The sequence below is a fragment of the Dendropsophus ebraccatus genome, chromosome 5, assembly GCF_027789765.1.
Source record: "Dendropsophus ebraccatus isolate aDenEbr1 chromosome 5, aDenEbr1.pat, whole genome shotgun sequence".
Classification (NCBI taxonomy): Eukaryota; Metazoa; Chordata; class Amphibia; order Anura; family Hylidae; genus Dendropsophus; species Dendropsophus ebraccatus.
Window position 1 is genome coordinate 161,715,939 of NC_091458.1, and position 144,179 is coordinate 161,860,117.

The 144,179-nt window shown below is 47.1% G+C and overlaps 3 protein-coding genes across 10 annotated transcripts in view; 1 reads left to right on the forward strand and 2 right to left on the reverse strand.

Moving 5' to 3' along the window:
• Positions 1-1,049: 1,049 nt before the first annotated feature.
• RPS6KB1 (ribosomal protein S6 kinase B1) lies at positions 1,050-61,005 on the reverse strand. Of its 8 annotated transcripts, XM_069971791.1 has the most exons (21): positions 60,795-61,005; positions 48,754-48,800; positions 47,097-47,217; positions 46,269-46,337; positions 45,216-45,363; positions 44,641-44,698; positions 44,092-44,192; positions 43,562-43,652; positions 41,394-41,484; positions 40,450-40,557; positions 40,149-40,211; positions 39,854-39,931; positions 39,559-39,666; positions 36,366-36,478; positions 15,452-15,562; positions 8,855-9,228; positions 7,794-7,973; positions 6,974-7,152; positions 4,977-5,124; positions 2,916-2,965; positions 1,050-1,956 (listed from the first exon to the last, which is right to left on the reverse strand). In XM_069971791.1, the coding sequence occupies exons 1-21, from the start codon at positions 60,924-60,926 to the stop codon at positions 1,879-1,881; spliced, it is 2,448 nt and encodes an 815-aa protein (XP_069827892.1). In that variant the 5' UTR covers positions 60,927-61,005; the 3' UTR covers positions 1,050-1,878. The 8 variants fall into 8 exon arrangements, with proteins under 8 accessions (XP_069827892.1, XP_069827894.1, XP_069827897.1 ...); XM_069971790.1 differs by lacking the exons at positions 1,050-1,956; positions 2,916-2,965; positions 4,977-5,124 and having other exon boundaries at positions 7,104-7,152; positions 7,790-7,973; positions 60,795-61,001; XM_069971793.1 differs by lacking the exons at positions 4,977-5,124; positions 6,974-7,152; positions 7,794-7,973; positions 8,855-9,228 and having other exon boundaries at positions 60,795-61,001.
• Positions 61,006-61,141: 136 nt separating this feature from the next.
• Positions 61,142-78,617, forward strand: TUBD1 (tubulin delta 1). The gene is made up of 9 exons (XM_069971799.1): positions 61,142-61,306; positions 63,659-63,849; positions 63,929-64,076; positions 64,182-64,398; positions 69,042-69,273; positions 70,402-70,566; positions 72,728-72,862; positions 75,298-75,481; positions 78,411-78,617. Exons 2-9 carry the CDS (start codon positions 63,681-63,683, stop codon positions 78,511-78,513), a joined length of 1,353 nt encoding a protein of 450 aa, XP_069827900.1. The 5' UTR covers positions 61,142-61,306; positions 63,659-63,680; the 3' UTR covers positions 78,514-78,617.
• A 35,099-nt stretch (positions 78,618-113,716) lies between these two features.
• Positions 113,717-144,179, reverse strand: part of VMP1 (vacuole membrane protein 1) — a 106,090-nt gene continuing 75,627 nt past the window's right edge. Inside the window, exons 10-13 of the mRNA XM_069971800.1 lie at positions 143,581-143,697; positions 142,387-142,448; positions 119,067-119,169; positions 113,717-114,017 (exon numbers count right to left, since the gene is read on the reverse strand). Coding sequence (XP_069827901.1) covers positions 113,874-114,017; positions 119,067-119,169; positions 142,387-142,448; positions 143,581-143,697 — 426 coding nt within the window. The 3' untranslated portion in view covers positions 113,717-113,873. The remainder of the gene's footprint in view (positions 114,018-119,066; positions 119,170-142,386; positions 142,449-143,580; positions 143,698-144,179) is intronic.

A 144,179-nucleotide genomic window follows, 5' to 3' on the forward strand; every position in this document is an offset into this window, starting at 1 on the left:
TCACTCTCTGACTTTTATTTGTACTCTCTGGCCATCTTACATATTGAGGGTTTGGGTGAAGGTGGGTGTACTACCTAACAGGGAATGTCACCTGGCGCATTATCTGGGACACCTCTGGCCAGTGTTAGAAGGTAAACCTACCAGAAATTGGCTACCTCTACATTGTTTGGCTTCACAGGCGTGGTCTTCTGTAAAGCTAATCCTCCAGGATACTGCCATTATTTTAGATATGCCCCTATGGTTTGACCCTTTTATGGTCCACCTTGGCCCTACTCTAGATCCAAGCGTTTGGATAGACCATGGAGTTAGTTTTATCAGTGATGTCTATGAGGATGGAGGGTTTAGAACATTTCAACAACTGCAGGAGAAGCATGAGCTCCCTGGACATTGCTTCTATAAGTATTTACAGTTCAGACTTGCAGTCACCTGTCTGGGGCCGTTCCGCATCGGCAGCCTTTTCGCTCTTGTTCATGCCAGGGGAACCCGGAACTAAAGAAGATCTGAAGACGCAGACTGGGATTTTCAAATGGCAAACGACTCAGGAGGGATGGTGAGTATAGGGTCTGTGTCTGTTTTTTTTTTTCCCCTGATGCTGGAGTTGTCCTTTTATTATTCAAAAATACAAAGGGGCGCTTTCTAGTGCAATAAATTCAGTACAAAGCCAGGGGTGAAAGGTTAGGATGGGAACCACTCACCTATTAGAGTTGTGCTAAATGGACCTGATTAATCCTGAAAAGCTTGCTGTTGCCCAGATATTATATATGGCTACAACACTAATAGCACAATCCTGGCTTGACCAGGACCCCCGACGATCTCTGTTCTGATCACTAAACTTAATTGGCTTATAGCTAATGGAAAATATGCCGGGAGGCAATGAAAAAGTTTGGTCTCGTTGGTTGGATACTCCAGGCCTGGCAGCATGGTCACTGACAAGGGGCAGGGCCGCTCCCTATGTGAAGGATAATAAAATCAGGGACCTTTTTATGCTGATCATATTCCCATGTTTTAACAGAAGACACAAAGACTCTTCGTGATAACAGATTTATCGGACATTGCCAATACAGTTTTTGTATTGTTTGTTTTCTTTTACAGGGATTGGACCTGTGTGTTTTGTCCTTCTCTGTTGTTGTACTTATATATTTTTCATAAAAAATCTTAAAAAAATTACTTTGATTAAAAAAAGTTGTGCTAAATGACAGGCACAACTCTATTGCGGGCTTCAAGCCAAGTGCCCCACAGCCAGGTCGGGGACACCAGGAGATAGGTGTGTACAAGTGCGGTAGTAGCGATCCAAACGTGGGACCAAGAATTCCCTCTTACAGACCACGCAGGGGTAGATGTCAAGGGGGGTGCGGCATGCATATCTCTTGTATATCAGATGGCACGCTACAAGTGTCTTCCCTCGCTAATGAGTTTATTAGCAACTGGAAATCCAGAGCTGTAAGTGAAGTTTCCAGCTGGCTGTGTACCCGGCCTTTCCTAACAAAGGAAATAACCCATAATAAGAGGCTAATAGAGATGAGCACAACTCCAGCATCTGAATACCTGTGGCTGTACAAGTTGGATGCAGCCCTAGGGAGTCCACAAAAACATGGCCTATGGCTACAGCCTATTCTAATGCTGAAAGACTGAACTGGAGCACACATGTTCGCTCATCTCTAGTGGAGTAGGCAGCTGGTGCTGTGGATTCCTATGGCTATAACAATGGCTGCAGCTGTGATATTCCCTTATTTTATTACATTTGAGCCTCCAATTTATTATTGTTTTTCTGGATGGGCCGCCATCACACACAGGGAAAACTGACCGGGATTAGACGACATTCATTATTCCTGGGTACAAAATAAGTAGAATTGTTCTGTAAAAAAACTGTATTGACTTTTAGCTTTTTAGCTTCTTTTTTGCCTTTGGCCGATCTTCTGCATGTTGGAATTTCTTAAGATCTGAACAAAATAAGACCTGAAAAAAAGCGATTAATAATTGTGACGCAAGTTCTATTTCTTCTTTCTAAGCAGCTCTAGAACCACATTTAGTGTCACAATAATTGGCTTAAACTTCACATAAATCAATAGTACAGACGAATACAAGAAACTTTAAGAAAGCGTATGCAAAGCAGCTCATATATATATTATATATATATATACATACATATACACACATATATATTAACACACACACACAGAGTGCCCCACTCCAACTAGGGCTCCTCATCAGTACACAGGGTGCAGGCTGGCTGGTCAGATCCCAATAGTTCTGGGATCAAAGTGGTTACGTTTCCACTTGAGAAGAGCACTGACTTAAAATTAAATACAAGTCTATGGGGGGGGGGGGGGGGGCAGGGGAGAGCACTCACCGCAGCATCTATAGGGTTAAGTGCCAGGATCCAAGCGTTACTGCAGGTGCCCGGCTATCACTGATAGGACCTAGCTACCACGGATGGTACGGCCACCGCTCTGGTGCCTGTTTGATCCATGGATGCAGCTGTATGTCCATGAGCGGAAACACACAAGAATAAATGTACAGCTGCCTCCACTATCCTGAATGGGTTAATAACACTCGGTCAGTGTGCTTGTTTGTTGCTCCTGGGCAGCTTGGTTATTCCATACAGATTTGGACTCAGGAACACAGCTTGGGCCAATTTCACCCACATAGCTATTCTGAAGAAGGTTGGAACTTTAGGCAACTGCAAACTTTTTACTTTAAAAAGAATCGGTTTAATGGATCTACCAAAAGAAAACGTGTCATACCTCCACCCCCCACATCTGGGAGAAAAATATCACAAAACATGAAGGACTATAAAAAGGGACAGCAAAGCACAGCCCCACCGAGTCACCGACTTCCCGTCCCACCGAATTATTAACGGCTTCAAATGTTTATAGGAATTTATTTCCCCTGGTCGACTAGAGACATAGACTTACCCCTTGGGCCCATCCAGCGTAAGGACCCCATAGGCTGCGGAAAAATTCTCCTATAAGACGAGAGGGGAGAAGACTATTAGTTACAGGATTTGGGTTAAAAAAGAAAGATATATGTGCCCTCCTCTCTCGGCTCAATTTTTCATCAATCTTATATTGTTTATAATTTTTAAGATCATTAAAGGGATTATCCAGTGCTACTTTTCCCCTCTAGTCTCCAGTTCAGATGCGGTTTGCAATTAATGCCCCTATTTCACGGGTCGTCTAGAGGAGCAAACGAGCGCTCTCAGCGCTCGTTTGCTCCTTGTTTCCGAGCTTGTTTCCCCGCAGCTCCTTGTTTCCGAGCCACTAATCCACGCGGCGGCAACGAGCGGGTGAGTGCGGGAGGGGCAGCGGGGAGCTGCGGGGGGGGCTGCCCGGGTGATCGCTGATCGTCCGGGCAGCCCATAGGATACAGCAGCGTCTGCTGCCGATGCTCCTATTCAACAGAGTGACGGCAGATTGTTGCTGTATCAGTCGCTTGTTTTTCAACATGTTGAAAAACAAGCGACTGCAACGATCAGCCGACATGAATGATTTCAGCTGATCGTTGCACTCTATTCCACTGGACGATTATCGTCCGTAGCGGCTGATATCGGCCGAATACAGACGATAATCGTTCCGTAAAATAGGGTCTTAAGCCCAATTTACTTCAATGGAACAGAGTTTGAAACCCCACCCAATCTGGAGACAAGAGAGGGGGAAAAGTGACCATGTTTTGGTAGCGCTGGATAACCCCTTTAATTCAAGCGTCACTGTCATCGGGAAAAACGATTAATATGTCAGAGAGACGCGTCAAAGTGTTAATCAGTCCAGGCCTGAGTATTCTGACCCATATCGATCAATAGGCGGAACAGAGAGGCGGGAGAGTACTGTGCTGAGCACAGTCACAGTCTCCCGGCTCGTTCTCAAGACCAGTACAGGTGTGAACACTCAGACCCAGACTGATCAAAAACTTTGATGGATCCAGCTAAATGTAGAACAGAGAAGAGCACAGCTGGAACATGCTTGAGTATGATCGTGCCGCACTTGAATACCTAAAGAAATTGGATGCAGCCCTAGGGAGTCTGGGAAAACATGGATACAGTCTATGTCCTATGGCGATATCCATGTTTTCCCGAACTCCCTAGGGTTGCATTTAACTACTTCACCCATTGGGATTGAAACGTCGCACGATCAGACTCCAGCATGCTCCAGCTGCGCTCGTCTCTAAAGTAGAATATTATTTATCGTCAGTAAAGCCCGGGCCTTAAACAACTCAGGACATCTCAAAACTCCAAGCAGCAAAGTACTCATTCAGATGTTTTTTTCTTAAAGAAAAAAAATATATATTTTTCAATCTCTACACTGATTAATTCATCATTTTCCCTCTACAAAAATGTGCACAAGTGTATAACAAAGCAATGAAATAGAACTAGAATTTTCTGCCATCATAATAAACCTTTAATGTCAAATAGAAAAAACATTTTGTAAAATACAATAATCTGCTTGCGGAGATCGGCCTACCAAACTACTACCCTCATGGTGCCTGACCATATACACTGCACATAAAGCCATCACTAAGTATTAGAAACTTCAGTCATCATATAATTGTACAATCTGGTTACAGCCAAAAAAAATACAAAATACATCTTAAAGTGACCCTGCCCCCCCTTTGTGCATTCTGACATCTCTACACAGGTGTAAAGGGTAAATTTAGCAGTTTTCCAACGTTGCCCCTGCCCCCTTGGCGGCCATTGGTGGGCCGACCTAGAGGGGGTGGGGCCTAGACCTTTAGGCCAGCCTGTTCCAATGACTGGAGAGGGGGTGGGGCCGATGGTGGCATTGTGGGCGAGGCTAAGTGGCCCTAATGCCACATCCACTTAACATAATCTGCAGTTGATAAAAGATGACTTTTTACTTGAACAAGCACCATGACGTATCATATAAAATAAGGTATGAAAACCGCTTAATTTACCCTTTACACCTGTGTAGAGATGTCAGAATGCACAAAGGGGGGGACAGGGTCACTTTAAATGTTCGTACCAATCTCCCGGTACAGCCGCTCTGTGAGAGTCTTGTTACCCTGACCCAGCTGGGGTAAATAGTCTCTCTTTGCAATCTGCCAGACGTGAGTGTCCACGGGAACAGCCTCGGGTTTATCTAGAGCCATCAAACACACGCAATCTGCCACCTAGAAGAAAATATCAATAGAAGATTAGTGCGGCTGGTTATACATGTACTCACCTTATAGCCTAATACACCGCAGCTTATTACTATTACATGGTTGTCCTACAAAGTTCTGTCTCAATCTGCTCAGCGCCTCCTGCTCTATAACATCACGCTGACAGGTTCCCATTAAGCATGCTGCGGGGCTGCTGGGAAGATAACAGACATGTATACTTACCTGCCTCACTGCTGGCTTCCTCTATGCTGAGTGGGCATTTCCTGTGGATCCAGAAGGAAGCAGAAGTATAAGCCCTTCCCTTATAGTTACTATTCCTGGACAGCAGCCTAAAGGGGTCCGGGAAAACATGGATTGGAAGGTTTTCCTGGCAGCCCAAGAGCGGCATCCAACTTCTCCAGACGCCGGGAGTCAAATGCTGAGAGTTTGGGTTCAGACCAACGTTGCTAAACCCGACTTTCGGAAAGTTTGCTCGACACTAACCGGCACCCAAGTTGTAACTTCCTGGCTGAGGTCTTGAGATGTTATTTCAGTATCTCTGGATAATTCTCCTTCCTCATAATGTGACTGTAAAATACACCTGTCCTTCCTGCCACAGGATGCTGTCATGGTGGAGACGGGCTTCTGTGGCTTGCATGCCTTCTCTTTTTTTACCTCCATGCAACATGGACCTGGCCTGTCAGGTCGTATCATATCAATATAGGACACGTTCTACTGTGCATGGAGATGTCCATGTCAGGAACTGTCCAGAGCAGGAGAGGTTTTCTATGGGGATTTGCTGCTGCTCTGGACAGAGGGGGCAGCAGAGAGCACTGTCAGACTGGGGATAATACACCACTTCCTGCAGGACATACAGCAGCTGATAAGTACTAGAAGACTCGAGATTTTTTAAAAGTAGTAAATTACAAATCTTTACAACTTTCTGACACCAGTTGATTAAAAAACATATCTTTTCCCCTTTAATGGCTTCAAGTCTATGGAAACTGTAGACATGTCACTGGAAAAGTGTTCGAGGGGATGTACATCTCACCTAGGTTACTGCATAGTGTGAGATGATGAGTGCAGGAGAGATCTGTCACTCAGTAGTGTTATGCTGCTGAGTTGTTGTTCTTTTTTCCGGGCCTGGACTTACTGGAATGGCAGGTAGGTTGGTAGTGGGACTTGCCATTCCCTCCCCCCGATCCAGTTCGGGTGTTGCCATCAGGTGAGCAGTCAGCCTGAGAAGGTAAAAGGTTGCACAGAGTGCAGGGAATTGCTCTCAGCCAGGAGTGATCAGCCTGGGTGTCTGTTTGGGAGCAACCTGGGAATAAAGCCTCTGCTGGAGCTTATACACACCCTGCGGTATCCAGGTGAAAGACGCACTGTGATAGGTGAGCCAACCTGTGAGTAAGCGCCCAGACGGGCAAGACCTTTTTGTTTGTTTTATTCTTAAAATACGGTGTTGCTATATGTCTGTTGTGGTGGACGCTTTATGCTACAAATAAACACCAAGCTGTTTTTAGAAGTCCAAGTTTGCTGTTTGAACTGTGTCCAAACACACCCTCCCCCGGGAAGATCCCTACAAAACATATACCTTTCCTGCTGTGTGTTCTGGGGCTACTTGTTCTATCATTTGTACCTATAAGAAATGCTGGAATCCGCTATGACAGTTCTGATCCTGGTCAATAAGTAGGTTGCACCAACCCCAGCTGTTACCCCTCTCCAATAGGTAACACATCCACCAGCACAGCCCTCCCTGACAGTCCCCATTGCACGGGTGGGAATACAGGAACACAAGGGTTAAGGAAGTAATACAATGATAATTCTTATGACTTGTGCTGAATGGGGATCGGTCCCAGAGTGAACCCGTCATACTCACCTTTGCTCCCACTCCCGGCAGGGCACACAGAGCAGACTTTGCTTCCTCATAGGGAACCAGGCGAAGGGCGTCCAACCAATCAGGACTTTGCTTCTGTAAAATGGCTCGAGCGCTTTCATTAACAAACTTTGCTCTGTAACCAAAACCCAAATCTCGCAACTTTGCTTCAGTGTCATCAGCTGCAGAGAAAAGATAGGTGGAAATCATACGTCTGCCATTTGGCTCAACAGCTTACCTATGGCCAGTGCAGAATTTAAGGGGGTACTCTATCCGGAGCCCCTTTTTTTCCAATGCCCGGGGAGTGGGCGGGTGGAAACAATAACATGCACTTACCTCCAGGGCTCCAGCACTGCCGCCTGCATTGTGCTGCTCTGGTCCTCTGTGTCTGGCAGGTCATTCAGCGGCAGAGGCGGGTCACCACTACATCTGCTGAATGGCTGAGCGGGCCTGCCATGTCACATCTCAGACCAGGAGGCGGTCGGACACCGGGGACCAGAGCAGCACAATGCAGGCGGCAGTGCTGGAGCCAGGGAGGTAAGTGCATGTTATTGTTTTCACCCATCTCCTACCCGGGCATTGGAGAAGAAGGGGCTCTGGATGGAGTACCCCTTAAAGCCTCTCTTGGATGTCTTTCATACACACATAACCTAGTTTTCTGCTAATAACATCTCTGCACTCTGAGGAAAAACTATGAGCCTGAGGCTGTATCCCAAACCCTCAATCACGCTGTGGACTGAGCATCTTCCCTCTGGCTCCCCCCAGTAGATACATGTCCATAACTTCCTATAACCAGTCAGGAGAAGACTGGTGAGTTACCTGCCTGCCAAGGTGTGCAGGGTGGGGAATGAATAGTACTCCACCGAGTCAAGCTGGCATAGTCTTTTCCCCAGAGCTTTGCATAGCCGATCAATCATTCCAGTGATGCGGGAGATGTGGTTGTTGGAGGTACAGATGAAAGAAAAGAGGCACTCTACAGGATCCTGCCTCAGAACCCGGATTCCTGAAAGGCAAAAAATGCATCAAGGAGAGATGGCGGCTACAGCCTGGCCTGCACAATCGGTGAGATCACTGCACTGACGACTGGAGGAGACGACTGATTCTGTGGGACCACCAGACCAGAGGCATGATTGACATGTCCATTCTTCAGGTGGACGGCTGAATCTGCCCGACCATAGAATGGAGCCTATGGCACGGGCAGAGATGCGAGTGACGGCAGGTTATCTGCCCAGATTCCTTAGCGTGAACCCACCCTTATATTAGGAAATCTAATTAGTAGTATTCTGTGAATGGGAAACCAGAAGCGTGGATTACTTACAACGGCCAGGCACTAATACTCCATTTTATTAAGGCACTGGTGACGGAACTAGCTTAGGGCTAGAAAAAATGCTTATGGTGCGTTCACACCTACAGGATCTGCAGCTGATTTTCTGCAGCAGATTTCATTTAAATAACTGAACACAGCATCAAATCTGCTGCAGATCCTGTAGGTGTGAACACACTCTTAGGGTACAAACCCTTAAAGGGAATCTGTCAGCTGCAAGTCACATCCCAACACAAAGCTGTCAGTTCAAGGAGACACCTGGCATCTTCATATATCCGTCTGTGCTTTCATAATTCTTTGGTGCCAGGTGATTCCCCTAAAGTGCTGAGGAAAGGCCCCTCCTTGCCCCCTACCATCCCTGCCCCCGCTTGCCTCAGCTTTCTCTCCAGCAGTGATGGGAGGGTGAGGCGGGTGGCGAGGGGACGCCTCTATGATATGGAAGCACAGCTGGATATATGACGGGTACCAGGTGTCTCCTTGCCCTTACAGCACCTAACAGGGTCCGCAGTTTGGGACATGAATTCCAGCTGACGGTTTCACTGTAATATTCTGCATCTTACCTGGAAAATCTTTGGCTACTTTCAGAAACTTTTTGTCAGCCTCCCCCCAGTGATTGTAGAGTTCACGGAGGCCGACACGCAGCTGGAAGTAATCCTGTAGGATCTCGCTGTCCTTCTTACACTCGGTGCCATCGTCTCCAGCTGCCTCCTCCTCTTTCTCCTGCTTTATGGGGTCGTTTTCCCGCTTTACTGGTTGATGAACAGGAGGGGGGCGCTTTCGTTTCCCAGCAGCCATTGTCTCGGCTCTCACCTCCCGCTCTGCTGTCTTCTGGTTGGGGTACACTGTGTACCACAGGTGGCCGTCGTTCTGAGTCAGTGTCCATACCCGGCCGTGTAAAACCCCAGTCCAGTACCCAGGACTGCTCTCTCTCCACCTAAACAGAAGAAATATCATCCAGAACATTGTCCTCCATTAGGCAGACGGTAGACTTCTATATGGAATCTGGACCATACAGAACTGCATGCGGACACTAAGCCCACTGCTCCGCAGATTCTCTTATTAGGGACAGATTTTACTTTAATTTGGTAGTAAATTTTTTTCTGTAAAAAATATATTTTGTATTTATGAAAAGTGAAGGGGTCAAAGTTTACTGAAATGAAACTGAAATGATGCTCTGCTGCATCATACACACACTGCTCTGCTGCATCATACACACACTGCTCTGCTGCATCATACACACACTGCTCTGCTGCATCATACACACACTGCTCTGCTGCATCATACACACACTGCTCTGCAGCATTATACACACACTGCTCTGCTGCATCATACACACACTGCTCTGCTGCATCATACACACCCAGCTCTGCTGCATCATACACACACTGCTCTGCTGCATCATACACACCCTGCTCTGCTGCATCATACACACACTGCTCTGCTGCATCATACACACCCTGCTCTGCTGCATCATACACACCCTGCTCTGCTGCATCATACACACACTGCTCTGCTGCATCATACACACCCAGCTCTGCTGCATCATACACACCCAGCTCTGCTGCATCATACACACACTGCTCTGCTGCATCATACACACCCTGCTCTGCTGCATCATACACACACTGCTCTGCTGCATTATACACACACTGCTCTGCTGCATCATACACACACTGCTCTGCAGCATCATACACACACTGCTCTGCTGCATCATACACACACTGCTCTGCTGCATCATACACACCCTGCTCTGCTGCATCATACACACCCTGCTCTGCTGCATCATACACACACTGCTCTGCAGCATTATACACACACTGCTCTGCTGCATCATACACACACTGCTCTGCAGCATCATACACACACTGCTCTGCTGCATCATACACACCCTGCTCTGCTGCATCATACACACACTGCTCTGCTGCATCATACACACCCAGCTCTGCTGCATCATACACACCCTGCTCTGCTGCATCATACACACACTGCTCTGCTGCATCATACACACACTGCTCTGCTGCATCATACACACACTGCTCTGCAGCATTATACACACACTGCTCTGCTGCATCATACACACACTGCTCTGCAGCATTATACACACACTGCTCTGCTGCATCATACACACACTGCTCTGCAGCATCATACACACACTGCTCTGCTGCATCATACACACCCTGCTCTGCTGCATCATACACACCCTGCTCTGCTGCATCATACACACCCAGCTCTGCTGCATCATACACACACTGCTCTGCTGCATCATACACACACTGCTCTGCTGCATCATACACACCCTGCTCTGCTGCATCATACACACCCAGCTCTGCTGCATCATACACACCCTGCTCTGCTGCATCATACACACCCTGCTCTGCTGCATCATACACACCCAGCTCTGCTGCATCATACACACACTGCTCTGCAGCATTATACACACACTGCTCTGCTGCATCATACACACACTGCTCTGCTGCATCATACACACCCAGCTCTGCTGCATCATACACACCCTGCTCTGCTGCATCATACACACACTGCTCTGCTGCATTATACACACACTGCTCTGCTGCATCATACACACACTGCTCTGCAGCATTATACACACTGCTCTGCTGCATCATACACACACTGCTCTGCTGCATCATACACACACTGCTCTGCTGCATCATACACACCCTGCTCTGCAGCATTATACACATTATACATACACACACACACTGCTCTGCAGCATTATACACACACTGCTCTGCTGCATCATACACACACTGCTCTGCAGCATTATACACATTATACATACACACACACACTGCTCTGCTGCATCATACATACACACACACACACACACACACTGCTCTGCTGCATCATACACACACACTGCTCTGCAGCATTATACACACACACACACACTGCTCTACTGCATCATACACTGCTCTGCGGCATTATACACACAAACACACACACACTGCTCTGCTGCATCATACACACAAACACACACACTGCTCTGCTGCATCATACATACACTGCTCTGCAGCATTATACACACACACACTGCTGCATCATACACACACACTGCTCTGCTGCATCATACACTGCTCTGTGGCATAATACACACACACACACACACACACTGCTGCATCATACACTGCTCTGCGGCATTATACACACACACACACTGCTCTGCTGCATCATACATACACTGCTCTGCAGCATTATACACACACACACACTGCTGCATCATACACACACACACTGCTCTGCTGCATCATACATACACTGCTCTGCAGCATTATACACACACACACACTGCTGCATCATACACACACACACACTGCTCTGCTGCATCATATACACACACACACACACACACACTGCTCTGCTGCATCATACACTGCTCTGCGGCATTATACACACACACACTGCTCTGCTGCATCATACACACTGCTCTGCTGCATCATACACACACACACACACACTGCTCTGCTGCATCATACACACACACACTGCTCTGCTGCATCATACATACACTCACACACACACACTGCTGCATCATACACACACACACACTGCTCTGCTGCATCATACACACACACACACACTGCTCTGCTACATCATACACTGCTCTGTGGCATTATACACACACACACACACACACACTGCTGCATCATACACTGCTCTGTGGCATTATACACACACACACACACACTGCTGCATCATACACTGCTCTGTGGCATTATACACACACACACACTGCTCTGCTGCATCATACACTGCTCTGCGGCATTATACACACACACACACACACACACTGCTCTGCTGCATCATACACACACTGCTCTGCTGCATTATACACACACACTGCTCTGCAGCATTATACACACACACTGCTCTGCAGCATTTTACACACACACACACACACACACACTGCTCTGCTGCATCATACACACACTGCTCTGCTGCATCATACATACACACACACTGCTCTGCTGCATCATACGCTGCTCTGCAGCATTATACACACACACACACAGCTCTGCTGCATTATACACACACACTGCTCTGCAGCATTATACACACACACACACACACACACACACACTGCTCTGCTGCATCATACACCCAGCTCTGCTGCATCATACACACACTGCTCTGCTGCATCATACATACACACACACTGCTCTGCTGCATCATACGCTGCTCTGCGGCATTATACACACACTGCTCTGCTGCATCATACACACACACTGCTCTGCTGCAACATACATACATACATACATACACACACACACACACACACACAGCTCTGCTGCATTATACACTGCTCTGCAGCATTAGACACACACTGCTCTGCTGCATCATACACACACCCAGCTCTGCAGCAGCATCATACACACACACTGCTCTGCAACTTCATACACACACACACTGCTCTGCTGCATCATACACACACTGCTCTGCTACATCATACACACACACTGCTCTGCTGCATTATACACACACACTGCTCTGCTGCATCATACACACACGCTGCTCTGCTGCATCATACACACACGCTGCTCTGCTGCATCATACACACACACAGCTCTGCTGCATCATATATATACACACACACACAGCTCTGCTGCACCATACACACACACTGCTCTGCTGCACCATACATACATACACACACACACACAGCTCTGCTGCATCCCACCACACATGGCTCTGCTGCATCATACACACCCAGCTCTGCTGCATCATACCCACACAGCTCTGCTACATCATACCCACACAGCTCTGCTGCATCATACCCACACACACACACTGCTCTGCTGCATCATTCATACACACACACACACACACTGCTCTGCTGCATTATACACACCCAGCTCTGCTACAGCATACACACACACACTGCTCTACTACATTATAAGCACCCACTGCTCTGTTACACCATGCACACCCAGCCCTGCTGCATCATACACACACCACGCTGCTCTGCTACATCATACACACACACACACACACACTGCTCAGCTAAATAAACATACCCACAGACATACACAGTGCCATAATGTTGACATATACACTACAGTGGTAGGGATCAGCGGATCATATTTACATCTGTTTATACTGCAAGCTGAACAGAAGGCTTTTTGTTTTTTTTCTTAAATGCAATTTATCCATTATTGCCCCAAAAGGGTTAATCAATAAGTTACATGAATCCCAAGATGGCGCATATAAAAAGTACAAAAGTTCCATAAAAACAGCCCGGCGACCTACACGGAGCCTCCCTCCTAGTCATGTGACTAATCAGATCTCCCATTCTGGGCAGGTTCTTCAAAGCTCTGCTGGGTCATGTGACCTCTGATCAGCCGCCATCTTGACTTTCAGATTGCAAACTGTATCCTCTCCCTTTCATATCTGATCTCAATCCCATGATGCATCAGCACAGCATTACAGGGGCAGCGGGAGCCAGTACCCTCTCTGCCTGCGGGGAGGACAGTGTATACACGTCCTCCTCTCTAGAAGTATACAGTATACAGCCAGGGAGGCAAAACTGTCCATTCCTAACAGGCTTCTTCCTTTCAAAGAACTTATTGCGCCAAATCAGAGTTGTACTAGTTACCCGGTGAATCACATCGCAGGAAAGGGCGATGGCTGCACACTGGAGAGGAGCGAGCAGGAAGGGGGGGGATGGCTGCACACTGGAGAGGAGCGAGCAGGAAGGGGCGATGGCTGCACACTGGAGAGGAGCGAGCAGGAAGGAGTGATGGCTGCACACTAGAGAGGAGCGAGCAGGAAGGAGTGATGGCTGCACACTAGAGAGGAGCGAGCAGGAAGGGGGGGGATGGCTGCACACTGGAGAGGAGCGAGCAGGAAGGGGGGGGGATGGCTGCACACTGGAGAGGAGCGAGCAGGAAGGGGGGGGGATGGCTGCACACTGGAGAGGAGCGAGCAGGAAGGAGTGATGGCTGCACACTAGAGAGAAGCGAGCAGGAAGGAGTGATGGCTGCACACTAGAGAGGGGCGAGCAGGAAGGGGGGGGGATGGCTGCACACTGGAGAGGAGCGAGCAGGAAGGGGCGATGGCTGCACACTGGAGAGGAGCGAGCAGGAAGGAGTGATGGCTGCACACTAGAGAGGGGCGAGCAGGAAGGGGGAATGGCTGCACACTGGAGAGGAGCGAGCAGGAAGGGGCGATGGCAGCACACTAGAGAGGAGTGAGCAGGAAGGAGTGATGGCTGCACGCTCGAGAGAAGCGAGCAGGAAGGAGTGATGGCTGCACGCTAGACAGGAGCAAGCAAGAAGTAGTGATGGCTGCACACTGGAGAGGAGAGAGCAGGAAAATACTCCAAGGCTCGACAATTTGATTGAATATCGAATCCTACTGAAGTCAATGGGAGATGCACGCTCGTTTCTTGGAAACCTAAATTGAACCACCAAGTCCTCTGCCAAGATGCTGCATACTGTAAGGAGCAGAACACCTGTCACAATGATGGGTCTTCTGCTCCGCTTTTTTTTTTTTTTTTTTTTTTTTTAAGATTTCGGTACCCGGAGGATTGCGTCGGATTCGGTGGACTACGTCGATGACCAGTGGTTTTTTTTTTAATAAAATGGTCAATGAGCAGAGTGGGCGTGTTTTTAATGGAATAAAAAAAAAATGTCACTTCTGTCTTATCTTTATTTCTTTACTTTACAGTGTAAGACGTCTGATAGACGGAATCCATTACTAGGCCGGGGCCTAAAATTAGCCGGGATATAAAATGGCTAAAGCTAACCCCCCTAAGCCTGTAAAGTAAAGAAATAAAGACAAGAAATACGTAAAAAAAATAATTTATTCAAATAAAAATCCCACCAAAAAATGCTGGTCATCAACATAGTCCACCGAATCGGACATAACCCTTCGGGTACAGATATCTGAAAAACAAAAAGGGAGAAACACAAAAAAAGACTGGAGCAGAAGACCCATCATTGTGACAGGTGTTCTGCTCCTCAGAGTCTGTAGCATCTTTACAGATAGCTGCCTACAGTTTGGCACCTAAGGGGTTAAGTGAGGATGCATGGCTAACACACTTAACTCCTTGGGGGTCAGACTGATTTCACACTGCACCCACACCAGCACACCCATCCTATTATACCTAGAAACAAAAACAGAGAAAAGCTACAACCTACCGAAAAGACTGGCCGCCCGGCAAAACGAAATCCAGGCGAAGTTCAGAGAGATGACACGGTATAGAGCGCCAGAGATGAGGACAGAGCGAGAGAGACGTGAGGTGCTTCATCCTGCAAGAATCATAATCATGATCTGTAGGGGAGACGATGAACACGCTTAAAGTGACTGTACCACCAGGCCCAGGCTGAAGCACTGGAGGCGGCCGACCCACCCCCAGTAGGAGGAAACTCCAGCCCCTCCATGATGTGAGTCCATTATAATCAATGGAACCCCATCTGGGGGTGGGTCGGCAGCCTCCAGTGCTACAGCCTGGGCCTGGTGGTACTGTCACTTTAAGTAGAAAAATGAAAATCTGCTCAATCACTAAAGGATGTGGAAATAGGATCCATTTCCTCTGATAAAAAACATCACTGTTACTTCCTGTGTGGACGATAATAGAGTCTGTTAGAACGGCCAAAACTCTTCGGGTCCCCACACAATTATCCTTTTTACACTGGTCAGTGTCCGTCCCATTCTACATCCGTCTCTCTTGCTGTGAGGTGGAGCTCTAGTTGTGTCTTATGGTGCAGTTACCTATCACATCATTGGGTGGAGAGAAGCTGGAGAGGCAGGGAGGCTGGGGAGAGGCAGAAGAGGCGGGGAAGGCAGAAGAGAGGCGGGGAGGCTGGAGAGAGGCAGAGGAGAGGATAAGCGAGGGGAGGATAGGGGAGGATAGGCGAGGATAAGCGAGGGGAGGCTGGAGAGAGGCAGAGGGGAGGATAAGCGAGGGGAGGCTGGAGAGAGGCAGAGGAGAGGATAAGCGAGGGGAGGCTGGGGAGAGGCAGAGGAGAGGATAGGCGAGGGGAGGCTGGGGAGAGGCAGAGGGGAGGCTGGGGGGAGGCTGGGGAGAGGCAGAGGGGAGGCTGGGGAGAGGCAGAGGGGAGGCTGGGGAGAGGCAGAGGGGAGGCTGGGGAGAGGCAGAGGGGAGGCAGGGGAGGATAGGCAGAGGGGAGGCTGGGGAGAGGCAGAGGGGAGGCTGGGGAGAGGCAGAGGGGAGGCTGGGGAGAGGCAGAGGGGAGGATAGGCGAGGGGAGGCTGGAGAGAGGCAGAGGGGAGGATAGAGAGAGGCAGAGGAGAGGATAAGCGAGGGGAGGATAGAGAGAGGCAGAGGAGAGGATAAGCGAGGGGAGGCTGGGGAGAGGCAGAGGAGAGGATAGGCGAGGGGAGGCTGGGGAGAGGCAGAGGAGAGGATAGGCGAGGGGAGGCTGGGGAGAGGCAGAGGAGAGGATAAGCGAGGGGAGGCTGGAGAGAGGCAGAGGAGAGGATAAGCGAGGGGAGGCTGGGGAGAGGATAGGTGGGGAGAGGCAGAGGAGAGGCAGAGGGGAGGCGGGGGAGAGGCAGAGGGGAGGCGGGGGAGGCTGGGGAGAGGCAGAGGGGAGGCAGGGGAGGATAGGCGAGGGGAGGCTGGGGAGAGGCAGAGGGGAGGATAGGCGAGGGGAGGCTGGAGAGAGGCAGAGGGGAGGATAGAGAGAGGCAGAGGAGAGGATAAGCGAGGGGAGGCTGGGGAGAGGATAGGCGAGGGGAGGCTGGGGAGAGGATAGGCGAGGGGAGGCTGGGGAGAGGCAGAGGAGAGGATAAGCGAGGGGAGGCTGGAGAGAGGCAGAGGAGAGGATAAGCGAGGGGAGGCTGGGGAGAGGCAGAGGAGAGGATAGGCGAGGGGAGGCTGGGGAGAGGCAGAGGAGAGGATAAGCGAGGGGAGGCTGGGGAGAGGCAGAGGAGAGGATAAGCGAGGGGAGGCTGGAGAGAGGCAGAGGAGAGGATAAGCGAGGGGAGGCTGGGGAGAGGCAGAGGAGAGGATAGGCGAGGGGAGGCTGGGGAGAGGCAGAGGGGAGGCTGAGGAGAGGCAGAGGGGAGGCGGGGGAGAGGCAGAGGGGAGGCGGGGGAGGCTGGATAGAGGCGGGAGAAGGCTGAAGAGGGATACTAGAGAGGCTATGGCCGCACTCAGTGAGCAGCCGTGTGGATAAGAGGCGGCTGCACTCCAGCCTCCCATCAGTCCCTGCGGCATATAAATGGCGGCTCCGCTTGATTCCTATATAACAATCCTGTCTCCTTCTAATGTGTGAGAGGTATGAGGGGAGAGAGCGCTGTATGAGGGGAGAGCGCTGTATGAGGGGAGAGAGCGCTGTATGAGGGGATGTATGAGGGGAGAGAGCGCTGTATGAGAGGATGTATGAGGGGAGAGAGCGCTGTATGAGGGGATGCATGATGTATGAGGGGAGAGCGCTGTATGAGGGGAGAGAGCGCTGTATGAGGGGATGTATGAGGAGAGAGCGCTGTATGAGGGGATGTATGAGGGGAGAGAGCGCTGTATGAGGGGATGTATGAGGGGAGAGAGCGCTGTATGAGAGGATGTATGAGGGGAGAAAGCGCTGTATGAGGGGATGTATGAGGGGAGAGAGCGCTGTATGAGAGGATGTATGAGGGGAGAGAGCGCTGTATGAGGGGATGCATGATGTATGAGGGGAGAGCGCTGTATGAGGGGATGTATGAGGAGAGAGCGCTGTATGAGGGGAGAGAGCGCTGTATGAGGGGATGTATGAGGGGAGAGAGCGCTGTATGAGAGGATGTATGAGGGGAGAGAGCGCTGTATGAGGGGATGCATGATGTATGAGGGGATGCATGATGTATGAGGGGAGAGCGCTGTATGAGGGGAGAGAGCGCTGTATGAGGGGATGTATGAGGAGAGAGCGCTGTATGAGGGGATGTATGAGGGGAGAGAGCGCTGTATGAGGGGATGCATGATGTATGAGGGGATGCATGATGTATGAGGGGAGAGCGCTGTATGAGGGGAGAGAGCGCTGTATGAGGGGATGTATGAGGAGAGAGCGCTGTATGAGGGGATGTATGAGGGGAGAGAGCGCTGTATGAGGGGATGCATGATGTATGAGGGGAGAGCGCTGTATGAGGGGAGAGAGCGCTGTATGAGGAGAGAGCGCTGTATGAGGGGATGCATGATGTATGAGGGGAGAGCGCTGTATGAGGGGAGAGAGCGCTGTATGAGGGGATGTATGAGGAGAGAGCGCTGTATGAGGGGATGTATGAGGGGAGAGAGCGCTGTATGAGGGGAGAGAGCGCTGTATGAGGGGAGAGAGCGCTGTATGAGGGGAGAGAGCGCTGTATGAGGGGATGCATGATGTATGATGGGAGAGCGCTGTATGAGGAGAGAGAGCGCTGTATGAGGAGAGAGCGCTGTATGAGGGGATGCATGATGTATGAGGGGAGAGAGCGCTGTATGAGGGGATGTATGAGGGGATGCATGATGTATGAGGGGAGAGAGCGCTGTATGAGGGGATGCATGATGTATGAGGGGAGAGAGCGCTGTATGAGGGGAGAGAGCGCTGCCCACCTTCCGTACCGGTTACTTTCACTTTGATACAAGGACCTCCTTACCTCATCACATCACGTGACCAACCACCTGGTTTCATAAGTGACGTCGCGCGACTCTTGCAGGAGCTCCGCTGTGTTATGGGAATCACGTGGTACGGCGGTGATTACGTCGGTCACGTGGTGCAGCGATGAGCGGGCGGTTTGGAGCAGATACCACGGGCAGGGGGCGGATATGTCACGTACAGGGCAGCTGGGGCCGCATCCCGCCCTGTGCTCATTATAATAATGGGCGGGAAATAACCAGCAGCAGTGACTCTCACCTCACAGAGCTGCCTCTCCGACTTTTTCTCTCTTGATTTTCCCATAAATCTTGCGGCAGACCTGCTCTCTCTTTGTGTGGTAGAATGCTCTCTATATTGTGGCAGACCTGTTCTCTCTCCATGTGGTAGAATGCTCTCTATATTGTGGCAGAATGTTCTCCATATTGCGGCAGACCTGCTCTTCCTCCGTGTGGTAGAATGTTCTCTATATTGCGGCAGACCTGCTCTTCCTCCGTGTGGTAGAATGTTCTCTATATTGCGGCAGACCTGCTCTTCCTCCGTGTGGTAGAATGTTCTCTATATTGCGGCAGACCTGCTCTTCCTCCGTGTGGTAGAATGCTCTCTATATTGCGGCAGACCTGCTCTTCCTCCGTGTGGTAGAATATTCTCTATATTGCGGCAGACCTGCTCTTCCTCCGTGTGGTAGAATGTTCTCTATATTGCGGCAGACCTGCTCTTCCTCCGTGTGGTAGAATGTTCTCTATATTGCGGCAGACCTGCTCTCTCCATGTGGTAGAATGTTCTCTATATTGCGGCAGACCTGCTCTTCCTCCGTGTGGTAGAATGTTCTCTATATTGCGGCAGACCTGCTCTCTCCGTGTGGTAGAATGTTCTCTATATTGTGGCAGACCTGCTCTCTCTTCATGTGGTAGAATGTTCTCTATATTGCGGCAGACCTGCTCTCTCCGTGTGGTAGAATGTTCTCTATATTGCGGCAGACCTGCTCTTCTTCCTCCGTGTGGTAGAATGTTCTCTATATTGCGGCAGACCTGCTCTTCCTCCGTGTGGTAGAATGCTCTCTATATTGCGGCAGACCTGCTCTTCTTCCTCCGTGTGGTAGAATGTTCTCTATATTGCGGCAGACCTGCTCTCTCTCCGTGTGGTAGAATGCTCTCTATATTGCGGCAGACCTGCTCTTCCTCCTCCGTGTGGTAGAATGTTCTCTATATTGCGGCAGACCTGCTCTCTCCATGTGGTAGTATGTTCTCTATATTGCGGCAGACCTGCTCTCTCCATGTGGTAGAATGTTCTCTATATTGCGGCAGACCTACTCTTCCTCCGTGTGGTAGAATGCTCTCTATATTGCGGCAGACATGCTCTTCCTCCTCCGTGTGGTAGAATGCTCTCTATATTGTGGCAGACCTACTCTCTCCGTGTGGTAGAATGTTCTCTATATTGCGGCAGACCTGCTCTTCCTCCTCCGTGTGGTAGAATGTTCTCTATATTGCGGCAGACCTGCTCTTCCTCCTCCGTGTGGTAGAATGTTCTCTATATTGCGGCAGACCTGCTCTTCTTCCTCCGTGTGGTAGAATGCTCTCTATATTGTGGCAGACCTGCTCTCTCCGTGTGGTAGAATGTTCTCTATATTGTGGCAGACCTGCTCTCTCCGTGTGGTAGAATGTTCTCTATATTATGGCAGACCTGCTCTCTCCGTGTGGTAGAATGTTCTCTATATTGCGGCAGACCTGTTCTCTCTCCATGTGGTAGAATGCTCTCTATACTGCGGCAGACCTCCTCTTCTTCCTACATGTGGTTGAATGTTCTCTATATTGCATCAGACCTCCTCTTCTTCCTCCGTGAGGTAGAATGTTCTCTATATTGCGGCAGACCTGCTCTCTCTCCGTGTGGTAGAATGTTCTCTATATTGCGGCAGACCTGCTCTTCCTCCGTGTGGTAGAATGTTCTCCATATTGCGTCTTTGAGGCGACATTTCAGCCATTCTGCAGGTAACTGGACCGATGTGGCGGCTTTATTATTATACAGGGAAAGAAGATTTGGGGATGGATTTATTTTATTTATTGAGAATTTTTTTTTCAACATTTAAAGGAAACTAATGAGCCCTGCAGCACTGTATAGAGCTCCTGGGGGACTTGCAGCATGTATTGGCTGCGGCTGCAGCTTTATACCTGAGAAAATGAAGTTGACTTCCTTCCGCGTGCAGGAGGATTAAAGGGGCGCTGAGAAAAAAAACAATCAAACATAGTTTTTACATTTACCACCCATCCGGAGTCTGTCTCCATTTGAATTTGCTGTTTGCAGGTCTCTGAGCCTCCAGTTGGTGTCTTCGTTCATTTCTTTACTTCCTGGTTTGGACTTTCCCATGATGCACTTTGTCTCCTGTGATGTCTAACTGACTCTGTAAAACTGTTAGATGGCTTACATCTTATTCAGCCAATCAGAACTGAGCGACCTGTGTCATCTGACAAAGGGAGGCTGGCCTAACATGGCTTAAACCCGCCCTCCCTCTTGATGATGTCAATGTCACAAAATGGCTGCCACAGAAAAGCCTGGGGTCACTAGTCATTAGGTACGTATGAGTTTACTTCACTTCCTGGTGGGGGGTTCAGGAGGAAAAAGATAGGGAAGGGGGGCAGATAGGTGATTGAAGTATGTTACAGTTATATAACTTTGTGTTTCAATTACTGGAAAAAAGCTTTTCACTGGAGTACCCCTTTTAATCTGGGCGTCTTTCCACCCGTGTCTGGTTACGACTCTCTGCCTGTCAGCGTGCAGGGCGGGGATGAGTGACAGACAGGGAACTGCCCAAATGACTACCTGCCGCATGCAGGGGGATTAAAGTTCATTTTCTCAGGTATAAAGCTGCAGCCGGTACATGCTGCAAGCTGCACAGGAGCTGTATACAGTGCTGCAGGGAACCAAATCAGCCCAGTTGAGCTGATTGGTTCCCTTTAACCCTTAGACGACCCAGGGCGTATAGTTACGCCATGGAAGTCTGTCCCCAGACGACCTAGGGCGTAACTGTACGCCCTGGGTGTTTCTCCCGCTATGAAGCGTGCTCCGGAGCGCGCTTCATAGCAGGTGGGGGCCGGCTGCAATCAGCAGCCGGGACCTCACCGGCAATGACACGCTGCAGCGATCGCGCTGCCGCGTGTCATTAACTCCTTAAACGCTGCGACCGCGGCGTTTAAGTGTAAGTGACAGGGGGAGTCCCCTGTCACTTACCGATCTGGAACCCCGCAGTGTGACTGCGGGGATCCCGATCGGTAAAACGAGCCGCCGGAGGTCTCTCACCTGCCTCCGTGCGGTCCGATCGGCGCTCTGGTCACTGAGCCTGCACAGGCAGGCTCAATGAGCAGATCGCCGATAACACTGATCAATGCTATGCCTATGGCATAGCATTCATCAGTGTAGAAATCAAACTAATCTATGTAAAAGTCCCCCAAAGGGACTTCAAATGTGTAAAAAAAAAAAAAGTTAAAAACACTAACACACTACCCCAAAACCCCTCCCCCAATAAAAGGTGAAATCACCCCCCTTTCCCATTATATAAATAAAACATATAAAAATAAATAAACAAATAAACATATAATATACCGTAGCGTGCGTAATTGTCCGATCTATGAAAATATAACAAGCGTCATTGCGAACGGTAAACGGCGTAGACGAAAAGAGTGAAAAAAGTGCGCAGATTACCGATTTTATGTTACATTATATATAAAAAAATTAATAAAAAGTGATCAAAACGTCCGATCTTCAGAAATATGGTATTAATAAAAACTAGAGATCATGGCGGAAAAAATGACACCCCATACAGCCCCATAGGTGAAAAAATAAAACCGTTATAAGCGTCACAATAGTCCCATTTTATTTATAATTAATTGCCAAAAAAAGGATTTCATTTAAAAAAAATATATAACATTAGAGAATCTGTGTAACCTGCATGTGGTTGTGTTCGGACTGACCTATAGAATAATAGTATCATGTCGCTGTTACCATATAGTGCATTACGTAGACACAGGAACCCCCCAAACGTTACCATATTGCATTCTTTTTTGCGATTTCACCAATTTATATCTTCATAAATAATATATTTGGAATTCCATCATACATGTTATGGTAAAATGAATGACGCCATTACACAGTACAACTATACCTGTAACAAATAAGCCCTTACATGGCTTGTAGGTAGAAAACTGAGAGTGCTAGAGCTCTTAGAAGGGGAGGAGGGAAAAACGGAAACACTAAGATCAAAATTTGCGCGGTCCACTGGGTCATTTTGGGCCTGGTCCTCAAAGGGTTAAAGGGGAACTCCAGGTAGAGGTAAAAAAATTAACCTGCTGCATATAGCATTACTTACCTGTCTTTCCCAGTTTTGAAACTACCAAAAATCCATTTGTTTTGGGGTTCTTTGTTCTGTATTTTGTGGCTGTACTTCCTGGCCGTTTGGCATCATTTAATTGTGTTAGTGCATAATTTTTGTGAAGACGCTGTTGTACTGCAATGACACTCCAAAATATGTAAATATAGCCCTAATTTCAGAGCATACTTTTGCTTAATCAGTGAAGTTGCAGCAGCTGCTTCTGGCTGGTCGGAGATGGTGAATCACTTGGGATTGGGGGAATCTAGCCCCACCTCCTGTGACATCACGCCCTGCCCCCTGTCTGCATCATCAGCCTGTGCTAAGCAAACATACACAATGTGAGACAGAGGCATGGCATATTTGTCTCCTAAGGTGGGAGCAGGAGACAATGTGAATTGGCACAGAGGACCGTTTTCTTCACCTTCTGGATTTCTATCCGCTACCAGTGTGGCAGAACCGTACAGATATGGTAATACATTATATAGACACATCTATATCACTTTTAATGTACTTTTAATAGAAAACAAGGTTTTCCTTATATGGAGTTCCCCTTTAAGTCAGGCTTGGGGAACCTTTGGCCCTCCAGCTGTTGCAAAACTGCACCAGCTGAAGGGTGGCAGGTTCCCAATCCCTGCCATACGTGGTTGCCCCAGGAGTCAGTCTATAGGTATACACTGCATAGATGCTTCAGGCTGCTGCAGTCAGTCCTGGGACTGTACGGACAACCTGATTGGGAGCATTGAACCACCAATGCGGTATACAAAGGCCATTTGAATGTAGCAGTCACTTGTGACAATCGCATCTAAATGGTATTGCAGTTCAGTTCCATTGAAGTGAATGGATCGAAGCTTCGTATCTCACACGCCCTGAGGACAGCTGTTTTACTGTTTTTGTAAGCCTGGATAACCCCTTAAGGCTATGTTCACACATTATTTCTGTCAGTTTTTTTCTTAACCAAAAGGTGGGCATTACCATTTTCCTTGCAATTAGTAACATGTCTTCACCCACTTAAAGGGATATTTTCAGGTTAAAAAATAAAGTTCTGATACTACCAAAAATCCATTAGATTTGGGGGTCTTTGTTCTGTATTTCATGATTTTACTTGGTTGGTTGAGCAGCTGCTGAGGACTACAAGTCCTAGAATTAATTGCTTTCACTCAGCTGTTCATCACAGTCCTCGCACCTTGCCTACTCCCCACCAATTCCTCACCCAAAGCTGTTGCAGAGCATCTCACTACACTCAATACGATATACTACTGTAGTAAAGTTGCAGCACCTGTTGCATCATCCAGCACAAGGCAGCATGTTGTAATCACACCTTATGCTCCCTAAAACCCCCGATAAAAGAATGGTGTGTATATGATAGAGAGATGGTGACGTATGCTGGAGGGGCTGGACAGAGATGGTGACATCACTTGGGGGGAGAAGCTAGAGACAAGATCCAGCAAAGCCTCCTGTGACATGATGATGCATTGTCTGTAAAGAGAGGGACACGCCAGGAGATATAGACAATACACAGGCCCTAGTTCTTCTATTACCTGTTAGGAGTGAGTTATGTGAAGCCCCCCCCCCCCCCATTAGTGTAATACAGAGTTATGCCTTGGGATAATGGTTGTATTTAAATTGTCACTGTCATCATATAAAAACTTTGGACATGTTAAAAGTTTTGACCGGTCCGGGTCTGAGTGTTCACACCTGTACCGATTGGGAGAATGAGTCGGGAGAAGATGCGCCAAGGTGTTGTGCTCATTGTGTAGGTGTATAGAGCCTGACTTTTTTTCTTGTGGGGAGCGGACGCCCAGGAGCCCAGTCCTCTCCCGCTTGGTACCTGGACCCATCAAAACTTGACATGTCTCTTAAGATGTCTGTATGACATGTCAGTTTTTTTTTTTAAACAACAGTGACACTTTAAATGTTTGCGCTTCTGTACATATATAACAGCACGGCTGTAACAGTACAGGAGCAAGAATATTTAAACAGGCTTCAGAGCTCCCGGCATCATAATGATGGTTAGAGTTTAAAAATTCTGGTCCGTAGCACATCTTTGTACATGGACGGTGTGAATGCCCCCTTGCTATGTAGAACAGGCTGCTAAATCATCTATTCTGACAATTTATTGGCCCAGCCCCTCTGGTAATGGATATCTTCAGTGTATCACCTGTCAGACATCACCTGGTAGATTCTCTTGCTATGGGCAGAGCATCATTCACACAGACGGCAGATGCCTAAGGGAGCTGTTACACAGAGAGATTTATCTGACAGATTATTGAAGCCAAAGCCAGGGAAGGATTGGAGAAGAGGAGAAATTTGTCTTTCCTTTATGGCATGTTCCCTGTTTATAGTCTGTTCCTGGCTTTGGCTTCAAGATTCTGTCAGATAAATCTGTATAAAGGCTACAATGTATAGTTACCAATACAGATTAGTTAGTGCGGTGTATTCACAATCAAATTAAAAAAAAAGCCCTGGCGGGCAGGCTCCTCTCTCCCTATGTAATACCTGGCGGGAAGGCTCCTCTCTCCCTATGTAATACCTGGCAGGGCAGGCTCCTCTCTCCCTATGTAATACCTGGCGGGCAGGCTCCTCTCTCCCTATGTAATACCTGGCGGGCAGGCTCCTTTCTCCCTATGTATCAGTCGGCGATCTACCTTCATGTAATATGTTTTGATCTTGTAATGTTCTCGTTTGTTACCCCCTATCTCTTGTATAGCGCTCTGGAACTAAGGGCGATTTATAAATAAATAATAATAATAAAATAGATCTCATGCTAATAATAATATATATACACTCACCGGCCACTTTATTAGGTACACCTGTCCAACTGCACGTTACCACTTAATTTCTAATCAGCCAATCACATGGCGGCAACATGGCGTGCATTTAGGCATGTAGACATGGTCAAGACAATCTCCTGCAGTTCAAACCGAGCATCAGTATGGCAAAGAAAGGTGATTTGAGGGCCTTTGAACGTGGCATGGATGTTGGTGCCAGAAGGGCTGGTCTGAGTATTTCAGAAACTGCTGATCTACTGGGATTTTCACGCACAACCATCTCTAGGGTTTACAGAGAATGGTCCGAAAAAGAAAAACCATCCAGTGAGCGACAGTTCTGTGGGCGGAAATGCCTTGTTGATGCCAGAGGTCAGAGGAGAATGGGCAGACTGGTTCGAGCTGATAGAAAGGCAACAGTGACTCAAATAGCCAACAGTGACTCAAATAGCCAACCGTTACAACCAAGGTAGGCAGAAGAGCATCTCTGAACGCACAGTACGGCCAACTCTGAGCAGATGGGCTACAGCAGCAGAAGACCACACCGGGTGCCACTCCGCTCAGCTAAGAACAGGAAACTGAGGCTACAATTTGCACAAGCTCATCGAAATTGGACAGTAGAAGATTGGAAAAAACGTTGCCTGGTCTGATGAGTCTCGATTTCTGCTGCGACATTCGGATGGTAGGGTCAGAATTTGGCGTCAACAACATGAAAGCATGGATCCATCCTGCCTTGTATCAACGGTTCAGGCTGGTGGTGGTGGTGTCATGGTGTGGGGAATATTTTCTTGGCACTCTTTGGGCCCCTTGGTACCAATTGAGCATCTTTGAAACGCCACAGCCTACCTGAGTATTGTTGCTGACCATGTCCATCCCTTTATGACCACAATGTACCCAACATCTGATGGCGACTTTCAGCAGGATAATGCACCATGTCATAAAGCTAGAATCATCTCAGACTGGTTTCTTGAACATGACAATGAGGTCACTGTACTCCAATGGCCTCCACAGTCACCAGATCTCAATCCAATAGAGCATCTTTGGGATGTGGTGGAACGGGAGATTGGCATCATGGATGTGCAGCCGACAAATCTGCGGCAACTGTGTGATGCCATCATGTCAATATGGACCAAAATCTCTGAGGAAGCTTCCAGCACCTTGTTGTATCTATGCCACCAAGAATTGGGGCAGTTCTGAAGGCAAAAGGGGGTCCAACCCGTTACTAGCATGGTGTACCTAATAAAGTGGCCGCTGAGTGTAGATTTCACCAGCATCCTGTTGGCATTACAATAGATGGGATGTCTCTGCACCTGAGACCCGCAGGACGATAGGAAATTTTAAAACTCCACCTCCTTCTAGGTTGTAAGAAAGCCCCCTGCCCCCATACCTTCAGTTCTTTTTTCATCCTTGTAGGACCGCAGATGAGAGGGCCAGGTTGTTGTTTTTTTTTTTACTTTTCTTGTGCTAGATGAGCTGTGGGGATGTTTTCTGTTTTTTTTTGGTGGCGCCGAGAAGGTTTCCTGTTGTGTCTGGAGCCGGTGTCCATGCCTGCGGCTTACTTCTGGTGCGGGACACGCAACTTCCAGTCTCTAGCGTGGGTGCCGCCATCTTGGTGTAGCCAGCGTCCACAGTATTGCGGACTACTGGATGGTGGTTTTTTTCAGACTGGGGCGTGTGTTTTCTATCTCACTTGTTTAGTTGCTCTCTTTTGTGTTGCGAGGCGGTGCAAGGGGCAGAGGCCTATTTTTGGCACGTGAAGCGATTTAAGCCTGTCTGTCCCAGTGCTTTGGCTTCCTCTATGAGCAGAGGTGCAGTGTCTGTGTTAGGTGTGCTGTGCTGCTTTTTGGATAACTTTTCTGGTATGTGTGTATGGGGTTCCACTTTGCTGTACTTTATTTTATTTATCGGTATTGAAATTTTTTATATGTATACTAGATGTCCTCTAGGGAAGGGTCAGGAGGTGCCAGGCCTCAAGATAACTTACAAGAAAAAATAACTTACCTGCATGCAGTGTGGTGAGTCCACCACCTCCCTTTGCGATTTTAGACCTATGGGTTATTTTCTGTTTATGGTTTCAGAGAACCCTTCGGCAGATGGATGGGATTATCGTAAATGTCAGTTGTGTTGTTCGCAGTCTGTCAACAGCAGGACACTTCTTGCTCGGCGGAGAAATCTCAAGGATGAAAAGGTGCTAGGAGAAGCAAAATGGGTTTTTCTTACCACAGATGCTTTGGAGACCGGCCGGGGAGCACATCTGGAAAATCTTCAGGTCTCAGGCACATGGACATTGACTTTCCTCCAATATGGGGAAACAGAGCTATAGGACATACGCTGTCATTTTGCTCCTTCTCTAGAAGGCAATACGAGTCCTCTTGGACAATACAGCGCGTGTTTGGTATATTAACAAACAAGGAGGCACCAGATCCCAGTCTCTTCTGAGTAGGGAAGATCTGCAACTGGAGAGAGGGGAAAATAACCAGGTTATCCACAACCCACATCAAGGGAGACTTGAATATCCTAGCCGATGGTCTCAATTGATGACTGATTGTTCCAGGAGAGTGGTGTCTGAACTCTACCCTCTTCCGAATGCTGGTACAGAGATGGGGCCTTACCCAGATAGATTTAACAGCGACCCGGTCCAACGCCACACTCAGCAGATTCTGCTCCCCGTACACTTCAGACAGCCCGGTTGTAATAGACATCATGACAATTCCATGGACGTTAGAACTGGCATACATTTTTCCGCTTGTATCCCTGATAGAGTATTAATGATGATCATGCAGGCGTCGGTCATAGCCATGATTCTCTCCTGGCCGAAGAGAGCTTGGTTTCCAGTACTCATGACACTGAGCCAGGAAAACTATTGGAGACTACCACTGTGGACGAATCAGGTGACTCAGAGATCACATTGTTGTCAGAACCTGAAAGTGTTAAATCTGACAGCTTAGGGTCTAACAGATCTCTATTGAGAATCTCTCTGAGAATCTCACAGAGGGTATTCCAGACTTTATCCCACTCAGGAAGTCAGACGATTAAGGGCTCTATTCCACGGAGCGATTATCGTTCAGATTATCGTTAAATCATTCGCATCTAAACGATAATCGTTCAGTTAAATAGCAGTTAACGACCGAACAAGAAATCGTTAATCGTTTAATAAGACCTGGACCTATTTTTATCATTGCTCGTTTGCATTGAATAAGACATCGTTCGGTCGTTTGCTGTAGTGAAGAAGGCAATAGCGACTACAAGACGACTGCAAGAATGATCATAAGTAACGATTAGGTTTCCATGTAAATGGGTGAACGATTTCAGATCTTTCGCAATAGCGGTCAGTTGGATCATTTATCGTTAACGATTATGCGAATGATAATCGCCCCGTGGAAAAGGGCCCTAAGGGTACTATTACACCAAGCAATTTTCTGACGACTAACGATCTAAATGACCGCTAAGGCAAACGACCCGAAATCGTTCACCCAAGTACACGAAACGAGGATCGGTATTTATGATCGTTCTTGCGGTCATTTAGTCGTCGCTATTACATACGTTTCAGCTGTGAATTCTTATTCCACCGAACGATCAAACGATAAAAAAAGGTCCGGATCCTATTAAACGATCAACGATTTCTCGTTAATCGTTTAATCGTTGCCTGCTATTACATGAAATGATTATCGTTCAAATCCGAACGATTTTTCGAACGATAATCGTTCCGTGTAATATCACCCTTAGTCTTATGCAAAAATTCAAAAAGTATTCCAGAAACATTGATTCAGTATCTCAGTACCTAACAGATTTTGTACTTTCTACAACAGCTTTGGCTGTGCAGGCATGATGGGAATTGTAGTTTTAAAACAGCTGGAGGGCCTGAGTTTGACATGTCTGTTCTACAAGGTGGTTTTGACAAGGGGTTGAGACCTTTTTTCAGATTTTTTATTTTTTTTAAGAAAAAATTACTCCAGGCAATAAAGGATTTTTCCAGGGCCATTGACAGACTAAGACCACCCTTATTAAGACCTACCTCTCCTTGGGATTCAGCATTGGTCCTTAAGCATTTGTGTGTTCAACTCAGCTTCCTCAAGGGATGAAGTTCTTGTCCTTCAAGGTCACTTTTCTTCTTGAAAAATTGGCAGATCTTCAGATTCTGAAATTCCTGGGTGCCCTCTCCATAAGAGCTGTGTCAACAACCTGGGAAGAAAGATGTGCTGCTCCTATTGAGGACATCTGCTTATCGGCTACATGGACTACGACATTAACCTTCGTAAAGCATTATCTCTTACACTCCCTTCTATGTGACAGGATGGCTTTTGCCATTTCAGTCCTTAAAGGAATTATCCAGTGCTACAAAAACATAGCCACTTTCGCTTGTCTTTAGGTTAGATGCGGTTAAGCTTCACTTACTTCAATGGAACATAGTTTCAAACCCCACCCAGTTTGGAGACAAGAGCGGGGCAAAACTGGTTATCTTATGTAGCATTGGATAACCCCTTTAATGCTGTAGTGTCTGAGGACCCTCCTGATGGGGGTGGTGCCTACTAATTCCCCATCTATTATGAAGCCAACAGGACACTAGAAATTAACATTTAGAATGTTAATGTGTTTTCCCCAAGTCCTGTTGGACATCACAAGTATACCCCCCTGTGTTTATTAAGATTCATGCTATGGAACTGATGGTTTGGAGGCGGGGACCTCTCATAGCCTAGGAGGGGGTGGAGCTTTAAAATTAGTAAAATTTCCTTTCATCCTACGGGTCTCTCAGGGGTGGAAACATCCCATCTATTGTGATGCCGATATATATGTATACCGACCAGTGCTGGAGGAAAAGGCTCCATTTTCGAGTCATCAGAGTGCGAGCAAAGAACACGTGTTCACTCACCTGGTTATTTTGTAGCATTCATATGTAATTTATTAGGGAAAATAGATAAAACAAAGGATCTGCTTACAGTTTGTAGAATGAGAAGTCATAAGATTATAAAAGCCAAATTTATAAAAATTATAAATAAAAATCAGTTAAGGAACTAAATACTGTCGATGCTTATGTGTAATCTAGGCGTCACCTCTGGGAGAACAGGATGGCGGCTCAACAAATTCAAATCAACAGTAAACCGGTGAATATATGTAATGAATGGAAAACTCGGCACAGGGTGTAAGGTATCTGCTTTATACCAACATCGTATCTGCCAACCTTCCAACACAGTGAAATCGGCTATTTATATACTACAAGGCCAATTTACATTGAGCTCAATGATCTTTCAGTCATTCGTTTCTAAGAAATCGTAACATTAGTCTAAAAGCATAAAACTATCTAAAGAACAGTGGTATGTGCTGATCCTCCAATATGTATGCCACTATGATCATCAGCCAGCCAACATTTACAATGTATATGCCACAAACATCAGCACTCAAAAAAAATCAGTTTCAGAAAGTTGTGTAGATCTGTAATTTAATTCTATGTAAAAATCTCCAGTACTTATCAGCTGCTGTATATCCTGCATAAAGTGGTGTATTCTCTCCAGTCTGACACAGTGCTCTCTGCTGCCACCTCTGTCCATGTCAGGAACTGTCCAGAGCAAGAGAGGTTTTCTATGGGGATTTGCTTCTGCTCTGGACAGTTCCTGACATGGACAGAGGTGGCAGCAGAGAACACTGTGTCAGACTGGAGAGACTACACCACTTTCTGCAGAACATACAGCAACTGATGAGGAGTATTGGAAAACTGAAGAATTTAAAATAGAAGTAGTTTACTAATGTGTATAACTCTGACACCAGTTAATTTTTTTGCCAAAGTAAGACTTTGTTCACACAGGTTAGATTTGACCTAGATTTCAGCCAGGAATATGCAACGAACACGTCTCCAATGCATGTAAGCAGGGTTTCTGCAACCCCATTCACATGCATTAAAAGTCTGGGAGGAAATAAATGACACGATGACCATAGGGCTGATCCTGGTGCCCGGCTGCAGCAGTGAGGTCAGCATCAATCTCACACAGTATTATTATTATTACAGAATTATAACAAGTCATTAGGAGCTTCTTTCAGCCACCACATGGATGGGGCCGTCAGTGGATCCAACAGTTCACGATCGACCGTCCATAAAGATAATTGGTAACAATTTTCCAAATCATAATAGAAAAAAAGTATAAAACGGGCCTTAGGATCTTACAAGTAACTCCAGCTCACACGGTGGAGCTAAAGCTCTTTAAAGTTTGGCATAAAAGCTTGTCAATCACTATCAAATATAAGGCGCATACCTACGGTTTCTGTATAATACAGCAATATAGGAATCAAGATGTAAATCACAACCCACGCTTAAAACTCAGCAGTCAGACAATGTCTCCTGATTCCAGATCACACTGACCGCTACGAATGAGGCCAAATAAAAGCTCAAATACAAACTAAGCCATTAGTGCTCAGGTGCAGCCGTATACCGCAAAGCAGCTCTCTACACGTCTGTCCATTTCTCTGGGAGCGGCCAGGGCTCCCTCGTGTGCTGGCAGGCTGGTAGGGGTACACGTACAAGTTACATACCACTCAATAAGCTTCTGGGCATGGAAAATACTGGAAGAGGAGGCTACTGTGGTACAGGGCCAGTTATAGTGGTGGTAGATTGGGCACCTTACCTGGAACACAGCGATAGCTACAATGCCAACAGCACCAAATAAACGCTTTCCTTTATTCAGACTGATCAGTACAAACATTTGTATGGCTTGTTTCCTAGGCTCAGCTATAGGAGAAAGGTGTGTGTGGCTGGGTCAGGTAAGGCTACTATACTCCAGTCTACATGTACATCATTCGTGTAATGTACAAGGTGACCAACAAAGACAATAACATGATGCTGCCGAATGTACAAGACAAACACGGTCACCATTTATCCACCTTCAAGAGATCTTCACGAAATTGCTTTGTTAAGGCAGGTAAGGTAAAGTTACCTTTATTTCTTTGTACCTAGAAGCCAAAGCATTCATACAAAATCCAAGCCCAGCATTGTGATAACATTCCCTAGGTCCAGGGACTGGATCCCCCTCTGTGGAAGACATGAGTAGAAAGGCCATAATACTTTTACAATCGGAAAGTCCCAGCATTTAAAGTTCTTCTAAAAGCAGAGAAAGCGCTTAATATAAAGAGGAACAGAAGGAAACAAAAGATGAAAAAAGCAAAAAGGAATACATTACTAGTAGCATGTAACACTCCAGTGTCAGGGTTCACGTCTGCCTTGGATTCAATTGAAGCCTTCAATACTCAATTCCCTATTATGCTGAACAGCAAGAATGGAAGTCATCACACTCCGAAGCCACCTCATCGCACATATCGCCCAAAACACAATGGAAGACTGCCAATGGTTTCTGGGGAACACTAGCCCTCTAGCACGGCATTAAGGAAGTTCATTATTATGCAGGTCAATCCTTAGATAACATTTTCAATCATTGTGTGCAAACTCTTTTTTCAGCTATGAAGACGTTACTTGAGACAACTAATTGTCCTTTCCGGATCCCGTCTTCCATCCACTGAGCTTTTTGTGGGGATATTATAAAAAAAAAAAAAAAAAAGTAAAATGTAAACGTGTAGAGTAAGATGAAATCCTTGAGCAAATCTGTATTTCGGCTATGGCATTGACTCTATGCTTGGAGTTTAATAATACATTGCCTCCATCTCTGATCACAGTTTCTTAATCTGCTTTTTTGCACCACTGATTGAAATATATATATATTTGAGCATATATATATATAAATTACATCTTAAAAAAACTTAAATGTTCGCGCATTAGTCTTGCCAAACTGATCTGTGCAGCAACCAAGACTACATTTCACTTTCCCATCATAGGGATGTGAGAAAGAACCCAAAACTTATATTTTTGCTTTGTTTTTTTTTTTTTCCAGTTGGGTTCCATCTTTCTTGGTTTCACCACCTGTATGAGTCAAAGTTTCAGAAAACACTACATGGTCATAGATTCATGCGTAGATGTTCCGGTCGCTTGGGGATCAATGGATAGGCTTGCTTCTTGTATGGCCCAGCATTGGATTGTCTGATTGGTAGTGGAGCTGAGGCTTCTCCGCTTACTGTCACATCCATTTGTTCCACACCACTTGTCTCCATTCGGAAGTCAGAAGGTGCCTGCGTATTGGTGGCTCCAGCGGCTGCTCCTCGTCCCCAGAAATCTCCAGGGGAAAACTTAACAGGGCTTTAAAAAAAAAAAAAAAAAAAAAAAAAAAAAAAAAAAAAAAAAGGAATGAAAAGTGAGATTTTACACCATTTTTTATATTTTTCCTTATACACAAAAAAAAAAAAATGCAAAGTGGCCGTTCACTTGAATCACTATGAAACAACGTCTATAATATAAAAAGCTGCGACCATCAACCTTGAAAAATATTAAGTAGTTCTGTTTCAGGAACAGCATGAAAAACTGCCAGCAAATGGTCAATGGTCACGTCAAATGGTAATCACGTGACTTGCACTGCAAAAAATATGCAAAAAGGATAAAATGCCTGATAACAAAAACCTATAGTAATTTACACTACAATCAGAAAACTTGGAGAACTTGCTATCAGCTTTTGTGGGCTTTATTGTGGCTTTCAGCTGTGCAAAAGCCTTAAAGGACAACTCCGGCGGGACCCCCCCCCCCCCCCAAAAAAAAAAAAAAAAACACAGACACACACAGACACCATACTCACCATCCCTCCGGTGACGATCGCCACTCCATTCGCCCGCAGTCCGCCTCACCGTCACCTGCGTCCGCTGTCCAGCGATGTCTCCTGCTTCCGGGTCCATGAGAGAAAAGGCTGCCAGCGCGCTTGCGCACCGGCAGCCTTTTCATTGGCTGGAGCGCATCACATGGCTTCCAGCAAGCTCAGCCAATCAGGGCTGAGCAAGCTGGAAGCCATGTGATGCGCTCCAGCCAATGAAAAGGCTGCTGGTGCGCATGTGCACCAGCAGCCTTTTCTCTCTCATTCACTCTCAATGAAGACCCGGACCGCCCCCCAGCTCTGACGTCACTCGACACCAGAGAAGAGGACCGTGACGACCGTAATAGGTAATGTATATATTCTTTAACTTCCGGGGTGGAAGGTCGGAAAGTGGGGGAAGGGGGCCAGACCGGGTATTTAACCGCATTACAAAGTTATATAACTTTGTAATGTGTGTTAAATAAGCCAAAATTTTTTTTCGCCGGAGTTGTCCTTTAAACTGCTGACTCCAGCTGTGTCCTAGCTTCCATGCTGCTGCTTTATAGGCCGCATACAAAGACATAAACGTACAGGGAATCCTCCTCTGCAGACACCGCAGACACTAAAGCTCTTGGAGAACTGAGAATTACAGATTCACCCAGTCCACCAGTGGTCTATATATCCTGTCACGTATGCTGACATCTACCGCTGGGTACTTAGTGTGAAGAGATTGTACACAGTCAATCAGTAACCAGACCGGGGATAGGGAACCTTTGGTCCTTCAGCTGTGGCACAATTTGTATCATATACAGCTATACAGACATTATCAGAATACTACTCAGCAACAACTGAAGGGCCAAAGGTTGTCCATCTGTGGCTTGGATTCAAAAGTGTAAGAAAAGTCTGTGTTTTAAATTAAAAAAAGTATTAAAGGGTGATTATCAGCAGTTTAAATGAACCTAACCTGCTGATATATGTCCCTATTGAGGAGGAGACGTGGAGGAGGATGGTATGCCTCTTACCTTCATCCTCAGCACCATTCCCATGCTGTTGTGAAATCCTTTGCCAGGTAAGGCTGTTAGGAGCACTGGGGGTGGGGCTACCAGATGGCCTACCAGTAGGGGCAGGATCTGCACACAGCTGTAGCCCCGCCCCCAGTGCTCCTAACGACTTACCAGGCAAAGGATTTCACGCAGAACAGGAATGGCACCGAGGATTAAGGTATGAGACATACTTTCATCCTCAGCACCCTGTGCGCACTAGGGAGCTATCAGCAGGTTAGATCCTGGGGCATTCTCAAGATTTTTTTTTTTCTTTTTAAGAATTCTGCTAAGGCAGAAAAAAAGAAAACCACACAATTTCCTGCCTCCTCTGCTGCTGTAGAGTGCTTCTGGGACTGGCATCCTTGAATGCCTCCTCCGCCAATCAGTGAGCACAGCAGTATGCCACCACTGACATTTTCCCTGTCACCCAAAGAAACCCCCTAAAAAAGGTGAACGAAGGGTTCAGTGAAATGATTTTACACTGTCCGTACGCGTGGCCCAGATGGCACAAACAGCAGAAAGCTGATATCAGCCGCTATGAGCAGGTTACACCCACTTCAGTTCTACTGAGTTTGAGAATTCTGGGTAATCGCTTTTAGATTTAAATTAAAGCACAAACAAATTGTAAAACAGGAATGGTGTGAAAACAATAACCTGAATTACCTGACAGGTGTTCGAGGACTTCCAATGAATCGGCGAGGAGACCGAATTTTTGGTTCAAAAGAAAACTTCTCTTTTACACTTTCAAGTACAGAAGGAGCCACGTAGGTAAAACCCTAGAAATAATATACAAAGAGTTATCAAACGGAAACAGGAATATTTTCAAAAATTGTTCAACTACCATTACAGGAGACATCACTGGTCCAGTAACTGCAGGCCAGTTTGTCTGACATTTGTAGTAGTAAAAATGATGGATCACTTAACCTCTTAAGGACATAGGACGTATGCGTACGTCATATGTCCTCACTTGCACTTCAAAGCGGGGCACTTGCACTTCAAAGCGTTGACAGCTGCCTCCGATTACCGGAGGCAACGTTTCCCTGGGGTCTAGTGGGGGAGATCGCTCCTCCGGGACCTTGTCCCGGAGGAGCGATCTCCGTTACTGATGCCGGCCGGGGACGCGTCCAAGATGGCGCCGTCCTCGGCTCGGCACTCGTTCGTTTTCGGCTGCAGCAGCCGAAAGCAAACGAGTGCCGATCTCATGGATCTCTGCAGCATATCTATGCTGCAGAGATCTCAATGAGAGATCCAAGTGTATATACTAGAAGTCCCCCAGGGGGAATAACCCTAACCCCAGGGGGGAATAACCCTAACCCCAGGGGGGAAATAACCCTAACCCCAGGATAATAACCCTAACCCCAGGGGGGAATAACCCTAACCCCAGGGGGGAATAACCCTAACCCCAGGGGGGCTTCTAGTATATGTGTAAAAAAAAAAAAAAAAAAAAAAAAAGTGTTGTTAATAGTAAAAAGCCCCCTCCCCTAATAAAAGTCTGAATCACCCCCTTTTCCCAGGTTTTAAATAAAAGTAAACAAATAAATAAATAAACATGTTTGGTATCGCCGCGAGCGTAATCGCCCGAACTATTAATTAATCACATTCCTGATCTCGTACGGTAAACGGCGTCAGCGCAAAAAAATCCCAAAGTGCAAAATTGCGCATTTTTGGTCGCATCAAATCCAGAAAAAATGTAATATAAAGCGATCAAAAAGTCGTATATGCGCAATCAAGGTACCGATAGAAAGATCACATCATGGCGCAAAAAATGACACCTCGCACAGCCCCATAGATCAAAGGATAAAAGCGTTATAAGCCTGGGAATGGAGCGATTTTAAGGAACGTATATTGGTTAACAACGGTTTGAATTTTTTACAGGCCATCAGATACAATATAAGTTATACATGTTATATATCGTTTTAATCGTAACGACTTGAGGAACATATATAACAAGTCAGTTTTACCACAGGGCGAATGGCGTAAAAACACATACCCCCCAAATAAAAGAAATGCGTTTTTTTTTTTTCAATTTCACCACACATTGAATTTTTTTCTGGTTTCGCAGTGTACTTTATGCAAAAATTCAGCCTGTAATTGCAAAGTACAATTAGTGACACAAAAAATAAGGGCTCATGTGGGTTTCTAGGTGGAAAAATGCAAGTGCTATGACCTTTTAAACACAAGGAGGAAAAACCGAAAACGTAAAAACGAAAATGGGCCATGTCCTTAAAGGGTTAAAGAGTCACTGTCGTATTTTTTTTTTGCAGAAATCAATAGTCCAGGCGATTTTAAGAAACTTTGTAATTGGGTTTATTAGCCAAATCTGCCATTATCTGCATGTAAAAAGCCTTTTCCCAGGTCCCCCCCTCCTTCCTCTTTTTCATCCACTCCAAAAAATCTGAAAATTGTGACTTGTTGCAGGAGACGTCCCCTGTCTGCTCTATGGAGAGGGGAGGGGGGAGGAGGAAGGAGGGAGCTAGCCCGCAGCAGAAAGCAGATAACAGAGGATTACAGGCGGAGCTGGGTGACAGCTGTAATCCGAGCTCAGACAGGTCACTGGTGACTGTCACAGGACATATCCCGTGAGGGATTTGTAGATTAACTCTTTGTTGTCCTGTTTTGGTCTTTCCTTTAGCTCTCTCCATAGGAGAACAATTAAGACAGGGGGGAGAGCTTCAAACTGCTTTTTCATGATAAAAATGCATTTTTCGGATAATAAACCCAATTACAAAGTTTCCTAAAATCGCCTGGACTATTGATTTCTGCAAAAAAAAAAAAATTCACGACAGTGATACTAAGAAACAACAACTTGATGGATCCAAAACCAGCATGGCTTTACTGTAGGCAGATCATGGCAGACTAATCTTATTGATTTTATAATGCCACAAAAGTGCTGGATGAAGGTGACTAGAGATATCGCCTATCTGGACTTCAGGAAAGCCCTTGAGACAGTGCCACATAAAGAGATGATAGAGAAGTTCTTAAGAATTGGACTTGGAAGGTTGGATGAAGGATGGATATCAGAAGGGTGTTGTTAATGGAGTGTATTCTGGATCCAGTTCTTTTTATTTTAGGTTTGTGACATAGAAGGTTTAGTAGGAAAGGATAGTGATATACAAGAATGGTTGGTAGGTAAGGATAGTGACATAGGAGAAGGGTTGGTAGGTAAGGATAGTGACATAGGAGAAGGGTTGGTGGGTAAGGATAGTGAAATAGGAGAAGGGTTGGTAGGTAAGGATAGTGACATAGGAGAAGGGTTGGTAGGTAAGGATAGTGACATAGGAGAAGGGTTGGTAGGTAAGGATAGTGACATAGGAGAAGGGTTGGTAGGTAAGGATAGTGACATAGGAGAAGGGTTGGTAGGTAAGGATAGTGACATAGGTGAATGGTTGGTGGGTAAGGATAGTGAGATAGGAGAAGGGTTGGTGGGTAAGGATAGTGACATAGGAGAAGGGTTGGTGGGTAAGGATAGTGACATAGGAGAAGGGTTGGTAGGTAAGGATAGTGATATAGGAGAAGGGTTAGTGATATAATAGAAGGGTTGGTAGGTTTGTCTGTTTCTGTTGACTTTCTTTACCAGATAAGTGGTAAAAACAATGGAAGCTGCAGTTCAGTTGTGGAAAAGATCAGAATATGAGAAAACAGAAGCTTGGAACAACCTTCCAGCAGATGTGGTTGGTAAATCTACAGTAAGTGAATGTAACCTGCCTGGTATATACATATATCTTATCTGCCTGGTATATACGTATATCTATCCTAAGATGATGAGGAAGGAAATACTATGAAGGGTGGACTACATGGACCAGGGGGCTTTTTCTGCTGCCAATTTTCTAGGTTTCATTCACGGCAGGTAACTTACCAAAAACACTTGATTGGCACTTTCACTGAGGGTGGCATCATCTGGACTGTCCACTGGGGTCTGCCGTGTAAACTTGGAATCAAACTGGCTCACGTCCTCCTCAGATTGCTTTAAGGAGAGAGGGAAGCAAGTTTACATTATAAAAACCTACTAATGCAATCTTCTCCATAAGAGTCACATGTTCTGACTGCGTAAAACAAAGGTCAATTACTTTATAAAGTGAAAAAAAAAACACGAGACACAAAGTCAGGTCCTACTTGATGTTCTTTCTTGATATATATAACCAAAAACCTACCAAGAGCGGCTTGAAGGGAGGTTCCACTTTCCGAGCTAAGAGATCTTCCCAATTAATGTGTCTGAAGAATGGATGAGCCTAAGACAGAAACCAATAATCAATAACTCTCCTGCAGCCTCTGAGCATCCACTAGGTGGGGTAACTGCTGCAGTCCGCAGGGTCACAGACTAGAGAGGAACCCATGAAGTGATGGAGAATAAAGGACGCCTCACCGCACCCAAACACCTTACAAAGTAGAAGGGAAGGAAGCACGAGTGTCAGTAAGAGCAGCGGTCAGAAAAGCATGGACACTCACCTGAACGTCCCCGGCATCACCGAAACCAGCGCCGAGTCGTGAGGCAGCATTTCTCTTTAGCAGCTTCCAATGAAAGAAGGGAAAAAACAACACTACATGAATATTTTCTTCCACCTCCTTAACCTCTGCTGACTGGTGCACCTGTACACCCATTATTAAGGTACAGAGACGCTCGATTTCAAGAATGTGGACCCTGAAACTCCCCAGTGTTGGGATCCCCACCACCTCTTCATTATGCACAGTGAATAGATGGAAGACCCCTTCAAGGTAAAGAGTCGGGGAGATGTGTACCGGTACGCACCTTTTTAAGTAAATCCCTGGCTTCTTGGGTGAGGTAGGGGGGCAAGTTAAGTTTACACTTGAGAATTTTGTCAATGGTCTTCTTACGGTTTTCACCAGTAAATGGCGGCTAAGGAAAAAATACATAAATCTTGTTATAGAAGTAGACCCGGATTGCTTGCAGTGTACGGTCAGTATCCTACACACAATTTTACAATCATAGTGTACAATCGCAAAAAAATTTGTGTTCTTAGATTTATAGAGGTTGCCTGAGAAAATCAACCGCTCCCTACTTGCTGTGATTGCTGTGTTTTGCTGATCTCCCTGAGCTCAGTGATTGCTGTGTTTTGCTGATCTCCCTGAGCTCAGTGATTGCTGTGTTTTGCTGATCTCCCTGAGCTCAGTGATTGCTGTGTTTTGCTGATCTCCCTGAGCTCAGTGATTGCTGTGTTTTGCTGATCTCCCTGAGCTCAGTGATTGCTGTGTTTTGCTGATCTCCCTGAGCTGGGTGATTGCTGTGTTTTGCTGATCTCCCTGAGCTGGGTGATTGCTGTGTTTTGCTGATCTCCCTGAGCTCAGTGACTGCTGTGTTTTGCTGATCTCCCTGAGCTGGGTGATTGCTGTGTTTTGCTGATCTCCCTGAGCTCAGTGACTGCTGTGTTTTGCTGATCTCCCTGAGCTCAGTGATTGCTGTGTTTTGCCGATCTCAGTGATTGCTGTGTTTTGCTGATCTCCCTGAGCTGGGTGATTGCTGTGCTTTGCTGATCTCCCTGATCTGGGTGATTGCTGTGTTTTGCTGATCTCCCTGAGCTCAGTGATTGCTGTGTTTTGCTGATCTCCCTGATCTCAGTGATTGCTGTGTTTTGCTGATCTCCCTGATCTCAGTGATTGCTGTGTTTTGCTGATCTCCCTGATCTCAGTGATTGCTGTGTTTTGTTAATCGTTTACCCCTCATCAGGAACTTACAGCCCCGGTTAGCATGTCATACATCAAGGCTCCCAAACTCCACCAATCCACCGCACGATTGTGGCCGCTTCTCATTAGAATCTCAGGAGCCCTGCAAAATAAGAGAAGCCCATTATACCTGGGTGCTGACACTGTGCAGCCTCACACAGACACGCTTATAATACCAAGTAGGTGTGAGAAGCAGGATAACATCCAACAGATACTTTATATAAAAAACCCTGGATGCTTTTACTACTTCTGCAAATGCACAATTCTCTACTATAATAAGCTACAATACACATTTCACAGCCAACAACTTCATTCTTCCTTCAGACCTCCCCATGTAACCCTCTGATTGCCAGGATGTATGTTATGTTTTATAAGGAACATAAGATTTTACAGTCCGGGGGGGGGGGGGGGGGGGGGGGGTTTGTTCTCTGTATTATTAGGTCTACAGTGTGGCTGCAGGGGATCAGAGGGGAGTAACTCTCTAGAGAGCGCCTTTAACTGAAACGTTGGAGGACTTTAGTGGAGCAGCCCCGGGAGCCGGCCGTCACGTCGCTGGAGCAGCCCCGGGAGCCGGCCGTCACGTCGCTGGAGCAGCCCCGGGAGCCGGCCGTCACGTCGCTGGAGCAGCCCTGGGAGCCGGCCGTCACGTCGCTGGAGCAGCCCCTGGAGCCGGCCGTCACGTCGCTGGAGCAGCCCCTGGAGCAGGCCGTCACGTCCCTGGAGCAGCCCCGGGAGCCGGCCGTCACGTCCCTGGAGCAGCCCCGGGAGCCGGCCGTCACGTCGCTGGAGCAGCCCCGGGAGCCGGCCGTCACGTCGCTGGAGCAGCCCCTGGAGCAGGCCATCATGTCGCTGGAGCAGCCCCTGGTGTTCCACTCCCACTTAGTTTCACTAAAAGGGATGAAGCATCTAACCTGCAGATTAGGGATGGTCCGAAACTGCCGGCCGTCACGTCGCTGGAGCAGCCCTGGGAGCCGGCCGTCACGTCGCTGGAGCAGCCCCTGGAGCCGGCCGTCACGTCCCTGGAGCAGCCCCGGGAGCCGGCCGTCACGTCGCTGGAGCAGCCCCGGGAGCCGGCCGTCACGTCGCTGGAGCAGCCCCGGGAGCCGGCCGTCACGTCGCTGGAGCAGCCCCTGGAGCCGGCCGTCACGTCGCTGGAGCAGCCCCTGGAGCAGGCCGTCACGTCCCTGGAGCAGCCCCGGGAGCCGGCCGTCACGTCGCTGGAGCAGCCCCGGGAGCCGGCCGTCACGTCCCTGGAGCAGCCCCGGGAGCCGGCCGTCACGTCGCTGGAGCAGCCCCGGGAGCCGGCCGTCACGTCGCTGGAGCAGCCCCGGGAGCCGGCAGTCACGTCGCTGGAGCAGCCCCTGGAGCAGGCCATCATGTCGCTGGAGCAGCCCCTGGAGCAGGCCGTCATGTCGCTGGAGCAGCCCCTGGTGTTCCACTCCCACTTAGTTTCACTAAAAGGGATGAAGCATCTAACCTGCAGATTAGGGATGGTCTGAAACTGCCGAGGTTCGGGTTTGTATGAATCCAAACGCTCGGCATCAGATTCCTGCTATCTGCACGCTCCGTGGAGCGGGCGGATCCAGCGGGAGTAACGCCCTGAAAACTTGGATACAGCCTATGGCTATGGCTGTATCCCAGTTTTCCAGGCGGTCCTCCCGCTGTATCCACCCTCTCCACGGAGCGTGCAGACAGCGGGAATCATTACCGAGAGTTCGGGTTCGTACGAACCCGAACCGAACTCTGTTCAAACGATCCCTCCTGCAGATGTGTCCCTATAGTGCACAGAGTGCTGAGGGTGAGGGTTTCTTACCTTCATCCGCTGTGCCATTTTAATAGTAATAGCAGCTTATTTTTCTCCCCATTTACGTATAGGGATAGACCTGCTGATGTGTCCCTATAGGGCGCGGGGCACTAAGGCAATTTTTTTAGCTTTATCCTGGGCAGGGTTCTCGGGATATTAGCAGGGTACCATGCCATAAACCTGCCAATAAACTCCCTTTAAAACAATGATTTCTCGTTGATTTCAACCTCAAATTGTTTCTTTGTGATTAATACCAGATCTTGGTTCGGGCAGAATGCGGCTCCAGTATGGCTCCCAGTAATATCCCCGTTCACCATCGCTCCTTTATGTTTCTGCTAAAATGGTAACTAAAATATTGAATTTAAAAAAGACTTACATGTATTCTATGGTTCCACAAAACGTGTGCGTTACTGTGCCGTCATGAATGGATTCCTTACAAAGTCCAAAATCTGTGAGTTTAACATGTCCTAGAAAGAGAGGAAACAAAACGCATGTAAAATTGTTTCCTGAGATCGTAAAAAAAAAAAACTGCCCTAAGGCAGGAAAGGCTGCTCCTCCCAGAGGCTGTCCCGTCTACCAGGGTGCCGCTGCAGCTCAACACTGGCTTTACCAATGAAGGGCGCAAGACCAACCAATGGGGTAAACTATTGTCTGCAAGGAATCACATGGTAACATTATATGCCTGCAGCAACTAAACCAAAGACGATAGGGATCACCAGAACGGACGGTGGATTCAGCTGGTGAGTAAAGCCACAAAGCCATTATCAGCCTTTCTTGTTCATTTATTACATCACAAACCTCCCTTAGGTTTTTTTTTTTTTTTAAACAAACATTGAAGCATAAAAGCAGCAGATTTCCCCTAAATCCAGCCTGTAGAGACTGTACTACAAGTTACTGTGTTCCCACCTTGATGGTTGAGCATGATGTTCTCCGGTTTCAGATCACGATAAATGATTCCTTTCTGATGCAAATGTCCCAGAGCCATCGAGATCTCAGCCAAGTAAAAGCTAAAAACAAACAAGGATTATTCATATAAAACCTAGAGAGAGTGCGCATAGACATGGAATCCTCCAATCTCACATTCTCCCACTGACCAATGTATACATCCTACACACTTTATTAATACACAGCAAATACAGAAAATTTATATAGAAATCTTCAGCAAATTTTCACTGACCAATGTAGCATGACGCCATGAGGAGTTTAAGGGCTTTTCCCAGCTATGTCCTATCCGCAGGACTCCGGGAACCCAAAATCCTGGCTCAGTGGAGCTGCAGCTCCGACACAGCAGATCAGTACAGCAGCAGGACTATATAAACTGGTTATGATGCCGGGAGCTCTGAATCCATCATGTCAGGAGCTGCGAGGTCTGCTCCACGGTATACAGTCCGGGCTCCATATATTGGGGATGTGTGAATGGCCCCTAACAGCAACAATGTCATTCATTTTACTCACCAGGCAGTATCTTCCATGAATATCCCCTCACGCTCCAACTGCATGAAGAGTTCTCCACCTAAATACAAAGAGAAATAATTTACTATCGCAAAATTAAAAAGAACACACAAGAAACACATCAATGGGAAGATTAAAGGGTCGTTTTAAAAAACTTTTGACATTTCAGAGACATCATAGAGACATGTCACAGCCTTAGCGTTCACACCCTTACTGATCAGTAGAGCCAGGAGAGAAGAAGACCACGCTGCAGCGCTTCCTCCTCCTTCCTATCTCCCGATCGGTACAGGTGGGAACACTCAGCCTCAGATTGATAAAAACTTGACATGTCTGACATAAACGGAGAGTTGAGCAGCATCCACAGGAGTTCCAACCTTCAAGGCTTTATTCCATGTCCGAACGTTTCCCAGTTCTGCTCTCTGTCTGTCAGTAACAAGCAGGGACTGGCCGAGTAACTAAAGTGACCACGTCCACAAACCCCTACAGAAGTGATTGGCCGACACTGAACTACAGTGAGAAGTCCTCTAACCCGCCATAAAGGAAGAGGCGTCAGGTGAGAGTGAACGGGGGCGACTGACCGCTAAGATACTCCAGGATGAGGTAGAGCTTCCCACCGGTCTGAAAGGCGTAAATTAAGTCCACAATAAAAGGATGCTTGACTTCTTCCAGAATATTCCGCTCTGCTTTTGTGTGTGCCGTGTCTTTAGCATTCCGCACAATCATGGCCTAGGAGCAGAAGAAAAAGGAACCATATTTACTAGGTTTCAATGCTAGAAAGGGTTAGTACAAGCTCCGTAGTCATGAAAAGCAACTCCTTTAGGGTACGTTCACACTAACCGGATCCGCAGCCGATTTCATTTAACTGAACACAGCATCAAATCTGCTGCGGATCCTGTAGGTGTGAACGCACCCTTATACAGACAGTTCGGTCGCAGACCTGATTTTCACCATCACTGATCAGCTGACTGAGGGGCACATGGCTCTTGCTGCGGCACAGCGGCTCTTTCATTGTTTACCAGACACAGCGCCACACATCATGCGGTGGACGTGCCCGGCATTGCAGCAGAACTGCATTCAGGCAACACTGAGGGCTCCTTCAGGTTCGTTCATGTCAGTTCTCACTTCTGCTTAAAGGAGAACTCCGGCCAAAATCTATTTTTTTATGTTATTACATAAGCAAAAGGTAGACAAATTCCTACTATACACTAATTATGGAAATGCACATATAATGCTGTATATAAACATATAGGGGAGATTTATCAAACTGGTGTAAAGTGAGACCCAATCAGATTCCACCTTTTATTCCTCACAGACTCATAGAAAATGAAAGGTGGAATCTGATTGGTTGCCGGGGGCAACAGAGCCAGTCTAACGTTACACCAGTTTGATAAATCTCCCCCATGGTGCTATTTCCTGCTGTTTAGTAGATCAGGGGGCGCAGTATATGTAGAAATTACATGTAAGAAGCGATACCAGGGCCCTTCCTGCTGCACGGCCGCTCTATGACACCTTCACCTGCCTGATCGCACCTGAACCCCCAGCCCCGTTCTGTGCAGCGGGGTGACCGCCCCTTAGCTGCCATCCTCTATCGCAGTACCTGCCGCTGCAGTCATTGACTTACATGAACTTACCTTTTTAAGTACTTTCATGGCAAATATCTTCCCGGTATGCGCTCCTATTACTTTGCGGACCTGAAATACCTGCACAAGAAACAAACATTATCACATCCCTGCTCAGGGACAATGGAGAGAAAGGGATAAATCCTGTCTTATAATGAGAAAGGCTCCCCCCCCCCCAACCCAGCTGTCATACAAGGCTCTGTTCACATGAGCACTATCAGCATTTTTGACAGGAAGAATAAGATCACACATGATATTTTTGCTGTCAAAGCGATGAAACCCCGATAGAAAACCGTTAAATCCCACGGACAACTTCATAGGGCCAGCATTGTGTGCGCTCAGTAATCCTCATACACAGCGTCCCTCTGCCCAGCAGCCGCCGATTAGTAGCCGTCTATCTACACTGTGTATATATACTGTGTATAGGCAGGCAGCTGTCAGTGGGCGGGGGAGAGGTGCGGGACACAATACACCACTTCTTGCAGGACATACAGCAGCTGATAAGTCCTGCAAGACTGGGCATTTTTAAACCGGAGTAAATTTTAGATATGTACACCTTTCTGACACCAGTTGGATTGAAAAAAAATTAAAAAATTGTCTGGAAAATGTAACTGGACAATACAGAGATAAGCCGGGTCTAATGGCAGTAGCCGAGGTCTGGATCAATGCAACAGACTGGAGTGTAAAGAGGAGTTATAAGACAGCAAGAACGCAGGACTCTGTAACAATGCTGCAGTGGGGGAGGGGGTCCAGCACCAGGCAGCACCCCATCCTCCTCCAATAGTAATCATATAAAGGGATACAGCAGAACAACAAGGCAGAACAGGCTGCGGCTCTTACCTTCCCATAACCGCCTTTCCCAAGAACACGAAGCAGCTCAAAGCACTCGGGACGGATCTTCTCTGGGCCCTTATTCACACTCGTCTCAGAGATCTCAAACTTCTCACAATGCTCCATGCCGCTAAAGAGAGAACGTGCACAGAATGAGCGAGAACAATGAGAAACAATAGAGAACATACCCGGAATAAGCGAAGTGAGAACAATGAGAAACAATAGAGAATGTGCCTGGAATGAGCGAGAACAATGAGAAACAATAGAGAACATACCCGGAATAAGCGAAGTGAGAACAATGAGAAACAATAGAGAACATACCCGGAATAAGCGAAGTGAGAACAATGAGAAACAATAGAGAACATACCCGGAATAAGCGAAGTGAGAACAATGAGAAACAATAGAGAACATACCCGGAATAAGCGAAGTGAGAACAATGAGAAACAATAGAGAATGTGCCCGGAATAAGCGAAGTGAGAACAATGAGAAACAATAGAGAACATACCCGGAATAAGCGAAGTGAGAACAATGAGAAACAATAGAGAACATACCCGGAATAAGCGAAGTGAGAACAATGAGAAACAATAGAGAACATACCCGGAATAAGCAAAGTAGAGAACAATGAGAAACAATAGAGAACATACCCGGAATAAGCGAAGTGAGAACAATTAAAAGTAACAATAGAGAACATACCCGGAATAAGCGAAGTGAGAACAATTAAAAGTAACAATAGAGAACATACCCGGAATAAGCGAAGTGAGAACAATTAAAAGTAACAATAGAGAATCGGCTGAATGGATACAGAGATTACATGTGAAGGAGAGACTTTTTTGGTCACATTTTATTCCATTCTATCTGCAATGTGAGGATATTATAATAACACTGATTGCCTATACTGATCAATGCTGAAGGACCCCACCTCCCTGTACCATTTGTATCCCCCATGGATTTATTCACTGCAACAGGGCAGACACTTTCCCACAATGCCCCTTGCTGCCTGCGAAGTGACAACCAAATGTCAGTACTAACGGGACAGGTCATGTGACTGATAGAACTGAGCATGAGTGACCCAAGATGGTGTATTCCCTCCAGGCCGCAACCAAGTGCGACCGCTCATCAAACACTGACGCACATGGAGGACCCGATTTTCTTTGTGACGCTGCCCCTTTAAGTGCTGCAGGAACATAAAGAAGAGGGGAAAACCCAACTGCAGAGGAAGATGGAAATCTGGAAGCAACTGCACCGGGAAAACTAGAGGCAGTAACAATCCCCCGGCCCCAAACCCCAGAGGGCCCCATGGCCCCGGCCCCAAACCCCAGAGGGCCCCATGGCCCCGGCCCCAAACCCCAGAGGGCCCCATGCCCCCGGCCCCAAACCCCAGAGGGCCCCATGCCCCAAACCCCAGAGGGCCCCATGCCCCAAACCCCAGAGGGCCCCATGCCCCAAACCCCAGAGGGCCCCATGCCCCAAACCCCAGAGGGCCCCATGCCCCAAACCCCAGAGGGCCCCATGCCCCCGGCCCCAAACCCCAGAGGGCCCCATGCCCCCGGCCCCAAACCTGAGAGGGACCCACCACCTCTTGCACAAACATTTCTCACATACCAGATGAAGAAACTAGCAGGACCTGCTCACACTTATTCAGTAATCAACCAAAGCCACGACTTACAGTTCATACGACATGCCGCCATGGTCCATGAAGTCATTCACAGCGCTCTGTAAGAGAGAAACACAATTATTCATTCAGGAACAAACATGACTAGAAGCTACAGCGACACAACCGAGCGTCTGCAGTATAACTATATGGAGGGAAGGATAGAGAAGTGCGGCCAGTCACACCGCGATTGGCTGAGCACAAGCTGATGACGCTGCAGAGGGGGGCCGGCATGCGGGACGGCTGCAGCGAGTCGGCCGGCCTCCCAAAGATCGACAGAAGACGGGGATCGACACGCGTCAGCTATGTACAGCGCACCACACTTCCGGGTACACAGGTGGGGGGACACGGGGAAGGGGGCGATTCAGACATAACATACATTACAAAGTTGTATAACTTTGCAATGTGTGTTATTCTGTGAATTGCTGAGCGCCGTACTACCCCTTTAAGTTTATATCCTGTTCAGCTGTTCTCCTGATGTGCAGGAGAATGGCTAAGGGATGGCTAACCTTGACACTCCAGCTGTTGCAAAAATACAATTCCCATCATACCTTGGCAGCCAAAGCCATATCTTTGGTTGTTCAGGAGTGATGGGAAATGTAGTTTTGCAACAGCTGGAGTGGTTAGCCGTCACTGGCCTATGTGCTGCCCTACACCCGCCCCCCTGCTGCTGATTGACAGCTGTCTGCCTATGAACTGTACACATGGACAACTGCCAATCAGCATCCAGAGGGAGCTGGTTCTCATTAATATAGAGGACTACTGAGCACAAGCACATAATGGAGAGGACTACATACTGTCCATGTTATACAGGAGGAGATCTCTGGATCAGCAGCACAGGACAATGTAAGGGATCCATCATCCTGCTCAGCTTCTCTGTCACTAGTATATGTGACCCTGAGATAGGACGGCATACACCTGCTGACCCTGAGATAGGACCCCATACACCTGCTGACCCTGAGATAGGACGCCATACACCTGCTGACCCTGAGATAGGACGCCATAACCTGCTGACCCTGAGATAGGACGCCATACACCTGCTGACCCTGAGATAGGACGCCATAACCCTGCTGACCCTGAGATAGGACGCCATACACCTGCTGACCCTGAGATAGGACGCCATAACCTACTGACCCTGAGATAGGACGCCATACACCTGCTGACCCTGAGATAGGACGCCATAACCTGCTGACCCTGAGATAGGACGCCATAACCTGCTGACCCTGAGATAGGACGCCATAACCCTGCTGACCCTGAGATAGGACGCCATAACCCTGCTGACCCTGAGATAGGACGCCATACACCTGCTGACCCTGAGATAGGACGCCATAATCCTACTGACCCTGAGATAGGACGCCATAACCTACTGACCCTGAGATAGGAGGCCATACACCTGCTGACCCTGAGATAGGACGCCATAACCCTGCTGACCCTGAGATAGGACGCCATACACCTGTTGACCCTGAGATAGGACGCTATACACCTGCTGACCCTGAGATAGGACGCCATACACCTGCTGACCCTGAGATAGGACGCCATAACCTGCTGACCCTGAGATAGGACGCCATAACCTGCTGACCCCGAGATAGGACCCCCCCATACACCTGCTGACCCTGAGATAGGAGGCCATACACCTGCTGACCCTGAGATAGGAGGCCATACACCTGCTGACCCTGAGATAGGACCCCCCCATACACCTGCTGACCCTGAGATAGGAGGCCATACACCTGCTGACCCTGAGATAGGAGGCCATACACCTGCTGACCCTGAGATAGGAGGCCATACCCCTGCTGACCCTGAGATAGGACGCCATACACCTGCTGACCCTGAGATAGGACGCCATACACCTGCTGACCCTGAGATAGGACGCCATACACCTGCTGACCCTGAGATAGGACGCCATACACCTGCTGACCCTGAGATAGGACGCCATAACCTGCTGACCCTGAGATAGGACGCCATAACCTGCTGACCCTGAGATAGGACCCCATACACCTGCTGACCCTGAGATAGGACCCCATACACCTGCTGACCCTGAGATAGGAGGCCATACACCTGCTGACCCTGAGATAGGAGGCCATACACCTGCTGACCCTGAGATAGGAGGCCATACACCTGCTGACCCTGAGATAGGACCCCCCCATACACCTGCTGACCCTGAGATAGGAGGCCATACACCTGCTGACCCTGAGATAGGAGGCCATACACCTGCTGACCCTGAGATAGGAGGCCATAAACCTGCTGACCCTGAGATATGACCCCCCCATACACCTGCTGACCCTGAGATAGGAGGCCATACACCTGCTGACCCTGAGATAGGAGGCCATAACCCTGCTGACCCTGAGATAGGACGCCATACACCTGCTGACCCTGAGATAGGAGGCCATACACCTGCTGACCCTGAGATAGGACGCCATACACCTGCTGACCCTGAGATAGGACGCCATACACCTGCTGACCCTGAGATAGGACGCCATAACCCTGCTGACCCTGAGATAGGACGCCATACACCTGCTGACCCTGAGATAGGAGGCCATACACCTGCTGACCCTGAGATAGGAGGCCATACACCTGCTGACCCTGAGATAGGACCCCCCCATACACCTGCTGACCCTGAGATAGGAGGCCATACACCTGCTGACCCTGAGATAGGAGGCCATACACCTGCTGACCCTGAGATAGGAGGCCATACACCTGCTGACCCTGAGATAGGACCCCCCCATACACCTGCTGACCCTGAGATAGGAGGCCATACACCTGCTGACCCTGAGATAGGAGGCCATAACCCTGCTGACCCTGAGATAGGACGCCATACACCTGCTGACCCTGAGATAGGAGGCCATACACCTGCTGACCCTGAGATAGGACGCCATACACCTGCTGACCCTGAGATAGGACGCCATACACCTGCTGACCCTGAGATAGGACGCCATAACCCTGCTGACCCTGAGATAGGAGGCCATACACCTGCTGACCCTGAGATAGGACGCCATACACCTGCTGACCCTGAGATAGGACCCCCCCATACACCTGCTGACCCTGAGATAGGAGGCCATACACCTGCTGACCCTGAGATAGGACGCCATACACCTGCTGACCCTGAGATAGGACCCCCCCATACACCTGCTGACCCTGAGATAGGAGGCCATACACCTGCTGACCCTGAGATAGGACACCATACACCTGCTGACCCTGAGATAGGACGCCATACACCTGCTGACCCTGAGATAGGACCCCATACACCTGCTGACCCTGAGATAGGACCCCATACACCTGCTGACCCTGAGATAGGAGGCCATACACCTGCTGACCCTGAGATAGGACCCCATAACCTGCTGACCCTGAGATAGGACGCCATACACCTGCTGACCCTGAGATAGGAGGCCATACACCTGCTGACCCTGAGATAGGACCCCATAACCTGCTGACCCTGAGATAGGACCCCCCCATACACCTGCTGACCCTGAGATAGGACCCCCCCATACACCTGCTGACCCTGAGATAGGACCCCCCCATACACCTGCTGACCCTGAGATAGGACCCCCCCATACACCTGCTGACCCTGAGATAGGACGCCATACACCTGCTGACCCTGAGATAGGACCCCCCCATACACCTGCTGACAGTCTCAGGTACTCCCATTTCATAGTCCCTGTTCCTGCTCATGCACGGACCTCCTGGCTATACAGGGAGCTGCAGCTCTCCCCAGTGTATATAGCAGCGCCATATTGCCAGAGATGGCCGAGCGACCCACATCCCCGTATTCTCCCGATACAAAGACCCCCACCAATCATACGGTGAGAACGGGTCACATGTCTGTAAGAACGTTATATATGACAGGACCAGTATAGACCGAACAGTATCAGGGAGTACACACAGCAGGGGCCCCAGGCGCTCACACCACACCGGGATCAAGTACTGCCTAATACCAGGTATACAGCACAGGGATACAGCACTAGTCCTGCCTAATACCAGGTATACAGGGATACAGCACTAGTCCTGCCTAATACCAGGTATACAGCACAGGGATACAGCACTAGTCCTGCCTAATACCAGGTATACAGCACAGGGATACAGCACTAGTCCTGCCTAATACCAGGTATACAGCACAGGGATACAGCACTAGTCCTGCCTAATACCAGGTATACAGCACAGGGATACAGCACTAGTCCTGCCTAATACCAGGTATACAGCACAGGGATACAGCACTAGTCCTGCCTAATACCAGGTATAGAGGGATACAGCACTAGTACTGCCTAATACCAGGTATACAGGGATACAGCACTAGTACTGCCTAATACCAGGTATAGAGTAAAAATCACAGTATATAAAGTAGTAGCTGGGCAGCATACAGTATATACAGGAGTGGGTTAGCAGCATACAGTATACACCGTAGTAGGTGCATATCAGTATATACACTAGTAGCTCCGCAGTATACACACTAGTAGCTCCGCAGTATACAGTATACACACTAGTAGCTCCGCAGCATACAGTATATACAATAGTAGCTCCGCAGCATACGGTATATACACTAGTAGCTCCGCAGCATAAGGTATATACACTATTAGCTCCGCAGCATACAGTATACAAAGTAGTAGGTGCATATCAGTATATACACCAGTAGCTCCGCAGTTTACACACTAGTAGCTCCGCAGTTTACACACTAGTAGCTCCGCAGCATACACAATAGTAGCTCCGCAGCATACGGTATATACACTAGTAGCTCCGCAGAATAAGGTATATACACTAGTAGCTCCGCAGCATAAGGTATATACACTAGTAGCTCCGCAGCATACGGTATATACACTAGTAGCTCCGCAGCATACGGTATATACACTAGTAGCTCCGCAGCATACGGTATATACACTAGTAGCTCCGCAGCATACGGTATATACACTAGTAGCTCCGCAGCATAAGGTATATACACTAGTAGCTCCGCAGCATACGGTATATACACTAGTAGCTCCGCAGCATACGGTATATACACTAGTAGCTCCGCAGCATACAGTATATACACTAGTAGCTCCGCAGCATACAGTATATACACTAGTAGCTCCGCAGCATACAGTATATACACTAGTAGCTCCGCAGCATACAGTATATACACTAGTAGCTCCGCAGCATACAGTATATACACTAGTAGCTCCGCAGCATACAGTATATACACTAGTAGCTCCGCAGCATACGGTATATACACTAGTAGCTCCGCAGCATACGGTATATACACTAGTAGCTCCGCAGCATACAGTATATACACTAGTAGCTCCGCAGCATACAGTATATACACTAGTAGCTCCGCAGCATACAGTATATACACACTAGTAGCTCCGCAGTATACAGTATATACACTAGTAGCTCCGCAGCATACAGTATATACACTAGGAGCTCTACAGTATATACTCTAGTAGCACCGCAGCATACAGTATATACACTAGTAGCTCCGCAGTATACAGTATATACACTAGTAGCTCCGCAATATACGGTATACACACTAGTAGCTCCGCAATATACAGTATACGCACTAGTAGCTCCGCAGCATACGGTATATACACTAGTAGCTCCGCAGCATACGGTATATACACTAGTAGCTCCGCAGCATACGGTATATACACTAGTAGCTCCGCAGCATACGGTATATACACTAGTAGCTCCGCAGCATACGGTATATACACTAGTAGCTCCGCAGTATATACACTAGTAGCTCCTCAGCATACGGTATATACACTAGTAGCTCCGCAGTATACGGTATATACACCAGTACCTCCGCAGTATATACACTAGTAGCTCCGCAGCATACAGTATATACACTAGTAGCTCCACAGCATACAGTATATACTCTAGTAGCTCCGCAGTATACGGTATATACAAAAGTAGCTCCGCAGTATATACACTAGTAGCTCCACAGCATACAGTATATACACTAGTAGCTCCGCAGCATACAGTATATACACTAGTAGCTCCTCAGCATGCAGTATACAGTATATACACTAGTAGCTCCGCAGTATAAGGTATATACACTAGTAGCTCCGCAGTATAAGGTATATACACCAGTAGCTCCGCAGTATATACACTAGTAGCTCCGCAGCATACGGTATATACACTAGTAGCTCCGCAGCATACGGTATATACACTAGTAGCTCCGCAGCATACGGTATATACACTAGTAGCTCCGCAGCATACGGTATATACACTAGTAGCTCCGCAGCATACGGTATATACACTAGTAGCTCCGCAGTATATACACTAGTAGGTGCGCAGCATACAGTATATACACTAGTAGGTGCGCAGCATACAGTATATACACTAGTAGGTGCGCAGCATACAGTATATACACTAGTAGGTGCGCAGCATACAGTATATACACTAGTAGGTGCGCAGCATACAGTATATACACTAGTAGGTGCGCAGCATACAGTATATACACTAGTAGGTGCGCAGCATACAGTATATACACCAGTAGCTCCGCAGCATACAGTATATACACCAGTAGCTCCGCAGTATAAGGTATATACACCAGTAGCTCTGCAGCATACGGTATATACACTAGTAGGTGCGCAGCATACGGTATATACACTAGTAGCTCCGCAGCATACGGTATATACACTAGTAGCTCCGCAGCATACAGTATATACACTAGTAGGTGCGCAGCATACGGTATATACACTAGTAGGTGCGCAGCATACGGTATATACACTAGTAGGTGCGCAGCATACGGTATATACACTAGTAGGTGCGCAGCATACGGTATATACACTAGTAGGTGCGCAGCATACGGTATATACACTAGTAGCTTCGCAGCATACGGTATATACACTAGTAGCTCCGCAGCATACGGTATATACACTAGTAGCTCCGCAGCATACAGTATATACACTAGTAGCTCCGCAGCATACAGTATATACACTAGTAGCTCCGCAGCATACAGTATATACACACTAGTAGCTCCGCAGTATACAGTATATACACTAGTAGCTCCGCAGCATACAGTATATACACTAGGAGCTCTACAGTATATACTCTAGTAGCACCGCAGCATACAGTATATACACTAGTAGCTCCGCAGTATACAGTATATACACTAGTAGCTCCGCAATATACGGTATACACACTAGTAGCTCCGCAATATACAGTATACGCACTAGTAGCTCCGCAGCATACGGTATATACACTAGTAGCTCCGCAGCATACGGTATATACACTAGTAGCTCCGCAGCATACGGTATATACACTAGTAGCTCCGCAGCATACGGTATATACACTAGTAGCTCCGCAGCATACGGTATATACACTAGTAGCTCCGCAGTATATACACTAGTAGCTCCTCAGCATACGGTATATACACTAGTAGCTCCGCAGTATACGGTATATACACGAGTAGCTCCGCAGTATATACACTAGTAGCTCCGCAGCATACAGTATATACACTAGTAGCTCCACAGCATACAGTATATACTCTAGTAGCTCCGCAGTATACGGTATATACAAAAGTAGCTCCGCAGTATATACACTAGTAGCTCCACAGCATACAGTATATACACTAGTAGCTCCGCAGCATACAGTATATACACTAGTAGCTCCTCAGCATGCAGTATACAGTATATACACTAGTAGCTCCGCAGTATAAGGTATATACACTAGTAGCTCCGCAGTATAAGGTATATACACCAGTAGCTCCGCAGTATATACACTAGTAGCTCCGCAGCATACGGTATATACACTAGTAGCTCCGCAGCATACGGTATATACACTAGTAGCTCCGCAGCATACGGTATATACACTAGTAGCTCCGCAGCATACGGTATATACACTAGTAGCTCCGCAGCATACGGTATATACACTAGTAGCTCCGCAGTATATACACTAGTAGGTGCGCAGCATACAGTATATACACTAGTAGGTGCGCAGCATACGGTATATACACTAGTAGGTGCGCAGCATACGGTATATACACTAGTAGGTGCGCAGCATACGGTATATACACTAGTAGGTGCGCAGCATACGGTATATACACTAGTAGGTGCGCAGCATACGGTATATACACTAGTAGCTTCGCAGCATACGGTATATACACTAGTAGCTCCGCAGCATACGGTATATACACTAGTAGCTCCGCAGCATACGGTATATACACTAGTAGCTCCGCAGCATACGGTATATACACTAGTAGCTCCGCAGTATATACACTAGTAGCTCCGCAGTATATACACTAGTAGGTGCGCAGCATACAGTATATACACTAGTAGGTGCGCAGCATACAGTATATACACTAGTAGGTGCGCAGCATACAGTATATACACTAGGTGCGCAGCATACAGTATATACACTAGTAGGTGCGCAGCATACAGTATATACACTAGTAGGTGCGCAGCATACAGTATATACACTAGTAGGTGCGCAGCATACAGTATATACACTAGTAGGTGCGCAGCATACAGTATATACACTAGTAGGTGCGCAGCATACAGTATATACACTAGTAGGTGCGCAGCATACAGTATATACACTAGTAGGTGCGCAGTATACAGTATATACACCAGTAGCTCCGCAGCATACAGTATATACACCAGTAGCTCCGCAGCATACAGTATATACACCAGTAGCTCCGCAGCATACAGTATATACACCAGTAGCTCCGCAGTATAAGGTATATACACTAGTAGCTCTGCAGCATACAGTATATACACTAGTAGCTCCGCAGTATATACACTAGTAGCTCCGCAGCATACAGTATATACACTAGTAGCTCCGCAGCATACAGTATATACACTAGTAGCTCCGCAGCATACAGTATATACACTAGTAGCTCCGCAGCATACAGTATATACACTAGTAGCTCCGCAGCATACAGTATATACACTAGTAGCTCCGCAGCATACGGTATATACACTAGTAGCTCCGCAGCATACGGTATATACACTAGTAGCTCCGCAGCATACGGTATATACACTAGTAGCTCCGCAGCATACGGTATATACACTAGTAGCTCCGCAGCATACGGTATATACACTAGTAGCTCCGCAGCATACGGTATATACACTAGTAGCTCCGTAGCATACAGTATATACACTAGTAGGTGCGCAGCATACAGTATATACACTAGTAGCTCCGCAGCATACAGTATATACATTAGTAGCTCCGCAGCATACAGTATATACACTAGTAGCTCCGTAGCATACAGTATATACACTAGTAGGTGCGCAGCATACAGTATATACACTAGTAGCTCCGCAGCATACAGTATATACATTAGTAGCTCCGCAGCATACAGTATATACACTAGTAGCTCTACAGTATATACACTAGTAGCTCCGCAGTATACGGTATATACACTAGTAGCTCCGCAGCATACAGTATATACACTAGTAGCTCTACAGTATATACTCTAGTAGCTCCGCAGCATACAGTATATACACTAGTAGCTCTACAGTATATACACTAGTAGCTCCGCAGCATACAGTATATACACTAGTAGCTCCGCAGCATACAGTATATACACTAGTAGCTCCGCAGCATACGGTATATACACTAGTAGCTCCGCAGCATACAGTATATACACTAGTAGGTGCGCAGCATACAGTATATACACTAGTAGGTGCGCAGCATACAGTATATACACTAGTAGCTCCGCAGCATACAGTATATACACTAGTAGCTCCGCAGCATACAGTATATACACTAGTAGCTCCGCAGCATACAGTATATACACTAGTAGCTCCGCAGCATACGGTATATACACTAGTAGCTCCGCAGCATACAGTATATACACTAGGAGCTCTACAGTATATACTCTAGTAGCACCGCAGCATACAGTATATACACTAGTAGGTGCGCAGTATACGGTATATACACTAGTAGTTCCGCAGCATACAGTATATACACTAGTAGGTGCGCAGTATACGGTATATACACTAGTAGCTCTGCAGCATACAGTATATACTCTAGTAGTTCCGCAGCATACAGTATATACACTAGTAGGTGCGCAGTATACGGTATATACACTAGTAGTTCCGCAGCATACAGTATATACACTAGTAGGTGCGCAGTATACGGTATATACACTAGTAGCTCTGCAGCATACAGTATATACTCTAGTAGGTGCGCAGCATACAGTATATACATTAGTAGCTCCGCAGCATACAGTATATACACTAGTAGCTCTACAGTATATACTCTAGTAGCTCCGCAGCATACAGTATATACACTAGTAGCTCCGCAATATACACTAGTAGCTCCGCAGTATACGGTATATACACTAGTAGCTCCGCAGTATACGGTATATACACTAGTAGCTCCGCAGCATACAGTATATACACTAGTAGCTCCGCAGCATACAGTATATACACTAGTAGCTCTACAGTATATACACTAGTAGCTCCGCAGCATACAGTATATACACTAGTAGCTCCGCAGCATACAGTATATACACTAGTAGCTCCGCAGTATACGGTATATACACCAGTAGCTCCGCAGCATACAGTATATACACTAGTAGCTCCGCAGTATACGGTATATACACTAGTAGCACCGCAGCATACAGTATATACACTAGTAGGTGTGCAGTATACGGTATATACACTAGTAGTTCCGCAGCATACAGTATATACACTAGTAGGTGCGCAGTATACGGTATATACACTAGTAGCTCTGCAGCATACAGTATATACTCTAGTAGCTCCGCAGTATACGGTATATACACTAGTAGCTCCGCAGTATACGGTATATACACTAGTAGCTCCGCAGCATACGGTATATACACTAGTAGCTCCGCAGCATACAGTATATACACTAGTAGCTCCGCAGCATACAGTATATACACTAGTAGCTCCGCAGCATACGGTATATACACTAGTAGCTCCGCAGCATACAGTATATACACTAGTAGCTCCGCAATATACGGTATATACACTAGTAGCTCCGCAGTATACGGTATATACACTAGTAGCTCCGCAGCATACAGTATATACACTAGTAGCTCCGCAGTATACGGTATATACACTAGTAGCACCGCAGCATACAGTATATACACTAGTAGGTGTGCAGTATACGGTATATACACTAGTAGTTCCGCAGCATACAGTATATACACTAGTAGGTGCGCAGTATACGGTATATACACTAGTAGCTCTGCAGCATACAGTATATACTCTAGTAGCTCCGCAGTATACGGTATATACACTAGTAGCTCCGCAGTATACGGTATATACACTAGTAGCTCCGCAGCATACAGTATATACACTAGTAGCTCCGCAGTATACGGTATATACACTAGTAGCTCCGCAGTATACGGTATATACACTAGTAGCTCCGCAGCATACGGTATATACACTAGTAGCTCCGCAGCATACAGTATATACACTAGTAGCTCCGCAGCATACAGTATATACACTAGTAGCTCCGCAGTATACGGTGTATACACTAGTAGCTCCGCAGTATACGGTATATACACTAGTAGCTCCGCAGCATACGGTATATACACTAGTAGCTCCGCAGCATACAGTATATACACTAGTAGCTCCGCAGCATACAGTATATACACTAGTAGCTCCGCAGTATACGGTATATACACTAGTAGCTCCGCAGCATACAGTATATACACTAGTAGCTCCGCAGCATACAGTATATACACTAGTAGGTGCGCAGTATACGGTATATACACTAGTAGCTCCGCAGCATACAGTATATACACTAGTAGGTGCGCAGTATACGGTATATACACTAGTAGCTCCGCAGTATACGGTATATACACTAGTAGGTGCGCAGCATACAGTATATACACTAGTAGCTCCGCAATATACGGTATATACACTAGTAGCTCCGCAGTATACGGTATATACACTAGTAGCTCCGCAGCATACGGTATATACACTAGTAGCTCCGCAGTATACGGTATATACACTAGTAGCTCCGCAGTATAGGGGCCGGGCAGCTCCCTCACAGCCTCACGGTCCGCGGCCGCTCCCATCCGGGCTCCGTGGTGTCGGTGTCCCCCGGGAGCTGTGCAGTCTCCGGGCCGCCGCTCCTCCGGGGCCTCACACCACCGCGCCGGTTCTACTCACTCCGTCCTCCAATTCATCATCGGAAATGGCGTCCTCGGGCTGGTCCAGATCTATATCGAACACGCCCGCCATGGCTTCGGACGTTGTCTGTCTCCCCGCACAGCGGTTCGGTCCCCCGGTTCCCCGCCTCATGGGCTCCAGCACACGGCCGCCATCACCGGACGTGGAAGCGCAGCGGCGCTCCCGTCCCACTTTACTTCCCAGGTCCTGTGCGTGCGCGGCCCCGCCAACACAGCACGGCCACGGATTGGGCAGAGGGTCTACAGCCGCACATGCGCAGAGGAGACCATTAATGCGCGTTACCAATGCGCGTGCGCAGCTCTGTGGCCGAGTCTGGGAGACGGAGGTGCGGCTCTGGGCTTCACCAAAATGGCTCCTGAGACGCGGACACTCTGTGGCGGACTCCTTCCCCTGCGATCAGTCTGTTTAAACGGTTGTTGCGTCTGTTTGTCTGAAACGCCGGAGACTGAAGGAATCGTGTCCGACAGCCCCGGAGGTGACGGCGGCCTGAGGTGTGTGATGTATGTGTGATGGAAGCCTGAGGTGTGTGATGTATGTGTGATGTATGTGTGATGTATGTGTGATGTATGTGTGATGTATGTGTGATGTATGTGTGATGGAAGCCTGGGGTGTGTGATGGATGTGTGATGTGTGATATGTGTGTGTGTGATGCTTTGCAGCTGTAGTATTGATTTGTCTTCCTGTTTCTTTCCTGGAATAATAGAGATGACCCCCATGTGATCTCCTCATTGTGCAGACGTCCCTGTCAGTGGCACCAGCAGCAGCGCTTCCCCTGGGAGCCTCTCGTGTATGTGTGATGGCGGTGTGATGTATGTGTGATGTATGTGTGATGTATGTGTGATGGCAGTGTGATGTGATGTATGTGTGATGGCGGTGTGATGTATGTGTGATGGCGGTGTGATGTATGTGTGATGGCGGTGTGATGTGATGTATGTGTGATGGCAGTGCTTCCCCTGGGACCCTCTCATGTATGTGTGATGGCGGTGTGATGTATGTGTGATGGCGGTGTGATGTATGTGTGATGGCGGTGTGATGTATGTGTGATGGGGGTGAGATATATGTGTGATGGGGGTGAGATATATGTGTGATGGCGGTGTGATGTATGTGTGATGGCGGTGTGATGTATGTGTGATGGTGGTGTGATATGTGTGATGGCAGTGCTTCCCCTGGGACCCTCTCATGTGTGCGCTGTCATCAGAACCGCCATGTCCCCCCCCCCCATCTTATAGTTTGGAGATTGGCGCAGCTGGAGCGGGATGTGCGGCATCTGATTACCGGCGGCTGGAGAAGCTGGATGGTGGGAGTCCTGGTGGATACAACCTGTGGCCCATGTCTCCATCTTCTCCAGCCGCCGGTAATCAGATGGACCCAATCTGTGCTCTGTAATAGTGATGGCCCCCGCAGTATAATGGTGCGGGGGGGGGGGAGCTGCACTGACCTGTAATAGTGATGGCCCCCCCTGTATAACAGTGCGGGGGTGGGGGGGGGGAGCTGCACTGACCTGTAATAGTGATGTCCCCTGCAGTATAACAGTGCGGTGGGGGGGGGGGGGGAGCTGCACTGACCTGTAATAGTGATGTCCCCCGCAGTATAACAGTGCGGGGGGGGGGGAGCTGCACTGACCTGTAATAGTGATGTCCCCCGCAGTATAATGGTGCGGTGGGGGGGGGGTTGGGGGGGAGAGCTGCACTGACCTGTAATAGTGATGTCCCCCGCAGTATAACAGTGCGGGGGGGGGGAGCTGCACTGACCTGTAATAGTGATGTCCCCCGCAGTATAATGGTGCGGGGGGGGGGAGCTGCACTGACCTGTAATAGTGATGTCCCCCGCAGTATAATGGTGCGGTGGGGGGGGAGCTGCACTGACCTGTAATAGTGATGGCCCCCGCAGTATAACAGTGCGGTGGGGGGGGGGAGCTGCACTGACCTGTAATAGTGATGTCCCCCGCAGTATAATGGTGCGGTGGGGGGGGGGGGGAGCTGCACTGACCTGTAATAGTGATGGCCCCCGCAGTATAACAGTGCGGTGGGGGGGGGGGGGAGCTGCACTGACCTGTAATAGTGATGTCCCCCGCAGTATAACAGTGCGGTGGGGGGGGGAGCTGCACTGACCTGTAATAGTGATGTCCCCCGCAGTATAATGGTGCGGTGGGGGGGGGGGAGCTGCACTGACCTGTAACAGTGATGTCCCCCGCAGTATAACAGTGCGGTGGGGGGGGGGAGCTGCACTGACCTGTAATAGTGATGTCCCCCGCAGTATAACAGTGCGGTGGGGGGGGGGAGCTGCACTGACCTGTAATAGTGATGTCCCCCACAGTATAATGGTGCGGTGGGGGGGGAGCTGCACTGACCTGTAATAGTGATGTCCCCCACAGTATAATGGTGCGGTGGGGGGGGGGAGCTGCACTGACCTGTAATAGTGATGTCCCCCGCAGTATAACAGTGCGGTGGGGGGGGGGAGCTGCACTGACCTGTAATAGTGATGTCCCCCACAGTATAATGGTGCGGTGGGGGGGGAGCTGCACTGACCTGTAATAGTGATGGCCCCCCCTGTATAACAGTGCGGGGGTGGGGGGGGGGAGCTGCACTGACCTGTAATAGTGATGTCCCCCGCAGTATAACAGTGCGGGGGGGGGGGGGGGCTGCTCTGACCTGTAATAGTGATGGCCCCCCCTGTATAACAGTGCGGTGGGGGGGGGGGGAGCTGCACTGACCTGTTATAGTGATGTCCCCCGCAGTATAACAGTGTGGGGGGGGGAGCTGCACTGACCTGTTATACTGCGGGGGCCATCACTATAACAGTGCGGTGGGGGGACCTCATTGACCTGTTTCTCTGTTTTGCAGATAGAGGCCGGATCACCAGGACATGTCGCTCATCACCGTACAGTTGGGGCAATGTGGCAATCAGATTGGCTACGAGTTATTTGATGTCCTCTGCAGTGATCTCCAGGGTGGGGGTCTGTGCCCCCGCAGGGAGGACTCGCTCTATCAGGCCGCCTCCAAGGAGAGGTTCTTTGATGAGACAGAATCTGGAGGTAGAAAGGTTCAGGATTTATAAAACCTCTCAGTACCCTCAGTGCCCAGAGGTGTAATTGTATCGTATGTCCGTTACAGACCTGGTCGGCCGGGCCGTGCTTCTGGACATGGAAGCCAAAGTCATTTCCCGAACCCTATCAATGGCGACCCGTTCCAGTGGCTGGAGGTATTGTGAGAGGTCCCAGTTCTCCCAGAAGCAGGGCTCCGGAAACAACTGGGCAAATGGGTAAGTAGGATGGGAGCAGCTGCGGAGGGGTCGGTGTCCCCCCTTACTTCTGCCACTTTTCTCCCAGATGATGGCTTACACTTTCCTTATTACTTCTCGTTCTAGTTACTATGTACATGGACCAAAGCACAAGGACTCGCTCATGGATCTGGTTAGAAAGGAAGTCGAAAAATGTGATCGATTGGCTGGTTTTATCCCGATAATGAGTATGGCGGGCGGCACCGGCTCCGGGATGGGAACCTTCATCACCAGGGCTTTACGGGACGTGTACTCCAAATCCCTATTACTCAATGAGGTTATTTGGCCTTATGGAACTGGAGAGGTAAGTATGGTGGACGCATTATGTATGGTCCATGGTCAGGTGTGATCAGTTACACTGCGGTGCCCACATTACTAGTATACAGAGGACTGAGTCTGTACAAGCATTTCAATATCCCGAGCGGTTGCTGCAGAGTCTGAGGGTGCTGATCTCTTCCTCTCTGGAATATACAGAGAACATAGCTGTTGCTGCAGAGTCTGAGGGTCCTGCTCTCTTCCTCTCTGGAATATACAGAGAACGGAGCGGTTACTGCAGAGTCTGAGGGTCCTGCTCTCTTCCTCTCTGGAATATACAGAGAACGGAGCGGTTACTGCAGAGTCTGAGGGTCCTGCTCTCTTCATCTCTGGAATATACAGAGAACGGAGCGGTTGCTTCAGAGTCTGAGGGTCCTGCTCTCTTCATTTCTGGAATATACAGAGAAAGGAGCGGTTGCTGCAGAGTCTGAGGCTCCTGCTCTCTTCATTTCTGGAATATACAGAGAACGGAGCGGTTGCTGCAAAGTCTGAGGGTCCTGCTCTCTTCCTCTCTGGAATATACAGAGAACGGAGCGGTTGCTGCAGAGTCTGAGGGTCCTGCTCTCTTCATTTCTGGAATATACAGAGAACGGAGCGGTTGCTGCAAAGTCTGAGGGTCCTGCTCTCTTCCTCTCTGGAATATACAGAGAACGGAGCGGTTGCTGCAGAGTCTGAGGGTCCTGCTCTCTTCCTCTCTGGAATATACAGAGAACGGAGCCGTTGCTGCAGAGTCTGAGGGTCCTGCTCTCTTCATCTCTGGAATATACAGAGAACGGAGCGGTTGCTTCAGAGTCTGAGGGTCCTGCTCTCTTCATTTCTGGAATATACAGAGAAAGGAGCGGTTGCTGCAGAGTCTGAGGGTCCTGCTTTCTTCCTCTCTGGAATATACAGAGAACGGAGCGGTTACTGCAGAGTCTGAGGGTCCTGCTCTCTTCCTCTCTGGAATATACAGAGAACGGAGCGGTTACTGCAGAGTCTGAGGGTCCTGCTTTCTTCCTCTCTGGAATATACAGAGAAAGGAGCGGTTGCTGCAGAGTCTGAGGGTCCTGCTCTCTTCATCTCTGGAATATACAGAGAACGGAGCGGTTGCTGCAGAGTCTGAGGGTCCTGCTCTCTTCCTCTCTGGAATATACAGAGAATGGAGCAGTTGCTGCAGAGTCTGAGGGTCCTGCTCTCTTCATCTCTGGAATATACAGAGAACGGAGCGGTTGCTGCAGAGTCTGAGGGTCCTGCTCTCTTCCTCTCTGGAAGGGAATTGCAGTAAGATGTGCATATATTTGTGTTAAGGAGGAGCCCTACAGCAGAATCCCAGTATGAAGCATTCTAAGGGATACTTACCTGTCACTGTGCCCCCTCAGCTGCAGCACCACTGCTCACCATCAGCATCTGGTCTCCTGATTGTTCTTGGCCTCAGGGTGGGGTCCTAGTGTTTGGACGCGGATGGGGGATAACCTGCTCAGATGGAAGTAGCCTGGAAATAAGACAGTTCTTGAGTGTATTTTCTCATAACTCTTCCTGTACAGTTTGTTGTTCTGCCTGAATGAGATTATGAATTTGTAAGCAGAGTTTTATCATTTCTATTGTTCTTATTCCCATTGCTAGCATGCTGTCTCCATGGACGGTCTGGCACTGGTTACGGAGCGGTCTCAGTCCCATTGTGTGCTGTCTCCATGGACGGTCTGGCACTGATTACGGAGCGTTCTCATTCCCATTGTGTGCTGTCTCCATGGACGTTCTGGCACTGGTTACGGAGCATTCTCATTCCCATTGCCAGCATGCTGTCTCCATGGATGGTCTGGCACTGGTTACGGAGCGTTCTCATTCCTATTGTGTGCTGTCTCCATGGACGGTCTGGCACCGGTTACGGAGCGTTCTCATTCCCATTGCCAGCATGCTGTCTCCATGGATGGTCTGGCACTGGTTACGGAGCGTTCTCATTCCCATTGTGTGCTGTTTCCATGGACGTTCTGGCACTGGTTACGGAGCGTTCTCATTCCCTTTGCCAGCATGCTGTCTCCATGGATGGTCTGGCACTGATTACGGAGCGTTCTCAGTCCCATTGTGTGCTGTCTCCATGGATGGTCTGGCACTGATTACGGAGCGTTCTCAGTCCCATTGTGTGCTGTCTCCATGGACGGTCTGGCACTGGTTACGGAGAGTTCTCATTTCCATTGTGTGCTGTTTCCATGGACGGTCTGGCACTGGTTACGGAGCGTTCTCAGTCCCATTGTGTGCTGTCTCCATGGACGGTCTGGCACTGGTTACGGAGCGTTCTCATTCCCATTGTATCTTCATGGACAGTCTGGCACTGGTTATGGAGCGGTCTCAGTCCCTTTGCCAGCATGCTGTCTCCATGGACGGTCTGGCACTGGTTACGGAGCGTTCTCAGTCCCATTGTGTGCTGTCTCCATGGACGGTCTGGCACTGGTTATGGAGCGGTCTCAGTCCCTTTGCCAGCATGCTGTCTCCATGGACGGTCTGGCACTGGTTACGGAGCGGTCTCAGTCCCATTGTGTGCTGTCTCCATGGACGGTCTGGCACTGGTTACGGAGCGGTCTCAGTCCCATTGTGTGCTGTCTCGATGGACGGTCTGGCACTGGTTACGGAGCGTTCTCTTTCCCTTTGTGTGCTGTCTCGATGGACGGTCTGGCACTGGTTACGGAGCGGTCTCAGTCCCATTGTGTGCTGTCTCCATGGACGGTCTGGCACTGGTTACGGAGCGTTCTCATTTCCATTGTGTGCTGTCTCGATGGACGGTCTGGCACTGGTTACGGAGCGTTCTCATTTCCATTGTGTGCTGTCTCGATGGACGGTCTGGCACTGGTTACGGAGCGGTCTCAGTCCCATTGTGTGCTGTCTCCATGGACGGTCTGGCACTGGTTACGGAGCGGTCTCAGTCCCATTGTGTGCTGTCTCCATGGACGGTCTGGCACTGGTTACGGAGCGGTCTCAGTCCCATTGTGTGCTGTCTCCATGGACGGTCTGGCACTGGTTACGGAGCGGTCTCAGTCCCATTGTGTGCTGTCTCCATGGACGGTCTGGCACTGGTTACGGAGCGTTCTCATTCCCATTGTGTGCTGTCTCCATGGACGGTCTGGCACTGGTTACGGAGCGTTCTCATTTCCATTGTGTGCTGTCTCGATGGACGGTCTGGCACTGGTTACGGAGCGTTCTCATTTCCATTGTGTGCTGTCTCGATGGACGGTCTGGCACTGGTTACGGAGCGGTCTCATTTCCATTGTGTGCTGTTTCCATGGACGGTCTGGCACTGGTTACGGAGCGTTCTCAGTCCCATTGTGTGCTGTCTCCATGGACGGTCTGGCACTGGTTACGGAGCGTTCTCATTCCCATTGTATCTTCATGGACAGTCTGGCACTGGTTATGGAGCGGTCTCAGTCCCTTTGCCAGCATGCTGTCTCCATGGACGGTCTGGCACTGGTTACGGAGCGGTCTCAGTCCCATTGTGTGCTGTCTCCATGGACGGTCTGGCACTGGTTATGGAGCGGTCTCAGTCCCTTTGCCAGCATGCTGTCTCCATGGACGGTCTGGCACTGGTTACGGAGCGGTCTCAGTCCCATTGTGTGCTGTCTCCATGGACGGTCTGGCACTGGTTACGGAGCGGTCTCAGTCCCATTGTGTGCTGTCTCCATGGACGGTCTGGCACTGGTTACGGAGCGTTCTCATTTCCATTGTGTGCTGTCTCGATGGACGGTCTGGCACTGGTTACGGAGCGGTCTCAGTCCCATTGTGTGCTGTCTCCATGGACGGTCTGGCACTGGTTACGGATCGGTCTCAGTCCCATTGGGTGCTGTCTCCATGGACGGTCTGGCACTGGTTACGGAGCGTTCTCATTCCCATTGTGTGCTGTCTCCATGGACGGTCTGGCACTGGTTACGGAGCGTTCTCATTTCCATTGTGTGCTGTCTCGATGGACGGTCTGGCACTGGTTACGGAGCGTTCTCATTTCCATTGTGTGCTGTCTCGATGGACGGTCTGGCACTGGTTACGGAGCGGTCTCAGTCCCATTGTGTGCTGTCTCCATGGACGGTCTGGCACTGGTTACGGAGCGGTCTCAGTCCCATTGTGTGCTGTCTCCATGGACGGTCTGGCACTGGTTACGGAGCGGTCTCAGTCCCATTGTGTGCTGTCTCCATGGACGGTCTGGCACTGGTTACGGAGCGTTCTCATTTCCATTGTGTGCTGTCTCGATGGACGGTCTGGCACTGGTTACGGAGCGGTCTCAGTCCCATTGTGTGCTGTCTCCATGGACGGTCTGGCACTGGTTACGGATCGGTCTCAGTCCCATTGGGTGCTGTCTCCATGGACGGTCTGGCACTGGTTACGGAGCGTTCTCATTCCCATTGTGTGCTGTCTCCATGGACGGTCTGGCACTGGTTACGGAGCGTTCTCATTTCCATTGTGTGCTGTCTCCATGGACGGTCTGGCACTGGTTACGGAGCGGTCTCAGTCCCATTGTGTGCTGTCTCCATGGACGGTCTGGCACTGGTTACTATAAGTGCAGGGTCTCGCCTTCACTTGGTAGCATCCAGTTTTTCTCCTTCGTTGTGTCTTATTGGTGCGGTTTGGCCTGATGTATTGGTTGTCACCGGCTCTCACGCTTTTTTCTCCTAGGTTATTGTTCAGAACTACAATTCGGTTTTAACCCTCTCCCACCTGTACCAGTGCTCGGACGCCCTCTTGGTTCATGAGAATGACATTATCCACAGGGTCTGCTCCCAGCGCATGAACATCAAGCAGATCTCCTTCCGGGATGTCAATCAAGTCATTGCACACCAGCTTGGCAGCGTATTCCAGCCGGCGTACACGGCACAGGGAGCCTGGCACTACAGCAGAAACCCTCTCGGTACGATGGATCTGTGGATGGTCGCTGATACCGGATAGGAATATTATGCTGAGAATAAACTCCCCGACCACCTACCCACTATGGATAGATATCAGCATACAGGACGTGGCTTGGCTGCCTCCGCCTGTCTGCCCACCAGTGAGGCGTAGCAGTGCTAGCGCCCAGGGAACAATAGGCCCCGCCTCCTTGATGTGTTTCCAGCAGTGCCGCCAGCCTGGTAGGTGGTCAGGACGACCATTCATTGCAGAAAAAGGCAAAACAATGCGGGGAGAAATGTGTAACTGTGTGTAACCCGCTGAGATGGGCGCTGGCATCTATAATATGTCTGGTTACATCAGCAGGCACCGTGTATCCAGAGTAAGGTAACACTAAGGGAGACCGTCTTATCAACCGTTTTTGTGGTGGTGTTTTTTTATATACATGAGGCAGGTTTTCGCAGCACATTTGTACAAACCATTTATATACAAGTTAAAGGGGTATTCCGCTCACACACAACTTTTAATATGTTGCTGCCCATGGTGAAAATAATAACCCCCTCCAGTTCCTTCCATACTTATTATCTATTCAGTCTCCTTCCCCCAGTTCTCAACTGCTGCTTTTTTGCTGAAAACACAAAAATCTGTGTGTGAGCTTTTCTCCCTCTGTCTCCCCCTCCTCCCCCTTCCTTCTGAGACAGCTGATGCAAACAAGTCCCTGACAGGCTGTATCTGCAACATTGTAGCTTCTTTGTAATACTAGGAGGGCTCTTTTGAGGTCAGGTTGGTAATGAACTCTCGGGGGGATTTACGAGGCGTACGCCAGGGAGAAGGTGCAGATTCGCCCCTTCTCCCTGGTGTACGCCTCGCTCGCCCGATGGGTGGGCTGGCCGAGCTTGCAGGGGGCGTGATTTATCAAGGTTTGGAAGCAGGTGTAGATTTTGTACGCCGGGCTCAGATTCGGGCGCCCGGCCGTCCCGATTCACTAAGAGACGTGCGCCTCTTGGCGAATCCTGCTGGAGAAAAGGGGGCGGGGCCTAATATAAGAGCGGCGTACTTGTACTTGCTGATTATTACTATTCTGTCATGTTACGTATCGCCATGCTGCGCGCTTATCACCTTCTTTGGCCTAATCGGCACGTTTTCTTCCCAGGGAACTTGCTGGAGAGTCTGGTCCCGCACCCGGAGTATAAGATGTTGGGTCTTCGCACTATTCCTCAGATGTCGGAGCGTTCCCTGGCGTACAGCACCTTTACGTGGCCTGGTCTCCTCAAACATCTGCGACAAATGCTGATAGCGAATGCCGAGATGGAAGAAGGTGCGAGCGGCCGTGGAGAACACGGCCAGATAACCCGGCGCTCTGTGGGCTCCTGTATTCAGTGATTCCCCCAGTGACGTCCTGGCGAGTGGAAAAATCCTCCTTCATGGCGGCTTCACACACAGCGGATCGCAGCGGATTTTATCTAAATAACTGAACGCAGCATCAAATCCGCTGCGCTCCGGAGTGTGTGAAGCCGCAATGTACAATAAAGCAGCGTCCTTAGCGGCAGATACTGTGCTTGTGGCCCCCGCAGTCCAAACCCCACCGGAATATTCCACAGCTCCTCCTGCTCTGCCACCTCTCAGCGCTCTCTGCCACCTCTCAGCGCTCTCTGCCACCTCTCGGCGCTCTCTGCCACCTCTCGGCGCTCTCTGCCACTTCTCGGCGCTCTCTGCCACTTCTCGGCGCTCTCTGCCACTTCTCGGCGCTCTCTGCCACTCTCTGCCACTTCTCGGCGCTCTCTGCCACTTCTCGGCGCTCTCTGCCACTTCTCGGCGCTCTCTGCCACTGCTCGGCGCTCTCTGCCACTGCTCGGCGCTCTCTGCCACTTCTCGGCGCTCTCTGCCACTGCTCGGCGCTCTCTGCCACTGCTCTCTGCCACTTCTCAGCGCTCTCTGCCACTGCTCAGCGCTCTCTGCCACTGCTCAGCGCTCTCTGCCACTGCTCAGCGCTCTCTGCCACTTCTCGGCGCTCTCTGCCACTTCTCGGCGCCCTCTGCCACTTCTCGGCGCTCTCTGCCACTTCTCGGCGCTCTCTGCCACTTCTCGGCGCCCTCTGCCACTTCTCGGCGCCCTCTGCCACTTCTCGGCGCTCTCTGCCACTTCTCGGCGCTCTCTGCCACTTCTTGGCCTTCTCAGCTGCTTCTCTGCCGCTTTGGGTCCATACCGGACGTTGGCGGCGTGTCCCCAGAGGTTGCAGTCGGTGAGATGATGGAGTGCGGCTTCAGCTGTGTTTCTGTGACACTAATGGAAGATGGAGATATAATTACTATTGTTCGGCCGCCGTCCATCCTCCACATACACACGTCCGATTGCTCTCTATGGCGAGGGGTAAGTGACATCACTCTTGCTGCGGCTCATCGTGGCAAAGTCTGAGGTGTTTGGAGACCTCGGGACCTAAGGAATCTTAAGCCTCGGGCTCCTTCTCTTAGGGTCCTATCACACTGAGCGATTTTTAACGATCGCAAACGAGATTATTTATCGTTAACCTGAAATCCTTCACCATATTACACAGAACGATAATCGTTAGTTTGGATCGTTATTATGATCGTTTATTCCTTCTGATCCCAGAAAAACAATGAACAATGTGCGATTACACTGAACGATTAGTGAAAAAAATGAAAGAATGATTATCGTTTAAATTTGAACGATTTAACTTTTTTTTTTTGCACGATAATCGTCCTGTGTAATAGGGCCGTTATTCTTCCAAACTTTCCTGAACTGTAGTCACATTGTAGCCGGGAGCCTTCTCCTGCTGACAGCAACCATTGCCAGTAAGTAATCCACGGCCAATATGGGGACATGTCTGGATAGATAAGTGGTAGATGCAGTGTGTACTAGAATTCCTTAGTGGGACAGGGTGACCTTTGCCCCCGGACAGGCTGTTCTGTCCTGAGTATATCTATATACTCCGTACCTGTATACCTCTATACCCCTATACCTGTATACCTCCATACCTGTATACTTCTATACCTTCGTACCTGTATATTTCTATACTTCCATACCTGTATACCTCCGTACCTGTATATCTCTATACTCCTATACCTCCGTACCTGTATATCCCTATACCTGTATACCTCTGTACCTGTATATCCCTATTCCATGTTTACCTCCGTACCTGTATACTTCTATACCTCCGTACCTGTATACTTCTATACCTCCGTACCTGTATATCTCTATACTCCTATACCTCCATACCTGTATACCCCTATACCTGTATACCCCTATACCTGTATATCCCTATACCTGTATATCCCTATACCTGTATACCTCCGTACCTGTATACTTCTATACCTCCGTACCTGTATATCTCTATACTCCTATACCTCCGTACCTGTATACCTCTATATCCCTATTCCATGTTTACCTCCGTACCTGTATACTTCTATACCTCCGTACCTGTATACCTCTGTATACATATATATCTGTTTAATCTTCAGGCATCAACTGGCGAGTGCAGCTCCCATCGGAGACGATGGCAGGAAGGAACTCGGTGACAGCTGAACAGCAGTTCAATAAATCAGTGGCAAACCTTGTTATATTCCGTGGAAAAGATCTAGAAGAAGCGTCTCCGGGTGAGTCTTGTGTGACACATTGCTTGTCTCTTATCGTACAATATCATCTTTATTGGTTAAACCTGAGGAAAAATACTCTAGAAACTAACAATTCCTTTCATACTTGTTATTATCTATTCAGTCTCCTTCCCCCAGTTCTCAGCTGCTGCTTTCTGCTGAAGACACAAAAATCTGTGTGTGAGCCTTTCTCTCTGTCTCCCCTCCTCCCCCTCCCTTCTGAGACGGCTGTTGTAAACAAGTCCCTAACAGGCTGTCTCTGCTTCCTGCTGGATGGGGTGGGAGGAAACGGAGACGTTAAGAGCAGAGACGGAGAAAACAGCTCATACAAAGTTTTCTGTGTCTTCAGCAGAAAGCAGCAGACTCAGAACTGGGGGAAGGAGATGGAAAAGTATCGAAGGAATTGATCATTTCTAGATCGGGCAATGATTCAACATATGTTTTATCTTAGCGGAATATCCCTTCTGACCTTTACATTCTCTGTTTACTGTTACAACTTTCTCTGTTTCCATTTCTTTCTCTCTCTGGGGTGGAACGCTTTAAAACATAACACTTATTGTCCAGTTAATCCCATTCATTACATTTTCTGACACCCTTGAGGTGTTACCCAGGATTAGAAAAAGCACAGCTACTTTCTGACAGAAACAGCGCCACCCCTGTCCTCAGGTTGTGTGTGGCATTACAGTTCAGCTCCATTCACACCCGATCTGAGGACAAGAGCTATGAGACAGGACTGCTCGATTTAGTCAGGAGCCAAAGGCAAAGGTCCGAGTGCCCATTACCCAGCATTCCATTGGGGCTGATGTATAGCTACAGTCTGGATCAGGCTTTGGCTTATTCTACCTCAGGGATGTACAGTGGTCAACAAATCTCACACACCTGAATATTAAAGGAAAAGTCCAACAGGGGCCAAATTTTTTTGTGCTGGAGGTTGGGGAGGGGGGGGATTAGGGTTAGGGGGAACATAATAGGGAATTTATATTTACCTGTGCCAGCGCAGCGCCACGTCCTGGACCCCAGCCGCCAGTCTTCATCGCTCCCCTGCAGCCACGCCACGGCCGGTTGATTGACGTCCTACTAAGCCTGCCTGTAATGATGACTTTGCCCTTCGGCCGGACTTCTCCTTTATGTAACCTGTATAATATCTCCTGCTCGGCTATATACCTGTACTATATGTAGCTGTATATACCCCCTGTATAATATCTCCTGCTCGGCTATATACCTGTACTATATGTAGCTGTATATACCCCCTGTATAATATCTCCTGCTCGGCTATATACCTGTACTATATGTAGCTGTATATACCCCCTGTATAATATCTCCTGCTCGGCTATATACCTGTACTATATGTAGCTGTATATACCCCCTGTATAATATCTCCTGCTCGGCTATATACCTGTACTATATGTAGCTGTATATATCCCCTGTATAATATCTCCTGCTCGGCTATATACCTGTACTATATGTAGCTGTATGTACCCCCCCTGTATAATATCTCCTGCTCGGCTATATACCTGTACTATATGTAGCTGTATATACCCCCTGTATAATATCTCCTGCCCGGCTATATACCTGTACTATATGTAGCTGTATATACCCCCTGTATAATATCTCCTGCTCGGCTATATACCTGTACTATATGTAGCTGTATATACCCCCTGTATAATATCTCCTGCTCGGCTATATACCTGTACTATATGTAGCTGTATATACCCCCTGTATAATATCTCCTGCTTGGCTATATACCTGTACTATATGTAGCTGTATATACCCCCTGTATAATATCTCCTGCTCGGCTATATACCTGTACTATATGTAGCTGTATATACCCCCTGTATAATATCTCCTGCTCGGCTATATACCTGTACTATATATATGATACAGGATAGAAGCCAGGACACCATTAATGACTCTGTGGTCATTGTAAAACAAAGGACAAAATCCCAGGAACTTGTCCGGCTATCTGATGGAAGGAATCTCTTTTTATCCTGGCCGTTGTACACAGTAATGCTTTACTGCTGCTGTAAAGAGAAAGTCATGTGTACGGTAGGGGCATAATACCTGATAAGATCGCTGAAGCTTTACCCTTCCCGGCAGGTGGAGGGCGGCGAGTCTGACACCCGGCCCAGATAAAGCCGGATCATACGGCCGTGTGCTTTTTCCTGTTAGAGGCATAGAGAGAGTCCGTACACAGGGCGGAGAGGCATAGAGAGAGTCCGTACACAGGGCGGAGAGGCATAGAGAGAGTCCGTACACAGGGCGGAGAGGCATAGAGAGAGTCTGTACACAGGGCGGAGAGGCATAGAGAGGCTCCGCGCACAGGGCGGAGAGGCATAGAGAGGCTCCACGCACAGGGTAGAGAGGCATAGATAGATATATAGACCCTGAGACCCCACAGGACGTCACTGACAGCTGCTTTTCCTATTGTGTAATTTCAGAAGGCTTCCGGGATCCGGCGTTGTATACATCCTGGTTGCCACCAGAGAATTCCTTTAGTATTTGGAAGACGTCGAGAGCGTTCAACAAGTACGAGAAGTCGGCCACTTTAATGAGCAATAGTCAGAGCCTGCTGAGGCCCCTGGACAACGTGGTGGGAAAAGCTTGGAACATGTTTGCTTCGAGGTAAGAGCCTCTTGTTTGTCCTTTAGTCGAGGAGACCGTGTAGCTCCGTTGAATTGGGAACGTTCTGCGTGCAAACTGAGGGCACCAGGAAACCAACACATCTACTGCCCAAATCGCGGACCATGCCTCTTCTCCCCTGACACCGGCAATGTATGTCCCAGCCATCAGTTATCTGGACATAGAAGAAGGAAGCTCCAGCAGATGGTGGGGACCATCCAATCCTCTTTATTATATTCCGGGACGCAGGCCCTTATTTATGGCCGGGCTTTCAGGGCCTGCAACGCGTTGGTGGACACTTGTGGACTTATGCGTCGTGTGCTTTTCTACCAGACGTCAAGCTTTCCATCAGGCTGCCGAAGCTTCCTTCTTTGTATAGCGTTTCTTCTGGACGTCTTCCACACGCATCCGGTCCGTGCACAGGGGTCTCCCAGCCAGTACGGGGAGCTCGATCCACTCCTTTCTATGCCTAGATGATGGTCAGCGTTTTGTTTTTTTTTTACTTTGGGGCAAATACAGAATTCACAGACGGCAAAAAACCTTCCGTTTATCAGCTGGACCCGCTCTTACTTCACGACGGACCCTCGAACAAACGAACGCAGCGTCCGGCTTCACTGCAGCCTTAAAATACACTCTGCTGATGGAAAGTGCTGCGGTGGAAGTGTAAGAGCCCTATTACACCAGACCATTGTCGTGCAGAAAATCGCTATATCGTTTGAATTTGAACGATCATTGTCTTGTGTAACCGCAGGCAACAAACGATAAATCGTTTGTGTGTCATTGAGCGATGATTTAGATCTGAAATCCTTGTTAATCGTTCACTGTAAATCCACGTTCGGTCACTAATCGCTCAGTGTAATCCCACATCGTTCTTCCTTTTGCCGGGATCAGATGGAGTAACCGATCGGAGTAACGGCTATCATTCTGTGTATACAAGAACGATTTCAAGTTAACGATAAACAATCGTGTTTGTGATCGTTACTTGTTAAAAATCGCTTAGTCTTACCGTATCCTTACTGTGGCTAACACGACCACACAAGGTCGGCGGCTCCAACGTGCAAATAAAGCTCAGAGCGCAAAATCTTCTAGCACCAACCGTGTCCCATTTAGTCCGTGCAGGACGTGAAGGGAACCCAGCGGAAGTGCCGCGCTCTAGTGCTCGGGTCATAGGTCACATACATATAGATATCAATGAATATACTCCGCCAGATTATTAATATGCAGCGATTACATGTTCCTTCCAAACTGCCCCACTGCACTGAACATGCTATACAAAGACCAATAATCCCACATAAAGGGCAGCACCGCCACTATGTGAGAGTAATGGTTCTACAGAGTACAGACCTCAGTATTACCGGCCTACAGTCACCATATAGTGATATATATTGTATACTAGTACAGTCACCATATAGTGATTTTATATATATATATAGTACAGTCACCGTATAGTAATATATACCGGTACAGTCACCATATAGTGATAGATAGATACACATACCAGTACTGTCACCATATAGTTATATATATACCAGTACAGTCACCTTATAGTAATATATAATATACCAGTACAATCACCATATAGTTATATATAATCAGTACAGTCACCATATAGTGATATATATTGTATACTAGTACAGTCACCATATAGTGATTTTATATATAGTACAGTCACCGTATAGTAATATATACCGGTATAGTCACCATATAGTGATAGATAGATACACATACCAGTGCAGTCACCATATAATAATATATACCAGTACAGTCACCATATAGTGAGACATATATATCAGTACTGTCACCATATAGTGATATACATACCAGTACAGTCACCTTATAGTAATATATAATCAGTACAGTCACCATATAGTAATATATAATCAGTACAGTCACCATATAGTAATATATAATTACCAGTACAGTCACCCTATAGTAATATATATTGAAGCTTCTTCTGGCCTGTAAGGTCAGTGCCCGACCCAGGCAGTGTCTGCATCCCCCTGCCTACCCCCTCCATCCCTCTGCCTACCCCCTCCATCCCCCTGCCTACCCCCTCCATCCCCCTGCCTACCCCCTCCATCCCCCTGCCTACCCCCAGCCGCTAAAGTCCTGTGCACAGTCCTGGCATTTGGACAGCTGACACTGATAGGGCAGGGAGCTCTCTGGGAGCCTCCTTAGGATGTGGATACAGCTATAGTGTCTCTGTTCTGGGGTACCGGCCAATCTCTTGGGGATGGGGTCCTGGCTATTTGCCTGTTTGTCCTTCTCCCCCGTGGCCCGGCCTGTTTGTCCTTCTCCCCCGTGGCCCGGCCTGTTTGTCCTTCTCCCCCGTGGCCCGGCCTGTTTGTCCTTCTCCCCCGTGGCCCGGCCTGTTTGTCCTTCTCCCCCGTGGCCCGGCCTGTTTGTCCTTCTCCCCCGTGGCCCGGCCTGTTTGTCCTTCTCCCCCGTGGCCCGGCCTGTTTGTCCTTCTCCCCCGTGGCCCGGCCTGTTTGTCCTTCTCCCCCGTGGCCCGGCCTGTTTGTCCTTCTCCCCCGTGGCCCGGCCTGTTTGTCCTTCTCCCCCGTGGCCCGGCCTGTTTGTCCTTCTCCCCCGTGGCCCGGCCTGTTTGTCCTTCTCCAACGTGGCCCGGCCTGTTTGTCCTTCTCCCCCGTGGCCCGGCCTGTTTGTCCTTCTCCCCCGTGGCCCGGCCTGTTTGTCCTTCTCCCCCGTGGCCCGGCCTGTTTGTCCTTCTCCCCCGTGGCCCGGCCAGTTTGTCCTTCTCCCCCGTGGCCTGGACAGTTTGTCCTTCTCCCCCGTGGCCTGGCCTGTTTGTCCTTCTCCCCCGTGGCCCGGCCTGTTTGTCCTTCTCCCCCATGGCCTGGCCTGTTTGTCCCCATGGATTGGCCTGGACTGCTTTGCTTTGTGGCTAATTTGTCGTCTCTTCCTCTTTCAGGGCGTACGTTCACCAATATACAAAGTACGGCATGGAGGAAGAAGATTTCCTGCAGAGCTTCACCACCCTGGAGCAGGTTATTTCCAGTTACTCCACTTTATGAGCGGAAGGTTTCTTGTACTCGGGGAAGTTTTTGGATCTTTTATAGTCGGCTCTTCTGCCTTTTTAGGAGATTAATATATTTTTAATAAATCTTATTTATTTTTATCTTTTGCTTTTTTATTGTCTTACGACCCCGACCCGATATTATCCGCATTTTGTCCAATGGCGGCTCAGAGGTCAGCACTCACCAGCACGACCCAGCGGCTGACCTGGCGTATGCAGAACAGCCCTGCGGCAGCACAAGCCGCCATTCCGGGAGCCCAGGGGCGTTCTCAACCGCAAAAGACACAACAGGAACGACATCATATACACATACGTATACGTATATACACATACAGAGAAGACTTATGGGAAGTAGCGGTGTATAACATAGAAATATTACATAATACAACAGACCAATCTCTGTATCCAGGTGAGAGGTGACTATTACTCGGTCTCTCTGGGGATCGGCCTGTTGTGTTATATTATGTAATATTTCTATGCCGCTACATGTGCAGCATGTGATCCCGATCGGTAGACTACCACGTACACTGATGGGAGAGTGATGGCGTCCTCCTTATACACAATCCGTGAGCAGATGTATAGACACCTGTCCGGTGATATTTAATAAAGAATCAGTACTTACCTCTCCCCGGCATGAGACCTCCCACCAGGCTCCGGGATCTCCTGCTGCTGGAACGTCACAGTAATAGGTGATTGCCTGCTTTACAATCTATGATGTAGCTAGGTTTGCTCTTACGCTTATAATGGCAGAAAATGTTAGAACCTGTGGGCTGGATGTTTGCGGTTACAGATAACTGTGACGTGTGATCCTGCACAACCAGTGCGTCTATCCTAGGAGAGACGGCAAACAGATCACTGATCTCGGGGACAGCAGCCGGCTAAAGCACTCAATGCAGTGAAATCCTAGTTGCATTGCCCCCCTAGAAAATACAATGGGAAAAAGAGTCAGTGCGAAGAGTCTCGAAACACAGGACTAGCCAGATCCCTCCCAAGGACATGATCAGGGACATACCAGCCAGGCGTCCATGCACAGGGTGTTCTCCCTCATCAGTGTGGAGCAGGACAGTTTAGTCTGACCATGGACCTTGTCTCCTAAACTTTTACTTCTGCACAATGCAATGTAAGGGTGATGAGATGGCACAAACCTATAACCAATCGGCCTCTGCCATAGAACTGTATGAGACCCTTCCTCATTTCTGCTTTAGATTTACATATCGATGATTTTGATTTCAGTCTGTTCACGGTCCGTACATTGCAGCGGTGTGTGTGGCCCCTAATCTGACCCTAATATACACGCATAAGGTTGGGGATATTTGGCTTCCAGGTGAAATCTAAGGAACGCAGGAAAAGCTGCAGTGATGTTACATGTAAGAAGAAGCAGCAATGGGGTTTCCTCATCTAAAACCCATGGCCGGCCTTTGGGGTGTACGACCGTTCGGGGCTCCTGCAGACAGACAGCACTTCTAACTTCTATTGCTTAGTTAGGTGTGCAGCTGTCTGTGTGCCGGGCCGCCCCCTTGGCTGCTCTTCTCCCACAGTGGTTAGTTCTCCTCCTGCGCGGAGACGTAGCAGATGTCACCCGCACTGCAAGTCCAGCCAATCAGTAAGGGGACGTCCGGCACGGGTGATGTCATGCCACAGCCGGCACTCTGGGAAAAATTCCCGGCGGGGGCGAGGGTGGAGTATTGGTTGTGTGTATGGCTGGGGGGGGGGGGTCGGGTAGTTGTGTGTATGGCTGGGGGGGTCGGGTAGTTGTGTGTATAGCTGCGGGGGGGTCGGGTAGTTGTGTGTATAGCTGCGGGGGGGTCGGGTAGTTGTGTGTATAGCTGCGGGGGGGTCGGGTAGTTGTGTGTATGGCTGGGGGGGGGGTCGGGTAGTTGTGTGTATGGCTGGCAGGGCCGCCATCAGGAATTTCGGGGCCCCATACAACCAAAGTGTCTGGGCCCCCCACATTAATAAAAAAAAAAAAAAAAATTGTGTGTTTGCCCCACGCCTTGCTGGGAGGTATAATTTGGTTCAGATCAATTCTAGAGAACTGGCTCATATTCCCCATTTTCCCCAGTGGCTTAAAATGTAACCTCTGTTATACAGTTATAAAATTGTAGAAATTAAATGTGAACAAGGTGCAATTCAAATAGACACTTACTTGTATAGCTGCCTCTTGTGCTCTGTATGCAGTGCATTATATTCACCCTTACAACGTACAATTTATAGCGTGTCTACAAGCCCAGCGGGGCTCATTATGATGGAGACTAAAACTTATACAAGAGTGGGGTAGGGGTTCCCCTGTATTCAGAATGCTGTTGAGTACTAGGCAATGCCCCGTTTGGGGTTATTGAATTTCGAGGGTCTGGGGGGCTGTGTGATTTGTATATGTTCACCAATATCCCCCCCCCCCCCCGGTATGCTCACGAACATAGAATATGTTGATAAGGCTAATATAATGAGGCTGTTCCATGTTAGTGAGCATATACAAATCACCCCCCCCCCAGGCAGACTAGTTTAGCTCACCCAAGACAGTGATAGCGAATACATGGCGGTGAGAACGCTTTCTAGGAGATCCTGTTTGTGCAGCAGAGGTGTCTTTATCCTGCTCTGCATAGACCCTCGAAATTCAATAATCCCAGATGGGGCATTGCCTAGCACTCAACAGCATTCTGAATACAGGGGAACCCCTACCCCACTCTTGTATAAGTTTTAGTCTCCATCATAATGAGCCCCGCTGGGCTTGTAGACGCGCTATAAATTGTACGTTGCAGGGGTGAATATAATGCACTGCATACAGAGCACAAGAGGCAGCTATACAAGTAAGTGTCTATTTGAATTGCACCTTGTTCACATTTAATTTCTACAATTCTATAACTGTATAACAGAGGTTACATTTTAAGCCACTGGGGAAAATGGGGAATATGAGCCAGTTCTCTAGAATTGATCTCACACACAGACACCAGCACACATGTATACAGACACCAGCACACATGTATACAGACATACAGACACCAGCACACATGTATACACACATACAGACACCAGCACACCAGGGCACGATGAAGTTTGAACTTCTGCAACCTGGAGAAATCACCTGATATCACCTGCAGTCCTATGTAACACCACATAACACAGTGGTATCTCTGAGTACAGATAATGTAGTAGATTTCACCTGCAGTCCTATGTAACAGCACAGATAACACAGTGATACCTCTGAGTATAGATCATGTAGTAGATGTCACCTGCAGTCCTATGTAACAGCACAGATAACACAGTGATATCCCTCTGAGTACAGATAATGTAGATGTCACCTGCAGTCCTATGTAACAGCACAGATAACACAGTGATATCTCTGAGTACAGATAATGTAGTAGTCACCTGCAGTCCTATGTAACACCACAGATAACACAGTGATATCTCTGAGTACAGATAATGTAGTAGTCACCTGCAGTCCTATGTAACACCACAGATAACACAGTGATATCTCTGAGTACAGATAATGTAGTAGTCACCTGCAGTCCTATGTAACACCACAGATAACACAGTGATATCTCTTGAGTACAGATAATGTAGTAGCTGTCACCTGCAGTCCTATGTAACACTACAGATAACACAGTGATATCTCTGAGTACAGATAATGTAGTAGTCACCTGCAGTCCTATGTAATACAACAGATAACACAGTGATATCTCTGAGTACAGATAATGTAGTAGCTGTCACCTCGGGGCGCCCCTACTAAATGATGTTCTACAAAATAAGAAAAGTGTCATACAGTGACTCACCGGTGACGTCTTCTTTGATCTGAGGCGTCACTTTCCCTTTTCCTCTCCATCCGGCCCAGTCCGCCATGATGATTCCTTCCAGATACGTTTCATCCCCTTAGAACCTGCGAGACAAACAATTTAGGCTCCGCACATTTCTAGCAACTTCCTTTCCTTTCTCCCCCCTGTAGGCTCCCATAGTAACTGCGCTGTGTGGGATGCCCCCTGTATGTAGGATCCCCTGCTGTGCCCCCATGAGCTAATAATGCCCCTAGAGGTGGCCCCCATGAACTAATAATGCCCCCAGAGGTGCCCCCATGAGCTAATAATGCCCCTAGAGGTGGCCCCCATGAACTAATAATGCCCCCAGAGGTGCCCCCATGCACTAATAATGCCCCCAGAGATGCCCCCATGAGTTAATAATGCCCCCAGAGGTGCCCCCATATACTAATAATGCCCCCAGAGGTTCCCCCATGAGCTAATAATGCCCCCAGAGGTGCCCCCATATACTAATAATGCCCCCAGAGGTGGCCCCATATACTAATAATGCCCCCAGAGGTGCCCCCATATACTAATAATGCCCCCAGAGGTGCCCCCATATACTAATAATGCCCCCAGAGGTGCCCCCATATACTAATAATGCCCCCAGAGGTGCCCCCATATACTAATAATGCCCCCAAAGGTGCCCCCATATACTAATAATGCCCCCAAAGGTGCCCCCATGAACTAATAATGCCCCCAGAGGTGCCCCCATGAACTAATAATGCCCCCAGAGGTGCCCCCCATATACTAATAATGCCCCCAGAGGTTCCCCCATGAGCTAATAATGCCCCCAGAGGTGCGCCCATACACTAATAATGCCCCCAGAGGTGCCCCCATGAGCTAATAATGCCCCCAGAGGTGCCCCCATGAGCTAATAATGCCCCCAGAGGTTCCCCCATGAGCTAATAATGCCCCCAGAGGTGCGCCCATACACTAATAATGCCCCCAGAGGTGCGCCCATACACTAATAATGCCCCCAGAGGTGCCCCCATATACTAATAATGCCCCCAGAGGTGCCCCCATATACTAATAATGCCCCCAGAGGTGCCCCCATACACCAATAATGCCCCCAGAGGTGCCCCCATACACCAATAATGCCCCCAGAGGTGCCCCCATATACGAATAATGCCCCCAGAGGTGCCCCCATACACCAATAATGCCCCAGAGGTGCCCCCATATACTAATAATGCCCCCAGAGGTGCCCCCATATACTAATAATGCCCCCAGAGGTGCCCCCATATACCAATAATGCCCCCAGAGGTGCCCCCATATACTAATAATGCCCCCAGAGGTGCCCCCATACACCAATAATGCCCCCAGAGGTGCCCCTATATACTAATAATGCCCCCAGAGGTGCCCCCCCATATACTAATAATGCCCCCAGAGGTGCCCCCATATACTAATAATGCCCCCAGAGGTGCCCCCATATACTAATAATGCCCCCAGAGGTGCCCCCATACACCAATAATGCCCCCAGAGGTGCCCCCATACACCAATAATGCCCCCAGAGGTGCCCCCATATACCAATAATGCCCCCAGAGGTGCCCCCATACACCAATAATGCCCCCAGAGGTGCCCCCATATACTAATAATGCCCCCAGAGGTGCCCCCATATACCAATAATGCCCCCAGAGGTGCCCCCATATACTAATAATGCCCCCAGAGGTGCCCCCATACACCAATAATGCCCCCAGAGGTGCCCCTATATACTAATAATGCCCCCAGAGGTGCCCCCATACAGCAATAATGCCCCCAGAGGTGCCCCCATACACCAATAATGCCCCCAGAGGTGCCCCCATACACTAATAATGCCCCCAGAGGTGCCCCCGTAGACCAATAATGCCCCCAGAGGTGCCCCCATATACTAATACTGCCCCCAGAGGTGCCCCCATACACTAATAATGCCCCCAGAGGTGCCCCCATATACTAATAATGCCCCCAGAGGTGCCCCCATATACTAATAATGCCCCCAGAGGTGCCCCCATATACTAATACTGCCCCCAGAGGTGCCCCCATATACTAATAATGCCCCCAGAGGTGCCCCCATATACTAATACTGCCCCCAGAGGTGCCCCCATACACTAATAATGCCCCCAGAGGTGCCCCCATACACTAATAACGCCCCCAGAGGTGCCCCCATACACTAATAATGCCCCCAGAGGTGCCCCTAAAAAAAACAAACATCCTACTCACCTAATCCGCGCTGTGCAGGCAGCAGCTCTTCCTCCTCTTCTTCGGGCTCCATCTTGCGAGCCGCAGGGACGGGACTTCCGGCAGACGTGATGACGTCACATCATCACGCCTGCCGGAGGGGCACATGACCACGGCCCGGCCTCCCATAGGCTGCTGGTATGAAGTGCCGGCAGCCTATGGGAGAGAATACAGGAGGAGGACGCTGACAGGTCCTGCTCCTGTATTCTGATCGCTTTGATGTTCCGCCCGCTGTGCGGGCGGAACATTAAAGCGATCAGTGCATCCCGAGAAGCTGCGTGGCCGCAGCTTTTCGGGATGCTCAAAAACAGTTGGCAAGGGGGGCCGTGCGGGCCCCCCTAGCGTAGCGGTCGGGGGGCGGCGGCCGGCGGGCCCGCCGGGCCCCCCCCCCGTGTCTCTTAGGGTCCGGGCCCCATACGGCAGTACCACTTGTACTGCCCTATCGGCGGCCCTGATGGCTGGGGGGTTAATTGTGTGTATAGCTGCGGGGGGGGTCGGGTAGTTGTGTGTGTGGCTGGGGGGGTCGGGTAGTTGTGTGTATGGCTGGGGGGTTAATTGTGTGTATAGCTGCGGGGGGGGGGGTCAGGTAGTTGTGTCTATGGCTGGGGGGGTCGGGTAGTTGCGGGAATGGCTGGGGGAGTCGGGTAGTTGTGTGTATGGCTGGGGGATCGGGTATTTGCGGGAATGGCTGAGGTGGTCTGGTAGTTGCGTGTATGGCTGGGGGGTCGGGTAGTTGTGTGTATGGCTGGGGGGGGTTGGGTAGTTGTGTGTATAGCTGGGGGGGTCAGGTAGTTGTGTGTATGGCTGGGGGGGTCTGATAGTTGTGTGTATGGCTGGGAGGGGGGGTCGGCTAGTTGTGTGTATGGCTGGGGGGGTCGGGTAGTTGTGTGTATAGCTGGGAGGGTCGGGTAGTTGTGTGTATGGCTGGGGGGTTAATTGTGTGTATAGCTGCGGGGGGTCGGGTACTTGTGTGTATGGCTGGGGGGAGTAGTAGTTGTGTGTATGGCTGGGGGGTTGGATAGTTGTGTGTATGGCTGGGAGGGGGGGTCGGGTAGTTGTGTGTATGGCTGGGAGGGGGGGTCTGGTAGTTGTGTGTAAAGCTGGCGGGGGGGGTCGGGTAGTTGTGTGTATAGATGGGGGGAGTAGTAGTTGTGTGTATAGCTGGGGGGAGTAGTAGTTGTGTGTATGGCTGGGGGGGTTGGATAGTTGTGTGTATAGCTGGGGGTGTCGGGTAGTTGTGTGTATAGCTGGCGGGGGGGGGGGGTCGGGTAGTTGTGTGTATAGCTGGGAGGGTCGGGTAGTTGTGTGTATAGCTGGCGGGGGGGGGGGGTCGGGTAGTTGTGTGTATAGCTGGGGAAGGTCGGGTAGTTGTGTGTATGGCTGGGGGGGTAATTGTGTGTATAGCTGGGGGTGTCGGGTAGTTGTGTGTATGGCTGGGAGGGAAGGGTCAGGTAGTTGTGTGTATGGCTGGGGGGGTCGGGTAGTCTTGTGTATATGGCTGGGGGGGTCGGGTAGTTGTGTGTATGGCTGGGAGGGGGGGTTGGATAGTTGTGTTCGGCTGGGGGGGTCGGGTAGTTGTGTGTATATCTGGGGGGGGGTCGGGTAGTTGTGTGTATGGCTGGGGGGGTCGGGTAGTTGTGTGTATGGCTGGGAGGGGGGGTTGGATAGTTGTGTGTATGGCTGGGGGGGTCGGGTAGTTGTGTGTATATCTGGGGGGGGGGTCGGGTAGTTGTGTGTATGGCTGGGGGGGTCGGGTAGTTGTGTGTATGGCTGGGGGGGTAGTTGCATTTATTGCTGAAGGGGAAAGTAGTAGTTGTGTGTATGGCTGGGAGGGTCGGGTAGTTGCGTGTTGCGGGGGGCGTTGTGCCAGTCAGCAGAAGGCTTTAGCCCCTTTAAGATGTTTCAGCTGAATATTTTTCATTTTAGCAACAGGAGGAAAACACAACCCAACATTTCTTTTCTCCTGAGTGTGAAAATCCACCCTATTTCCTTCCATTCTGATGCTTGGGCCCAGTGGAAGGCTGGGGTGGCCATGAGGCTTTTGTAATGCAGATTTAGCGTTCTTGCTGGAATGGTATTTGGGGGCTACTCTCTAAGCTCCTGGGGTCCCGGGACAGTGGAATCGCGCATTGGTTGTTGCAGAATTAAAGTTAACGTTTTCCCATGATAATTCCATAGGGGGCGCCACTCTGACCCGCTGATTAAGGGGGATGAAGCGCTGATCATAAACGTAAGCTACAATTCTTGGTACCTGCCATGCTGCTTCCTACCACAAGATGGGGCTCTTTCTGTGTAAGTGAAATGCACTCGCCGCATGACGCCCCTCGCAGGATAACACACTCGGGTGGCACAATACGATTCTCCCCGATGTTTACAGCACAGTCATTTATGTATTTATAATATATGAGAATCCCGAAGATACATTGAGGCTTTTTCAGTTCCCTCATTTGGTTCTCCCCAACAATCACCCCCCCCCCCTTACACTCACCACCCCCTACAATCACCATCCCATACACTCATCATCCCCTACACTCACCCCCCCTACATTCACCATCCCCTACACTCACCATCCCCTACACTCACCACCCCCTACACTCACCATCTCCTACACTCACCACCCCCTGTAATCACCACCCCCTACACTCACCACCCCCTACACTCACCATCCCCTATACTCACCATCCCCTACACTCACCATCCCCAACAATCACCATCCCCAACAATCACCATCCCCTACACTCACCATCCCCTACACTCACCATCCCCTACACTCACCACCCCTACATTCACCATCCCCTACAATCACCATCCCCTACACTCACCATCCCCTACACTCACCCCCCCTACATTCACCATCCCCTACATTCACCATCCCCTACACTCACCATCCCCTACACTCACCACCCCCTACACTCACCATCTCCTACACTCACCACCCCCTGTAATCACCACCCCCTACACTCACCACCCCCTACACTCACCATCCCCTATACTCACCATCCCCTACACTCACCATCCCCAACAATCACCATCCCCAACAATCACCATCCCCTACACTCACCATCCTCTACACTCACCATCCCCTACACTCATCACCCCCTGTAATCACCATAAAAAACGGACCGGCCTCTTCATCAGGTGCATTTTTATGAGCGGCCGCACCGTGCAGTCACCCCTCTTTTTCCTGAGGCTTATGAGCGGCCGCACCGTGCAGTCACCCCTCTTTTTCCTGAGGCTTATGAGCGGCCGCACCGTGCAGTCACCCCTCTTTTTCCTGAGGCTTATGAGCAGCCGCACCGTGCAGTGACCCCTATTATTCCTGAGGCTTATGAGCGGCCGCACCGTGCAGTCACCCCTCTTTTTCCTGAGGCTTATGAGCGGCCGCACCGTGCAGTGACCCCTATTATTCCTGAGGCTTATGAGCGGCCGCACCGTGCAGTGATCCCTCTTATTCCTGAGGCTTATGAGCGGCTGCACCGTGCAGTCACCCCTCTTATTCCTGAGGCTTATGAGCGGCCGCACCGTGCAGTGACCCCTCTTATTCCTGAGGCTTATGAGCGGCCGCAGCGTCCAGTGACCCCTCCTATCCCTGAGGCTTATGAGCGGCCGCACCGTGCAGTCACCCCTCTTATTCCTGAGGCTTATGAGCGTCCGCACCGTGCAGTCACCCCTCTTTTTCCTGAGGCTTATGAGCGGCCGCAGCGTGCAGTGACCCCTCTTATTCCTGAGGCTTATAACTGTCCGGAGCGTGCAGTCACCCCTCTTTTTCCTGAGGCTTATGAGCGGCCGCACTGTGCAGTCACCCCTCTTATTCCTGAGGCTTATGAGCGTCCGCACCGTGCAGTGACCCCGAATGAGCGGCCGCACTGTGCAGTGATAGGAAATTGGGAATTTATTGTTTTAAAATTTCAGATTTTTTTTAATCTTACATTACATATTTTAATTTCTATAATGAATAATCTAAAATGTGAGAATTATTCTGTTTCAGGAAATATTTCATACTGTCCGAATGTTAGCACTGACGGACCAAACTGAACACCCTGAAAGACTGTTTACACGAAACGATCTGCGAATTTTTAGCGAACAATGAACGATGATTTGAGAAATTGTTGAAAGATCAAAATGAACGATTTTTCGCTCATCGCTTGATCGTTTGCTGTGTTTACACGGAATGATTATTGCTCAAATGCGATCGTTATTGCGAAAATTCGAACGATAATCGTTTCGTAAACGCAGCATAAGGCAATAAAACAAAACCTTTATTTACTATTTAGCTAAAAACGTAACCAATCACAACAAAATGACTGTGGACAACCGTGCTACCTGCCACTGCCCGAGTTTATACTGCAGTATATATTGCTTTATCCACAGTGTATCCTACTCCTTTTAGGTCCCGGCATTCGCCATTCGCCATTGAGCCCCGCTTGGCAGCCAATGATGTAATAACTGAAAGCTGGATAGATGTAAACTTAGATTATGGAAGTGATCTTAGGAATAGGCTGTATCCCAGAATTCTAGGCGGTCCCCGGGCTGTCTCCCCCTTCCCCACAGACCGGAAAGGCATCGGGAATCAAATGCGGAAGGTTCGGCAATGTTCGAGTTTGATAGAATCTAAGAATTTGCGCTGTTCGATCATCTTTACTGCTGAGCATTTGTGAACAATTGTGATTCTTGCATCGGATTTAATAATATGTAGGTTTTTGAGAAAAAAACATGCACCAAAGATGTGGTAAAATTGTCGCAAAACTGTGGAGGTGGAAGTAGCTAATCTGTGCCAGTGTGTTAGTCATGTGATTCTTTATGTGATTTAACCCCTTCCCAAAGTATCGTGTACCGGTGCGTCATGGCAGCTTGGGACTTGGCGCATTATAACATCCCAGCAGAGCATAGTGCCAGCACGAGTTCAGGAGCCGAGATGACCGCCGGCTGCTATCAGCGATTGCGCCTCTGTCTGCTGTTAACCATCAAACGCCATAATCTAAAGCAGGTGTTTGGCTATGTTCCCACTTCGTCATAAATGATGGAAGGCCTTCCCCAATACTACAACAAAGTGGGAACATAGTGACAGGTCGCTGACCAATTGGAATCCCTGCAATATGACAGAACAGTCATTCCCGACAGCTGGAAGTGTAATACTTACCGCTGTATGGTCCGATTGGTGATCAGCTAATAGAGTCTGCCTTAGGAAGACAATAGAAGCAGGGCACAGATATCATTGATAAATCTATAGGTAAAGCATTTTATATGTGGGATCATCCTATAGGAGTTCCAGAATGGATCAGTCAGGACACCAGTGTTGGATCATCCTATAGGACTTCCAGAAGTAATCAGTCAGGACACCAGTGTGGGATCATCCTATAGGAGTTCCAGAATGGATCAGTGAGGACACCAGTGTGGGATCATCCTATATGAGTTCCAGAATGGATCAGTCAGGACACCAGTGTTGGATCATCCTATAGGACTTCCAGAAGTAATCAGTCAGGACACCAGTGTGGGATCATCCTATAGGACTTCCAGAATGGATCAGTCAGGACACCAATGTGGGATCATCCTATAAGAGTTCCAGAATGGATCAGTCAGGACACCAGTGTGGGATCATCCTATAGGAGTTCCAGAATGGATCAGTGAGGACACCAGTGTGGGATCATCCTATATGAGTTCCAGAATGGATCAGTGAGGACACCAGTGTTGGATCATCCTATAGGACTTCCAGAAGTAATCAGTCAGGACACCAGTGTGGGATCGTCCTATAGGAGTTCCAGAATGGATCAGTCAGGACACCAATGTGGGATCATCCTATAAGAGTTCCAGAATGGATCAGTCAGGACACCAGTGTGGGATCATCCTATAGGACTTCCAGAATGGATCAGTGAGGACACCAGTGTTGGATCATCCTATAGGACTTCCAGAATGGATCAGTGAGGACACCAGTGTGGGATCATCATATAGGACCTCCAGAATGGATCAGTCAGGACACCAGTGTGGGATCATTCTATAGGAGTTCCAGAATGGATCAGTCAGGACACCAGTGTGGTATCATCCTATAAGAGTTCCAGAGTGGATCAGTCAGGACACCAGTGTGGGATCATCCTATAGGACTTCCAGAATGGATCAGTCAGGACACCAGTTTGGGATCATCCTATAGGACTTCCAGAGTGAATCAGTCAGGACATTAGTGTGGGATCATCCGATAGAACCTCCAGAATGGATCAGTCAGGACACCAGTGTGGGATCATCCTATAAGAGTTCCAGAGTGGATCAGTCAGGACACCAGTTTGGGATCATCCTATAGGACTTCCAGAATGGATCAGTCAGGACACCAGTGTGGGATCATCCTATAGGACTTCCAGAATGGATCAGTCAGGACACCAGTGTGGGATCATCCTATAGGACTTCCAGAATGGATCAGTCAGGACACCAGTGTGGGATCATCCTATAGGACTTCCAGAGTGGATCAGTGAGGACACCAGTGTGAGATCATCCGATAGGACCTCCAGAATGGATCAGTCAGGACATTAGTGTGGGATCATCTTATTGGACGTACAGCACATTTCATGAATTTTATGACTAAGGAGGAGATACAAGAACTGTGTCTGTGACACTCCACACTAAGAGATCTCGATGTTTCTTTCACTTGTAGAATATAAAGCTGCTCCGCATTTACAGCTGCGGAGAACGTACAAGGAACAAGGAATTCCCCCTTTTTTTTTTACATACAGGAAATTATTTAAACCATTTCCTTTTTCCTGTGAAAGTCCCTTCACGTCACACAATCTCTCCAGACTTACTAAGAAGTTTACTGAGAATATCCTCAGAAGATCATGTTGTACCAGAGAAGTGAAACTAAGCTGATATGCAAAATTACTGCAGAGACACCTTCACATTTCTTAACGTCAGTGATCTAGCCAGACCTTCCTCCGGGGAGAAACAACCAAGCCAAGGAACGTCTCCAGTCAAGGAAACCACCCAAGCAAGGTATCCACCCACAGACAGCGGTTTCGGGGTGTTTGCCCCTCATCAGTGTGGAGTAGGGTTCTGGCTAGTGGAAGCAATGACTAGTAAGTGCATTCACGAGAATGATGGTGGACCTTAGGTAGGCAATGTTCCTAGATTCACTGACATTGAGACACGTGATGGTGTCTCTGCGGGGTTTGGGTCAATCTCCCTGAGGTCAACCAGCGTCCTTTTAAAACTAAGCTGAGAATTCCTGTTGTGTCTGTGGTGATAAGAGAAGGCTGCGGGAAAGTGATCTTTACAGCTTTAGGCTATGTGCACACACAGTAGAAACTATGTTTTTTTGTTTGGTAAACACCAGCTGTCCAATAAAAATGGCCGTCATATCAGCTGTGTGTGAACGTAGCCTTAGAGTGAAAGTTATACATAAATAGAAAAAGATTTGTGGCAATTGTTGCCGATTCATTCCGAAGAGCTTCTCTGGGAACAGACACGGATTAGGGTTAGAAGCCTAGATTATAAATATCTTATATATATACACACACGAGAAGCAGATAGGTGTCCAAAATGTCTTTGTAGGTTGAAGCATTATGGAGCTTGGCCGGACCCCTGAAAAGACACCACATTATCCCTCCTCCTCCGAGCGTTGCGGTTAGTTCGGTGCAGTCAGGCAGATAACGTCCAGTCTTGTCTATCAGACTGCCAGAGAGAAGTGTGGTTCATCACTCGACAGAACAGGTTTTCACTGGCGGCACGCTCTACCCCCCTCCATCCGGTGCTCCTACTTGGTGATGCGCGGCGTGCATGCAGCTGCTCGCCTAATAAAACCCATGAAGCTCCTTTCACACAGTTTTCTGCTGATTTTAATAGCAGATGAGGCTTGTAACTCCGTGGTTACTGAGGAAGCCAAGCGGTTGGGACCTCTGCCCTCTGTGGCTTTACTTACTCGCTACTTCATGGCTTAGTAGCTCTGGATCCTGAAAGCTTCCACTTTTATGTTTTACCAGTCACAGTTTATGGTGAAGCTTCTGACTTGTTACAATTACGGGAGCGGGTGAAAGTCTGTGAAGTCTTTCCAATAACTACTGTTTCACCAATAGCAGATGGAGAAGGAAGACTGCATTGGTGGGTGCTTGATTGTATACATTGTGGCAATAGGACGGAATTAAAGGGGTCCTACTTATTTTTAAAGACAGCAAGCCCCCCCCCCCCCCCCCCCCAATCATCAGGTTGTGTGTGGCATTACAACAGAACAGAGCTGGAAAAAATAACCCACACCCAAACTTAGGACATGAGTGGTTTTGTTTCTAGGATTAAGTGGCTGATCTATTTCTAGTCCTGGATAACCCCGTTCTAGGTTGCTGTACATTAGCATAACCCCACATGGATGTTGGTGAATAATAGTCGCCCCTCTTCCTGTAGCTAAAGGTCATTCCTGTTGCCAGTTGCTGTACCTAATAGTTGCCTTTATTCCCCATTAGTGTACATACAGTCATCTCCTGTTAGTGTACCTGATAGTCCTCCTTGTCCCGTTAATGTACCTGATAGTTATTCCTGTCCCCTGTTACTGTACCTGATTGTTGCCACTTTTACTGTACATGAAATTTAAAAAAATTGCTGCTAAACTTCTAGGCTCTAAAACATCCTACAAGCTAAAATGTGTGTGCAAATACATTTGTCCTTATAGTGAATACAGGGATTGGACAAAATAACTAGACCACTCCTGTTCCCTGACGCATCCGCCATCCCCACTCACATGTCTTATATCACTGTTAATGAACATTAGTCAGGCCTGAGAGCGATTCGTTAGTGCACGCCTTGTTTTATGTGGCACAGACTGTGGAGTTCACGGCCTTGTTGAAGATTATCCGATGCTCGATCATCTCTAAACAAGATAACATGAGCGGCGTAAAAAGTCGTAAATGTTTGTGCCGCTATGAATTTGTTGTGACTTTTTTCTCCCTATCAGTCTACAGTAATAATTACCCCCAGATCTGTAGAAACGTTGCTTATGTTTGGCCTCGTAAGCCGAGGTGTCGTGACTATTTTCAGAATAGCACAAATAACCCTGACAGTAAAATGCCACAATCCCTTATATAAACCCGATAAAACCGTTCAGTACTGGACATGGTTTTGGCAAAAACACAATGGTGTTATAGGGGAAGTATTCGCAGCTATAAAACATGTAACTGTGCTCAATGCTACAATAACATAAGGGCTCCACCACCCACTTACCTGGATGGGCACCTTCTCAGGACACTTGTATATCAGGAGAGGAACTGGCTGTATGTCAAGCTTCTCAAAGTACAAACAATTGGCCCAGTTACAAGGCATTTGGCTCATGCTATTAAGTAAAAAATGTAGAAATGAAAAAGTTGAGGCACTACCTGATATCCCAGCAAACCCATCAGCGGTGACACCCTGACCCGCAGCATCACACAATCCCCTCGTGGTGAACACCGCAACAGGAAAAAAAAAGGTCCAAGAGTTCCAAACTTAAATATAATGGCAGTGTGTTTGCAATATACATTCATTATTTTTTTTGTAATCATGCTATAAAAAAAAGCTTAACTTACCAGAAATCCAGGTCCAGTCTCCTGAAGGCTGCTATATAACAGCTGTACTTACTGTATCCAGGTGCAGTCTCACGAAGGCAGCTATATAACAGCTATACTTACTGTATCCAGGTCCAGTCTCCTGAAGGCTGCTATATAACAGCTATACTTACTATATCCAGGTCCAGTCTCCTGAAGGCAGCTATATAACAGCTATACCTACTGTATCCAGGTCCAGTCTCACGAAGGCTGCTATATAACAGCTATACTTACTGTATCCAGGTTCAGTCTCCCGAAGGCTGCTATATAACAACTATACTTACTGTATTCAGGTCCAGTCTCCTGAAGGCTGCTATATAACAGCTATACTTACTGTATCCAGGTCCGGTCTCCTGAAGGCAGCTATATAACAGCTATACTTACTGTATCCAGGTCCGGTCTCCTGAAGGCAGCTATACTTACTGTATCCAGGTCCAGTCTCCCGAAGGCTGCTATATAACAGCTATACTTACTGTATCCAGGTTCAGTCTCCCGAAGGCTGCTATATAACAACTATACTTACTGTATTCAGGTCCAGTCTCCTGAAGGCTGCTATATAACAGCTATACTTACTGTATCCAGGTCCGGTCTCCTGAAGGCAGCTATATAACAGCTATACTTACTGTATCCAGGTCCAGTCTCCTGAAGGCTACTATATAACAGCTATACTTACTGTATCCAGGTCCAGTCTCCTGAAGGCAGCTATAAAACAGCTATATTTACTGTATCCAGGTCCAGTCTCCTGAAGGCTGCTATATAACAGCTATACTTACTGTATCCAGGTCCAGTCTCCTGAAGGCTACTATATAACAGCTATACTTACTGTATTCAGGACCAGTCTCCTGAAGGCTGCTATATAACAGCTATACTTACTGTATCCAGGTCCAGTCTCCTGAAGGCAGCTATAAAACAGCTATATTTACTGTATCCAGGTCCAGTCTCCTGAAGGCAGCTATATAACAGCTATACTTACTGTATCCAGGTCTAGTCTCCTGATGGCTGCTATATACCAGCTATACTTACTGTATCCAGGTCCAGTCTCCTGAAGGCTGCTATATAGCAGCTATACTTACTGTATCCAGGTCCAGTCTCCTGAAGGCAGCTATATAACAGCTATACTTACTGTATCCAGGTCTAGTCTCCTGATGGCTGCTATATACCAGCTATACTTACTGTATCCAGGTCCAGTCTCCTGAAGGCAGCTATATAACAGCTATACTTACTATATCCAGGTCTAGTCTCCTGATGGCTGCTATATACCAGCTATACTTACTGTATCCAGGTCCAGTCTCCTGAAGGCAGCTATATAACAGCTATACTTACTGTATCCAGGTCTAGTCTCCTGATGGCTGCTATATACCAGCTATACTTACTGTATCCAGGTCCAGTCTCCTGAAGGCAGCTATATAGCAGCTATACTTACTGTATCCAGGTCCAGTCTCCTGAAGGCAGCTATATAACAGCTATACTTACTGTATCCAGGTCCAGTCTCCTGAAGGCTGCTATATAACAGCTATACTTACTGTATCCAGGTCCAGTCTCCTGAAGGCTGCTATATAACAGCTATACTTACTGTATCCAGGTCCAGTCTCCTGAAGGCTGCTATATAACAGCTGTCATTAGTTCTGGAGGTCTGCTACACATAGTAACCAACTCTCAATGTCTATGGAATGGCCTCAGCTATAAGCCGCTCAATTCACCCCTTCACCGACTTCAATACGTATTGTTGGCATGAAAGGGTTAATGAGCACTTTTTCAGAACCTTGTGCTCCAGAGCAGATGTTCATACTGTTACAGTGACAGCGGCAACCACAGTCATTCTGAATGCCATAGAGAAGTGGACTGTGTTGCTGCCTACCCACACACACATACAGATACATACGTACATATAAACTTTTCCTGATTTTTTGCTTCTTATCGTCTCTACAGATTTTCTTCCCTCCATAACTGTGACGCTCTAATTACGGAAGGGAAACGCTCCGACATTATGGAGGGAAATCTCACAGGACCAATGATACGCAGTCTGGGAGCGAAGATGGTTTTACGTCAAAGGGGGTAAGAAATAATAATACTACACACACTCACAGTAGTACACGCTAAAATTATCTTATATCAACTATAAGAGAGGACAGAGAGAGGACAGAGACGGCGTCACCAGCGAGGAGACATCCCGCCACCAACTGACTTCATTTACATGTATAGTAAAAGTAAAATGAAAACATTTCTCTGCGGCTTGAAGTGGAACGATCCCGCTATGTACTTAGTCGCCTGCAGTCCTGGCTGATATTAGGGAATATGAGTTAAAGAAGTCAGACATCTTTCAGAGTATCCAGCAGGTCTTGGTTATATCTAGAGATAAGCGAGTAGTACTCGATCTAATAGGTATTGGATGGAATACTACGCTATTCAAAATACTCTTTTTTGATTGAGCATCCGTCCAAATACTCAGACAGGCAGCTAGGGTGTATTATTCTGACAGACAGGCAGCTGGTGTGTAATATTCTCACAGACAGGCAGCTAGGGTGTATTATTCACACAGACAGGCAGCTAGGGTGTATTATTCACACAGACAGGCAGCTAGGGTGTATTATTCTGACAGACAGGCAGCTGGTGTATTATTCACACAGACAGGCAGCTGGTGTGTAATATTCTCACAGACAGGCAGCTAGGGTGTATTATTCTGACAGACAGGCAGCTAGGGTGTATTATTCTGACAGACAGGCAGCTAGGGTGTATTATTATGACAGACAGGCAGCTGGGGTGTATTATTCTGACAGACAGGCAGCTGGGGTGTATTATTCTGACAGACAGGCAGCTGGGGTGTATTATTCTGACAGACAGGCAGCTGTGGTGTATTATTCTCACAGACAGGCAGCTGGGGTGTATTATTCTCACAGACAGGCAGCTGGGGTGTATTATTCACACAGACAGGCAGCTAGGGTGTATTATTCACACAGACAGGCAGCTAGGGTGTATTATTCACACAGACAGGCACCTGGGGTGTATTATTCTGACAGACAGGCAGCTGGTGTGTATTATTCTGACAGACAGGCAGCTGGTGTGTATTATTCTGACAGACAGGCAGCTGGTGTGTATTATTCTGACAGACAGGCAGCTGGGGTGTATAATTCACACAGACAGGCAGCTGTGGGTTCTGTATCCAAGTTAGCCAGAGGAGTGATTCGTAGAAAATCGGTGAGTTACATGATGCCGGGAATGTTACCCCAAATTCAAAAAGTGTGTGTGTTTGTGGGGGGCTCATGCCACGGTCCTACTTGAAAAGACGCAAGTTATTGCATTATCTGTGGCTCACGTGATTAAGTGACTGCCCCTTCTGCTCCATCCTCTCCTACCTGTCTCCACCCTGGGTTGAGCCTTCCTTCGAATTTGAGTCCCTTTAGGTCAACTCTCCCCAAAAAATTTTAAGGTGAAACGACACAAGACTCAACCCTGGGGTGTCCAACCTCTGGGTTGAGTCTTGTGTCATTTTGCTTTACATTTTTTTTTTCTGGCCCATTAAGCCGGTGGTTGAGGAGGAGGAAATGAGCTGAACCATGCACTTCATACACTTTGTTGGGTTGATAGGGGTACACTGGAATTGTCTGTCAGAGCTTGAGAACACCATGTTTTGCTGCTTTCCACCCTTACCCGTGATAATGCCCCTGGCTGCCCTGAATACCCTCTCAGAGAGAACACTAGGGGCAGGGCAGGCCAGCACCTCCTAGGTGTAGAGGAACAGTTCCAGCCATGTGTCCCCCCCCCAGAAGGATGACTTTCCATCTCCTCCCGCTCCTCTTTGCTCTAGCCGGGCTTAACCAATTCAATGGACCCAACTTGAGCGCTACCCTCAATATTTTTAGATTATACAATATTATTTTCGAAGTTTAGTCCATTTTTTTTAAACTTGTTGTTTCTGTTTATTCCTTTTTCAGGTCATTCGTGCTTGGACTCCCTAAAAAATTTTGCTTGTTTCCAGCCTTGGGATTTAACCAGATCACAATAACGTCATGGCAGCTGACTGTCTTGGTGGACTCCTTAAATATGCATATGTCAGCCATACGTGGCTACTTGTGCGTAGCAAACTGCAGAAGCTGAGCAGGAGGCACATGGGTGTTTCAAAGCTAATACTCTCTCTGACGCTCTCTGCTGCTCGCAAACCTGGTCCAATATAAACTTTGTTCAGGCTAGCGGTTTATTTCCAAGTTACAAGACGTGGGCCGGGCATGGTACGTGTGTGAGTTCGCAAAGCACTAGAGGCGCCAACAGTTCTGCTGCATAACGTGTGGCACCTCAAGGGTATTGTGCTTGAGTTCATTGTTTTCGAACTTGCTAATTGTTTTTGTTTGACTTTTTCAGGTCATTCCTGCTTGGACTGAATTCGAAATTTTTCAGAAGACCACAACACCACAAGGAAAAGGGGTTCTCCGAGCTGTCTGTAAGGGTTGCAGAAATCCTGACAGAACCATTTCCAGCAATCTTGGGTGAGGGTAGCAGGTAGCCCGTCCCTGGGCCACTCGGTCCCGACCTCTACAACGTTTACCCAGTGTGCTGTCTGGGAGATGTAGCGTTCCTGGCCACAAGCGATTGTCCATGTATCGGTGGTCAAGTGGACCTTCCTGCTAACCGTGTAACTCAGGGCCACCTGATGTTACAGCACACGGCTAGGGATGGAATAGCGAGGTGCTGTGGCTGCCATCAGGTCGTGGAGGGATTCAGTCTCCACTGCTTGAGTTCATTGTTTTCATCTTGCTAATTGTTTGTTTCTCTTTTTCAGGTCATTCGTGGTTGGGAGGAAGGAGGGTCAGAGTGAGGTTCCTGCAGTCCAGACTCTTGGTTAGTGATGAGACTAGACTGTGTGGATATCCTGGGTGGTGGAAAAGTGACTGGAAATATTATTGGTTATTCATTTTACCTCCTGCTCCCACTACTTGGGCTACAACACCGGTGTACCCCCTGCTTTACTGTCCGATAAAGCCAGGGACGCTGAATGAGTGAAAAAAGAGCCCGGGGCACTTGGTACCCTTAATGCGCCGAGTGCAGAGAGTTTGTATGTATCCTCCATCTTTGCATGGGGGCAGGGCTAAAAGTGTCATGGTTAGCAGGGGGCCCACAATTTCTGAACAGCCTAGGGCCCATGTTACCCATAATCCCTGTTGCTAATTGTTTCTCTTTATGTCTTTTTCAGGGTAACTCATGCTTCAACTTTTTTCAGAGCCCCTACTTAATTTGTAATGGCACAGTGCGCAAACCACGCTATATTTGTTATTTGCGCATGCATTAAAATATCTCCAGACCAAGGAAAAATGAGCCCTCGATGGCAGAGCTTTGGGCGGGGGCCTGCTACGGGGAAGAGCTTTGGCCCTGCTTGCTCTAGCCTGCCCTTTCCCTACGGACTGCTATGTGTCTCTGGCCACCCCACTGCCTCTTCCTGCCTTTTGCAGAATCTCTGTGACTGGTGCCGGCCAGGGTCTCCGCCGAAATGGCACTGATCCCGGCTCGGCACTCGGATGCTTTCGGCTGGGGAGGGGGGGGGGGGAATAACCCTAACCCCCGGGGGGGGGGGGGGGGGGTAGGTTGGGGGAATAACCCTCACCACAGGGGGGCTTCTAGTTCAAGTGTAAAAAAAAAGGGTGTTAAAAAGCCCCCTCCCCTAATAAAAGTCAGAATCACCCCCCTTTTCCCATGTTTTTAATAAAAGTAAATAAATAAACATGTTTGGTATCGCCGCGTGCGTAATTGCCCGAACTATTAATTAATCACATTCCTGATCTCACACGGTAAACGGCGTCAGCGCAAAAAATTTCCAAAGTGCAAAATTGCGTATTTTTGGTTGCATCAAATCCAGAAAAAATTTAATAAAAAGCGATCAAAAAGTCGTATATGCGCAATGAAGGTACCGATAGAAAGATCACATTATGGGGCAAAAAATGACACCTGACACAGCCACATAGACCAAAAGGATAAAAGCGCTATAAGCCTGGGAATGGAGCGATTGTAAGGAACGTATATTTGTTAACAATGGTGTGAATTTTTACAGGCCATCAGATACAATAAAAGTTATACATGTTATATATCGTTGTAATCGTAATGACTTGATGAATATTTATAACAAGTCAGTTTTACCCCAGGGCGAATGGTGTAATAACAAATGCCCCCCAAATAAAAGAAATGCGTTTTTTTTTGTTCAATTTCACCACACATATAATTTTTTCCTGGTTTCGCAGTGTACTTTATGCAAAAATTCAGCCGTCATTGCAAAGTACAATTAGTGACGCAAAAAATAAGAATAAGCATGTGGGTTTCTAGGTGGAAAAATGCAAGTGCTATGTATGGCCTTATATACACAAGGAGGAAAAAACGAAAACGCAAAAACAAAAATTGGCTTCGTCCTTAAGGGGTTCTTTTGCTTAAAACTTGGCTTTCTGTCCATGCTAAGGTAGAGGAAAGAAGGTTTCCTGATGTTTTTTCATCTTTACATAGAGGTTATATTGTTTGGAGTGTATAGTTGAGAGGCTGTGATAGTGGCGTAATGCTGCGACTTTGGCGTGTTAGACGCAGCCAGGCATGGTTTCCTGCTGTCCCAGTTGCATCCAGAGGTGTTGGCATCATCTCCTAAGTCGTCATGGTGGACTTGGTGACCTCCAAGTGGACGAATTTTGATTTCCAAGTGTTGAGCATTTTTCTCCTATAGACTTTAAAGGGATTTGTTCGAAAAGTCGAGTATCGGGGTCGACTCTATATTCGAATATTTCACCACTCGCTCATCTCTAGTTATATCCTAGAGACCTCATACAGTATACACACAATATAATACAATATAATAGCAACAGGAAACTAATGAGACAAGGAGCCACAATCATTTACAGCAATGATTTATTCTTTTAAAATAAATATATAGAAAAGCAGCAAAGCGTCCGATTCTGTAAGAAAAAACTATGAAATATGTATCTAAAATGTCTGAGCCGAGCTTTAGATACAAATGCTTCCTTCATGTATATACACCGGGTATATACCACATATGCCGCTGTGTACCGGAGCATTTCTCAGGAACACCTTAAAAAAGAAAAACAAAACAGGGACTCTGCATAATAAGCGTCCCGCGAGTACTCCCGATCCAAAAAGATTTCCTAAATGCAGGGAACCAGATAAATATAAAAGTGACATGAAGGTGTGTGATGGTCCAGTGATGAAACCGAAGGGATTGTCCAAAATGCTCGTCAGAAAAGACTCTATCCACAAAAAAAAATAAAAAAATATAAAGGCTCAAAAAGTGTAAAGTTCACAGGTCTGCAGCTGATTGTTAAAGCAGTGACCACCTCCATGCAACTTGGTTACAATTGAAGGAAAATGCATTAATGGGAACCCGGTCGGTCTCTTAAACCATACAACCCCCCTTCCTCCGTACCAGCAGGGCATACAGATTTTTTGAGCCAGTCACTTAAAGGAGAAGTTTGGCCAAAAGTATTTTTTAATGTTATTACTTATGGAAAGTTGGACAAATTCCTAATGTACATTATTTATGAGAAATGCACATATAGGGCTAGTTCCCTTTATTTAATAGACCATGGCATCTTCAAATGCTCTCAAAAACTGTGACGTTACGAATCGGTTGTAATTCCTATAGAGTGTCCAGCAGGGAGCGCACTATATAAGCCAGTGAAGACGGGTTCTGCTGTCTCCATTATATCCTATGGAGGGGGGAGGGGCCGAGGGAGATGAGGAAGCAGGAAGAGGAGACATGAAGTTCAGCTGTTTGTAGACTGTCTGGGCACCTAAAACACTGGAATCAAAGGTTAGTGCTTATCTAGGAACTTGCTGAGAGAAGATTGCAGGGTGTTGTGCTGTGCAGGACTGCTCGATGCTCACTCCTCTTAGCCCCTCCCAACTCCATAGAGCATAATGGACAGAGAAATCCTGCTTCTTCTAAACTCGGGAGGAGGGGGGGGATGCTAAGAAAACAGCGTTTTCAGTACAAAAGGAAACTCTTTTGGTAAATAAAACCTATTACAGAGTTTCTTAAAATCGCTTGTACTATAAATATTTATTGTTTTCAGAAAAGTGACCCTTAAATTACAGTTTCGCTTTAAAATTGCTCTATGACCGTGCTGTATAACACTATGACCGTGCTGTATAACACAGTTATCCTGTGCTCTATTCCCTCCTTATATCACTGTTATCCGTTGCTCTATTCCCTCTGTATAACGCTGTTATCCTTTGCTCTATTCCCTCTGTATAACACTGTTATCCTTTGCTCTATTCCCTCTGTATAACACTGTTATCCTTTGCTCTATTCCCTCTGTATAACACTGTTATCCTTTGCTCTATTCCCTCTGTATAACACTGTTATCCTGTGCTCTATTCCCTCTGTATAACACTGTTATCCTGTGCTCTATTCCCTCCTTATATCACTGTTATCCGTTGCTCTATTCCCTCCTTATAACGCTGTTATCCTTTGCTCTATTCTCTCTGTATAACGCTGTTATCCTTTGCTCTATTCCCTCTGTATAACGCTGTTATCCTTTGCTCTATTCCCTCTGTATAACGCTGTTATTCTTTGCTCTATTCCCCTCCTTATAACGCTGTTATCCTTTGCTCTATTCCCCTCCTTATATCACTGTTATCTGTTGCTCTATTCCCTCTATATATCACTGTTATCCGTTGCTCTATTCCCTCTGTATAACGCTGTTATCCTGTGCTCTATTCCCTCTGTATAACGCTGTTATCCTGTGCTCTATTCCCTCTGTATAACACTGTTATCCTGTGCTCTATTCCCTCTGTATAACGCTGTTATCCTGTGCTCTATTCCCTCTGTATAACGCTGTTATCCTTTTCTCTATTCCCTCTGTATAACGCTGTTATCCTTTGCTCTATTCCCTCTGTATAACGCTGTTATCCTGTGCTCTATTCCCTTTGTATAACGCTGTTATCCTTTGCTCTATTCCCTCTGTATAACGCTGTTATCCTTTGCTCTATTCCCTCTGTATAACGCTGTTATCCTTTTCTCTATTCCCTCTGTATAACGCTGTTATCCTTTTCTCTATTCCCTCTGTATAACGCTGTTATCCTTTGCTCTATTCCCTCTGTATAACGCTGTTATCCTGTGCTCTATTCCCTCTGTATAACGCTGTTATCCTTTGCTCTATTCCCTCTGTATAACGCTGTTATCCTTTTCTCTATTCCCTCTGTATAACGCTGTTATCCTGTGCTCTATTCCCCTCCTTATAACGCTGTTATCCTTTGCTCTATTCCCTCTGTATAACGCTGTTATCCTTTTCTCTATTCCCTCTGTATAACGCTGTTATCCTTTGCTCTATTCCCTCTGTATAACACTGTTATCCTTTGCTCTATTCCCTCTGTATAACGCTGTTATCCTTTTCTCTATTCCCTCCTTATAACGCTGTTATCCTTTGCTCTATTCCCCTCCTTATAACGCTGTTATCCTGTGCTCTATTCCCTCTGTATAACACTGTTATCCTGTGCTCTATTCCCTCTGTATAACACTGTTATCCTTTGCTCTATTCCCTCTGTATAACGCTGTTATCCTTTGCTCTATTCCCTCTGTATAACACTGTTATCCTGTGCTCTATTCCCTCTGTATAACACTGTTATCCTTTGCTCTATTTCCTTCTTATATCACTGTTATCCGTTGCTCTATTCCCTCTGTATAACGCTGTTATTCTTTGCTCTATTCCCCTCCTTATAACGCTGTTATCCTTTGCTCTATTCCCCTCCATATAACGCTGTTATCCTGTGCTCTATTCCCTCCGTATAACGCTGTAATCCTGTGCTCTATTCCCTCTGTATAACGCTGTTATCCTTTTGCCCTATTCCCTCCTTATAACGCTGTTATCCTGTGCTCTATTCCCCTCCATATAACGCTGTTATCCTGTGCTCTATTCCCCTCCATATAACACTGTTATCCTTTGCCCTATTCCCTCCTTATAACGCTGTTATCCTTTGCTCTATTCCCTCTGTATAACGCTGTTATCCTTTGCTCTATTCCCTCTGTATAACACTGTTATCCTTTGCTCTATTCCCTCTGTATAACGCTGTTATCCTGTGCTCTATTCCCTCCATATAACGCTGTTATCCTTTGCTCTATTCCCCTCCATATAACACTGTTATCCTGTGCTCTATTTCCTCTATATAACACTGTTATCCGTTGCTCTATTCCCTCCTTATAACAGTTATCCTGTGCTCTATTCCCTCCTTATAACACTGTTATCCTGTGCTCTATTCCCTCTGTATAACGCGGTTATCCTTTGCTCTATTCCCTCCTTATAACTCTTATCCCGTGCTCTATTCCCTCTGTATAACGCTGTTATCCTGTGCTCTATTCCCTCTGTATAACGCTGTTATCCTGTGCTCTATTCCCTCCTTATAAAGCTTTTATCCTTTGGTATCATTTTTTCGCCATGATCTACACTTTCTGTCGGTACCTTGTTTGTATTTATGCGACTTTTTGATCTTTTTTTTATTAACATTTTTCTGGATTTGATGAGGCCAAAAATGCACAATTTTGCGTTTGGAAGTTTTTTGAGCTTACGCTGTTTACCGTGCGAGATCGGGAAAGTGATAATTTAATAGTTCATGCGATTAAGCACGCGGCGATACCAAATATAGTTATTTTTATTTGTAAAATGGGAAGGGGTGATTTAAACTTTTTTTTTTTAGGGAAGGGGATTTTTTTTATTAATGAAAAAACTTTTTATTACAAAGTAATCTGTAGCCCCTGGGAGACTTCTTCTATGTTAACTATACTAATGTGTCATAGAGATCAATGCTGTATATACATTCCATATAAATCCAGATCATCAGTGATCCATTACTAAGGGCTGCTGGAGCCCATAGCAATGGAGTGCTGAGTCATGATCAGCGCCATTACAGCGCAGAGCCTTGGCCCAGCAACAAGCAGGGATCGCCCCTCTGTGATCGCATTGCGGGGGCGGAGCGATCCGCCCACCATGACACCAATGATGTGGCTAAAGAGCCATTTAAATGCAGCTGTCAGTTTTAACAGCTGCATTTAAATGGCTTATTAGCCAGGTGCGGCGATCACAGCCGGGAACGGGGTCACGGCATGACCTCCCCTACCCACCCCAGGATGTACAGGTACGTCTTGGGTTGTTGAGGGGTTAAAGTTTAAGCACAATGTGTTTTAGGGAGTTACTATGTATCTAAGAAAACCTGCAGGTATTCTCAGCAATAATTATTCATCCATTAAGCAAATAATGTGCCGAACTTGTCTGTGAAATTAGTTGTGAATTATTCGCTATAGCTGAGGACGTTAATGTACATATTGTGCATTGTGCTTCCATAGCTGTGAATTCCATGGAGAGAAAGCTGCAATAGGCTCCCGGGCATCCCAGAGAACAGATTCTAGAAGACTAGAGCTGAACGACCCTGATGACCTGGATACGGCTATAGCAAGGGCTGCATCCAACCTCTTCAGCCGCTGGTAATCCCATGCTGCCTGCTCAGGTTTGGACGGACCGCAACCTTCTCAGGGTTCATTCATCTCTAGTCACAGAATGAGCGTGAGGTTTTATAGATCTGTATCACATGTCTTATGCTAGTAAATGGAGATATAATTCTGATGTATTCCCTGTAGCTGTTACCAGAGAGGCGGCCGTAAGAGCACAAGGAACGTCCCATACTGACTGGGAAAGAGATCATGTAAAAGGGGCAAACTTTATTGATATGTACTTGTGTTTGGAGTCAGTGCTTGGTGCAACGTTTTTCTGTTCCATCATAGGAAAAAATGGCCGACACTGATGAAACTGTTAAATCATGAAGACGCCGTCCATACAGCCGCATATACTTCTAGAAGGTAGAAAAACACTTTATACCGTACAGTGTCCCTGGCTGCTGATCTGCTGGAAGCCTCCACGCTCCCCTACCATAGCCAAGCTCCTGGTCAGCAGATCGGGGGCTCGGAGAAGCCACACCGACACTCTGTACCGGATAATACAGTCATTTTCCTACATCACAGAAGCACAGACGGATATATAGAAAGATACCATGTGTCTTCTTGCCCTAACAGTGTGAGCAGTTTGAAACCCGGATTGCACCTGACAAATGATCTTTACAGGAGAAGTCCGGGGGGGTGGGGGTTGAACCTTCGACCATTAGAGGTGGTGAGGGCGTAAAAATGACACCAAGTTACCCCTCCCCGTGCCGCTGGATCGCCACTCTGGGACCCTGCCGGGCTCCAGGATCCCTAGTAGAGCCAATTTCACAACCTGGCTGATGGACTGGCCGCCCAGCCAATCAGTGACTATGGCAGGGCGCCTCTGCAGTAATTGATTGGCTAAGCGGGCTGTCCATCACCTTGGGCAGACATACCCCCCCCCCCAAGTTGTAACATCATCACAACTCGGGGAGGAAATGCCTTCCGGTGGGGTCCCAGGGCCGGTCATGGAGAAAGGTAAGCCATACTTGCTTGTTATTTTCTCCCCTGCCGCCTGGTAGATTTTTGACAGGGTCGGACTTCTCCTTTAAGGTAGTTGTAAAATGACAAATTACTAGCTCGGCGGGCAGCGCTTCTGATTGGCAGCATTGGGGTATGTGGTTTAACCCTATAATTACACTTTTTAAGTGACCAATTCTACGTAAAAATGACATCATTCACATTACAATAAAATATGCTGCAAAACAAAATATATATCTGTGCGGTAAAACAAAAAAAAGATTACGCACCACATGTTTCTTCAGATAGAACAATGAAGCAGCATGGCGCCTGCCACTGGGATGGATACAAAGACGGTCACGACAGCGCTGGTCACGTGAAAGACACCAAAATGTCAGACAGCCTACCGACTGTTGTTGCCATGAGATGCAACAGTCAACATCAGTCTGATAAGCTATCCGACAGGATGGTAGAGCCATGGGGATGTCACGACGAGAGATGGAGGTGCAATGCAGGTACCACACAATGGCTGATAGAACAATGGGGATGACTGGATGAGAACAATGGGGATGACTGGATGGGAGCGGGCACGGACAGACACCTTATCATCAGGACAGACACCCCTATCAGGACAGACACCCCTATCAGGACAGACACCCCTATCAGGACAGACACCCCTATCATCAGGACAGACACCCCTATCATCAGGACAGACACCCCTATCATCAGGACAGACACCCCTATCATCAGGACAGACACCCCTATCATCAGGACAGACACCCCTATCATCAGGACAGACACCCCTATCATCAGGACAGACACCGACACCCCTATCATCAGGACAGACACCCCTATCATCAGGACAGACACCCCTATCATCAGGACAGACACCCCTATCTTCAGGACAGACACCCCTATCTTCAGGACAGACACCCCTATCTTCAGGACAGACACCCCTATCTTCAGGACAGACACCCCTATCTTCAGGACAGACACCCCTATCTTCAGGACAGACACCCCTATCTTCAGGACAGACACCCCTATCTTCAGGACAGACACCCCTATCATCAGGACAGACACCCCTATCATCAGGACAGACACCCCTATCATCAGGACAGACACCCCTATCATCAGGACAGACACCCCTATCATCAGGACAGACACCCCTATCATCAGGACAGACACCCCTATCATCAGGACAGACACCCTTATTAGCACCTACGTAACCTAACCGGAGTAGATGGCATAACTTACCTTATATAACATGCACCGCCCTGTAATGCACGGACGCAGAATCTATAACACTCAGAGGAGCCAGAAACAGCAGATATATATGTTATAGTAATAAAAGGGGAAATGTCAGTATAGAAACCAGCAGATAAAACTACTACAATGACACATAAACCCTACACCTTACTATTGTACTGATAAAGCCTCCGCTCTCGTACAAAGAAAGAGGCTAAAATGTGTCACCACTTGTCGCCTCATCTCACTGCAATATCTGTACTGAGCAGAAAGATCCCGATAGAGACTCAAGAAAACGTTCCGGCCTCAGGCATCGGCACCCAGGTCCCTAGAACTCATAGTATGAGCATGAGGCCTAGTGACACAGCACACCCATAAGGCTGCGTACCGGTTGTATAGTAGTAGTATAGTGAGGGTATAGTATATAGTGTACAGTATATAGTAGTAGTACAGTGAGGGTATAGTATATAGTGTACAGTATATAGTAGTAGTACAGTGAGGGTATAGTATATATTGTACAGTATATAGTAGTAGTATAGTGAGGGTATAGTATATAGTGTACAGTATATAGTAGTAGTATAGTGAGGGTATAGTATATAGTGTACAGTATATAGTAGTAGTACAGTGAGGGTATTGTGTATAGTGTACAGTATATAGTAGTAGGACAGTGAGGGTATAGTATATAGTGTACAGTATATAGTAGTAGTACAGTGAGGGTATAGTATATATTGTACAGTATATAGTAGTAGGACAGTGAGGGTATTGTGTATAGTGTACAGTATATAGTAGGACAGTGAGGGTATAGTATATAGCGTACAGTATATAGTAGGACAGTGAGGGTATAGTATATAGTGTACAGTATATAGTAGTAGTACAGTGAGGGTATAGTATATAGTGTACAGTATATAGTAGTAGTACAGTGAGGGTATGGTGTATAGTGTACAGTATATAGTAGTAGTATAGTGAGGGTATAGTATATAGTGTACAGTATATAGTAGTAGTACAGTGAGGGTATAGTATATAGTGTACAGTATATAGTAGTAGTACAGTGAGGGTATAGTATATAGTGTACAGTATATAGTAGTAGTACAGTGAGGGTATAGTATATAGTGTACAGTATATAGTAGTAGTACAGTGAGGGTATAGTATATATTGTACAGTATATAGTAGTAGTAGTATAGTGAGGGTATAGTATATATTGTACAGTATATAGTAGTAGTATAGTGAGGGTATAGTATATAGTGTACAGTATATAGTAGTAGTACAGTGAGGGTATAGTATATAGTGTACAGTATATAGTAGTAGTACAGTGAGGGTATAGTATATAGTGTACAGTATATAGTAGTAGTACAGTGAGGGTATAGTATATAGTGTACAGTATATAGTAGTAGTACAGTGAGGGTATAGTATATAGTGTACAGTATATAGTAGTAGTACAGTGAGGGTATAGTATATAGTGTACAGTATATAGTAGTAGTATAGTGAGGGTATAGTATATAGTGTACAGTATATAGTAGTAGGACAGTGAGGGTATAGTATATAGTGTACAGTATATAGTAGTAGTAGTAGTATAGTGAGGGTATAGTATATAGTGTACAGTATATAGTAGTAGTACAGTGAGGGTATAGTATATAGTGTACAGTATATAGTAGTAGTACAGTGAGGGTATAGTATATATTGTACAGTATATAGTAGTAGTATAGTGAGGGTATAGTATATAGTGTACAGTATATAGTAGTAGGACAGTGAGGGTATTGTGTATAGTGTACAGTATATAGTAGGACAGTGAGGGTATAGTATATAGCGTACAGTATATAGTAGGACAGTGAGGGTATAGTATATAGTGTACAGTATATAGTAGTAGTACAGTGAGGGTATAGTATATAGTGTACAGTATATAGTAGTAGTATAGTGAGGGTATAGTATATAGTGTACAGTATATAGTAGTAGGACAGTGAGGGTATGGTGTATAGTGTACAGTATATAGTAGTAGTACAGTGAGGGTATGGTGTATAGTGTACAGTATATAGTAGTAGTATAGTGAGGGTATAGTATATAGTGTACAGTATATAGTAGTAGTATAGTGAGGGTATAGTATATAGTGTACAGTATATAGTAGTAGGACAGTGAGGGTATGGTGTATAGTACCTGTATATAGCAGTCAGCCATGTTGGCGGGCGGAGGTATATTGCTGGAGTGCTGGTCCGGCCCACAATAACAATGAATAAGAGACTAAGAGTTAATGTTCCTCCCAATGACCAATGGCAGGAAAACAAGTGGAGCCATGACGGAGGAAGGCGGCTGTAATATTAGGTCCGTTCTCATGTCCGTCAAACCAAAATGATTGGGAAATCGCAGACAAAAGCCTCTTCAATAGGGAGGAGGATAACCACGCCGCACGCCATATACTACAGGGAGGAGGATAACCACGCCGCACGCCATATACTACAGGGAGGAGGATAACCACGCCGCACGCCATATACTACAGCGAGGAGGATAACCACGCCGCACGCCATATACTACAGGGAGGAGGATAACCACGCCGCACGCCATATACTACAGGGAGGAGGATAACCACGCCGCACGCCATATACTACAGGGAGGAGGATAACCACGCCGCACGCCATATACTACAGCGAGGAGGATAACCACGCCGCACGCCATATACTACAGCGAGGAGGATAACCACGCCACACGCCATATACTACAGGGAGGAGGATAACCACGCCGCACGCCATATACTACAGCGAGGAGGATAACCACGCCACACGCCATATACTACAGGGAGGAGGATAACCACGCCGCACGCCATATACTACAGGGAGGAGGATAACCACGCCGCACGCCATATACTACAGGGAGGAGGATAACCACGCCGCACGCCATATACTACAGGGAGGAGGATAACCACGCCACACGCCATATACTACAGGGAGGAGGATAACCACGCCGCACGCCATATACTACAGCGAGGAGGATAACCACGCCGCACGCCATATACTACAGCGAGGAGGATAACCACGCCACACGCCATATACTACAGGGAGGAGGATAACCACGCCGCACGCCATATACTACAGGGAGGAGGATAACCACGCCGCATGCCATATACTACAGGGAGGAGGATAACCACGCCGCACGCCATATACTACAGGAAAGGACAAAGGAATCAATGCAACTGAAATAAAAGACTAATCAGACATTACACAGAGCGAGAGAAGGAGAAGAGGAGGGGAGAGGAGAGGAGAAGAGAAGGAGTATGAGAGAAAGAGAAGAGGAGGAGTATGAGAGAAAGAGAAGAGGAAGAGGAGGAGTATGAGAGAAAGAAAAGAGGAGGAGTATGAGAGAAAGAAGAGGAGGAGTATGAGAGAAAGAGAAGGGGAGGAGGAGAGAAGGAGAATGAGAAGAAGAAAATGAGAAGAGGAGGAGAAGAGAAAGAGAAGAAGAGGAGTAGGAGAGAAAGAAGAAGAGGAGAAGAATAAGAGGAGTAAGAGAAGTAAGAGAAGAAGGAGAATGAGAAAAAGAAAATGAGAAGAAGGAGAAGAAGAAGAAGAGGAGAAAAGAAAAGAAGGAGAAGAGGAGGAGGACAGAAGAAGAAGAGGAGAAGGGGAAGATGAGGAGAGAAGGAGAAGGGGAGAAGGAGTGTAGGAGAAGAAAAGAAGGAGAAGAGGAGGAGGAGGAGGAGGAGGAGGAGGAGGAGGAGGAGAAGAGGGGGAAGAGGAGAAGGAGCGAAGGAGAAGAGGAGGAGCAGAAGAAGAAGAGGAGGAGAAGGAGAAGAGAAGGGGAGAAAAGGAGAAGGACCCCGCAGGGCAGGGAAAGAATCCACACTAACAGCTCCGGAGTGATGAAAGGCGGCTTTATAAAGATCAGATGGAACCTTCCAGTCTATATACGTATAGAATAAAAAAAAACAACAATGTATGCAGTCAGTTATAAGGAAAGGGACAGGAGACATTGCACAGAACAACCACCGGACAGTACAACGCCCATCTAATAAAGTATTTCTGTTGCTAGCCTCTCCTCCGGGCCTCCATGTATATGCTGTGTTGCTAGCCTCTCCCGGGCCTCCATGTATATGCTGTGTTGCTAGCCTCTCCCCCGGGCCTCCATGTATATGCTGTGTTGCTAGCCTCTCCCCCGGGCCTCCATGTATATGCTGTGTTGCTAGCCTCTCCCCCGGGCCTCCATGTATATGCTGTGTTGCTAGCCTCTCCTCCGGGCCTCCATGTATATGCTGTGTTGCTAGCCTCTCCTCCGGGCCTCCATGTATATGCTGTGTTGCTAGCCTCTCCTCCGGGCCTCCATGTATATGCTGTGTTGCTAGCCTCTCCCCCGGGCCTCCATGTATATGACAGATGAGCTGGAGACAGAATAGTCATTGATGTGATTGGTAGCCACAGCCATACTTCAGTTGGTGGGATGTAAGTGCCCCCCGGAGCTCAGTTATCGGTGTCTCCATTTAGGATGGACCTTGCACCATAGACGATGCCGCAGGGTAGAAGGGAAATAACAGGTCTACAAAACAGCTCGGCCATAGAGAGGTCAGGAGGACTCAGCAGCACAATGCACAGCAATGCACCGGACCTCCCAACATTACACAGGGACATGGGGCAACTAGGGCAGCCTGTAAGGGTAATGCTCTGCAGAACCCGGCCCGCTCCCCTTACAGAGACAGACAGGTGTGTGGCTGCTTGGCTCCTCAATTCTGTGTCAGTCCAGCGGCTACCCCCGCCTCAGGGCAATGTTACAGCGGCTACCCCCGCCTCAGGGCAATGTTACAGCGGCTACCCCCGCCTCAGCGCAATGTTACAGCGGCTACCCCCGCCTCAGGGCAATGTCACAGCGGCTACCCCCGGCTTAGCGCAATGTCACAGCGGCTACCCCCGCCTCAGCGCAATGTCACAGCGGCTACCCCCGCCTCAGCGCAATGTCACAGCGGCTACCCCCGCCTCAGCGCAATGTCACAGCGGCTACCCCCGCCTCAGCGCAATGTCACAGCGGCTACCCCCGCCTCAGGGCAATGTCACAGCGGCTACCCCCGCCTCAGCGCAATGTTACAGCGGCTACCCCCGCCTCAGCGCAATGTTACAGCGGCTACCCCCGCCTCAGCGCAATGTTACAGCGGCTACCCCCGCCTCAGCGCAATGTTACAGCGGCTACCCCCGCCTCAGGGCAATGTCACAGCGGCTACCCCCGCCTCAGCGCAATGTCACAGCGGCTACCCCCGCCTCAGCGCAATGTTACAGCGGCTACCCCCACCTCAGGGCAATGTTACAGCGGCTACCCCCGCCTCAGCGGAATGTTACAGCGGCTACCCCCGCCTCAGGGCAATGTTACAGCGGCTACCCCCGCCTCAGGGCAATGTTACAGCGGCTACCCCCGCCTCAGCGCAATGTTACAGCGGCTACCCCCGCCTCAGCGCAATGTTACAGCGGCTACCCCCGCCTCAGCGCAATGTTACAGCGGCTACCCCCGCCTCAGGGCAATGTCACAGCGGCTACCCCCGCCTCAGCGCAATGTCACAGCGGCTACCCCCGCCTCAGCGCAATGTCACAGCGGCTACCCCCGCCTCAGCGCAATGTCACAGCGGCTACCCCCGCCTCAGCGCAATGTCACAGCGGCTACCCCCGCCTCAGGGCAATGTTACAGCGGCTACCCCCGCCTCAGCGCAATGTTACAGCGGCTACCCCCGCCTCAGGGCAATGTCACAGCGGCTACCCCCGCCTCAGCGCAATGTCACAGCGGCTACCCCCGCCTCAGCGCAATGTTACAGCGGCTACCCCCACCTCAGGGCAATGTTACAGCGGCTACCCCCACCTCAGCGGAATGTTACAGCGGCTACCCCCACCTCAGGGCAATGTTACAGCGGCTACCCCCGCCTCAGCGCAATGCTACAAGGAAGAAGAAGGTGGAGGTGGTGGATACTTTACCTTACTCTCCCACACAGACATCTCTTATCCACATCAACATTTTATATTGTGAAAAAGAAAAAGAAAATTGAAAAAAAAAAATAATTTAATACGATTTTGAAAAAAAAAATTAGTTTTAAAAATGTCCAAAGTTTAATTTGCCAATTTGTATTTAACGGTTAAATCAGGTGAATGGTAGCAGTCTGTGGCCCTCCCAGTAATCCCAGTAATCCCAGTGCCTCCCCTCATTGGGTCTTCTCCAGAGATAACTTTTTCTGCTGGACGCGCTTGGCGTAGCTCTGGGCCATAGAGTTAATGATGGAAAGAACAAAATAAATCACCATGATGATGACCAACTTCTCAAAGGCCCAAGACAGCCAGTTCTCGCCCTGCCGGAGAAGAGAAGAAGGGGGAGAGGCCATTAGAGGACGCGGAGAAGCACGCAGCGGCAGCAGAACGTCCTCCCCAGGAGCCGGGACAATCATAGGGACCGCGGCAGCAGAACGTCCTCCCCAGGAGCCGGGACAATCATAGGGACCGCGGCAGCAGAACGTCCTCCCCAGGAGCCGGGACAATCATAGGGACCGCGGCAGCAGAACGTCCCTCCCCAGGAGCCGGGACAATCATAGGGACCGCGGCAGCAGAACGTCCTCCCCAGGAGCCGGGACAATCATAGGGACCGCGGCAGCAGAACGTCCTCCCCAGGAGCCGGGACAATCATAGGGACTGCGGCAGCAGAACGTCCTCCCCAGGAGCCGGGACAATCATAGGGACCGCGGCAGCAGAACGTCCCTCCCCAGGAGCCGGGACAATCATAGGGACCGCGGCAGCAGAACGTCCTCCCCAGGAGCCGGGACAATCATAGGGACCGCGGCAGCAGAACGTCCTCCCCAGGAGCCGGGACAATCATAGGGACCGCGGCAGCAGAACGTCCCTCCCCAGGAGCCGGGACAATCATAGGGACCGCGGCAGCAATATGGGAGTATGGGGTGGGGGGGGGGATCAGGTCAGGACATATACAGATCTTCCTCCAGGCTATATGATGGAAAGCTCCAGACATAACCTGCCAGTGATGCTAAGTTCTCTGCACCTATAACCCCAAACAGCTTGTACCTCAGTGACCTACACAACTATATACAGGGGGGGGGGGGGGGATCTCTGTGGCCTACACAACTATATACAGGGGGGGGGGATCTCTGTGGCCTACACAACTATATACAGGGGGGGGGGGGGATCTCTGTGGCCTACACAACTATATACAGGGGGGGGGGATCTCTGTGGCCTCTGGCCTACACAACTATATACAGGGGATCTCTGTGACCTACACAACTATATACAGGGGGGGGGGGATCTCTGTGGCCTACACAACTATACACAGGGGGGGGGGGGATCTCTGTGGCCTACACAACTATATACAGGGGGGGGGGGATCTCTGTGGCCTACACAACTATATACAGGGGGGGGGGGGATCTCTGTGGCCTACACAACTATACACAGGGGGGGGGGGGGATCTCTGTGGCCTACACAACTATATACAGGGGGGGGGATCTCTGTGGCCTCTGGCCTACACAACTATATACAGGGGATCTCTGTGGCCTACACAACTATATACAGGGGGGGGGGGATCTCTGTGGCCTCTGGCCTACACAACTATATACAGGGGATCTCTGTGACCTACACAACTATATACAGGGGGGGGGGATCTCTGTGACCTACACAACTACATACAGGGGATCTCTGTGACCTACACAACTATATACAGGGGGGGGGGATCTCTGTGACCTACACAACTATATACAGGGGGGGGGGGGATCTCTGTGGCCTACACAACTATATACAGGGGGGGGGGATCTCTGTGACCTACACAACTATATACAGGGGGGGGGGATCTCTGTGACCTACACAACTATATACAGGGGGGGGGGATCTCTGTGGCCTACACAACTATATACAGGGGGGGGGGGATCTCTGTGGCCTACACAACTATATACAGGGGATCTCTGTGACCTACACAACTATATACAGGGGGGGGATCTCTGTGGCCTACACAACTATATACAGGGGATCTCTGTGACCTACACAACTATATACAGGGGGGGGGGATCTCTGTGGCCTACACAACTATATACAGGGGGGGGGATCTCTGTGGCCTACACAACTATATACAGGGGGGGGGGGGGGATCTCTGTGGCCTACACAACTATATACAGGGGGGGGGGATCTCTGTGGCCTACACAACTATATACAGGGGGGGGGGGGATCTCTGTGGCCTACACAACTATATACAGGGGGGGATCTCCATGGCCTACACAACTATATACAGGGGGGGGATCTCTGTGGCCTACACAACTATATACAGGGGGGGGGGGGGATCTCTGTGGCCTACACAACTATATACAGGGGGGGGGGATCTCTGTGGCCTACACAACTATATACAGGGGGGGATCTCCATGGCCTACACAACTATATACAGGGGGGGGGGGATCTCTGTGGCCTACACAACTATATACAGGGGGGGGGGATCTCTGTGGCCTACACAACTATATACAGGGGGGGGGGGGATCTCTGTGGCCTACACAACTATATACAGGGGGGGGGGATCTCTGTGGCCTACACAACTATATACAGGGGGGGGATCTCTGTGGCCTACACAACTATATACAGGGGGGGGGGATCTCTGTGGCCTACACAACTATATACAGGGGGGGGGGGATCTCTGTGGCCTACACAACTATATACAGGGGGGGGATCTCTGTGGCCTACACAACTATATACAGGGGGGGGGGGATCTCTGTGGCCTACACAACTATATACAGGGGGGGGGGGATCTCTGTGGCCTACACAACTATATACAGGGGGGGGGGGATCTCTGTGGCCTACACAACTATATACCGGGGGATCTCTGTGACCTACACAACTATATACAGGGGATCTCTGTGACCTACACAACTATATACAGGGGGGGATCTCTGTGGCCTACACAACTATATACAGGGGGGGGGGGGGGATCTCTGGCCTACACAACTATATACAGGGGGGGGGGGGATCTCTGTGGCCTACACAACTATATACAGGGGGGGGGGGATCTCTGTGGCCTACACAACTATATACCGGGGGATCTCTGTGACCTACACAACTATATACAGTGGATCTCTGTGACCTACACAACTATATACAGGGGGGGATCTCCGTGGCCTACACAACTATATACAGGGGGGGGATCTCCATGGCCTACACAACTACATCACATATAGAAATGAAGGGTAACAACAAGGGTTTTTTTTTTTGCAAACATATAACACTGTCCTATTAACCAGTAAAAAAAGTATATAGAATAAAAGACAAAACTATTTAACATTATATATATGCAGACATATACAAACATACATCCATCTGCTGGACTGATTATAAACTTTATATATACATACACACATATATATTACAGTAAAATAATAATCTATCTTTGTTGGACTGTAATATATATGTATAGATAGATGTATAGATAGATAGATAGATAGGAGATAGATAGATAGATAGATAGATAGATAGATAGATAGATAGGAGATAGATAGATAGGAGATAGATAGGAGATAGATAGATAGATGGAGATAGATAGATAGATAGATAGGAGATAGATAGATAGATAGATAGATAGATAGATAGATAGATAGATAGATAGATAGATAGATAGATAGGAGATAGATAGATAGGAGATAGATAGATAGGAGATAGATAGATAGGAGATAGATAGATAGGAGATAGATAGGAGATAGATAGGAGATAGATAGGAGATAGATAGGAGATAGATAGGAGATAGATAGATAGATAGATAGATAGATAGATAGATAGATAGATAGATAGGAGATAGATAGATAGATAGATAGATAGATAGATAGATAGGTAGATAGATAGATAGATAGGAGATAGATAGATAGATAGGAGATAGATAGATAGATAGATAGGAGATAGATAGATAGATAGGAGATAGATAGATAGATAGGAGATAGATAGATAGATAGATAGGAGATAGATAGATATATAACAAGGGACAGATATATAACAAGGGACAGATATATAACAAGGGACAGATATATAATAAGGGACAGATATATAATAAGGGACAGATATATAATAAGGGACAGATGTATAATAAGGGACAGATATATAATAAGGGACAGATATATAATAAGGGACAGATATATAATAAGGGACAGATATATAATAAGGGACAGATATATAATAAGGGACAGATATATAATAAGGGACAGATGTATAATAAGGGACAGGTCTATAATAAGGGACAGATATATAATAAGGGACAGATATATAACAAGGGACAGATATATAATAAGGGACAGATATATAACAAGGGACAGATATATAACAAGGGACAGGTCTATAATAAGGGACAGATGTATAATAAGGGACAGGTCTATAATAAGGGACAGATCTATAATAAGGGACCGATCTATAATAAGGGACAGATATATAATAAGGGACAGATATATAATAAGGGACAGGTCTATAATAAGGGACAGATATATAATAAGGGACAGGTCTATAATAAGGGACAGATCTATAATAAGGGACCGATCTATAATAAGGGACAGATATATAATAAGGGACAGATCTATAATAAGGGACCGATCTATAATAAGGGACAGATATATAATAAGGGACAGGTCTATAATAAGGGACAGGTCTATAATAAGGGACAGATATATAATAAGGGACAGGTCTATAATAAGGGACAGATGTATAATAAGGGACAGGTCTATAATAAGGGACAGATATATAATAAGGGACAGATGTATAATAAGGGACAGATGTATAATAAGGGACAGATGTATAATAAGGGACAGATGTATAATAAGGGACAGGTCTATAATAAGGGACAGATCTATAATAAGGGACCGATCTATAATAAGGGACAGATATATAATAAGGGACAGGTCTATAATAAGGGACAGATCTATAATAAGGGACCGATCTATAATAAGGGACAGATATATAATAAGGGACAGATCTATAATAAGGGACCGATCTATAATAAGGGACAGATATATAATAAGGGACAGGTCTATAATAAGGGACAGGTCTATAATAAGGGACAGATATATAATAAGGGACAGGTCTATAATAAGGGACAGATGTATAATAAGGGACAGGTCTATAATAAGGGACAGATATATAATAAGGGACAGATATATAATAAGGGACAGATGTATAATAAGGGACAGATGTATAATAAGGGACAGATGTATAATAAGGGACAGATCTATAATAAGGGACAGATGTATAATAAGGGACAGATGTATAATAAGGGACAGATGTATAATAAGGGACAGATGTATAATAAGGGACAGATGTATAATAAGGGACAGGTCTATAATAAGGGACAGATGTATAATAAGGGACAGGTCTTGCACTTCTCGTACCTGTGCGGCTCCAGTTTCTGCTTTATGATGAAGCTTTTTCCTTTGAGCCTCCAGATATTCTTGGAAAGGTTTCTGCAGGGAAGGTCCGATACTGGGAACGGCCCTACATCCAGGTCCATGTCGGGCGCAGTCACAAGAACGATGGAAGGAAAGAAAGAGAGAGAAGTAGTTATAGTTCTGTTACTTACAGAGTGCGGAGCCCCTGCCGGTCAGTGCGGAGCCCCCAGCTATGTGCTCTGCTGCACTGCAGAAGATGAAATGAATGACTGGAGAGAACTCCCACATTTATCACCCGCCGTTCCTGTAAGAACTGGTTTGAACCGATTAATAAGGAAATGAGTGGAGCCTGTGTCATCCTGACTGGTGAGAGAGCCGCCCACCCTCCTCCAGGCTCACCCGCCCACCCTCCTCCAGGCTCGCCCCATTGTGTCCAGTAAGGCGTAGCTTGCTTTAAAGAAAGTATGCTAACCCTTTGCATCCTGGCTGAGCAGTGTCCTGTGCTGCATGCTGTGAAGGGTCCCCCCAGGCTGAGCAGTGTCCTGTGCCGCATGCTGTGAAGGGTCCCCCCAGGCTGAGCAGTGTCCTGTGCTGCGCGCTGTGCAGGGTTCTCTCTATGCCTCATGCTATTACTAATGATCAGATAGAGAGCCATGATAGGAGCCGAAGGAAACAAAGCAACCAAAGTATTCTAAATCAATGGATATTATTACACCCGGGCCGCCATTACTAAGCAGGATGGTGACCAGTAACCCATCATACACGAATCATCATCCACCAGCGTACAAAGAGGACAGTATATAGTATATAGCTCCATGGAGAAACCAACAACCATCAATAATCTATAAATACACAAGACATAAAAACTAAGCCCACAGCAATAGCTTCAGGGGTCTGATCCATATACAGACGAGAGAGAGAGAGATAGAGAGGAGATATATCTCTCTCTCTATCTATCATCTATCTCCTATCTATCTCCTATCTATCTATTTCCTATCCATCTATCTATCCATCTATCTATCCATCTATCTATCTATATATATATCTCCTATCTATCCATCCATCTATCCATCCATCTATCCATCCATCTATCCATCCATCCATCTATCCATCCATCCATCTATCTATCCATCCATCCATCTATCCATCTCCTATCTATCTATCTCCTATCTATCTATCTCCTATCTATCTATCTCCTATCTATCTATCTCCTATCTATCTATCTCCTATCTATCTATCTCCTATCTATCTATCTCCTATCTATCTATCTCCTATCTATCTATCTCCTATCTATCTATCTCCTATCTATCTATCTCCTATCTATCTATCTCCTATCTATCTATCTCCTATCTATCTATCTCCTATCTATCTATCTCCTATCTATCTATCTCCTATCTATCTATCTCCTATCTATCTATCTCCTATCTATCTATCTCCTATCTATCTATCTCCTATCTATCTATCTCCTATCTATCTATCTATCTATGTATCTCCTATCTATCTATGTATCTCCTATCTATCTATCTATCTCCTATCTATCTATCTATCTATCTATCTATCTATCTATCTATCTCCTAATCTATCTATCTATCTATCTCCTATCTATCATCTATCTATCTCCTATCTATCTATCCATCTATCTATCTCCTATCTATCTATCTATCTATCTATCTATCTATCTATCTATCTATCTATCTATCTATCTATCTCCTATCTCCTATCTATCTATCTCCTATCTATCTCCTATCTATCTATCTATCTATCTATCTATCTATCTATCTATCCCCTATCTATCTATCTATCTATCTCCTATCTATCTCCTATCTATCTATCTCCTATCTATCTATCTATCTATCTATCTATCTATCTATCTATCTATCTATCTATCCCCTATCTATCTCCTATCATCTATCTCTCTATCTATCTCCTATCTATCTATATATATATCTCCTATCTATCCATCCGTGTGTAATAACTGTTCCCTGGGAGTGTAAGGTGACTGTGCCGCCATCATCCCCATAACACAGAGGGGGGATAGGAAGCTGCGGAGTCTGAATCATGGAGCAGGGATGGAACTCATCATCACAGACGCTTTACAAATCCCTGACACAACTCGGAGAACAGCAGGATGTGTATATGGAGTAAGGACCCATACACAGGCTAGGAGGGATACACCAGCACATGTATGGCTACTGACTTATCCCTGAACATTTTGGAAATGTCCTGTGAGTCCTGTCCTGTCGGGTCCTGTCCTGTAAGTACTAATAGGTCCTGTCCTGTGAGTCCTGTCCTGTTAGGTCCTGTCCTGTGAGTCCTGTCCTGTTAGGTCCTGTCCTGTGAGTCCTGTCCTGTTAGGTCCTGTCCTGTGAGTCCTGTCCTGTTAGGTCCTGTTGGGTCCTATCGGGTCCTGTCCTGTTAGGTCCTGTCCTGTGAGTCCTGTCCTGTTAGGTCCTGTTGGGTCCTGTCCTGTGAGTCCTGTCCTGTTAGGTCCTGTTGGATCCTATCGGGTCCTGTCCTGTGAGTCCTGTCCTGTTAGGTCCTATCCTGTTGGGTCCTGTCCTGTGAGTCCTGTTGGGTCCTGTCCTGTGAGTCCTGTTGGGTCCTGTCCTGTGAGTCCTGTTGGGTCCTGTCCTGTGAGTCCTGTTGGGTCCTGTAAGTCCTGTCCTGTGAGTCCTGTCCTGTTGGGTCCTGTCCTGTGAGTCCTGTTGGGTCCTGTAAGTCCTGTCCTGTGAGTCCTGTTGGGTCCTGTAAGTCCTGTCCTGTGAGTCCTGTCCTGTTGGGTCCTGTCCTGTGAGTCCTGTTGGGTCCTGTCCTGTGAGTCCTGTTGGGTCCTGTAAGTCCTGTCCTGTGAGTCCTGTCCTGTTAGGTCCTGTCCTGTTGGGTCCTGTAAGTCCTGTCCTGTGAGTCCTGTCCTGTTGGGTCCTGTCCTGTTGGGTCCTGTCCTGTTGGGTCCTGTAAGTCTTGTCCTGTCCTGTTAGTACCTTGTATGTTCTTCTGTGGTTATCTGTGACTGCAGATCCTAAGATGGTGCACATAGTCCCATAATGACACCGTTCTATAGTCTCTCTATACGATGATACGATGACTACACGGTCTATAAACTACAGGTTATGTGGCAGCTGTTTTATAGAGACTAATGATACAAGGACAGCTACACTACCCCACACTGCCCGGCCCTCGCTGCAGCACTTTACTACATGTAGTAAAGACGACACAAATCAACTAATTCAAAAAGTCGGTTGTAAAGTGTAAGTGTTATTTCCCACATCGGGCCGAGCGCTCGGTTACTGCAGGAAACCTCAATGTGAACGCGGATCTCTAGAATGGAGACAAAACTGATCCTGCATTGGTGATCCAGTGTCCCAGAAGGAGCAGATCTCTCCCGATTACCCATCATATATGTGTGACCGCTGGTATAGGAATAGTCGGAATCCCCGCAGATGGATATTCCCATCATCGGTTTTATATTCAGCATTAATCCCCGATATCAGAGGTGGAGCTTCCTGTAAGGCGGACGGAGTCTCCGATAGTGTAAGATCAACCTTATATTACACTATTATTCAGCCGGGTTCAGGTGCGGTAATTAGATTGTATATATATTTTTAATCAGGATAATATACAGATAATATCTATATCCCTGTATAACTGATCAGGATAATATACAGATAATATCTATGTTCCTATATAACTGATCAGGATAATATCTATGTTCCTATATAACTGATCAGGATAATCTACAGATAATATCTATATCCCTGTATAACTGATCAGGATAATATACAGATAATATCTATGTTCCCTGTATATCTGATCAGGATAATATACGGATAATATCTATATCCTTGTATAACTGATCAGGATAATATACAGATAATATCTATGTTCCTATATAACTGATCAGGATAATATACGGATAATATCTATGTTCCCTATATAACTGATCAGGATAATATACGGATAATATCTATGTTCCTATATAACTGATCAGGATAATATACGGATAATATCTATGTTCCCTGTATAACTGATCAGGATAATATATGGATAATATCTATATCCCTGTATAACTGATCAGGATAATATACAGATAATATCTATATCCCTGTATAACTGATCAGGATAATATACGGATAATATCTATGTTCCCTGTATAACTGATCAGGATAATATACAGATAATATCTATGTTCCTATATAACTGATCAGGATAATATACGGATAATATCTATGATCCTATATAACTGATCAGGATAATATACAGATAATATCTATGTTCCTATATAACTGATCAGGATAATATACAGATAATATCTATGTTCCCTATATAACTGATCAGGATAATATACGGATAATATCTATGTTCCTATATAACTGATCAGGATAATATCTATGTTCCCTGTATAACTGATCAGGATAATATACGGATAATATCTATGTTCCCTGTATATCTGATCAGGATAATATACGGATAATATCTATATCCCTGTATAACTGATCAGGATAATATCTATGTTCCTATATAACTGATCAGGATAATATACAGATAATATCTATGTTCCCTATATAACTGATCAGGATAATATACGGATAATATCTATGTTCCTATATAACTGATCAGGATAATATCTATGTTCCTATATAACTGATCAGGATAATATACGGATAATATCTATGTTCCCTGTATATCTGATCAGGATAATATACGGATAATATCTATGTTCCCTGTATATCTGATCAGGATAATATACAGATAATATCTATGTTCCTATATAACTGATCAGGATAATATCTATGTTCCTATATAACTGATCAGGATAATATACGGATAATATCTATGTTCCTATATAACTGATCAGGATAATATCTATGTTCCTATATAACTGATCAGGATAATATACGGATAATATCTATGTTCCTATATAACTGATCAGGATAATATACGGATAATATCTATGTTCCTATATAACTGATCAGGATAATATACGGATAATATCTATGTTCCCTGTATAACTGATCAGGATAATATACAGATAATATCTATGTTCCTATATAACTGATCAGGATAATATACGGATAATATCTATGTTCCCTGTATAACTGATCAGGATAATATACGGATAATATCTATGTTCCCTGTATAACTGATCAGGATAATATCTATGTTCCTATATAATTGATCAGGATAATATACAGATAATATCTATGTTCCTATATAACTGATCAGGATAATATACGGATAATATCTATGTTCCTATATAACTGATCAGGATAATATACGGATAATATCTATATCCCTGTATAACTGATCAGGATAATATACAGATAATATCTATGTTCCCTGTATAACTGATCAGGATAATATACGGATAATATCTATGTTCCTATATAACTGATCAGGATAATATACAGATAATATCTATGTTCCCTGTATAACTGATCAGGATAATATATGGATAATATCTATATCCCTGTATAACTGATCAGGATAATATACGGATAATATCTATGTTCCTATATAACTGATCAGGATAATATACAGATAATATCTATATCCCTGTATAACTGATCAGGATAATATACGGATAATATCTATGTTCCCTATATAACTGATCAGGATAATATACGGATAATATCTATGTTCCCTGTATAACTGATCAGGATAATATACGGATAATATCTATATCCCTGTATAACTGATCAGGATAATATACGGATAATATCTATGTTCCCTGTATAACTGATCAGGATAATATACGGATAATATCTATGTTCCTATATAACTGATCAGGATAATATACAGATAATATCTATGTTCCTATATAACTGATCAGGATAATATACAGATAATATCTATGTTCCCTGTATAACTGATCAGGATAATATACGGATAATATCTATGTTCCTATAATAACTGATCAGGATAATATACGGATAATATCTATATCCCTGTATAACTGATCAGGATAATATACGGATAATATCTATGTTCCCTGTATAACTGATCAGGATAATATACGGATAATATCTATGTTCCTATATAACTGATCAGGATAATATACGGATAATATCTATGTTCCTATATAACTGATCAGGATAATATACGGATAATATCTATGTTCCCTGTATAACTGATCAGGATAATATCTATGTTCCTATATAACTGATCAGGATAATATACGGATAATATCTATGTTCCTGTATAACTGATCAGGATAATATACGGATAATATCTATGTTCCCTATATAACTGATCAGGATAATATACAGATAATATCTATGTTCCCTATATAACTGATCAGGATAATATATGGATAATATCTATGTTCCTATATAACTGATCAGGATAATATACGGATAATATCTATGTTCCTATATAACTGATCAGGATAATATACGGATAATATCTATGTTCCTATATAACTGATCAGGATAATATACGGATAATATCTATGTTCCTATATAACTGATCAGGATAATATATGGATAATATCTATGTTCCTATATAACTGATCAGGATAATATACGGATAATATTTATATCCCTGTATAACTGATCAGGATAATATCTATGTTCCTGTATAACTGATCAGGATAATATACAGATAATATCTATGTTCCTATATAACTGATCAGGATAATATACAGATAATATCTATATCCCTGTATAACTGATCAGGATAATATACAGATAATATCTATATCCCTGTATAACTGATCAGGATAATATATGGATAATATCTATGTTCCTATATAACTGATCAGGATAATATCTATGTTCCTATATAACTGATCAGGATAATATACGGATAATATCTATATCCCTGTATAACTGATCAGGATAATATACGGATAATATCTATATCCCTATATAACTGATCAGGATAATATACGGATAATATCTATGTTCCTATATAACTGATCAGGATAATATACAGATAATATCTATGTTCCTATATAACTGATCAGGATAATACACAGATAATATCTATGTTCCTATATAACTGATCAGTATAATATACGGATAATATCTATGTTCCCTGTATAACTGATCAGGATAATATACGGATAATATCTATATCCCTGTATAACTGATCAGGATAATATCTATATCCCTGTATAACTGATCAGGATAATATACAGATAATATCTATGTTCCTATATAACTGATCAGGATAATATACGGATAATATCTATGTTCCTATATAACTGATCAGGATAATATACAGATAATATCTATGTTCCTATATAACTGATCAGGATAATATACGGATAATATCTATGTTCCTGTATAACTGATCAGGATAATATACGGATAATATCTATGTTCCTATATAACTGATCAGGATAATATCTATGTTCCTATATAACTGATCAGGATAATATACGGATAATATAGATGCAGTTTCTTTCACTTGTTAATAGTGAATCTTACTGGAATGAGGAGACTTTTCTAGAAGTGTGCACAGTAACCCCTGAGACAGGGCAGAGATGAGTGTGAAGCAGGTGAGGAGCGTGCGCAGTAATCCCTGAGACAGGGCAGAGATGAGTGTGAAGCAGGTGAGGAGTGTGCACAGCAACCCCTGAGACAGGGCAGAGATGAGTGTGAAGCAGGTGAGGAGTGTGCACAGCAACCCCTGAGACAGGGCAGAGATGAGTGTGAAGCAGGTGAGGAGCGTGCGCAGTAACTCCTGAGACAGGGCAGAGATGAGTGTGAAGCAGGTGAGGAGCGTGCGCAGTAATCCCTGAGACAGGGCAGAGATGAGTGTGAAGCAGGTGAGGAGCGTGCGCAGTAATCCCTGAGACAGGGCAGAGATGAGTGTGAAGCAGGTGAGGAGCGTGCGCAGTAATCCCTGAGACAGGGCAGAGATGAGTGTGAAGCAGGTGAGGAGCGTGCGCAGTAACTCCTGAGACAGGGCAGAGATGAGTGTGAAGCAGGTGAGGAGCGTGCGCAGTAATCCCTGAGACAGGGCAGAGATGAGTGTGAAGCAGGTGAGGAGCGTGCGCAGTAATCCCTGAGACAGGGCAGAGATGAGTGTGAAGCAGGTGAGGAGCGTGCGCAGTAATCCCTGAGACAGGGCAGAGATGAGTGTGAAGCAGGTGAGGAGCGTGCGCAGTAACCCTGAGACAGGGCAGAGATGAGTGTGAAGCAGGTGAGGAGCGTGCGCAGTAACCCCTGAGACAGGGCAGAGATGAGTGTGAAGCAGGTGAGGAGCGTGCGCAGTAATCCCTGAGACAGGGCAGAGATGAGTGTGAAGCAGGTGAGGAGCGTGCGCAGTAACTCCTGAGACAGGGCAGAGATGAGTGTGAAGCAGGTGAGGAGCGTGCGCAGTAACTCCTGAGACAGGGCAGAGATGAGTGTGAAGCAGGTGAGGAGCGTGCGCAGTAACATCTGAGACAGGGCAGAGATGAGTGTGAAGCAGGTGAGGAGCGTGCGCAGTAACATCTGAGACAGGGCAGAGATGAGTGTGAAGCAGGTGAGGAGCGTGCGCAGTAACATCTGAGACAGGGCAGAGATGAGTGTGAAGCAGGTGAGGAGCGTGCGCAGTAACTCCTGAGACAGGGCAGAGATGAGTGTGAAGCAGGTGAGGAGCGTGCGCAGTAACCCCTGAGACAGGGCAGAGATGAGTGTGAAGCAGGTGAGGAGCGTGCGCAGTAACCCCTGAGACAGGGCAGAGATGAGTGTGAAGCAGGTGAGGAGCGTGCGCAGTAATCCGAGTCAGGGCACAGATGAGTGTGAAGCAGGTGAGGAGCGTGCGCAGTAATCCCTGAGACAGGGCAGAGATGAGTGTGAAGCAGGTGAGGAGCGTGCGCAGTAACATCTGAGACAGGGCAGAGATGAGTTGTGAAGCAGGTGAGGAGCGTGCGCAGTAATCCCTGAGACAGGGCAGAGATGAGTGTGAAGCAGGTGAGGAGCGTGCGCAGTAATCCCTGAGACAGGGCAGAGATGAGTGTGAAGCAGGTGAGGAGCGTGCGCAGTAATCCCTGAGACAGGGCAGAGATGAGTGTGAAGCAGGTGAGGAGCGTGCGCAGTAACTCCTGAGACAGGGCAGAGATGAGTGTGAAGCAGGTGAGGAGCGTGCGCAGTAACCCCTGAGACAGGGCAGAGATGAGTGTGAAGCAGGTGAGGAGCGTGCGCAGTAATCCCTGAGACAGGGCAGAGATGAGTGTGAAGCAGGTGAGGAGCGTGCGCAGTAATCCCTGAGACAGGGCAGAGATGAGTGTGAAGCAGGTGAGGAGCGTGCGCAGTAATCCCTGAGACAGGGCAGAGATGAGTGTGAAGCAGGTGAGGAGCGTGCGCAGTAATCCCTGAGACAGGGCAGAGATGAGTGTGAAGCAGGTGAGGAGCGTGCGCAGTAATCCCTGAGACAGGGCAGAGATGAGTGTGAAGCAGGTGAGGAGCGTGCGCAGTAATCCCTGAGACAGGGCAGAGATGAGTGTGAAGCAGGTGAGGAGCGTGCGCAGTAATCCCTGAGACAGGGCAGAGATGAGTGTGAAGCAGGTGAGGAGCGTGCGCAGTAATCCCTGAGACAGGGCAGAGATGAGTGTGAAGCAGGTGAGGAGCGTGCGCAGTAATCCCTGAGACAGGGCAGAGATGAGTGTGAAGCAGGTGAGGAGCGTGCGCAGTAATCCCTGAGACAGGGCAGAGATGAGTGTGAAGCAGGTGAGGAGCGTGCGCAGTAACCCCTGAGACAGGGCAGAGATGAGTGTGAAGCAGGTGAGGAGCGTGCGCAGTAACTCCTGAGACAGGGCAGAGATGAGTGTGAAGCAGGTGAGGAGCGTGCGCAGTAATCCCTGAGACAGGGCAGAGATGAGTGTGAAGCAGGTGAGGAGCGTGCGCAGTAATCCCTGAGACAGGGCAGAGATGAGTGTGAAGCAGGTGAGGAGCGTGCGCAGTAATCCCTGAGACAGGGCAGAGATGAGTGTGAAGCAGGTGAGGAGCGTGCGCAGTAATCCCTGAGACAGGGCAGAGATGAGTGTGAAGCAGGTGAGGAGCGTGCGCAGTAATCCCTGAGACAGGGCAGAGATGAGTGTGAAGCAGGTGAGGAGCGTGCGCAGTAACCCCTGAGACAGGGCAGAGATGAGTGTGAAGCAGGTGAGGAGCGTGCGCAGTAACCCCTGAGACAGGGCAGAGATGAGTGTGAAGCAGGTGAGGAGCGTGCGCAGTAACCCCTGAGACAGGGCAGATGAGTGTGAAGCAGGTGAGGAGCGTGCGCAGTAACTCCTGAGACAGGGCAGAGATGAGTGTGAAGCAGGTGAGGAGCGTGCGCAGTAACATCTGAGACAGGGCAGAGATGAGTGTGAAGCAGGTGAGGAGCGTGCGCAGTTATCCCTGAGACAGGGCAGAGATGAGTGTGAAGCAGGTGAGGAGCGTGCGCAGTAATCCCTGAGACAGGGCAGAGATGAGTGTGAAGCAGGTGAGGAGCGTGCGCAGTAATCCCTGAGGCCGGGCAGAGATGAGTGTGAAGCAGGTGAGGAGCGTGCGCAGTAATCCCTGAGACAGGGCAGAGATGAGTGTGAAGCAGGTGAGGAGCGTGCGCAGTAATCCGAGACAGGGCAGAGATGAGTGTGAAGCAGGTGAGGAGCGTGCGCAGTAACCCCTGAGACAGGGCAGAGATGAGTGTGAAGCAGGTGAGGAGCGTGCGCAGTAATCCCTGAGACAGGGCACAGATGAGTGTGAAGCAGGTGAGGAGCGTGCGCAGTAATCCGAATCAGGGCACAGATGAGTGTGAAGCAGGTGAGAAGCGTGCGCAGTAATCCCTGAGACAGGGCAGAGATGAGTGTGAAGCAGGTGAGGAGCGTGCGCAGTAATCCCTGAGGCCGGGCAGAGATGAGTGTGAAGCAGGTGAGGAGCGTGCGCAGTAATCCCTGAGACAGGGCAGAGATGAGTGTGAAGCAGGTGAGGAGCGTGCGCAGTAATCCGAGACAGGGCAGAGATGAGTGTGAAGCAGGTGAGGAGCGTGCGCAGTAACATCTGAGACAGGGCAGAGATGAGTGTGAAGCAGGTGAGGAGCGTGCGCCGTAATCCCTGAGACAGGGCAGAGATGGGTGAGAAGCGTGCGCAGTAATCCCTGAGACAGGGCAGAGATGAGTGTGAAGCAGGTGAGGAGCGTGCGCAGTAACATCTGAGACAGGGCAGAGATGAGTGTGAAGCAGGTGAGGAGCGTGCGCAGTAACCCCTGAGACAGGGCAGAGATGAGTGTGAAGCAGGTGAGGAGCGTGCGCAGTTATCCCTGAGACAGGGCAGAGATGAGTGTGAAGCAGGTGAGGAGCGTGCGCAGTAACTCCTGAGACAGGGCAGAGATGAGTGTGAAGCAGGTGAGGAGCGTGCGCAGTAACCCCTGAGACAGGGCAGAGATGAGTGTGAAGCAGGTGAGGAGCGTGCGCAGTAACATCTGAGACAGGGCAGAGATGAGTGTGAAGCAGGTGACAAGACTCAGTATAATACAATGGCTGTTAACACATGAACTTTGGATGAGTTTTTTTCCCTTCCTCCCCCCAGCAGTGACCTCAGCAGCTGTAACGGTTACTACTTTAATGACTTGTCGTTTCCTGCTCTGATAAAGATTCTCAGGTTATTTCACCAGCATTTCCCTCTGGCTGCACCAATAGCGGCAGCGGCGGCCGTCAGCCGTGACTCACAACCCTCCTTACACTTCTATCACCTGACTCACCCAACAAGGTCCCAATACCCCAGGGAGAAACTCCAGCCCCAGGTGCTTCTGACTACGAGACGGCGCACACTACGAGACAGCGCACACTACGAGACAGCGCACACTACGAGACAGCGCACACTACGAGACAGCGCACACTACGAGACAGCGCACACTACGAGACAGCGCACACTACGAGACAGCGCACACTACGAGACAGCGCACACTACGAGACAGCGCACACTACGAGACAGCGCACACTACGAGACAGCGCACACTACGAGACAGCGCACACTACGAGACAGCGCACACTACGAGACAGCGCACACTACGAGACAGCGCACACTACGAGACTGTGCACGAATATTTATCAGGAGGGGAAAGCCAGAAATGCTACAAAAAGGGAAACGATCAGAATCTGGCTCACATTCCCTCGCTGTGAATTACTGGGTTACAATGTTCACGGACAATGTGTACGAGCGCCCGATGACTCGTATTCTTTCATTTCATAATTCTGGAGTACATAGAACATGGAGTATAAAGCAAATCTGTCACCCCCATCCCCTCCCCCCACCATGCATATTCAGCTGCTGGTACTGACACATCGCCGCACGTAATAAAAGTATTGCTGCCATACTTGGGGATTGTGCCACTGTTTTATTTTACAGTAAGGATATAAGTCCATTGGCATAGGGCTCCTACAGCGGTATATGACCTCTGCGTCCAAAGACCGCAGCTCGAGGTGGTGCTCAGCCACAAAGACCGCAGCTCGAGGTGGTGCTCAGCCACAAAGACCGCAGCTCGAGGTGGCGCTCAACCACAAAGACCGCAGCTCGAGGTGGTGCTCAGCCACAAAGACCGCAGCTCGAGGTGGTGCTCAGCCACAAAGACCGCAGCTCGAGGTGGTGCTCAGCCACAAAGACCGCAGCTCGAGGTGGTGCTCAGCCACAAAGACCGCAGCTCGAGGTGGTGCTCAGCCACAAAGACCGCAGCTCGAGGTGGCGCTCAGCCACAAAGACCGCAGCTCGAGGTGGTGCTCAGCCACAAAGACCGCAGCTGGAGGTGGCGCTCAACCACAAAGACCGCAGCTCGAGGTGGTGCTCAGCCACAAAGACCGCAGCTCGAGGTGGTGCTCAGCCACAAAGACCGCAGCTCGAGGTGGTGCTCAGCCACAAAGACCGCAGCTCGAGGTGGTGCTCAGCCACAAAGACCGCAGCTCGAGGTGGTGCTCAGCCACAAAGACCGCAGCTCGAGGTGGTGCTCAACCACAAAGACCGCAGCTCGAGGTGGCGCTCAGCCACAAAGACCGCAGCTCAAGGTGGCGCTCAGCCACAAAGACCGCAGCTCGAGGTGGGTACTGGGGCCTACCCTGAGGGGGTACTGGGGCCTACCCTGAGGGGGTACTGGGGCCTACTCTGAGGGGGTACTGGGGCCTACTCTGAGGGGGTACTGGGGCCTACTCTGAGGGGGTACTGGGGCCTACTCTGAGGGGGTACTGGGGCCTACTCTGAGGGGGTACTGGGGCCTACCCTGAGGGGGTACTGGGGCCTACCCTGAGGGGGTACTGGGGCCTACCCTGAGGGGGTACTGGGGCCTACCCTGAGGGGGTACTGGGGCCTACTCTGAGGGGGTACTGGGGCCTACCCTGAGGGGGTACTGAGGCCTACCCTGCTTTCCAAGACACAGATCTTACCAACACTGATATATACTCTATGTATAATAGATGAGAAGAAACCTTATAACCTATTCTATGGGACAGTAGAGATAAAAGTAACCGGGCCGCCTCCTCGTTCAGTGTGTGAATACGCAGCTACGACACCAGGCAGAGACTGCACGCCAATGGTCGCGCTCCACCCATCTCTGATGTCAGACAAATATGGAAAATCTTATTCTCATTGTTTTTACAGAGCAAACAACTGACCATATGTGTAGGTGTATATATATATATAATTTACCTGACATTTACAGCTGACCTGGTGGAGGTGTGTAACCGTCATAAATACATTACAACCCGACACGAAAAATCAACGAAACACATAAAGGGTCATATAAAAGCACAATAAAGAGCCATTACACCAGGTGCTGCCGACTGCGCATGCCGGGCTGGTGGGGACGACCAGGAACGTGCTGGAAACCAGTGACCAGCAGCCCCTCCCCCGCCACACACTACAGGGGGCCGCATCATCTGCTGCTTATACTATGTGGGTGACTGCGAGGGGAAACCCACCAGAAATCCTTCACAGCATAATGGCGGGAAGATCCGCTGCCTGAGCACTGGAAATTTGAAATTTGAGAACTGAAATTTTGTAAAAGGTCTGAATGGGAATCATTCCCTTTGTGTTTCTTCTCATATCTGATAATAAAAATCTTTAAAAAAAATACATTTTAAGTCCAGTTTTATTCACCAGAGACGACGTGCGCAGGTTACGTGGCCCCATGGAGAATGAATGGATAGTGCACACCATGCATGCACAGCCGGCGCTTATCACTCATACAGGTTCGGGGGCCTCATGAAGAATGAATGGATAGTGCACACCATGCATGCACAGCCGGCGCTCATCACTCATACAGGTTCGGAGGCCCCATGCAGAACGAATGGAGCGCTTACCGTACATGTGAATTGTGCACAATTCTTTTCAAGGACAATTTTGTTCACCCTTCTCAGGATCAGTAAGGGGCCCCAGCGGTCAGATCCCCACCGATCAACTTGTCATCCCCTATAAGTGCAGCCCCCTCCCCATTCCTGAACATTGTAATAAGCTGATCCATGGCTCCCGGATCAGTTTTTTTCTTGACGTCTACACGGTACTGAGGGGGCAGAAGGGGCTGAGACGTCATTATATCCCAGTACTGCCTGCAGGTAGTCTGTACTCTGTATACTGCACACAGAGGATTACACCACTACATACATGATTATAGAGAAGACGACATTACATCCCGGTACTGCCTGCAGATAGTCTGTACTCCGTATACTGCACACAGAGGATTACACCACTACATACAGGATTATAGAGAAGACAGGTGAGGTAGTGGGTGCGGGACCCTCTGTGGGGTGAATACGAGGGAATGACGTGATGGTTTCCCCCATGTAGTTTTGTTACAGTCTGACTGACTGAGAAGAAAATGAATGGTGACAAGTCTCATAAGGTACGTCTTAAAGGGGCCACATGAGACAAAATAAAAGGGGTTATACACTTATTATACTGAGTATTATATACATATATATTATAGCTAGACAGATATACTTAGTATACAAGTACCCCCCCCCCAATATATATATATTCCACAAGAAGGATATGACTGCAGCACTCCAAAATAGTGTAGAAACGGTGATTTATTAGCTCATGGATACACACAGCAACGTTTCAGATCCATCAATAGGATCCTTTTTCAAGCAAGTCTTGTGTGTATGTGTGTATATATATATATATATATATATATATATATATATATATATATATATATATATATATACACACACACACACACACACACACATACATACATATACAGAGCACCATTTCTGAATGGAGGGGTGTGGAGCGGTGGAATGTGCATGGACATGGCGGAGCAGCTGACTATGAGGAACATCGCGCCTTGTCGTTTTTCGGCCTCACGTCATGCCACATTCTGATTTATTTGAAGACTGAGACTGAGTCAACCGTGAAGACGGCAGCTGCAATTCTACATAATATATTCATCTGATCACTGATCAGCCAGAGAGAAAAAGTCTGAGACCTCAGCAAATGTCCTTACCATTGTAACCGACCCATCATCCCCCTGGCTCGTGGTACCAGTATCTAAGCTCCCACTGCTGGGGGTACCAGTATCTAAGCTCCCACTGCTGGGGGTACCAGTATCTAAGCTCCCACTGCTGGGGGTACCAGTATCTAAGCTCCCACTGCTGGGGGTACCAGTATCTAAGCTCCCACTGCTGGGGGTACCAGTATCTAAGCACTATAGATTATACAGTATGTATCCCCCCGCACCCGGCCTGTTCCTTTGTCCCTATTTTTTACCGTACGCCGTTCTAAAAGCTTCAGTCCTTCGGAATCTTACAGGAAATACAGTATATACAGTGGTACCTTCAGGGGCGGATTAACTTTACCATAGGCCCCGGGCTGTTCACCAGGCCTGGACCCCCCCCCCCCCCCACCCCACTGTAACTATGGCAGCACTAGCCTGGGCCCCCCCACCCCACTGTAACTATGGCAGCACTAGCCTGGGCCCCCCCCCACCCCACTGTAACTATGGCAGCACTAGCCTGGGCCCCTCCCCCACCCCACTGTAACTATGGCAGCACTAGCCTGGGCCCCTCCCCCACCCCACTGTAACTATGGCCGCACTCGCCTGGGCCCCCCCCACCCCACTGTAACTATGGCAGCACTAGCCTGGGCCCCCCCCCCCACCCCACTGTAACTATGGCAGCACTAGCCTGGGCCCCCCCCCCCCCACCCCACTGTAACTATGGCAGCACTAGCCTGGGCCCCCCCCCACCCCACTGTAACTATGGCAGCACTAGCCTGGGCCCCCCCACCCCACTGTAACTATGGCAGCACTAGCCTGGCGTTCATAGTACAGGATAGATAATGTCATGATGTCATGATTTGTGCAAAATTGCCATAAAAAAACTGATTTTTTGCAAATCATGGCGGGAGTGTAGTCAGGAGACAGTACACCATTGAAAGTATAAGTCTTTTTGGGTGGTCATGGGCCCCCCAGGAGCTCAGGGCCCCGGGGCTGCCGCCCGAAACGCCCCTATTATAATCCACTACTGGTTACCTTAGTGTAAGAGCTCCCTGTACTGGGTGGGAGGGGGAGTGGTGGAGGGGCGGGGCGGGGTCAACAGCCCTGTAGTCTGACCCAGGAAGTCTCCCTCACCTTCCAAATCATAGCAGATCCACTTCAGGCTGGGGCTTACATCAGGGGACAGGACTGTGGAGGTAATCTCTCCATAGCTGTAACCCCTGTCTCCTCGGACAGAGAGCGCTGCATGTATGTGCCCACATCTGCCCTGCTCATTCCTTCCTGCTCCCTGCAGTCTCTGTCAGTCCTTGTGTTTGTTATCCTCTCCATTATGGGGATCTGCAGCTCCATCCTGTACCTACAAGCTGCTGCTGCTGTGTTATCAGGGTTATACAGTTACTATACATTATACACCACATGCTGCTATACTGTACAGTAACTTATATATCACATATCCAGCTGCTGTGTTATCAGGGTTATACAGTTACTATACATTATATACCACATGCTGCTATACTGTACAGTAACTTATATATCACATATCCAGCTGCTGCTGTGTTATCAGTGTTATACAGTTACTATACATTATATACCACATGCTGCTATACTGTACAGTAACTTATATATCACATATCCAGCTGCTGCGGTGTTATCAGGGTTATACAGTTACTATACATTATATACCACATGCTGCTATACAGTACAGTAACTTATATATCACATATCCAGCTGCTGTGTTATCAGGGTTATACAGTTACTATACATTATATACCACATGCTGCTATACTGTACAGTAACTTATATATCACATATCCAGCTGCTGCAGTGTTATCAGGGTTATACAGTTACTATACATTATACACCACATGCTGCTATACTGTACAGTAACTTATATATCACATATCCAGCTGCTGCTGTGTTATCAGGGTTATATAGTTACTATACATTATACACCACATGCTGCTATACTGTACAGTAACTTATATATCACATATCCAGCTGCTGTGTTATCAGGGTTATACAGTTACTATACATTATACACCACATGCTGCTATACTGTACAGTAACTTATATATCACATATCCAGCTGCTGCTGTGTTATGAGGGTTATACAGTTACTATACATTATACACCACATGCTGCTATACTGTACAGTAACTTATATATCACAGATTCTGCTGCTTCTCATTGTTTCATCTCTTCTCCATGTTATTCAGAATAATAATCAGTATATTTAGGGGGTGGAACCAATTGTCTGCCGCTCAGTGATTTCTTAAGGGAAAATTTGCTTTGGTGTAAGAGTGGATTTGGATTACAAGCACGGTCCCAAAACAGATTATACTCCTAATCGGAGGCACCACTGTATATTGGTAGTAAGAAACGCAGCCGTCTGATAGCAGAGATAGTGATGCCATATAGATATGTAGGCCAGGGGCAAAAGCAGAGGGGGTAAAATATAGACTGGTAAAACCTGTCCCCAGCAGCCAATCACAGCTCAGCTCTCACAGCTTAGCTCTGGTCAGATGATAGAGAAGCTGTGATTGGCTGCTGGGGGCAGGTTATACCATTAATAAATCTCCCCAAAGAGTCAAATAAAAGGATTCTGCTCTGCAGCGAGTGTGTGTATAACGTCACTGTGTATAACGTCACCGTGTATAACGTCACTGTGTATAACGTCACTGTGTATACTGTCACTGTGTATACTGTCACTGTGTATACTGTCACTGTGTATACTGTCACTGTATATACTGTCACTGTGTATACTGTCACTGTGTATACTGTCACTGTGTATACTGTCACTGTGTATACTGTCACTGTGTATACTGTCACTGTATATACTGTCACTGTGTATACTGTCACTGTGTATACTGTCACTGTGTATAACGTTACCGTGTATAACATAACTGTATATAATATTACTGTGTAAAATATTTCCCTGTATACTATAGGGTTACTGTATATAATATTTCTGTGTATAATATAACTATATAATATAACTGTATAATATTTCCCTGTATAATATCACTGTGTATACTATTACTGTATATATTTATCTGTATAATATAGGGTTACTGTATATAATATTTCCGTGTATAATATAACTGTATATAATATTTCCGTGTATAATATAACTGTGTATACTATTACTGTATATAATATTTCCCTGTATGATATCACTGTGTATACTATTACTGTATATATTTCCCTGTATAATATCACTGTGTATACTATTACTGTATATATTTCCCTGTATAATATTACTGTGTATACTATTACTGTATATAATATTTCCCTGTATAATATCAGTGTATACTATTACTGTATATATTTCCCTGTATAATATCACAGTGTATACTATTACTGTATATATTTCCCTGTATGATATCACAGTGTATACTATTACTGTATATATTTCCCTGTATGATATCACTGTGTATACTATTACTGTATATAATATTTCCCTGTATAATATTACTGTGTATACTATTACTGTATATATTTCCCTGTATAATATCACTGTGTATACTATTACTGTATATATTTCCCTGTATAATATTACTGTGTATACTATTACTGTATATAATATTTCCCTGTATAATATCACTGTGTATACTATTACTGTATATATTTCCCTGTATAATATTACTGTGTATACCATTACTGTATATATTTCCCTGTATGATATCACGGTGTATACTATTACTGTATATAATATTTCCCTGTATAATATTTCCCTGTATAATATCACTGTGTATACTATTACTGTATATAATATTTCCCTGTATAATATCACTGTGTATACTATTACTGTATATATTTCCCTGTATGATATCACTGTGTATACCATTACTGTATATATTTCCCTGTATAATATCACTGTGTATACTATTACTGTATATAATATTTCCCTGTATAATATCACTGTGTATACTATTACTGTATATATTTCCCTGTATAATATCACTGTGTATACTATTACTGTATATAATATTTCCCTGTATAATATCACTGTGTATACTATTACTGTATATATTTCCCTGTATAATATTACTGTGTATACTATTACTGTATATAATATTTCCCTGTATAATATCACTGTGTATACCATTACTGTATATATTTCCCTGTATGATATCACGGTGTATACTATTACTGTATATAATATTTCCCTGTATAATATTTCCCTGTATAATATCACTGTGTATACTATTACTGTATATAATATTTCCCTGTATAATATCACTGTGTATACTATTACTGTATATATTTCCCTGTATGATATCACTGTGTATACTATTACTGTATATAATATTTCCCTGTATAATATCACAGTGTATACTATTACTGTATATAATATTTCCCTGTATAATATCACAGTGTATACTATTACTGTATATATTTCCCTGTATGATATCACTGTGTATACTATTACTGTATATATTTCCCTGTATGATATCACTGTGTATACTATTACTGTATATATTTCCCTGTATGATATCACTGTGTATACTATTACTGTATATAATATTTCCCTGTATAATATTACTGTGTATACTATTACTGTATATATTTCCCTGTATAATATCACTGTGTATACTATTACTGTATATATTTCCCTGTATAATATTACTGTGTATACTATTACTGTATATAATATTTCCCTGTATAATATCACTGTGTATACTATTACTGTATATAATATTTCCCTGTATAATATCACTGTGTATACTATTACTGTATATAATATTTCCCTGTATAATATCACAGTGTATACTATTACTGTATATATTTCCCTGTATGATATCACTGTGTATACTATTACTGTATATATTTCCCTGTATAATATCACTGTGTATACTATTACTGTATATAATATTTCCCTGTATAATATCACTGTGTATACTATTACTGTATATAATATTTCCCTGTATAATATCACTGTGTATACTATTACTGTATATAATATTTCCCTGTATAATATCACAGTGTATACTATTACTGTATATATTTCCCTGTATGATATCACTGTGTATACTATTACTGTATATATTTCCCTGTATGATATCACTGTGTATACTATTACTGTATATATTTCCCTGTATGATATCACTGTGTATACTATTACTGTATATAATATTTCCCTGTATACTATAGTGTTACTGTAGGGCCGGGAACCTGACACAGCGACTATCACATCTTCTAGAGCAAAGCTCACGCCTGTGTGGGTGGAGAACTATCTCATTCATGTAATTGTGCAATGGAGTGAGTGTGCGTGAGTGAGTGTCACCCAGCGCAGCAATGTGATAGCAAGGAGCGGCCAGGAAGCAGCCAGGATTACAGACACATTCCGAAGGGTCCGAGAGCTGAAAGGGGAGAGCACGGCCGCCACTTAAAGGGGACTCCGCACATAAGGCCGTAACTCTCCAGAGGTCACTGACATCTCATCAGCTTCATCACACTGAGAAGGATCAACTAGCTGCCAGATCCATATATTATCTTCACTGCCTCCAGAAGTTACTACACAGGCCCATGTGACAGTATATACTATATCCCTGGAGGTATACACTATATATAGACCTATCACCAGCCCATGTGACAGTATATACTATATCCCTGGAGGTATACACTATATATAGACCTATCACCAGCCCATGTGACAGTATATACTATATCCCTGGAGGTATACACTATATATAGGTATATCACCAGCCCATGTGACAGTATATACTATATCCCTGGAGGTATACACTATATATAGACCTATCACCAGCCCATGTGACAGTATATACTATATCCCTGGAGGTATACACTATATATAGAACTATCACCAGCCCATGTGACAGTATATACTATATCCCTGGAGGTATACACTATATATAGGAGCATATCACCAGCCCATGTGACAGTATATACTATATCCCTGGAGGTATACACTATATATAGGAGCATATCACCAGCCCATGTGACAGTATATACTATATCCCTGGAGGTATACACTATATATAGGAGCATATCACCAGCCCATGTGACAGTATATACTATATCCCTGGAGGTATACACTATATATAGGAGCATATCACCAGCCCATGTGACAGTATATACTATATCCCTGGAGGTATACACTATATATAGGAGCATATCACCAGCCCATGTGACAGTATATACTATATCCCTGGAGGTATACACTATATATAGGTATATCACCAGCCCATGTGACAGTATATACTATATCCCTGGACGTATACACTATATATAGGAGCATATCACCAGCCCATGTGACAGTATATACTATATCCCTGCAGGTATACACTATATATAGACCTATCACCAGCCCATGTGACAGTATATACTATATCCCTGGAGGTATACACTATATATAGGTATATCACCAGCCTATGTGACAGTATATACTATATACCTGGAGGTATACACTATATATAGGTATATCACCAGCCCATGTGACAGTATATACTATATCCCTGGAGGTATACACTATATATAGACCTATCACCAGCCCATGTGACAGTATATACTATATCCCTGGAGGTATACACTATATATAGGAGCATATCACCAGCCCATGTGACAGTATATACTATATCCCTGGAGGTATACACTATATATAGGAGCATATCACCAGCCCATGTGACCGTATATACACTATATCCCTGGAGGTATACACTATATATAGACCTATCACCAGCCTATGTGACAGTATATACTATATCCCTGGAGGTATACACTATATATAGGAGCATATCACCAGCCCATGTGACAGTATATACACTATATCCCTGGAGGTATACACTATATATAGGTATATCACCAGCCCATGTGACAGTATATACTATATACCTGGAGGTATACACTATATATAGGAGCATATCACCAGCCCATGTGACAGTATATACTATATCCCTGGAGGTATACACTATATATAGGTATATCACCAGCCCATGTGACAGTATATACTATATCCCTGGAGGTATACACTATATATAGACCTATCACCAGCCCATGTGACAGTATATACTATATCCCTGGAGGTATACACTATATATAGACCTATCACCAGCCCATGTGACAGTATATACTATATCCCTGGAGGTATACACTATATATAGGTATATCACCAGCCCATGTGACAGTATATACTATATCCCTGGAGGTATACACTATATATAGGAGCAAATCACCAGCCCATGTGACAGTATATACTATATCCCTGGAGGTATACACTATATATAGGAGCATATCACCAGCCCATGTGACAGTATATACTATATCCCTGGAGGTATACACTATATATAGGAGCATATCACCAGCCCATGTGACAGTATATACTATATCCCTGGAGGTATACACTATATATAGGAGCATATCACCAGCCCATGTGACAGTATATACTATATCCCTGGAGGTATACACTATATATAGACCTATCACCAGCCCATGTGTCAGTATATACTATATCCCTGGAGGTATACACTATATATAGGTATATCACCAGCCCATGTGACAGTATATACTATATCCCTGGAGGTATACACTATATATAGGAGCATATCACCAGCCCATGTGATAGTATATACTATATACCTGGAGGTATACACTATATATAGGTATATCACCAGCCCATGTGACAGTATATACTATATCCCTGGAGGTATACACTATATATAGGAGCATATCACCAGCCCATGTGACAGTATATACTATATCCCTGGAGGTATATACTTTACCTCGCCGCATCCTACAAGTATATCAGCTGAGATAGCACATAATACACATCCCCCTGGGTGATGAACGGCGGCCGTACACCTGACCGAGGACAATGACATCATGGCCGTTCCTGGGAATAATTCTGTGGAAGTCTGAGAAATCGGTGGCTGACTCCTTCAGAGTGGATTGTTGGTGGATTACTCACCCGATCAGAGCGACCATCTGCTCCACTATGTGCTTGCTGAAGGTGATGATGACAAAGAGCTTCTGCAGAGGGAGAGAAGAGGAGCAGCGTCAGCCGGGGAGACAATGGGACAACAATGCAGAAAACAATGGGACAACAATGCAGAAAACAATGGGACAACAATGTATCATCAGTCGGGGAGACAATGGGACAACAATGCAGAAAACAATGGGACAACAATGCAGAAAACAATGGGACAACAATGCAGAAAACAATGGGGCAACAATGCAGAAAACAATGGGGCAACAATGCAGAAAACAATGGGGCAACAATGCAGAAAACAATGGGGCAACAATGCAGAAAACAATGGGGCAACAATGCAGAAAACAATGGGACAACAATGTATCATCAGTCGGGAAGACAATGGGACAACAATGCAGAAAACAATGGGACAACAATGCAGAAAACAATGGGACAACAATATATCATCAGTCGGGGAGACAAGGGGACAACAATGTATCATCAGTCGGGGAGACAAGGGGACAACAATGCAGAAAACAATGGGACAACAATGTATCATCAGTCGGGGAGACAAGGGGACAACAATGCAGAAAACAATGTATCGTCAGCCGGGGAAACAATGTAATGTGATGAGCCCTACAAGTAATAACTCTATGAGGTGGGATAAGAGTACCCCACCAGGTCACACCCCACCAGGTCACACCCCACCAGGTCACACCCGCCTCTTGTAGCTTTTGTCTTAAAAGGTTTATGATATTTATTTTTTATTAGAATATCAGTTAAAACAGAAAATCCAGAGTCGGAAGGAGGAGGGGGGGGGGGGTTACCGAAAAATAATTAAGCATCTATACTTGCCCATCCCTCACAGCGCCACATCACCGGCTCACTGACTGCGGCTGGCTCCAGTATCCTTTAGGTTCTGGTGTCATCAGGGCCGCTCAACCAGTCAGTAATGGTGTCCAGCCCTGGTCACTGAATGGCTGAGCCAGGGCATGACATTGCAGCAGCTACAGGAGGCCGGCGGGGTCAGAGCGGTGAGGCAGTGCTGCGGGGGGACGGCGATAGGTAAGTATACATTCTTTAAGTTCCCGCGCTGCCTGTTGGATTTCTCGCTTTGGCCGGATTACGTTTAATCTTTACTGGTTTCACAAGTAACTTTCGGACATCGGCGTCCTGTGAGCGTACGGGACTTACCTGGATGTGCATTTTAATTATTGCTTTTCCAATTAGCGTGGCTCCAAAGAACGTCCAGAAGGGCACAAGGAAATGTCCACATGTTATTCCTGCCAGGTCGAATAAGGGATTTGGAATCTGAAGGGAAGAAGGTAAAACCAGTAAACACAACCAGTCCAAATCATTCTCTTTATGAGAGGTTCGATGGAGTCAACGGCCGATACAACGCATTAAAGCTGGACTAAAATACAAGATCCTCATAGACACAGTGTCCGTGACTGATGGGTTTGTGTCCGTTCCATCAGCAATTACCAATAATAAATGATTATATTATATGAGGCCTGTCCGGTCTTATATTCTCTCTATAGGAAACACAGATATGAGGCCTGTCCGGTCTTATATTCTCTCTATAGGAAACACAGATATGAGGCCTGTCCGGTCTTATATTCTCTCTATAGGAAACACAGATATGAGGCCTGTCCGGTCTTATATTCTCTCTATAGGAAACACAGATATGAGGCCTGTCCGGTCTTATATTCTCTCTATAGGAAACACAGATATGAGGCCTGTCCGGTCTTATATTCTCTCTATAGGAAACACAGACTCATTATATTATTACA

What these genes read in the sequence shown, in the direction of transcription:
- RPS6KB1 (XM_069971791.1), bottom strand. Translation starts at nt 60,926, where the DNA reads ATGAGGCGGGGAACCGGGGGACCGAACCGCTGTGCGGGGAGACAGACA. An exon ending in CCAGGGATTTACTTAAAAAG is followed by an intron (nt 40,212 to 40,449) that starts GTGCGTACCGGT and finishes TTTCATTGGAAG; the next exon opens with CTGCTAAAGAGAAATGCTGC. An exon ending in AGTCCTCGAACACCTGTCAG is followed by an intron (nt 15,563 to 36,365) that starts GTAATTCAGGTT and finishes TGATTCTTGCAG; the next exon opens with GATGAAGCACCTCACGTCTC.
- TUBD1 (XM_069971799.1), top strand. Translation starts at nt 63,681, where the DNA reads ATGTCGCTCATCACCGTACAGTTGGGGCAATGTGGCAATCAGATTGGC. An exon ending in GGAAACAACTGGGCAAATGG is followed by an intron (nt 64,077 to 64,181) that starts GTAAGTAGGATG and finishes TTCTCGTTCTAG; the next exon opens with TTACTATGTACATGGACCAA. An exon ending in GAATGCCGAGATGGAAGAAG is followed by an intron (nt 70,567 to 72,727) that starts GTGCGAGCGGCC and finishes TTTAATCTTCAG; the next exon opens with GCATCAACTGGCGAGTGCAG.